Below are 111,177 nucleotides of genomic sequence, written 5' to 3' on the forward strand. Positions count from 1 at the left end.
TAATGTGTTTGACTAAGAGTTATGGTTGGAATCATTCTTAGATCCGTTCTGCTACTGTACAAATAGACAGAGCCTTAGGTACCTTTATGCTCCACTAAATATTACTAGTAAAATTCCTTGTGTTATTAACATATCATAAAATAATATTTGCTTTCGGGCCCAATATATTCAGAAAACATAAAAACTGCACTACTTCAGATTTAATTGACCACAGGGTTAGTCCACATTGATAAAATCTGAATTATGGAAGAGTTTAAAAGAAATGCTGGTTGTTCGCTCTAGTGAAGGCCCCTAATAGATTATTAAATGCAATGAATATGACTGATTTGTTAAGAATCTTGCTGCAGTAATGTCCTTGAGTTCATGCCATGGAACTACTTTAAAAGTAAGGTCATTGTAGAATAGATTGTTTTGGTGACTTAGCAATTAACTGCTCTAAATAGTGTCTAAGACTAATGTACCTCATTTTCTATCTCTAGTTAATAAAATGACATTAAGTTTCCCACATATTTGACATCTGAAATTTCTCTTTCTTTTAAACAATTTTTTATAATCTATTCAGTTTTCCCATGTAGATAAAAAAAATTTCAACCTAGAGCTTATAAAATAATCACACATATTAAAATTTGTGTTGTCTAGATTAACGTTATGCTGTGCCCCATTTTAATGCATTAACCTTGACAAAAGAACATTTCAGACTCCTTTAAAAGCAATAAACTTTTAATATCAACTGATGTTTACCAAGATTCTTATTCTCAATGAAATTTTATTTTCATTAACATCCAAATATACTCTTTTAATTCCTTTTGTGTTTTTAAAATATTTATAATGCCATTCGTGAATCACTCCGCTGCTTCATCATACATTAACTTTGTTTTTTAAACAATGTCAGTAAATTCCCTCGTGTGTATTGCTTTATATGAGCATCAAACCCCCAAACAAAACCAACAATAGAGTCAGCATCTCACTTCACAAATAAAAGTGAGGCTCAGAATCTCCCCAAGCTCCCTGGCCAGCTTTGGCTCCGGTTCAGGGCCATCTTCTGATGTAAACCTCAGAACTCATTCTGTGACACCCAATTGCTGCTTTTGCTAAAGAAGAGAATATTGAGCATGAAGGATGAGATGTATCTTTTAACCACCCTCTCCTACCTTAATGCTAAGTCTTAACATTCTGAAAAATCCTTGCTATTGTGGAATTATTTTATCTTTCCTGGTATGATTTACAGTAAAACACACCTTTGCTCTGCTAAAGCATTCAAATCATCCACTTCAAATAGGCTGTGCCCCACTCTTTCCGGGTTCAAGCACATAGTCTAAAAAAAAAAACAGGGCGTGTCAGTCTTCTATATAATAGAAACTTTCCAAGAGTGAGTGAGGGACAGTCTCTCTTTCCCTATTGCCCAAAACAAGTTGGGCAGAAATTTTGCTTTAGTTTGTGCAGATCCAATATGGTGTTATTTTAAACAGAGCTTATCACTTATACTCCTGTGAGGGAGCAAAGATGTGATAAGATAAAAGAAATGAAGCTTCAAGTTATCTTTCTAATCCTCCTACCTGGGATTACTTTCAAAGAGTGTGTTTGCTCTTATCTCAGGGGAAATTCCCCTTCCTCTGGACTACAACATTCAGGTAAAGTATTTTAGAAAACATGGTATACTGTTTGTGAAGATAACAAAAATATCTATCTTTTGAGAGTCTCTTACATAGAATACTATGTCCAATATATTTATTCTTTTAGCTTATTTCTGGACCCTTACTCCTTTTCCAAAGACAAAGTGTCAATGGAGAACAAATAAATTTTTCTTCTATATGCTCAAAAGATTGTCTGAGGTGGGCTTTTCATCACAGCTTTCAGATTCTAGTCTAAGCTTTAATTTTGTGTGTGAATAAGTGATTACCAATACAAATGCAGTTCTGCCATAAAACGACCAACAGCTAATCAGTTATTCCATTAAGCACATTTTTAAGCTTACTTTACCTTGAAGTAAGAGTATTTTATAGAAAGAAATGAACACACAGGTTATCTGCAAACTATATATCTCAGACAAAAACCTATTTTTCCATGAAAGAAAGTGGTATCCAAAGGATTAAAATTATATATTAATTTACTAATCTTAAAAGGAGGAAGATTTAATGCAAATATCACACTATTCTAAATAGCAAGGAAGAAAAAAGGCAACAGTTTTTAAAATGCCAAAAACTTCCTATTTCCTCAACAACATGCAATCAGAGACAGAGTTTCAAGGACAAAAAGCATGTGTGTATGCATGCGTTTCAACTCTAAAAAGAATAAAAGAAACTTCCCACAGCTGGAGCACAGTAGTGTTCTAATCAACAGAAGGACATGTAGGGAGTTGAAGTAGATTTTCATTTCTGAGTACACACATTTATATTATTTTCGAGAGGTTTTTAATTTAATTTCATGTATATATGTAGAAGCCAGGATTCTTGCAAACTTTTTTTAAGGTTTCAATATGTACCAACTTACATCACAATTTCTAGATTTAACTGAAAGCTTTAAAGGAATTGAGTGAGAATCAAACATCTAAATAAAGATTTCCCTTAATCTTCTACGTTTTCATAGAAACGGCAAAGAAAAAAGTTGCTTGTTTCTGTTAGAAGCAGTTAGTGAGCCATCTCATCTCTTTGAGGGTGAGATGTATTACTTGGGAGTTAAGTGTACCTTTCTTATTCGTAATAACAGCCACCTGAAATATCTTTATCTAGTAACTTAACACATACTTTGATTATAGCCCTGAATTTGACTTGCCACATCACAACCAAACAGAATCGATTCTGTTAAATATAATTTGGAGATATTGATGTGTTTGCTGATGTTTTCTTTAGACTTCATTTTAGTACATTATTTAGGGCTGATTTCACATTAATAGGCATTTCATTTTACCCCTGGTTCTGAGATTTTAAAAATCATGCTTCAGTTTATATGCAAATACTGAAACAAGAAAGTAAAATAGTTCTAAACTCTAAATGTTTTCCCTTATCAAAATTCCAGAAAAATGCAACACTCAAATTGTGTATAGTAAAAAATATATACAGAAAGTTGCTCTATTTTCTTTTTCAAATTAAGATTAACCAAATTATCTTAGATATGACTGATACAAAAGTGGGGGGAACCAATTAGAAATCATCAATGTACATGTTCTCTAAAATATGTTACTTTCCATTCAGCAAATGTTAGGTACTTCTTCCTTAGAAGTATATTTCATGCTATGGATAGAAAGGAAAAGAATGAGTTGACCCCAACTCTAAGAAGTTAATAGAACAGCTTCAGTTGATAAGTGAAAGACACACACACACACACACACACACACAGAGAGAGAGAGAGAGAGAGGTTACTAAGAATAAAAGAAACTGTTTTTCAAAATGAATTGGAAGGTAGGAAGCGCTTGTAAAGGGTAGATTAGAATAGGTTCAACTTGGGCCATATCGGTCAAGAGAGACCTGGAAGATGATTTGGCTGTGAACTGATGGATGATAAGGCAGAAGAGAAGATACAGAAGACCATTTCTTGTCAGTTGGGTTCTCTGGAAGCAGAGGCTTGGATGGAGTTTGGGGCTCAGGATGTTTATCTGGAATGTACACTTAAGCAGGATTGGGCAATGGGAGGAGTCAAACCGTGGTAGGAGCTTGACAAAGCCTCAGCCAACCCAGCAAGATGTCAGGAACCTGCATGTCCCATCACAGCATCTTGCATCAGGCCAAAATGGATCTTTAGACTCTTCCTGGGTTGATCACCAGGAGTGTAAAGGACTTGGCCTTGGCCTCGGTGGCCTTCTGCAGCTGAGGCTGTCCCTGAAGTTTTTGAGACCTGGAGACTGTCGCTGATCACATTGCCCATGGATAGGCAGCAAGTCCTTACTTGAAGGAAGATATGGGTGGCCCAGCCTTACATCTGCCATACCAATGCATGAGGAAGAGCACACATCAGACATTGGAGGAAAGCATAAGCAAGGTGTACTTAGGGCGGACAGTCGCTAGTGACAAAACCCTGGAGTTTTGAGGGTCATAGCAGATCATAATCTCAAGAGAACAGAGCACCATGCTGGGAAAGTACTTAAATGCCGGTGTGAGGATTTTGCTCTTCATAGAGGAAGAAGTGCAAATTAAATGAGAATGTGGCAAAGCAGCACTTGGGAAAAATTTTGTATGTGCTTTTGAAGGCCGTGTATCCATTAGGAGAATAGGGAGAGGTGAGGGAAGCAGGATGATAATGCTTGTTAAAAATGACTTCTGCTGCCGAGCGTGGTGGCTCACACGTATAATCCCAGCACTTTGGGAGTCCGAGACGGGCAGATCATTTGAGGTCAGGAGTTTGAGACCAGCCCGGCTAACATGGTGAAACCCTGTCTCTACTAAAAATATAAAAATTAACCAGGCATGGTGGTGTGCAACTGTAATCCCAGCTACTTGGGAGGCTAAGGCAGTAGTAGACTCATTTGAACCCAGGAGGTGGAGGCTTCATTGAGTCATGATTGAGACACTCCACTCCAGCCTGGGCAACAGAGCAAGACTTCATCTAAAAAAAAAAAAAATTCGACCGGGCGCGGTGGCTCACGCCTGTAATCCCATCCCAGCACTTTGGGAGGCCGAGGCGGGCGGATCACGAGGTCAGGAGATCGAGACCATTCTGGATAACACGGTGAAACACCGTCTGTACTAAAATACAAAAATTAGCTGGGCGTGGTGTTGGGCTTCTGTAGTCCCAGCTACTCGGGAGGCTGGGAGGCTGAGGCAGGAGAACTGCGTGAATGCGGGAGGCGGAGCTTGCAGTGAGTCGAGATAGCGCTGCTGCACTGCAGCCTGGACGACAGAGCCAGACTCTGTCAAAAAAAAAAAAACATTCCTGCACGAAGCTATGAAAGATAGTATGTTAGAGCAAACACACCTTAAACTACCAAAGTATTTCAGGAAAATATGCTGTTTAAACAAGTAATTTTGGGCAAAAGAGACTTTCGACCAAACAGGTTGTTCAAAACTTTTTTTTTTTTAAGTTCATGTCTGCCCTGCAACCAGAAGTTGGCACATAGTTGACTCATTCCAATCAATCAACTGGCCCCTCTTTTACCAAATGTTTACTGAATACCTACTAAGTGAATGAATTTTGTTCCCTGTTATGAGTAGCTCACAATGTAGTGAGGGAGATAAAATGAATAGATAATTTGTAATACAGCACTATCACCACTGGAAATGGGCAGTGAGGGTGGCAATAGTTTCACCTGGAAGTGACTCTCCAGCTAAGGGCTTTGTGTTCTATGATAAAATGATAAAGAAACATTAAAGAAAGTGATAAGACTACATTCATATTTTAGAAAGGTGACCTGTGATAGTTAGGAGATGGAAAACCAAGTTGGAAAGCTATTGCAAGAGCTCAGATAGCAGAGAAAAGATGGCAATTAAGATTTATTGAGCACCTATTATGTGCCCCGCTGTGTTCTAATTTCATATATATATATATAAAATTTAATCTTCACAATAGTGAAGTTTAAAATGAGTGATATGTTGTTTGGATTTTTCTTATAATTATATCAACTCAACGTTGGCTTCTAACATTGGCAAACTCAGGTGATTAAGAATTGTGGTTGATGTCATCAATAACAATTTTAAAAGAGCAAAGATAAAATTTGGAAAAAAATTAAGAGGACCACGGTGAAAGATAAGCATCGTTGCTTAAGAGAAAGAAAATGGCATTAATAGAACAGGAAATATTGTTTAAGAAGTAAAAGTTAATTCTCTCATGCAAAATTCAACTAATTTATAAAAATCACAAACTACACACCTTCACAAACACACACTAAAATATTGAGGGAGAAATATCAGTAAACATGGAAAGGAGGATATAAAACCAGAGTATGCTTTTAAACTCAATATGCTTGAGCAACAACAAATAGAATGGCAACATATTTACAGAGGAACAAAATTAGCCTAAGGAAAATACTCTTAAAATACAGTGAAACCCAATGAAATAGTCACAGTCAGCATCCAGCTTGTGAGTGTGCATGTGTGTGTATTTAATCTCAATTACAAGCCTTGGAAGAGAGAAATGAAAAGGAAAGGATAAAAGAAAACACAAAAAATTTAATATTTGTAGAGAATTTAAACATAGTTTGCAACACCCATGAATACCATCACTCTCATCACTGACTTCTTCATTACATTCATCTCTAACTTTATAAATACACAAATTATGTGTGTATATATACACATGCAGTATATATATGTGTGTGTGTATATACATATATACATATATATACACATATATATACATACACACACACACATATACATGCAGTCCCTCTCCCCCACATCATAAGTTCCATGAGACTGGGTTTTGCCATGTTCAAAACTGTGTCAAAAATTGTGTGTTGGCACATGCTAGATGTTAGTATTCATTGAATGCTAAATGAATGAGATGTACATATTATTTCTTTTTATTTTATAATTAAGAAATAACATAGTATTTCTTAAATTTTAAGAAAAACAGAATAAACTTACATTCACTTGCTCAAGATCTCCAAAGTGTGGAGCCAAATTTTGAACCCAAGTTCAATTGGTCTAATGACCATATCTTTTGCTATATAAGCACTGCCTTTTGAGATGTTAAAGAACCATCTCCCATTAGACTTTCCTTTAATTTACCTGATTTGATTTTGTGTGATATATAAAACATGAAGAAGGATGATGGTGAATTATATAGGCATGGTGGCGAGGCCCACCTTTAGTCCTAGCCACTTGGAAGGCTGAGGTGGGAGGATCACTTGAGCCCAGGAGATTGTAGGGAGCTATGATCATGCCACTGCACTCCAGCTTGGGAAACACAGCTAGACCCAGTCTCTATAATAAATAATAATAAAATTTTTAAAATGAAAAGGAGGTATGATGGTGTATTTCTTAGTCCATTTGTGACTGCTATAACAAAATACCGTAAACTGTGTGTGGCTTATAAATAAGCATAAATTTATTTCTCACAGTTCTGGACCTGGAAAATCCAAGTTCAGTATCTAGCAGAGGACCCACTTCCCAGTTCACAGACAGTGCCTTTTAGCTGCGTCCTCAGTAGAAGGGGTGATAGAGCTTCTTGGGGCTCTCTTATGAAAGCAGTAATCTCATTTATGAGGGCCTCTAAAGACCTAATCACCCTCCCAAATGCCCCACCTCTTAACACAATCACCTTGAGAGTTAGGATTTCAACACATGAAATCTGGGGGGTTCCAGGGAGGGGGCAAACATTGAGACTGTAGCAGATTACCACTGAAACATCTTTAAAGATTAAGTTCATGGTTCACAGCAGCTTTATAAAAGAAAAATGGATTCTTGAAAATTGATTGACAATATGCATCTTTTCACTTTGTGACAAATGATGATGTAAATAATATTCTATTTTAAAGTTGTAATGTAATATGTCTATCTGCACCAAACATTTTGTTATACTTTAATGGTTGTAGGAAACAATTAGTGAATTTTGAATTCGCATGAAGCCAATCTTATTTATTATCACTTTCATGAGAAAACATAATCAAGTGGTAAGAAGCAGAGATCTGAGGAGTTTTTTGTGGTCATTGTTTTTAACATGCCGGGCAAATCAGTTCATTAATTATCTCTTTTTCATGAGTAACACCAAAGTAAAAGTACTTAGCTGGCTCCTCTTGGATGTTAGACAATGAACACAGCTCCTGTGAACTTAACGCAGGCTGATGAATACCATTAAGTTATGAGCTCTTTTGGTAATCACAAAAAGGGATGCCCAGATGTATCCATATATAATCATCTTATTTTTGCCAGACTCCTGATTGGTAGTAATTACTTTAGCAGTATGAATGTTGAGATCACTGTTGTGTATATTAAGACAGGAATCAATACAATGAATCATAGTTAATGTATTTTGCACATAAGACGTGAACTGAGCTTCTAACACCTTTCTTTTTATATTTACTTATATTTGTCACTGAAATTTTGTGGATCATTCTAATTTAGTAGTGATCATATAAATATATTTATAATTTTCATAATATAAAAAATCAGTTTCACAGTTGTTAGTGTGGCTGCTGTTTTATTAAAATGAAGCAGAAGAGGTAAAACTGGGTGGTGAATGTATACACTTAAAACATTTCTTGTATACTTCCTCATTGCTCTAATAAAACAAAAGTTATATTCTCATTTGTTATCTATGTCTAATGTCTCACAAATACTTTTTTTTTTTTGAGACGGAGTCTCACTCTGTCACCCAGGCTGGAGTGCAGTGGCGCAGTCTCGGCTGACTGCAACCTCCCCCTCAAGCTTTTCTCCTGCCTCAATCTCCCTAGTAGGTGGGACTACAGGTGTGTGCTACCACACCCTGCTAATTTTTTGTATTTTTAGTAGTGATGGGGTTTCACCGTGTTAGCCAGGATGGTCTTGATCTCCTGACCTCATGATCTGCCAACCTCGGCCTCCCAAAGTGCTGGGATTACAGGCGTGAGCCACCATGCCCGGCCCTCACAAATACTTTTATACAGCCACTAAAGAATACTTTAGTCCTTTAGTTCATATTATGCAGCTGTCTTTCTACAGATTAGCTTTTATTATTACCCATGAATTCTGGTAGAGTTGTCCCGCCCTTTTTGGAGGTTTAGTTTTTCTTTATCTCTAAAAGCACCCTGGTCACACAGGCACATGTGTGTGCATACGCAGAGCATAACTGCCATGTTTTCTCTCTCTTCTCCTCCTCCTCCACTTACTTCTCTTTCTCCCTTGCTCATTATTAGTTGTTGATTGCATCTAGTATTTCTCCCTGGGATGTTTTGCTAACGTATAAAGTGGTGTTGGTATGTGCAGTGCTTGGCCCTGTAATTGGTTAACATTAACAACCTGAGCTTTGTTGTATTTGTAAACGTGTTTGTTACCTATCTACATTTATAAAGCTATTACAAAATACTTGCTGAATTTTGACATCTTTTTTAATATTCTAATAAATATAATTTATATTTAACTAAGAAATTATTTGTTGTTTTTTGATGGCACTTGCATGTTGAATCCGGTGTTGCTAATTGTAATGCTTATTACATTCCTTACCTAATTTCTGCTTACATTTTCCAAAACTGACACCTGCCTTTTGTCTCCCTCCCGTGTTTAAGAATATTTAAATTCCAGTGAGTCTTTTTGTTGTTGCTGTTGTTTTATTTTAACCTAATGTATAATCTGGTGATAGTGTTCTGCCATTTGAAATTTCACAAAAACTTTGCACAATGTGCATTTCTTCAAAGCCACTTGCAAATATTCCACTTCATTGAGATCAAGATTTTTCATCTTTAAAAAGCAGATACTGTAATAAATATTGCCTATCTCAAAGGGTTGTTATGAGAATTTAATAAAGTCATATGTGGAAAATACCTAATAAAGTGCCTAGCCTGTGGCTAACATTAGTTTTTACTATTTTTCTGTATGATTGTTAGGATCTATAATTTTTCAAATAAGTAATTTTCAACAAAAAGTCATAGTCTAACACTTAAGGCCATTGGCATTTGTCAAAATTCGGATCTTTCTGCTTGATTGAAAGAGTGAATAGTAATATATTTTTTCCTGGAATATTTTTGAGTAATATTAGATATGTGAGTCTTTATTACAAGAAACTATGATGCTAAACGTTTGTATTTTCAATGCCTTACCAACCTCTTTCCTCATGTCAAAAAAAAATGATAACCTCTGAAATTGATAGTTTTGTCTGGTCTAATTAATTCCTTCTGTTAAACCATAGTAATTATTAGAAAGAGTAATCCAGTGGTAGAGGGAACAGAAAGAAAAGATGACTCTGTATTTCTAATTTACCTAAGAAACAGAAATAAAAGGGTCGGCAGGGGAAACACACCATAGTAAGTTTAACTTTCTGTTGAGCCCTAAAACAGCTCAGTCAGTGTAGATCAGGTACAATAGCACCTCTTTTATCTCCATCTCTTTTTTTTTTTTTCCAAAAGCAACAAAAATATATGCTTAGCTCCAGGGGAGAACTGCTTTCCTCAAGCTGGAAGCCTGTACAACTGTCATCTCCAATACACTTCTACACCTATTTTACAGAGGAAATTCTTGCATTTCTTGGGTTTGTGAATGGTTAGTTTCAAAGTTCCTTTTAAAACAGCTTTACAAGCCTTTTAACTCTGCATAAACCCACAGAGAGTTTCCTTCTCCAAGTTTACAAAAGCTGGTCCCTGAGCGATGGGATAAGAAATAAGTCACCATATCTTGTGTGTGTGTGTGTGTGTGTGTGTGTGTGTTACTTTGAACCTATTAAACTGGTACTAAAGGACTAAAGGTCAGATGCAAAACCATTGGAAAAAAATCAAAAATTTTCTTTGCATTTTGAGTATTAGTTATTTCCCTATGATAACTTATCTCATAGTGATTTTATTACATTAAGTTGTTGTGTTTTATTTATTGTATATGTTTGAATTCTAAAAGTGGCAGAAATTTCACATAGTAATTCCCAATTCAGTGCATGTTTTCATTAAAATAACCACTTAAAAATGACATGTATTACCTGCCCCCTGTTTTAAGACTGAAATCAGTAACAGGGTAATAATTTCAGTGAATGTTCTGGATTAGATTGGTTCTGTACTGGATTACATGGATACATGATCCTAGGATCCATGAATATGTAAGATATAATAGTGATAGGGACAGGAGGCAGGGAAATTCTGGGCCCTACCCTCAAGCCTGGAACTGCAGCCCAAAGTGAGAACATACTTTCCTGTTTTCCCACTTGAATGTTGCCTTTTCCAAAACCATCCATGGTCCAGCCCATCCCCCATCCTGTGCCCATAAAAACCCCATGCTCTGCTGTCAGAGAGAGGAGAAGAGGAGAAGCAGATGGATGTCAGAGACTATGGTTGGCTGTTGGAGAGAAGTAGCTTGCCTTCAGAGAGACAGTTTGACAGCATGACTTTGGATAAGAGTCTGGCTGGAAACCGCTAAACTTCAGGGGAAGATCACCTTCCAACTCCATATCCTTTCCAGCTCCCCTTCCTGCTGAGAGCCACTTCCATCAGCAATAAAATCCTCTGCATTCACCACCCTTCAATTCATTTGTGCAACCTGATTTTTCCTGGACACCGAACCACGGGTGTGGATGCAAAAGGCTGTCACACTGACCCTCTGCCCTTGCTGGCAGAAAGTAGCCACCTCACACAAAAAGGCAGAGGGCCCACTGAGCTGTTAACACTTTAGCTCTCCATGGACATGGCAGAGCTAAAAGAGTACTATAACATGTGCATTCTGGGGCTTCAGGGGTTGTGGGCACCCCCTGGATGCTGCCACAAGGCCACTATGGAGTTCGTTTCTGCCAGCACCCAAAAGTGGCTCCTGCACCTGCTCACCTGCATACTCCCTCCTGCCAGGGGTTGAGCACAGAGGGCTCAAGTGAATGGAGTTTGCCCCTGCTAGTGCCAAAGCAGCTGGCTAGCTCCAGCACTCACATTCCAGTTCCCGCCCACGAAGGAGCCAGGGGAAATTTCCTGTTTCAGTAGATATGTAATATCCATGAATATGTAATAAGTAATAGATTAATTTATAGATGAACATTGCCACACTGTTAAGTGCAAAAATAAATACAGCAATTGTGGGAGAAAAAGTCAGCTTAGATTTGGTAGACATCCAATCCTACATCTGTGCAACCACTTCCCCTAAAAATTTTATGCCTGAAACCACCAAGAATCACCTTGCTCCTTATATAAGCTGCCGACAGTTTTTCTGTCTAGTTTTATTCATTTAGCCACAATAACCTTCACTCTGCTTCAAGGCTGCCCTGAGGCGCCCTATATCCAGCTCATGTCAGGATGTCTTGATGCAGCTTCTAAGCATGAAGTCTTGCAGCCTCCTGGAAGCTCTGCAAAGACAGCCGCAGGTGATTAGATGAAACAGACAGCAATACCTATAGTAAGTGCTCGAATTCCATGCCTACTCCAAAATATGTGCCCTAGGCAATAACCCAATTTACTCCCCCTGGGGCCAACTTTGAACAATCCCTTTCCTCTGTGTTTGGGTAGAAATGTTGGCACTACAGAATCTGCAGTAATGTCGCATCTTTTAGAAGATAATTTGCACTCATTAAAAACAACTATAATTCGTAACTATTGTAAATCAGTCAAATTTCTCCCTTAAATAAAATCATCACATTATGTTGAGGCCGAATTCAAAGTTTCAGTTGCCCACATTTTAATGAGTGGTGAGTTACGTGAAGGAGAGTAAAGATTTTGTGCATTTAGACTTAATTCATTATTTTTAACTAGCATAGTTAAGTTGGAAATATGTAAGCACCAAGGTTTCAGAACTATCTGCAACTCAAGATGTGATATAAAATGTATTCTATTTAATGAGCTCTGCATTCCATTGACTGTTGAACTATACATCAATTGCATGCCCCTTCCTTTCAACATTCAAACTGTTTAGCTCCCACTAATAGGTACATTAAAAAGAATCTTGCTACAAATATGAACGCAGACATCATAGCTATATGCATTTCTGCCTAGGCTCACACTTTTTTAAAAGCTCCTAAGAGAAATCTTCACAAAGATAAACTGTAACCCTTTTTGTGCAGTGTTTGCTAATGGAGAAAGATATGATGTGCATTTTTTCTGTACACAGCTGAACTAATGTACAATGATATCAACTAGGAAAAAATGAGAGAGTTGGAATAATCACTGTATCATTATGGACATAGGCAATTGATGAATTGTTTAGCTCTCTTTATGTCTTTGAGTGCCTTTGGTGAAAAAATGTGAAAATAACACTATTTAAAATTGTAAATTGAATCACGATGCTATCATAGTACTTTGAAAACAATGATGGATGTTTTTAAATAGAAAGTGGGCTAAATGAGTCCTGAAATATTACAAAGGTAATCTATACTCATAAGTAAACAGTTAATAATCTCAAAAGAGAGATTTAGAAGGAACATTATTTGTTTGCTAGTGTTTCAAATGGCTTTTGACTAATTACCTATTAAGAAAGAGAAAATTATCTGAACTCCAGAATAAAATTCATATAAGTGCTGTCTGCTAAAAAAGAAAAAAAAAGAAAGAAAATCATTCATTAAAAAGACACTTAAGAAAAAAAGCTTACTACTTGTGTTTCTAACAGAGAATGTGAAAATAGTCTTGCTTTTACATTGTTTTTACCATGTTTGTGAAAATACAACTTTGTAAATCAGCTTATATAGTAGGTTTAATAATGAGCGTCTTCAAGAAGTCAGTATGAATTGTATGCCATTATGTTCTTGGTTGTGGATCTTTAGAAAAAAATATTTAGGTGAATGTTAATACTCATAGCTAGTCACAGAAGAAAATATTTTATTCTTGCTTTGTTTCTCTCTCTCTCTCACACACACACACACACACACACACACACACACACCCCTATACATGTATAGTTTCTCTTTATTGGAGAGCTTATTGGTTTAGATAAAAATTTCACACAAATAACAAAATATGATTTTAAATATTGTTAGTGGCATGAAACTAGAAATTAAATAATTTCTTTTCCATAACATCATAAGAGCACCTCCATAATGGGAGCAAAATATAGGAATGAAATCAAACTCTGTATGCTTACTAAAGCGTTGATTTTTTTCCTTCTATATTATTGCACATTGGTGTTGTATGCTGTGGAATACTGTATTTTGGACTTTGGACTTTTTTGGTAGAGAGTCAAATATTTTCTATAGACATTGTATTTTGAAATTTGTGGAAATATTACAGTGTGGAAAAATAACATGTCAGAAAAATATAAGTGTTTATAAATCTGCCAGTAACACATACCTTAAATGAGATTATTCTGCAAATGGCAGAATTTGAGTTCTCCTAGAATTTAAAATAAGTACAGATTTAGTCATTAACATTAAATTCCCTTGTAACCATATATATAAATACAGTCATAGTGTTGTTTTCATAAAACATGGAGAGTGGTTACACAAATACCTCACAAAACATATAAGCTAACCATTTCCCTTCATTTTGCATAAATTGGCCATGCAATTTTGCTATATAAATGTAACCTTCAATGTAATTTGATACCCTTTCAAATGGTTTCTGCAGTCAAAAAAGATCTTGAATTATATCACGTATGTTACTAATATTGGCTTCTCTGCAAGGTTGAGTAAACAGAAAATAAAATGAAAACATCTGCAGAAAGTGATCCCAGTATGAACTACTGCCATAACATTTCATTCCAATCAGAATCACTGTTTACTTTCAATATTAAGACCAGCAGTAGGTAAGACCACTGGCTGAAAATTAAAAGCTAATCTATGGAAAATTGTGGCCAAGGGATGTGTAGTCTACATTTGAACATTTGTTAAATAAATAATGAAACATGAGAAAGAGACCAAACCCTTTCAGAAATCCTTGGATCTTATTTACACCCTGATGCCCACACCAGCAGGCTGCAATTCTCACAGTGGGGCCATTTTGACCATCCGGGGCCTGGAGTGAGCTACAGCTCATCAGACAATGTCCTTCTCGTTTGCTTAGTCAATTGTTTTTAAAGAGCTTTGAGATTTCTTTTGCAGGAAAGTTGATTTTTTTTGGAACGTACTACTCATTTTGGTTTTTTGAACTTCTTCTTTCCAATAAAACTGCTATAAAACCTCTTCCAATTCACACTGCAATTTGATGAATTACCTTCTCAGGATTTCATTATAAATGTGTTTTAAAGTGCTACTGCAGAGAATGAGGTGTTTGGAAATAACAAATAGTTACAGGGCAAATGAAAAGCTGTACATTGAAATGCTTTGAGTTCTGAGTATACCAATAAGCAGTTCATTTAATTCCTTAGAGCATCTGTGTATTACATTATTATTATTAGGTAGGGTTATTTCATTAATATAAAATAGAATGCGTCTGTGCTGGAGAAGAATCCCACATCAGGTGTATGACAGGCCTGACCTATGAGCAAACCACAGAATCCAGTGGAGTCTGGTTTGTGATTAAGGGCAATGATACATGACATCTTCTAGCCACGCGGTGAAGTGAGGTGACCTTACTGAGCTATGTAACTTCATGATGTTGTAATCGTTTCTTTTAAGGGTTTAAAAGTTCATTTTATATTGCAAATATGCTCAAGAATAAATGTACAGCGAATCTGTGTGAGATAAGTTTATTCTCCATCTTAAAACCAGACTTGTCAACGTTCCTAATTCCTCCCCACCCAATTTATTGGCTATTCCTGGTATACTCATTTTAATGAAATCTGAAGTATTAGAATTATACAATCGCTCATCTGCAGGCCATCCGAGGGTTTAACCTGACCAAAGAGAACAAGTCTGTCATCCCATACCAAAGAGATTGGAGACGTTAAGGCTGACTGTTTACTGTTTCAGCATTATTACCATCAATTTTTTTTTATTTTAGTAAAACAGCATTTCATCTCAACCTAAAAGGTTTCTAAACGTTTACCATTTTCTGATAGTGTTATAATATTTTTGGAGTTCCAGCCAATTATTAAAATCAGATTGGCTGTATAAAATGAAACAAGGAATTCAACATCAGTTTTAATTTGACTGACTTATTGATAGGGTCGGCGACTGCAAACCCTGACTTACCTGTGTCACAGTTAAACCACTTGTTTCACAGATCTGCACAGACCATACTTCATCCCTGAAACCAGAACGTGTGGTGCAGTACATGCGGCTCTCACCTGGCTTCCCGCAAGTAAGGTGACAGCAGTAGCAATATCTAGTGGAATGACATGTTCCTTAGGATTTGGAGTAACATGAACACAACGGGTGCAAAGGAGTCAGTGTCTAGCCCTTTTCCCTACTTTTGATTTAGAAGAGAGATAAAACCAGGGCCCAGGGTAGGGTAGGCCTTCTTAAATTCTTGCTGAACGAATAAAGCAATGAATTAACTACTAGCTTTATTTCTGAAAACGGCTTCTGAATAATTCATATTAGGTAAAATTTTACTTAATAGAGTTTAAGAACCAGAAGTACATTAATAATTATTTGCTGTATTTTTTGTTTTTTTCTTTTCTAAAAATGGGTAAAGATACTAAAGTTTAGACAAGTTTAGTGATCTGTCCAAGATTACAGGGCCAGAGAAAGTATAAACTAAAATGCAGGATCCTCTACTCACAGTTCAAAGTACTTTCCTTTCCACTCTTTCCACTGTATCTGTTTTTTTTTTTTTTTTTTGAGATGGAGTCTTGCTCTGTCGCCCAGGCTGGAGTGCAGTGGTGTGATCTCGGCTCACTGCAACCTCCACTTCTGGATTCAAGTGATTCTCATGCCACAGCCTCCCAAGTAGCTAGGATTACAGGCGCACGCCACCATGCCTAGCTAATTTTGTATGTTTTAGTAGAGATGGGGTTTCACCATGTTTGCCAGGCTGGTCTCAAACTCTTGACCTCAAGTGATCGGTCTGCATTGGCCTCTAAGTTCAAAATTATTTTAATCTTGATGATTATTGTGAAAAAGAAGTTAAAATGTCCAGTCTTGGAATTACTGAAGATTAACAATAATTTTAAACAAATATTTGTGTTTATATATACATATATATGTATATATAAAAAAACAGTCTATCTTGTATACATTGGTTCATTCATTCATTTGATAACAACTTGTTGAAAAGGCTGACAGTAAGAAACTCAAGAAATACAGACCTTTACTCATTGTGATGGACACTAGAATCATGGTTAGAAGGGTAAGTCACAGGAAAGATGATGATAAATAGATGAAGATATTCAGTATTATTTAAATTGCTAGAAGACGTAAATGTCTATTTACTTTGATTATGACTCGTTATCATTACCAAATGGCTTTTATTATAAAGAGCCCATGTAAAACATAGATATATTGGAAAGTAAATTACAAAAAGTACCAGCAGAATAAAATGTTAGGTAGAAAATTACCAAACTCCATCATTTTCAGTTATGATATAGACCTAATTGATCTCTGGTTCTACACATTGTCCAGGTGAACACAGAATATGTCTCTCCAGTTGGAAAGAAGAAACTTAGTTTGATTCAGACATTTCTCAGTTTCTGTTGTGACTTTTCCTATTTTAGCAGAATTATATATTTTTTATTTTATCTCCAGTGGGTTAATGAGGTTTATTAAGTGGGAGAGCTCCATCAGTAAGTTACACTGCATTTTATTTACTCTTTTATGGTTATTCAAATAATTCAGGATGACATAATTTAAAGACAAAAAAATCAACATTGCATGCCTATATGTCTGTTTCACAAATTACTACAACATGTATAAATAATAAAAACTCTTTTAGCATCAAGAAAAGCAATATTCATCTATTGTTATTCTTTTCAACTAGCTATTTAAGGTAACTTTCAGATACCTATAAATATATACAATTATTTTTAAGCACAATATTATAAAATGCATTATACTAGTATGTGTATATATATATATATATATATATATATATAGTCTCTTCCCCTCTGTCTCTATATATAGAGAAAATATATAAATATAAATGTATAAAATATATAAAAAATATATATACATTTATATGTCTATATATATCCCCACCATAATTGGCTGGGCATGGTGGATATATACACAGAATAGATAGATATAGATATATGTGTGTGTGTATATATATTTACATATATAGAGAGAGATCCTAAATACAGAGAGAGAGAACATATATATATTCTAGTATTTTGGTATACATCGGTTCATTCATTCATTTGATAATGACTTGTTGAAAAGACTGATAGTAAGGAGCCAGGAAATACAGACCTGTACTCATTGTGACAGTGGAATCATAGAAGGATAAGTCACTAGAGAGATGATGAAAAATAAATGAATATATTCCTATATATCTAACTATATAACATATAATAACTGAATATAATATATAGCCTATATAATACATATATAATATATAACCTATATAATAACTGAAAAAGATGGAGTTTGGTAATTTTCTGACATTTTACATAATATATATTTATATATATAACATTTTATATAATATATAACCTATATAATAACTGAAAATGATGGAGTTTGGTAATTTTCTATCTGACATTTTATTCTGCTGGTACTTTTTGTAATTTACTTTCCAACAAATCTATGCTTTACATGGGCTCTTTATAATAAAAGTTATTTGGTAAAGATAATGGGTCATAATAAAAGTAAATAAACATTGACTTCTTCTAGCACAGGGCTTTCCCTAACAGTGATTGCATTTTAAATTCCTACAGTTAGGTGGCTCAGGGCCCTTATATAAATGTATTTTATTTTTAAGGGTTTGTTTTTGAAAGAATGACTCACCCAGCCTTGAAACTGGGTGGTCCATCAGACCTCATTCCAGGTAGCACAGGGCTTTCCCTAACAGCGACCTGTTTCAGGACATAGATATTTGTTTGCTTGTGACAGCTGCCTTTGGGGTTTTCTAAATACAGAGAGAGAGAGATCTTTGGTTTCTCTCTCTCTCTCTCTTTCTACCTATCTATAGATAGATAGGTGTGTGTGTGTATATATATATATATATTCATATATATATATACACACATATGTATATATTGTGTATATATAATATTCATATATATGAATATTATATATATTCAATTGTATATATATACAATTGAAATATATTAGTGACTCTATATATAGATATAGATATGTATAGATATAGATATGTATATACATATCTATATATATATATAGAGAGAGAGAGAGAGAGAGAGAGTCATTATGTTGCCCAGGCTGATCTCGAACTCCTGGCCTTAAGCAATTCTCCCACTTCAGCCTCCCAAAATGTTGAGATAACAAGTGTGAGCCACTGCTCCTAGGCTAGAATGTTTTTTATCTTCAAATAAAAAGTAACATATGAGCTCTCTAGTTGAACAAAAGTAGCTGAAAATAGAATATAATTTTATTATTATGGAACATTGTCTTAAGTTTTATTGCGTTCTGTGCTGAAAGATTCTATTTCTAAAACAGTTTTTACCTTATGTAGCCTTATATAAGAGCAATACTGGTATAAAACAAAAAGCCTAAATAGGTTTTTTTAAACTTTAAATATAGATTAAGGAACATATTGGCCAGTCAAAATATCTAGCGAGGGGCCAATTGTAAATGATGCAGCGATGTATACACAATGTACACCAGCTCACAATGCTTTTCTCCATTCATGGACCTTTCATAAGCCACAGCTACACCAAGGCCGAGGCCTATAGATCTAAAGGAGCAACTTACTTTTGTATTCCAGCTTCTATCTTATTATAATATGACTATAAACCGAGTCACTGGCAATCACACAAAACCTTGTTTACAGAGTATCTGTACATCAATAGTATTACTACATACAGGCCCTCTCCACAAACATTAAGAATGGTATGGAAATGAAATATTACTATGTAATATTGTTTTGCATTTCCAGATTATTTTGATCATTCTATGGAGACAGAAAATGTAAAACACTGAGAGAAGAATAGTTCCCTAAAAGAACTTTTCAAAAAAGCACATTTGAATGGGCATATATAAATATAGATGTATGTCAGTCAAATGAAATTAGCTACTTAGTGAAATGAATTTTTTATTTTTTGCTCTAGCAAACATCCAGAAATGGCCAACAACTAAGCAGCCAGAGATTTTTTTGTTGAGCACCCAAATTTATCTATTTCATTTTAATTTACCATACACAATAAAGTAATTAAGGCAATCACTGTTTTATTGTTTGCCTATTTCAAGGATTTAAGGGAAGTTAAATGAGGCACAATGGCCCACCTGCTAAAACATCTCGAACTTACATTGCATTTCAGAGCATTTGTTCCAAAGCCCTGGCGTGCTTGGCTTAGATATTAAACACCCCATGTGTTGTATATCTTAGTACCTGAAGATAACTTCCAATAAATTTAAAGTATAAACCAATCCAGTTTGGTATAAAAGTAATAACATCCTTTACTATGAAGCCTGCATGCTGTCTCTATCTAAATACCTATGGTTCACGCACATTTTACCCACTATTTCAAAAACAGTCAATGAAAATCTGGCCAGATATCAGTATTTAATTTTCCCCATGCTAAGTTTCAGACTCCATGTTGAGCTTCAGCTGCTGAGAACTGGAAATGAATATGAGAATTTTTTATTGTCTTGTTCTGGCGAATGCAGACCGCAGGGTTCTATGGCGTGAGCTTGTTGAACCCTCATCTCGCTAAAGGTGCACAGCTCTCCCTCATGACTAAAACGCACTGTCTGTTGTGAATGGCTTTGTTTTAGCCTCAGTTTTAATAGAGCCAGAGGCAAATGTAACAGTATTTTAAGGTACATTTGCCTGGTAACTGCTGTAAAAGTTTTAGAGGTATTTATAAGACAACATTTTTTGTATGCAAATTTTTATACAATCCACTGGGTAAATAAGTGCATTTCCACATGAAGTCTATGATAACACAGCATTTTGATGTTCTCTATGAGTAAGAATGTCATAGTTCACCATTGATAGGAGTGTATGTTTTTAATTTTCTTGTCTAGCCAACTATTTGCTTTCTGCGGTGTTAACTATTTTTTTCCTTAACTTTTTATTCAGTTGTATTGCTTTAATTCTTCCCCAAAGCGTTTGAGTATTTTATGAACCTTCACATTTTGACCTGTAAATCATCAATCTTACAAGCTTTAATTTGGAAAAAAATTACAAAGAGCTGAAAACTGACTTTCTGAACCAAAATTGCTTTCTTAACATATATTTTTAAAGAGGGAAATTACTATGACAGGTTGATTGCAATTTAAAACATCATCTTCTGTGGATTACAAGTATTTTAAGGTTCATAATTTCCATAATTATTTTTTCTGCCTGTAAAAATGCTTCAAATTTAATTTAAAATAACATCTGTATTAATTTTTATCATTTAGGATGAAAGTTGATTGTTTCTAGAGCTTGTAATTCTCTGAAGTGTTGCATATCAAACTGTGTTCTCTACAGAATTTAAATCATAAAATAAAATGTGCATATTTTCCCCTGCAGGAATTCTATTTGAATCAAGCCCATCTTTAATTCTTGTCAGAATGCACCATTAATAATTTATTAACATTTATTGTAGTTTATACCATACACCTTAATACACCTTAAGCTGTTTTAAATACATATAAATTACAATTTGAATATTATTTTATACAGCTTCTTCAATGCTTGATTCATCTGTTACAAATTTAAATAATCTCCTCCTTGTACTGGGCATTTGGGGATACTACTTGCAGGAACAGGGTTTAAGTAGGAGAAACTGAAGTCAAACTGTTAAGTGCCTGATTGCAGTAGGATGGCCACTCTGTGATTTTGTGTCTCTTCATTTGCTTTAATTAAAAAATATCATTCTTTAAAATATTTTGGGACTGCTAGAATGAGTATGTGGGAGTAAATTTTTGAGTGATTACAGTTTAAAATCCAGAGATAGTATAAAATGTAATACATTCATTACAAACAGTATTAACAATAGCTTTTGCAAGAAAAGGATCTTGGAGTAAAAGTTAATTTCAAACGGTTCAAGTGTTTTCATTCTACAAAATTGGGAAATGGAAGTGTATATTAAATAACTAACTGGGAAATGGAAATGTGTATTAAATTTATGACATTGTCTTCTCCTAAAATGGTAAATGATTAGCTATAGAAAGAATGCAAATAAAACTTCCTTTCTCTTTTGATGTGGTACTCCAAGATATCAGAGCACCATCCAAACAGGTGAATACTAAGTTTAAAAAATTATTTTTGCAATCTATTCCTACATTACAGAGCATACTGCTCTATTTAATATATTTCAAACCTGAAGGATTTGTTACACAGAAAACAGTCTAGAGCAAATATGTGTATGTAAGTGTGTATGTGTATTTATTGCACTTATTTACATATATATGACATAGGTACATTTATATATGTACATATATTTTTCTACACTATTTTCTGCATGCACACACACATTCACGCACACACACACGTATATATGCTGTATAGGAAGTATTCTCGATTCCTTTTGAATGCTTGCTGCATGTTACTTACATAATTAGGGCCATCTGCTCTGTTATTACAAACTTCTGCAAACTGTGGCGTTCTGTGATAAGACTGCAAATCATTAAGCAGCCTGTTAGAAGAATAAGTATGCGCCATAGTACTAAGAGACCCTCAAAAATCTTGCACAGATATAATATATGATCCTGAAGAAGTAATGGATTAGTGAATGATAATTATAAAACATTCTTTTATTGGTGAATGTTGTTTAACATTTTATGTATAAATAATGCTTATTTTCCAAGAGTAAAGAAAAATTTAGAGAAAGCTGCAAAGATAACCTCCCTGTCCTAAGAAGTACATATTTAAAGAATAATATCAATATCATGACAGCATAGTTAAAAATATCCCAAAATGAAATTGTCTCTATTTATTGCTAATGTTAAGGCACAGCAGCACCACTCACCCAACGAGATTTTAGAATTACACACTATATTAGAAACCAAATAAATTCCTTTGTTGTTGCCTTTTACAATAATTGGTTTTTATTACAGATTTAGCTGGTCATATAAATAGCTGAATTCTGAATTTTAAAACTGATAAGGTTGAGGCCAGGCACGGTGGCTCACACCTGTAATCCCAACACTTTGGAAGGCTGAGGTGGACAGATCACTTGAGGTCAGGAGTTCGAGACCAGCCTGACCAACATGGTGAAACCCTGTCTCTACGAAAAATACAAAAATTAGGCAGTCGTGGTGGTAGATGCCTGTAATCCCAGCTGCAGCAGGAGAATCACTTGAACTCAGGAGGTGGAGGATGCAGTGAGCCTAGATCACACCACTGCACTCCAGCCTGGGTGACACGGTTAGACTCCATCTCAAAAATAAATAAATAATAAAATGTATAAGTTTGAAATATCGTTACCAGGTTATTTTTTTAAATAGCTCAAGAAGCAATAAAAAATTTACCTTTGGTTTAACTTGTTTTTTGGTTTTTAACTTATTCCAGATCTCAATACTCTTGTGTACTCACATGCAATGTAGGTTTCCCATAATCAACTTTATGCATTCCCTCATAGTTTATAGAAAAGCAGTTGTATTTACATTTTTTTTTTTTTTTTTTTTTTTTGAGACGGAGTTTCGCTCTGTCGCCCAGGCTGGAGTTCCGTGGCGCGATTTCGGCTCACTGCAAGCTCCGCCTCCCGGGTTCACGGCATTCTCCTGCCTCAGCCTCCCGAGTAGCTGGGACTACAGGCGCCCGCCACCATGCCCGGCTAATTTTTTGTATTTTTAGTAGAGACGCGGTTTCACTGTGTTAGCCAGGATGGTCTCGATCTCCTGACCTCGTGATCTGCCCACCTCAGCCTCCCAAAGTGCTGGGATTACAGGCGTGAGCCACCCCGCCCCGCCATATTTACATTATTTTAAGTGTTCCCTGTTCTTCATATTGATACCATTACATTCAGTTTTAAGATGTGTTAAAAGTTACTCTTTCCACATACTGATGTCTTCTCCTCATTGAGGGTACATTCCTTGGTCATTCTCTTAAGCACATTGCCATTATCTCTTCCTTCTATAAGGTGATCTAAAAGATGATCTTAAGAAACAATTACCATTCTCATTTTAAGGATTTCAGTCTGTAAAGTTAAAGAACCAGATACATGTGTAATGTTCCCCTGTGTGGATGGTGTCTGAGATTGCAACGACATTCTGAGCGAGTTTGCTGTGCAATTCCTGACCGCCCAGTGCACTCAGACCCTAGCCAGGCATCTTGAAAGTGCAGGACTCTAGACTCCAGCAGACAAAATGTAAATGGATCAAAAACTGTTTCATCACATTCACTAAACTACCTCCATATTATTACTATAATTTTATAGAAGAAAAAAATAAATGTTTTATTTTAAAAGTCTTGTCTAGTAATAACCTTGATCAAGAATAACAGGATTTCTTCATAACTTTAGCTCAAAACATATGTTGAACTTTACCAGCAAAATTCCCAAAAAGTCACACTTTGATTTTGTGGATAAATACTTATCACTTCCTCTGAAATGTTATTTGTCTAGGATATTGGCAAAAACTTTTACCATGGTTTGGTTTTTTTTTTTTTTTTTTAAATTACTTAGAATGCAGTAATTTTTGGACGACAATCCCTAGGGATAAAATCTATTGTCTGTTTATGAAGCTACAAGCATGGTAAGAAATGTTAAGGATTGAACAAGCAGCTTTTAGACTTCATTCAATTTACAGAGATCTGCCTTATATTTCTGCTTTGAACATTAAATGTTAAAAGCAAATGATGATCTAAAAAAAGAAAAATGGTGCTGGATTCATAATAATAGTGAAAAGAGATATATAGCACAAATTATTAGGGATTGGCTGGTTGCAGTGGCTCACACCTGTAATCCCAGCACTTTGGGAGGTTGAGGTGGACGGATCACCTGAGGTCAGTTCATGACCAGCCTGGCCAACATGGTGAAAACCCATCTCTACTAAAAATACAGAAATTAGCCGGGCATGATAGCACACACCTGTGGTCCCAGCTACTAAGAAGGCTGAGGCAGGAGAATTGTTTGAACTCAGGAGGTGGAGGTTGCAGTGAGCCGAGATCGCACCACTGCACTACGGCCTGGGTGACAGAGCAAGACTCTGTCTCAAAAATAAATAAATAAATAAATAAATAAATAAATAAATAGGGATTAATTTTGTTGGGGTGGGAGCAGTGATTCATTATCAAAATATCTTGCCAACTAAATATATTTATTCAATGTAACAAGACAATAATATCACATTTACTGTAGGAGAAGAGTGCAGCCTATATTGAATTGCACAAAACATACTTTTTTAACCCTGGCTATATTTTTATAAAGGCAGGAACATGTACTTGGCCAATTTTTGAGTGTTGTAGGAAGGAATTTGTTCTTACATTGGTGGGGGGAGTTTGGCTGTTTCCAAGTTGTGAAAAATAGAACCTCTCCTTTAAGCATTGTGCCATTTTCTTGAAGAGCACTTTTTGTGTATTAATCTTTCATTAGACCTAATTTTGAAATAAAGATCATTTTTGGTCTGATTTGGCAGGAGTTGAAATCGTTTGGGATAAAAATTTGTGTTGGCTTTAGTGTAGTAGTATTCTATTCTAGACTGTGTGCTGTTTTAAGTATGTTTGCACTTGGTTTATGTTTCTATGCCTGTCTCTATACTATACTTGAAATATATGCATGGTATATTAGTTCTATATGGCTACATTTTTAAAAATGATGCCAAAACTTGGTTTCCATGAGTCAGGAATCTGGATGCAGCTTAGCTGGGTTTTTCTGGCTCAAAATTCTTGTGAGGCTACAATCAAAGTGTTGGCCAGGGCTGTAGTCATCTCAAGGTTTGAACAGGAGAGGATCCTCTTCTGTGCCTACCCCATGCCTATTGGTCATCTTCAGGTTCCCCCTCGGTAACAGGTGTGTGGGATGGGAATCATTCCTTGCTATGTGAGTCTTCCCACAGGGCTAGTCACAACATGACATCTGGCTTCCTCCAGAGTTGCAGTGGGTGGGGGGGAGGTGGGGAGGGGGGAGGGGGCAGATAGAGAAGAATGCATACCTGAGAGAGAGAGAATGCATATGAGAGAGAGACAGAATAAGAAAGAGAGAGAATGCCTACCTAAGAGAGGCAGAGAGAGAGAGAGGGGGGCCGGGCATGGTGGCTCACGCCTGTAATCCCAGCACTTTGGGAGGCCCAGGTGGGCAGATCACGAGGTCAGGAGATCGAGACCATCTTGGCTAACACGGTGAAACCCCATCTCTACTAAAAATACAAAAAATTAGCCAGGTGTGGTGGTGGGCGCCTGTAGTCCCAGCTACTTGGGAGGCTGAGGCAGGACAGTGGCATGAACCCAGGAGGTGGAGCTTGCAGTGAGCCGAGATAGCGCCACTGCAGTCCGGCCTGGGTGAAAGAGCAAAGCTCCGTCTCAAAAAAAAAAAAGAAAGAAAGAATGCATACCAGAGAGAGAGAGACAGAGAGAGGAATGCATACCTAAAATGGGGGCCATGGTCCTTTATCAATATAATATTGGAAATGACATTCCATCACTTCTACCATATTTTATTATTAGGAATGAGTGAATAAACCTAGTTCACACCCAGGTGGAGATTACATAAAGGCATGAATAGCAACAGACAGGGATCACTGGGAGCCATTTACAGGCTGCTTGTCACACATGATCAAAACTTACTGGTGATGAATTAAATTTCCGGAAACATATTAATAATAGTAATATAATTCAATGAAGATAAATCAATCATTGAGAGTGAGGGTTTAATATTGTTCCTTCTACTAATTAAATATTTGAGAGTATGAAAATAGTTTCACTTTTTGGGGCCTCAGCTAAATACAGGTTTACTTGGGAGCTATTGGTGGTTTGGTTTCAGACCACTACAATAAAGTGAATATTGAAATAAAGCAAGTCACATGAGTTTTTTCAGTTTACCAGTGCATATAAAAGTTATGTTTACACTATACTGCAGTCAATTAAGTATGCAATAGCATTACTTCTAAATATGACAGTATACATTATATACCTTAATCAAAAATACTTTGTTGCTAAAAAATGCTGACAATCACCTAAGCCTTCAGCAAGTGGTAATCTTTTTGCTGGTGGAAGGTCTCGCCTTCATGTTGATGGCTGCTGACCGATCACAGTGGTGCTGCTCAAGGTTGGGGTGGCTGCGGCAATGTCTTAAAGTAAGACAACAATGAGGTTTGTCACATCAGTTGACTCTTCCTTTCATGGAAGATTTCTCTGTACCATGAGATGCTGTTTGATAGCATTTTGCCCACAGTAGAACTTCTTTAAAAACTGGAATCGATCCTTTCAAATGCTGCCTCTGCTTTAACAACTAAGTTTAAATAATGTTCTAAATTCTTGATGTCATTCCAACAATGTAACTTTCTTCACCAGGAGTAGATTCCATCTCAAGAAACCACTTTCTTTGCTCATCCATAAGAAGCAACCGCTCGCCTGTTCAGGTTTGATCATGAGATTGCAGCAATTCAGTCACATCTTCAGGCTCCACTTCTAATTTTAGTTCTCTTGCTGTTTCTGTCATATCTGCAGTAACTTCCTCCGCTGAAGTCTTGAACCCCTCAAAGTCATCCAGGAGGGCTGGAAACAATTTCTTCCAAACACCTGTTAATGTTCATATTTTGACTTCCTCCCATGAATCATGAATGTTTTTAATGGCATCTACAATAGTGAATCCTTTCCAGAAGGTTTCAATTTACTTTGCCAACATCTATCAGAGGAATCACTATCCGTGGAAGCTATAGCCTTAAGAAATGTATTTCTTACATTGGAAGACTTGAAAGTCAAAATTATTCTTTGGTCCATGGGCTGCAGATGAATGTTGTATTAGCAGGCATGAAAATAATATTAATGTCCTTGTATATCTCCATCAGCGCTCTTGGCCAGGTTCATTGTCAATGAGCAGTAATGTTTGGAAAGGATTGTATTTTTCTGAGTAGAAGATTTCAACATTGGGCTTAAAATATTCAGTAAACTATGCTGTAAATAGATATGCTATTATCCAGGCTTTGTTCGTCCATTTATAGAGCACAAACAGAGTAGATTTAGCATAATTATTAAAAGCTCTGGGATTTTAGCATAATCTGAGCATTAGCTTCACTTTAAAGTCACCAACTGGCCGGGGGTGGTGGCTCACACCTGTAATCCCAGCACTTTGGGAGGCCGAGGTGGGTGGATCACCTGAGGTCAGGAGTTCAAGACCAGCCTGGCCAACATGGCAAAACCACGTCTCTACAAAAAATACAAAAATTAGCCAGGAGTGGTGGCATGCACCTGTAGTCCCAGCTACTAGGGAGGCTGAGGCAGGAGAATCACTTGAACCCGGGAGGCGGAGGTTGCAGTGAGCTGAGATCTCACCACCGCACTCCAGCCTGAGTGACAGAACAAGATTTTGTCTCAAAAATCAATAAATAAAGTCACCAACTGTGTCAGCCCCTAACAAGAGAGTCAGCCTGCCCTTTGAAGATTTAAATCAGGCGTTGACTTCTCCTCTCTATCTACGGAAGGCCTAGATGTCGTTTTCTTCAATATAAGGCTTTTTCATCTACATTGAACATCTGTTGTTTAGTATCATCACCTTCATCAGTGCTCTTAGCTAGATTTCCTGGATAAAATGCTAGTGTCTAACATCAGCACCTGTTGCTTCACCTTGCACTTTTATGTTAAGGAGAAGGCTCTTTTTCTTATGTCCCATGAACCAACTTCTGCTACTTTCCAACTTTCCTTCCCTCTCTCAGCCTACATAGAATTAAGAGAGTTAGGACCTTGCTCTGGATTAGGCTTCAGCTTAAGGGAATGTTGAGGCTGGTTTGATTTTCCATCCTGACCACTGAAACTTTCTCATCAGCAGTAAAGGTGTTTCACTATATTATTCATATTTTCACTGGAGTAGTACTTTTAATTTATTCCCAAAATTTTGTATTTGCATTCACAACTTGGCTAACTGGTGCAAGAAGCCTAGCTTTCAAATTATCTAGCTTTTGACATGCCTTCCTCACTAAGCTTGATCATTTCAAACTCTTGATTCAGAGTGAGGCACATGCAACTCTTTCTTGTGCTTAAACACTTAGGAGTCATTGTACAGTTAGTAGTTAGTTAATTTCATTTTTTTTTGAGACGGAGTCTCGCTCTGTCACCCAGGGCTGGAGTGCAGTGCCACGATCTCGGCTCACCGTGACCTCCACCTCCCGGGTTCAAGTGATTCTGCTGCCTCAGCCTCCTGAGTAGCTGGGACTACAGGCATGCGCCACCACACCCAGCTAATTTTTGTATTTTTGGTAGAGATGGGGTTTCACCATGTTGGCCAGGATTGTCTCGATCTCTTGACCTTGTGATCTGCCTGCCTCCACCTCTCAAAGTGCTGGGATTACAGGCATAAGACACTATGCCCAGCCAATTTCAATATTATTGTGTCTCAGGAAATAGATTGGAGTAGAGGGAGATGGAGGAATGGCCAGTCAGTGAGGCAGTCACAACACACACATTTGTTGATGAAGTTTGCTGTCTTATATGGAAGCAGTTCATGGTGCCTCACAAGAATTACAATAGCAACATCAAAGATCACTGATCACAAACCACTAAAACAGACATAATAATAACGAAAACACTTGAAATCGTGCAAGAATTACCAAAATATAACACAGAGATGCAGAGTGAGCACATGTTGTTGGAAAAGCAGCCCTGATAGACTTGCTGGATGCAAGATTGCCACAAACCTTCAATTTATAAAAAACTGGGTATCTGCGAAGTGCAATAAAGCAAGATATGCCTGTGCTTATTTTTTGTCTATGTAATAAGATGGCAATGATCACATATAACCTGCTCTGTGATAGTATGTTGTTTAGGTCATAAGTTTTTAATTGTGCATTTTTTCAGTTTTAATATTTAATCCATTGTATTTTCTGTTTACCTATACAACTTATTTTATAGTTTATGAATGTCCTGGTAGCTTAGGTATGAAGAGTGCCCATGCAAAGTAATAAGACTTGATTGTCCTGACAGCTGTGGCAAGTACTGACTGCATGCAAGTGACTTAGCATTTTGCTTCAAATTTTTCATCTGTAAAATGCAGATGATAGTCTTTTTTTATTATTATTATACTTGAAGTTTTAGGGTACATGTGCACAACGTGCAGGTTAGTTACATATGTATACATATGCCATGCTGGTGTGCTACACCCAGTAACTCGTCATTTAACATTAGGTATATCTCCAAATGCTATCCCTCCCCCTTCCCCCTACCCCACAACAGGCCTTGGTGTGTGATGTTCCCCTTCCTGTGTCCATGTGTTCTCATTGTTCAATTCCCACCTGTGAGTGAGAACATGCGGTGTTTGGTTTTTTGTCCTTGTGAAAGTTTGCTGAGAGTGATGGTTTCCAGTTTCATCCATGTCCCTACAAAGGACACGAACTCATCATTTTTTACGGCTGCATAGTATTCCAAGGTGTATATGTGCCACATTTTCTTAATCCAGTATATCATTATTGGACATTTGGCTTGGTTCCAAGTCTTTGCTATTGTGAATAGTGCCGCAATACACACGTGTGCATATGTCTTTATAGCAGCATGATTTATAATCCTTTGGGTATATACCCAGTAATGGGATGGCTGGGTCAAATGGTATTTCTAGTTCTAGATTCCCGAGGAATCGCCACATTGACTTCCACAATGGTTGAACTAGTTTACAGTCCCACCAACAGTGTAAAAGTGTTCCTATTTCTCCGCATCCTCTCCAGCACCTGTTTCCTGACTTTTTAATGATCGCCATTCTAACTGGTGTGAGATGGTATCTCATTGTGGTTTTGATTTGCATTTCTCTGATGGCCAGTGATGATGAGCATTTTTTCATGTGTCTTTTGGCTGCATAAATGTCTTCTTTTGAGAAATGTCTGTTCATATCCTTCACCCACTTTTTGATGGGGTGGTTTGTTTTTTTCTTGTAAATTTGTTGAAGTTCATTGTAGATGCTGGATATTAACCCTTTGTCATATGAGTAGATTGCAAAAATTTTCTCCCATTCTGTAGGTTGCCTGTTCACTCTGATGGTAATTTCTTTTGCTGTACAGAAGCTCTTTAGTTTAATTAGATCCCATTTGTCAATTTTGGCTTTTGTTGCCATTGCTTTTGGTGTTTTAGACATGAAGTCCTTGCCCATGCCTATGTTCTGAATAGTATTGCCTAGGTTTTCTTCTAGAGTTTTTATGGTTTTAGGTCTAACGTTTAAGTCTTTAATCCATCTTGAATTAATTTTTGTATAAGGTATAAGGAAGGGATCCAGTTTCAGCTTTCTACATATGGCTAGCCAGTTTTCCCAGCACCATTTATTAAATAGGGAATCCTTTCCCCATTGCTTGATTTTCTCAGGTTTGTCAAAGATCAGATGGTTGTAGATATGCGGCATTATTTCTGAGGGCTCTGTTCTGTTCCATTGGTCTATATCTCTGTTTTGGTACCAGTTCCATGCTGTTATGGTTACTGTAGCCTTGTAGTATAGTTTGAAGTCAGGTAGCGTGATGCCTCCAGCTTTGTTCTTTTGGCTTAGGATTGACTTGGCAATGCAGGCTCTTTTTTGGTTCCATATGAACTTTAAAGCAGTTTTTTCCAATTCTGTGAAGAAAGTCATTGGTAGCTTGATGGGGATGGCATCGAATCTATAAATTACCTTGGGCAGTATGGCCATTTTCATGATATTGATTCTTCCTACCCATGAACATGGAATGTTCTTCCATTTGTTTATATCCTCTTTTATTTCCTTGAGCAGTGGTTTGTAGTTCTCCTTGAAGAGGTCCTTCACACCCCTTGTAAGTTGGATTCCTAGGTATTTTATTCTCTTTGAAGCCATTGTGAATGGGAGTTCACTCATGATTTGGCTCTCTGTTTGTCTGTTATTGGTGTATAAGAGTGCTTGTGATTTTTGCACATTGATTTTGTATCCTGAGACTTTGCTAAAGTTGCTTATCAGCTTAAGGAGATTTTGGGCTGAGATGATGGGGTTTTCTAGACATACAATCATGTCATCTGCAAACAGGGACAATTTGACTTCTTGGATAGTCTTAACCTCATAATATTCTTGTGAGAACTGAAGAGAATTGATGGTCCTACTACATGTAAACATTTTGAAAAGTACTTATAGATTAAGTTCTCAAGTAGTATTTTTCTGTATTTTGTGGAAATTATAGAAGTAGTAGTGTGGTAATAGTAAGAACACTTTGGGAAGCATTTTGAAATAATAGAAACTGTCAGTGTTCAGCTGATAAATGGACCATCGGCTTTTAAGAAGAAAGATGAAGGCTCTCAAATACCTGACATGTTATTAATGAGTTCCTTGAAATAATTTTGACCTTTTCTCCCAGAAAATAAGTTTATATGGTTCAAAAGAAACTACTACTTAAAATATTAATTTTATGACAATTAACCATCAAGCAAAACAAAAGCCACCGTGAATGACCAAATTCAGCTGTGAGGTTTCATATAGAAGAAAGAAAACCTCAAACTGAAATGCTCTGTACAAGAGGCCCATCCTGTAGAAACCCTGTGATAGGGAGAATCAGAAAATTCCTCTCTATGGAGCTGAGTCTGTAACATCTACTGTAGCACACTGATACCTTAGAGGAAAGGAAGTTTTATTTTTAGCTTTGGCGACACTTAATGAGTAGTTGGTGTTATTTTATATCAGATCAAACAGTATTTAATTGATCAATTTTACTCTGCAACGTGAGCAGTGTCTACAGTGGCTGGAGTGTTGGTAAGAGCAACACCTTCACACTTTGACTTGGATATTGGTCATTAAAAACTCTGTTTATGGCATTTTAGATGACAAAAGGACACAGTCATGTAAAAAAATTAACTTTTAAAACCCACGGTTTAAATATTGTATTACTAAAATAGTCATCATCATTTTCCAAATTCTACCTTGTGTCATTTTTTTGTAATTTATTTCATATGTATTCATGAAACCTCTGAGAGTATCTTTGGGTTGTCTCAATGGGCTATTCAGCTAAGTGTCTATCATGAGTAAAACTGTAATAATCTACAATTAAAGGAACTTCTTCAGTGTCACGGCTTTACCATGGTGTAACATAAAATTGTAAGCCTGGAAATACAGTGTTCACTAGCATACCTTAATGATCCAACCTCTCCACAGTACACTCCATCAACAATTTATTCCCTATCCACATTTTATCTAGGCCAGGTGTGAAACTATTTTTGGAGTAAATCTAACACTTTCTACCTGCTTTTTCTTTTCTTCTTAAATCTAATTAAATATACAAAGAATATTAACTTTGGTTGATGAAGTGACTCTGTGCATTATTGTCTAATAAACCAACACAACGTAACCAAGGTACTGAGAATCCAAATTAATGCTGTCATTAAAGCCAAGGTTGAAGGCAAGGGAATTTGTCCCCTTTCACTGAGAGATAATTGAAAGAGAGCCTGAAAAAGTTACTTTGCAGACAAATGGGTGCAGTATTTACCTGAATCAGAATGGGATCCAGTTCAGTCTTACTTCATCGACTACCTCCGTTAATTTCTAGGGCTTTATTGCAGCTGAATTGCTTGTCTCCGTGGGTGTGTTTTATAGATTTTATGGTTAAATAAGCACATAGTCATTACTGAGATATACAGAGTTGTAAATTGGTTCATTTCATAGTTAGGAATAACTTTAGAACTGATAGTTAACAAAAATATTACTTCTCATCAGTCTCCTTGAGAGTTTAATGGATATAAATGTCCCCTAGATGAAAGAGGGCCTGTGAGTGTTTTCTGTCTGTATCGGTATCCTCACCTCCACACACCACCATAAGCATAATGTATCTTGCACACAGCTCTCCATAGTTCAGTGTGATTATTTCTCACTTGAGCTTTTTAACAGTTTTGTTGATTTTCAAAAAAAAAAAAAAATCCACTTTCTATCTGGCTACAGATCAAGACTACTAAGAAAAATTTACAATTCAGCCTTAGTATGAAGAGTTTATAATTTCATTACATCTAAAATTATCTTCCAAAGTTAGTCTAGACTGACTAAGGAAATGAGCTACCTTTATTAAATACTCCCCTGTCATGTCTAGACTCTTGAATTCTTTGTGGTATTATAAGTGACACATCCAAGTGTGATCATTTCTGTCTAGGGGCTGTGTCTCTCTTGTGGGACTAGGGATACTCCCAGCCCTCTCCAAGGACCGTTGTCCAAGTGCTGACAATACAGTAAAATACCACAAAGATAGTGTCTCAAAAACTGTGCCACAAAGTATGGGTTTGGAAATGTTACCTAGAATGTTTCAATTGTATCCTTTGGTTATATTATGTCATTTAAAAATATTTAGAAGACTTACATATCAGAATATAAAATATATAATACAATGATTTTTTCCTAACACATGAATAGTCTATCATATTAAAATATTATACGTTCATATTAATTTATTTTATATATATTTCAATTGACTAAATTATCATTAGTATATCACCAGTGACAAAACATTTCATCAATTACCTGAACCATAATGATAATCATAATGATAATAATAATAGTAAATGTCCCTGTTGTTTTGGTAGAGTTTACTAGAGCCTGTGTGGGAATTAAATTCTTTATCATGATGATCAGGGAGTATATTTAGACTACATCATTTTCTTTCAATTTGGGAACATTAATTTTTTTCAAAATGTATAGGACATTTCTCATGTCACTGAGAAAATCACGATGTATCAGTATTTATTTCATTTGCAAACTCCCTGTAATTACAGTGAAAACATGCCAGATATATAAATAAGCTATAGTAAATTAAAAAGAAGTGCTTTTTTTTGCACTGTTGATTTTATGAAAGCGCACTAATTCCATCATATTTTAACCTTTATGAACAGCTCTTTAAGCAGGTGAAGGGAAGCGATTATCAGGCTGTAGAAAATGAAGCTGAGGCCTAGGAAGGTCAATGCCTCAGATAACGTGCTGAACACCCCTAGAGTCTAGACACAAGCCCAGCGTGTGTCCAGTGCCACCATTAGCACTCTAAAGCAGGAGACACTATGGTAGTTTCCGGATATCCATCAAATATAAATGCAGGTTCACAAAATGAACTCATAACTTCATCAATATCCAGGAAACTGAAGAAAGCACTCACAGCTAGAATAAATAAAATATACTAATTTTTTCTCATTCAGACCTTCCTCAAATAAAATTAACATTATATCATGTGCAGAATAGTGTTATCTATCTATCCATCCATCCATCCATCCATCTACAAAAGCTTACATTTTTATCTCAATAGTGATTTGCAAGCTATTCTGAGTTCTGAATTAGGGCACGTAGGTCAGAAACTTTTAAAGGTAAAGTCATATAGACAGCTATTGAACATTTGGATAAAGTTCCAATCACATTCATACACTAAAATGAATGTCCTCTATGCATTACCACTTAACACAAAGCAAGGCAAATTTATAAGAATTTTATTTACATGATGGGCTATATCTAGATCTAGAAAATGTCCCTTCAGGTAAATCGAGTTGGTTATACAGTGTTGATTAGTACAAATGCAAAACATAGATTAAATGACATAGATTTATTTAATGTATTATATTTTACCATACTAACCATAAAGTACATATTTATAACATTTTCCAATGACTCACTCAATCTTTGAATCTCAACCTATTTTTCTATTTTAACGTAATGTTTTATACTTGTTTTGAATTTCCTTCTCCTTTAGGTTTCATGCTTAAATTATTCTCTTAGGAAAATTGGATACTTTGAATACTATGTTAACTTCTTCCTGCTTACTGTGGGGTCAGGTCAGAACCCAGACATTTTTCTCCCTTTCTGTTGACATAATGGGCCTACACAAAATCAGCTCACAGTGTTTGATTTTATGATAAGAACCAGAAAAGAAAAATGGGAGGCTAAGTAAAAAGGAACATCAATGGCAAGAAAGAAAGAAAATAAGAAAGATAGAAGAAAAGAGAGAAAAAGAAAAAGTAGAATGAAATGGAGTAAATAACAGCGTATAATGGTGAGCGATAGAGTGCTGTTAACAAGCCTCCCTGCTCTTCCTTCTTACCCCTTTCTGAACATGTCACGTGTTCTTTTTGACACTAAATGGATCTTTATGGCTTCAGTGTGATCATAGCCCACAACCCGGGATCACAAGTGTGTAGAATTTTCAGGAAGAAAGAAGGAAAGAAAGAAACAGGGGAGGGAGGGAGGAAAGAAGCATGTAAACAGTGCTTGTTCCACACATTTTTGGGGGCCTATAGTCAGTTGAGGTCACCTGTGTCAATGGCAGCAAAAATAACAGGTGAAGGCTGGGAGAAGCTTGCCTTTGTGAGGTGGGGACCCCTCACACATCCTCAACAGGGCAGGTTTTGAGGACCTGTATTCACAGGACTTTGTAGCAGACTGTCTCCATCTCTGGGTAAAGGCCATTCCTCTGGTCCAACTGCTTTTAAAAGTTGGAAAAAATTGTCCCTGTGTAGGATCTTAATGGGATTGCTGGCACCCTCTCTACCTAGAGGGACAGGTGCAGTACTGCATCCGAGATCCTAATGAAGGTCATCCATGACTTTATCTTTATCTGAAATTAGGCTCATCAGCAGTCTTTTCAACAGAACATTTCAGGAACTTGTAAACAGAGAACAAGAGAGCTTGAAGGACTTAACTTGCAGTTATACAAGTTGTCCTGAGGTTGTTGAATTGAGGGGGGCCACTCTTCTCTTCCCCAACTATGAGGCCCCACCTTGAGTGTATATTTATAGGACACATGACTGTTAGGGCCACTGTCCCGGCCACAAGGCATTCCCCTCTTCTCTGAAATTAACATTCAAATATATTTATTTCTAATGGTTCCTTTTCTCACACCATCAAAGATATTTGTGACTTTTTAATTAATTTTTCCAGTTTATTTTGTATTTTTACATATTACTGTGTTATTGTTAGATGAAATATAAATGGATTTTTAACTCTGAAAAAGTGCTTTTTATTGAATATATTTTTAAATCCTACTAATTGCATTATTTTGATTAACTGGAAGGAAAGGACAATTTTAGTGTAGACAATCAAACAGAAATTCAAAATATTTCTAAAGCAAATGGGTAGTCACTTAAATGAAATAGCCATATTATAAATGCAAATGATTCATTTTGCACTTATCAACTAAAAACAACACTTGAACCTCACAATATGCATGAAGATTGTGTTTCCTGTGATTGAATTCAATGGCAAGAATAAAGTTGGAGAAAAAATATACAGGGGAAAGAATTTCTAGAAATAAAATACGGACTTTTGGAAACAATACACATTGTAACCAATAGCATCTCAGCAAGTGTGCCATCTTTACTGACAAAATACAAAGTAATTTTAAATATTTAAGCAAATAGGCAAAAATGATTGATTAAAGCACATTTGCTAAATTGAAATAATGGCCATTACCAGTGATTGTGAAACAATGAATCTTTGCCTAAAGCAGTGAGTGCAATAAGGCTTTTCATAACTTTTTGTATGCATAGTAAAGACTAAATTTGTTGCAGCATCCACAGAGATTTAAATTAATTTCAGAAAGAAAATTATTACATTAATTTGTTTTCATCAAATATAATTTAGAATTAGTTATTCAGTAAGGGTTTTCCCAGTAGCCTTTAATAAAATGATAGAGATGGGCTTAGGGGGAGAGAATCTTAATTGTTCAGCATTCCATTTCTGTTTGACTCATTTTGGAACTTAGTTATTAGTATGAAGCAGCTTCAGTAAACTGGTGTTTGTAAACTAGTGTCTCTGATTCCCAGCCCTGCTCTTGTATTATTATTATTGTTATTACCTTTAAAGAAACACACACATGAAGATTTTTTTTAGCCTGCATTGTTTGAGGAACATTCTCCTTGTTCTCCAAAGCATAGCATAACCGGAAGAATGGATTTCAAATGCCATCTCAGTTTGTTAAAATTTATAACTCATTGAGGCACATCCTATGGGTTCCCAAGCATCCCTACAAATACACAGTGGGCACCCGGGGAATGTCCATTAAGTCTTTAGATTGCCTGACTTCTGTTCAATAAGATATGGCTTCCATAGACTAGATAAATGGTAGCCTTGAGCTTGATGGAGTTCACCCCAACAATGCGGGTCTGCATAAACCTGTTCAAAGGAAACCGGCACTAGATGGAGAGTCTAATTATAGCAAGGTTGTATTTTAGGTTCTTCCAGTGAAGAAGACTTATATTAGACTCTCTTCTCTTTTATTAGACTCTCTTTTACGTTCTTCACTGGAAGATTGGACCAAGCATATACCCTTGTTCCTTCTGATTTGTTGATGTAAATACAATTTTTATTAAATAATACATGTAAAATCATTTGAAGAACTTTAAGTCATTATAGAATGATAGCATAGTTTGCAACAGATTTGCATCTGAATTCCAGTTTCTTATCTAAATTAGCTGTGAAGTTTGAGTCTCGTTTGGTCAACAATTAATAAATGATGACCGTTACCAGAGAATTGGAGAATTATGATCCACAATCTGCGCACAGGCTGAAGGCTGCTACTGCATCTGTCTCTCATATTTTTCTTTAGTAGCTATTGCCCTCATCCCTGCAAACACCTGCTTGCTACCACTTCTCCTTCCTCTCCTCTGCAACAGCAGGCTATGCTATATCTCTCAGCGAGATTAACAGAAGACTAGAGCTTGAGCACTTGCTGTGCCATTAAATTAAAATGTGCTGACCCTTGACAAAAAAAAAATAGACAATAAATATTGGATTTAACTGTCTCAAGGAATCAGTGATTGAATAAATAAATGAATAGTATAAGTAGCAGTCTACATTTATTAGGTGTCTGCTGTATATATGGTATCGTGTTTGATACCATCCTCTCTTAAAAAATTAATGTTTCTGGTCTCAAGTGATGTGATTGGCAGAACAAAGGCATACAAATAAAGAGCTAGCAATAGTCGGCACATATTCATGGATGATTGAGAGAAACAGTTAAGGGTAGTGGTAACGTGGGGAAGGACTAGCAGAATAAAGAGGAAGGAGAGAGCGCCCCAAGCTTATAGAACTAGTGAGACTTCCTTAAATAGAGAGAGCTTGAGGAAAAGACACAGACCTGGTGAAATAGATGGGAACAAACCACCCAAGCCAGGAAGCATGGTGGGATCAGCAAAGGTGCAGAAGCTTGAAGAAGGCATAGGGTGTGGTCTTGGTTTACCAGAGCAGGGCTTTAGTGTGGGAGCCAGTGAATTAAAATACTAAGAAGGGGCTGAGTTGCCGATGTCTAGAGTTCCAGATTTGCAAATTTGTATTTGCTTCTACATGTGTGAAAGTCTTTGAAAATGAAGGAGATGTGCACAGTAGCGCTTTATACACATGAAGCTAGATGTGTGCCTGGGCGATGAATTCAAGGCTGCAGCACTGAAACAGATGCAGGAAAGGATATTTCTACGAACCATGTGTAACATGCTCAGGGTATGGATTCTGGATGGCATCAAAGAAAGCAAAGGCAAATAAGCCTTTTTCATGAGACAGGAAATAAATATCAGCAAGCTTTAGAAACGGATTGTAGAGTTTTCAAAAATTACTTGTGAATCGTATTGCCAAAAGAATTGAACTGTTAGCTAGCAGATACTATATCTAGTCAAAAATTTGGGAATTGTGGTAAAACATACGATGTGAGCAGATTTTATGGGGGTTATTTATTTGCTTGTTTTTTTGTTTGTTTTGTTTTAGGGATTTGTTTTGTTTTTATTAGCGGATTTCTCAGGTCTTATGTTTTTGGCCTTGTTAATCTACAAAAGAGGACTTAAATCACATCCTTTCTCTTAACACCACTGGACACTAACACATTTGATTACAAAAAAAACAAACTTTAAAGAATTAGTGTTTCTTGGTAAACATAATAGTGGGATGCCCCCCGCTTGTTTCAGAAGAGCAGGTGTAGCCTCGGTATTGGGAGACACCAACAAAGCTTAAATAATCAATGTTTATATTTACCTTGAAAATCTTCATTTATGTTTTGAGACATTATCTTTACATTTTAGGGTGATATTTAATTTATAACCATTATGCCCAATTAAAAAATTCAACCAATTCCACAAAACTGTTTAAATGGCAACTATTTTAAAATATTAGAATTTCATTAGAACCTGGTTTCATATTGGTTTGAATCCAATACTCACCTGGCAAACAAATACAGTATTTAGGGTAAGGTTAGTCTTTGAGTTAGTCTTTTTTTCATTTTTTTTAAAAAAAATACCATAAGTGCTATATACATATACCAAGATTTCTCTTGAAAAGGAGGCATTCTATATTGCAGAGAAAAACATTTAATTGTCCAGTTAAGCATGTCAGCTTAATCACAGGAATTTGTCATGGTTTAAAAAATGAAGCTATTTGAAAATTACTGAATCAGAATAATTTGGTGTATCACTGTACAGCCCCTATTCTTAAAACGTCTTGTTGCTTCTCATTACTTAACCTGAAATTTAAAATCAATTTGGTGCTACTAAAAATAAATACGGAATCCCTTTCATTATTTATATTGGAACTCTCTTTCATCAGCAGTTATACATATTTATACTAAATACTAAGAGATTACCTTGCAGCTACAAAGTTTTAAAGTGTTCTTTGACTTCAAAAATATTATGTCAATGTAGTTTATGATAAAAATATTTATTCTAATTTTAATGTTTAGTACATTTATTTTATAGGTGGCACTATCCATTTACAGGATCCTTATCCATGTTTATCCATATCAATTCAGTTTTATGAATATTCAGTAATTGTTCACAAAAAGTATTAAATACGGCATGTAGCATTAGGCAGTATTAATAATGCATGCAGTATTAGAGTACCTATTAATATTTTTGAGACTAACTCAGCTATTTCAAATGATTTGAGATACAGGCAGTGTTCCAACTGACATAAAATTGGAATTCTCCCAATAAAAGAGAGACTGCAAATCTACTTAGCTAAGTAAAGAAGCTTATGTTAGGCAGCAGGTTCAATTCAAAAGACTGAGGATCACACCAATATTTTAAAAATCATAATGGATAATTTAGAGGTCTACGTTATGTTTCCACACAAAATTTTCAGTCTATAAATTGCTTTAGTTAGAACATTGCCACTTTAGACGTTGAGGTTATTAACTTTGCCATGTGAGGAAAAATTAGTAAAACTTTCAAAGTTACGTATAATTGGACACTTTATGTTCTGTTTCTTATACGTTTGAATTAAGTCTTTTCTTTGTTAGCTAATCATCAAAGATCACCATGTCTCTATCTACAATGTGATTACCATGAATTAGTTCAGAACCTTCACCCAAATAGTGACTGGGGCTAAGATAGAAAGGGCAGTAAATCAGATGAGGGTGGTGCTTCAGTCTCTTTATTTAGGAGACTTCAAGAAAGGGCAGAGAATAATTTCACCTTCCTAGGTACTTTGTAACAAAGTACAGATTTTCATGCCTGTCACATGTATATATTAATTTCTACTAAAGGATATGACACATATGCAAATTATCTATCCTATTCACATATGTTTATATCTCACGTTTGTATTTGCTGAAATAATTATGCTTACTTTTAGAATTTCAACCAGAGCTATTTACTTCATAAACTGAGATAATTGAAAATCGTGACAAAAATAACCTCAAATCTTTTTATTACATAAGCTAATTAAACCAGATATAAACTTAATTTGTTAAAAAATAAAGCAAACAAAAATATGCCTTGCCTTTTAAATCAAGTTATTCTCTCACTTGCTAATCTGGAAATGTGAGCATCCACAAAGGGCATTTTCCTCATTATCACAGATCCACCAGGTGTACCACACAGGGCTGGAGCACTTGGCTGGCACAGGATGGCCAAGCCTCTAAAGAGTCTTTTCCTGTTTTTCTGGTAGTGATGTATGAAGGTTAATGGGTTTTGGTTAGAAGTACTTAAAGCAATTTAAAAAATTACATTTCAAATATCCCACCTGACCTATTAGTTGTCCTATTAGACCTGAAGTAATGAGAATAAAAACTGGAAGTCATAACCCAGCTCCCAGCAGTTGCCAGGTGTGATGCTGTTCTAGAAAGAAATCTTTAAAAGCCTCCAGCATGAGACAATAATACCCCCTGCCTAGAAACTCTTAATGATGTAGAAACTGAAGCAGAAAAACAAAAGAGAAATTACAAAGGCATTTATTCCTGGTTTCATTTTTAAAAAGATAGTCTGTGGCTGATTTGGTGTGAGAACCCTTGTTAAATCTTCAATATCAACCCTACTTTAAGTCTGAGTTACAACCACATTAATGCGATGATAGGGAATCTATTCAGTTTCATGAAGTAGACATTTTGTAATTGCATGCTATAATTATATTGAACAGTATCTTTTAAAAGCTTGAGCCTTCTTATTAAAAACCATTTTTCTCATTGCCTTCTTTGCAAGCTTTACTTGCAAAATTAAGTTATCGTTACCTGACTTAAAAAGCAACAGCTAGCAAGATGTAGCCTTTAAGTAAGAGTCAATCGATCAGTTAAAACTAATAAATAGCCCTAGATTCATGGCCCTGGACCAGAAGTGAGATAATCAATGGAAAGTGGGAAATGTATTAGGATAATTTATTTGTTGTCAAATCATATGTCTACATGCGCATATACCAATAGAAAATCATGGTGTCAAGTAAGTTCTTCAATGTAGATAAATCTACATCAAAATTTGTAGAAGTAAGCTGTTTATAAGGCTGATGGCCATTTTATAATATTTTTCTATGTAACGATTTCTACATGGTATGAAATATGCAAGGTTCAGGAGTGATTTGATTACTTTTCAATTCTGAAAAAAATATATGAGTAGTGTTCTAATACTCTCTTTTGGAAAATTCATTATTTTGATAAAAAAAGAGAGAAAAACAGAGAAAATATGACAGTGTACTATTGTGTCATGGCAGCAGAAATGTAACACAGAGTCACTGGAACACGCCCTCTCAACAAACACAATGAGGTCGATCCCCTCTGCAGTTGTAATTATCCATGCTCTGTCACCAAGAGAGAGAAACTGTCACTCTGTGGGACATAACTGTATACACATATGCTCACACAAACATGTACTGATAGATCTAATTTTTAATATACTGTACAATGTACGCTCTAATTTGCTTTTTTTCACTTTTCAATATATTGCATATAGTGTTTCATCTAGTTTGATCTTCCTTACTTATGAGATTCTTTTCCATTACATATTTTACACGACCGTATTTTATTCAGTGGTTCTTGTGGATATTTTGCTATTTTAAAATGTTCTCTAGTGGAAATCTGAGTACACATATCTTTATATATTTAGAATAATAATTAAATAGATTTCTACAAGTGGAATTACCTGGTCAAAGAATATACACATTTTCAAGGTGATGTGGATGAGTAGTGTCAGATTGTTCTCCAAGTAGTTGTGACTCTTCTCATTGAAGTTCACACTTATGGTGGATGTGAGTGCTACTTTCCCAATATCTTTGACAACGCTAGATATTAAAAGATATTTTATATGTATAACAGATCTGGGCTATAGGACACGTGGCCTACTGTTGTTATTATCTGAATCATAGACTTTGAAATTTTCTTGTTTCAGTTTATGTACATAGAATTGTTGCTCAATGCATTTTAATTAAAAAATAATTCTCAAACATAATTGTATTTCTGAGAATATATTATTAATGACATATTCAGGAATAAGATGGAAGTTTCCCAAACATAGAAGAAATTTCTATATATTAAAGAAATACAACGGACAAGGAGAAAATTTAAATATCTAGGAACAGTATAGCTTTTAAAGTCCAAACATAGAATGATACAAAGACCCCAAAAGAGAGTGTAGGAGTGCTAAGTGGAGTCAGTGAAAGGAAAACACACAGGAAAGCTTTTTCAGAAAGACATATTCAATATATTCTAAATAGTATTTCCCTGTAGGAAATCCCATTAAAATTTATATGACTTTGGAAAGCAGAAAATGGGATTAACTCTCCCTCCCTCCCTTTCATAGATCCTGGATGCTGGGACCGCAGAGATAATTAAATTAGCTCTCCTTGGTTTATTTATTTTTAATGCAAAAAAATGCACATGAAACAAGCATTAATTACCTTGAATTTGTACTATGATCTTTTTTTCTACAAACTTAGAGAACCTCTAGTTACTCATGTTTATTTCCCAGCAATTCACATGGCATAATTATCAGTGGAATATATGTTAGAAAGGTGTTGCCCGCTGTAAGGTGCCCACACAGAACCAAACCCTGGCCTCCTCAGAGCCAGTTGTCTCTTCACGGGACTCTGTTGAACTCCACTCTGCAAAATATTCTACCAGAAAAGCAGTGGAAGAGTGATGGTGTGGAAAAATCGATGAAGAATGGGCGTTGGTGTCAAACAGACTTGTTTTGTGTTGGCTATTTAAAAATGTTCAGAAGGAAGTTCTTAACTGCCCCTGTGTGATATGTGTGTTCTAATCACCACATGACCCTGAGCAAGCCTCCGTTTCTTACATATAAAATGGGGAGAAAAATAGGCATAGTTCAAAGGTTTACATAATGAAGAGGGTTGATGAGTCTGCTTAACACACCATCTTGCACGTGGCAGGTTCTCATGTATTAATACATGTCTTAGTCCATTTAAGCTGCTGTCACAAAATTGCCATTGACTAGGTGGCTTATAAATGGCAAACATGTATTTCTTATAGTTCTTGAGTCTGCGCAGTCCAAGATCAAGGTGACAGCAGATTTGGTGTCTAGCAAAGGCCCATCTCCTGGTTCTCAGAGGACCCTCTTCTTGCTGTGTTTTTACATGTCAGAAGGAACAAGAGAGCTCTCTGGGATCCCGTTTATAAAGGCACTAATCCCATTCATGAAGGCTGTACCCATGCCAAAGGCTCCGCCTCCAGCCCGCCTCCAGATACTTTCACATTGGGGATTAGTTTTCAACATATGAATTGAATTGCAGGGGACACAAACATTAAACTTAAACACAAATTTTAAATGTTTTTATCCAACTCTGACCTTTCCACAAGCTTCAGCTTTGTATTTCCACCTCACCATCTCAAATTCAGGATGTAAATTTTCGGCTTTACCAGAAACCAACTTACTTCTGTTTTCCTTTTATCTGTGACTTTTGTTTTTTGCCATTCCACTAAAAGTAATTTAATTTTGCCCCCTTATCATTTTCCTCACATCGAGTTAATACACATATACTTTGGGGACTTGTGATCTTTAAATATCCTTTTCTTGTTTTCATATTTATGTAGTTATAACTTCATCTTATTTTTGTAATTCATAGATTTCTATTAAATCTCATTCACTGATCCATTAATTCTGCAAACATTTATTAAGCATATATTGTGCGTCAGATTGGTCCTTCTATATAAGTTGGTGCTATCATTTTGAATGTAGGTGATAACTCTCAAATTTTAAGGCTCAAAAGAATACCTGTAGTTACCCCCAGTCTCCTTCAAATAAATTGCTACTTCCAAATACACATAGGGAAAAGGGAGCTGTTTCATTGCAGGGAATTGTTCTTCTATGAAAGTGTGGTTCCCAGATGTAGTGAGATTGCACTTAGAATTTTGCTCATCACCCTGTACAAGAAAAGGAAAATTTCAGAAAACTAGAAAAGAAACATCAGTGGAATAACTTGATATCTTTTTGATTACACAATAATGAAACCTGGGCAAGGAGAGAGGTAGAATTACAGGCAATATTCTCAGCAAGCAGTTCTGTGGCTCTGTCCTTCTTTAAATGATGGGGAATTTCACGCCATCACAGACAATGCCATTTGGTTTCAAGAGGCAGCTATCATTGGAGTTTCCATGTTTTAATCTTTTTGATGAAATAAGTATGTGTAATTCAGTTTTTGATGCTGTATTCCAAAAATTTTAAGATAACTCTTGAGTTGGTTTTTTACAAGATTTTTATTTTTACTATAATTCCACAGGTTCTCTTTCTGTTTTGCTACAAGGGCTGGAATATAGAAAAAGGTGATTTATGTAGAAATCTCCTTGGCATTGGCAGCATAATCCTCTCTTGAATTAATGGAGCAATCCTACTTTGTTTCTAGTGACTTATTACAGGGTCATTTTACATCTGTCCAGTGGCATAGTCTGAATCAATGGTTCCCAAATGTTGGCATGAAGAATCTCTTGGAAACATTGTTATAAAGATGGATTTGTAGGTCCCTTTCTAAACTCTGAGAACATGACTTCATAGGCGTGTACACTGATATTTTTAACTGGTGGTCTTAATGAACTCCAATTTTGAAAATGCTATGAAAGATTCATCAAGATTGTTTTCCCAACAGAACAACCTGCTTTGCTGATTGATATGGTGTTTATAGACTTGTTAAAAGTTGCTAGGTCATTTCTAGGAAAGAAGGATATTTCAGTTATAATTTTTAAAAACTCTTAGAATTTAAAAGCATGGTAGTTTATGAGTTAATAAAATGGTTGATCTTGTTTCAGAATCTGTTCTTTATATTTCACTTATTTAAATAGCTTTACATGTTTATGTAAGTAGAATCACCAATCAAGTAAATAAACTCTCTTTTTTTTTTGGAGATGGAGTCTCACTCTGTCTCCCAGGTTGGAGTGCAGTTGCACTATCTCAGCTCACTGCAACCTCCGCCTCCAGGGTTCAAGCGATTCTCCTGCCTCAGCCTCCCAAGTAGCTGGGCCTACAGGCGTGTGCCACCACATCTGGCTAATTTTTTGTATTTTTTTGTTTTAGTAGAGACAGGGTTTCACCATTTAGCCAGGATGGTCTTGATCTCCTGACATCGTGGTCTACTTGCCTCGGCCTACCAAAGTGCTAGGATTACAGGCATGAGCCACCATGCCCGGCTGTAAATAAACTTTTTAGGTAAATACAGTTAGTTAGGATTTCAGACAAATTACCAACCTCAAGGAACTGACTCATTCTTTCAGGAAAAAAGTCTGGGATATATTAAATACTTTTCAGGTAAAATGTCTGGGATATATTAAATATTACTGATTGGCTAGGGAACAAAAATTAGGCAATAAAAGATTTAGGGCACTTGGCATATAAGCATATGAGAAATTTGAAATAAATATTCAAGACTGTGGCTAACATGCCTTTTCCTAGGGGGGGAAGGGAGGTCTCAGGTGCAGAATGTGAAACCAATCCACTGTTTCAGTGATTTTAGCAGAAGACATCAAATGCATTTTATTGGGGGAAGTCTAACATAATTACTCAATCAAGAATATGAAAATGAGGGATTATATGCTAACAGAATAGCTATTCAATACATCCACCAAGAAAGTAAATGGCAAAAAAATATTTTGTGTGAATTATTGAACACTTGATGTCAGGGCCAGTCTCAGTAAAACGGATGAATAAAGGAAATGCATTGAGAGAAAGTTAGAAATGTAATTGGTATTGAAAGAAGGATTTTTTAAACTTAGTACCTGATTGGCTTAAAGCTCCATTATTAAACAATAGAATTTAAAGAGTCTATTGGGGGCTAACAGCAAAAGTATTTCTGAAATTGATTATTAGTTATTCAAAAATTACTGTAACAGGCCTTGCTTTAGATTTAGGCTGATTTGACAGCCACCCCACTGAGAACTACATGTAAAGAGAGTAAGCACTAGAAGGTGCAGTAAAGAGAGAAAAGCACTAGAAGGTGGAGTGTGGAAGGCAAGGAGCCTTGGAAAGTAGAAACAGAGAGAGCGTCAATGTATTCTAAGAGAATGTTGCCTGCCTAGGAAAGAATCAGGAAGAAGCCTCACCACAGACACAGCAAGGCAAAAGAGTTTGATTATGGTCTCATAGAAAAAGTTCAGAAAGAAGTTGTCATTAGCATTATTAACAATGGCTTACAGCTGATTCAAGAAAAATGATAGAGTAAGGATCATAATAAATGTGTAGCCTATTTCTAATTAAAAAGTGTTTATATTGGACTAAAAGTGTATGAGGATTAGACGATGGCATATTCTTAGAAAATGGTTTAAGCCATTCTTGAGTCTCAGTTTCATGAGAACTTCTAATATGATGTCCAGTCAATTCCATTTCCAAATTATTTGTTGCCAAATCCGTCATTTTTTGTCTTCTCCATGTCTACTGCCACTACCCCAAGCTAACACACCACACTCTCTTCCATGAACTATTGTGATTTTCTAATTCAGCTTCTCACTTCAATTCCAGCTTCCCTCCAACCCACTGTCCACCCACTATGGAAGGATCTCTTTTAGCTGATCGTGTTCCTGATTAAAATCTTTTCTTGGCTTTTGATTGCACTTAGAGTAAGTTAGAACCTGATTGCAAGGCCTTCATAGGTGACCCCTGCTGATCTGCCCTGTCATCCAGCCATACTTCCTTCCTTTTATACCTCACCCTTCCCAAACTCTATCCAAGAGCCCCTCTGCCTCCATACCTTCACACACGCCCTGGTGCATCATTTGCTTGGACCAATCTGTCTTACTTTTTTGTTAATAGTTGGATATTTCTCAGGCATCTTCTAAATATCTAATGTATCATAAATCACCATTATCCCTTTTCATAGTATTTTGTCTTTTTCCATTACTGAATATACCAATGTGCAATTGGATACATTTATCTGATGATATAACATACTATATACCCCATGAAGAAAACATTCCTATTCTATTCTATTCTATTCTGTACATTCTATCTAGCACTCAGAATGGAGCTTGGCATATAGCAGATACTCAACAAACATTGATTGGATTAAGAAATGCATAAATTAAAAGTAGAAGAGATTGGGTCAAGAATTAACTAAAGCAATAAGCCATCACCAAGTACACTGACTTATTCCAGGTATCTCTTTTGCAGAGGGAGAAGTGAGTTACTATTTCACAGAGGAAAGTGTTAACCTCAAGTTTGGGGTTTGCCATAGACCTCTGTGCTTTGGAAAACACATGTTCATTAACATAGCAGAAAGGCACTATGAGTTTTAATGTGAAATTCATAATTCTTCAGGTCAACCAATTACATTGATATAATATTTCCAGTGGCTGTAGGCTATACCACTGCGTGGATTTTGTATGGGTCAGATTTTTTTTTTTTTTTTGCTTGTTGATGATGGCCTGTATTTAACATACCTGATTGAAGCAACACTGTATGAATATCTGAATTTTATTCTTGAAAAAATACCACATCAGTAGCAAAATGAAAAGCTCGTCCTCTAAACTGCAAAAACATTTGATTTGTGCATTCATTTGATAATTCCCATGCTTTACCTTTTCTTATAGTTATTGTGTGCTTGTCTTATTCCAACTACTGGCTTAGCAGATAAGAAACATTGGGGATTGGGAACTACCTCTTATACATTTTTTTTTCTTTTTTTAACTTTAAAGAGATTTTGTTAAATTCATGGATTAATTTTGGCAGAATCAACATGTTAACATATTAAATTTTTTTATCACATGACAAGGGACGTCTTCTCATTTACTAATAGCTTTTTAAAATGTACCCTGTATGTCTTTGCAATTTGTATTAAATGAGCTATGTACATTTCTTATTAAATGTACTCTAATTTTTTATTTCTAAATAAAATATGTTTTTATTATATTGTCTAACTATCACATGGACACAGGGAAGGGAACATCACACACCGGGGCCTGTCGGGGGTCGGCGGGGGGACAACGGAAGGGAGAGCATTAGGACAAATACCTAATGCAGATGGGCCTTAAACCCTAGATAATGGGTTGATAGGTGCAGCAAACCACCATGGCACATGTATACCTATGTAATAAACCTGCACATTCTGTGCATATATCCCAGAACTCAAAAATAAATAAATAAATAAATAATAAATATGTAAGGACTTTTCCTCTAGACCAGTAATAACTCTTATACATGTTTATATACAGAATATGATTTAGTATTTGTTGAATTAAATGTATCTGACCTATAATTTTAGTAAGATTCTGCTCTTTAAAAGCCAAGCAACCATCAGCTCTTATTGCATTTGATAGAAGATTTCTGGATTGTTGAGCCTTTAACTTCTGCATGTCCCCTACCTTGTATTTTTTTGGGTGGTTGTCGTCATCCCAAGAAATACCCAAGATAAGAAAAAAGGATGTGATTCGAATGAATGATTCTTTTACTTGAAAATCTCTTGAGAAATGTTCAGGAGGTCCAAAAACACTTAAAACATTGACTTTAAATGTCACTTGGGAACCATTGTTTAATTCCATTTAGTCATGCTTCTTTGCAAAAGTTGATGACCAACTTTTGTTCTGAATAATTATAATCCCTAAGATTTTTCATAAGTAGGAAGATTGAGGGAGAAAAATACCTTGTATGATTGCTTGAATCCTAAGTATATAACCTAATCTCTCAGCTTGGACACTCCTGAAGTTGCAGAAGAAATGGGAAGACATTTAACAAGCTATAATGAAGTGAGTAGAACAGGTATAAGCTTAGGATTTAAATATATCTAGGTGTGAATGCTTCCTCTGCCATTTACTAGCTATGTGACTTTGTGGAAATTATTTTACCCCTCTAAATTTCAGTAGACCTACCTGAAAAAATGAGACATTTATATTTTCATCTGTAGATTGTAAGCCCTTTCTATGAATTGCCTGCTCATATCCTTTGCCAATTTTTCTATGGGATGATTAGTTTTCCTACTGATTTATATATTCTTATCTTTTTTCTGTATTTATTTCTTAGTTATGTGTGTTGTAAATATCTTCTGTGTTTAGATTTTTTACCTTTGTAATTTTTATATATATTTTCAATTATACTTATTTAATTTACAAATTTGACTGTTTATAAGTATTTCCTTTTATATCTAGTTAACAATTCCTTTTATATCTAGTTAAACTCATTCCCATCCACAATACTATATTTTGTCTTATTTCTTCAGAAAGTATTATAACTCTTTAATCCACCTGTTTTAGGTTGGATTCTCCCAAAAGCAATGCCTGAGGCAATGATTAGATTAAAATAAGTTTATATGGGAGCTGAAGCCAGAAAACACTGATAGAGAAATGAGAATGCTAAACAAGGAAAGGAAAGAAACCAATGAAAGAGGCATTATCAAGCCAGTTATCGCTGTGGGCCACTGAGGTTCAATCTCTGGGAAATCCTGGAAGAAAAGTGTAGAATCAGAGTTATCCTTCCTGAGGGGCAGAAAATGGAATGCCTCACGTTCATCTGTCATTGGCTGAGGGCTGCTCTCAGGGGTATTAACTTCCAGGCACTTCTGGTCTGGCCCAGTTAGGTGAACAAAAGCCCACAGGCAGAGTCCAGGTGCTTGAATAAGATGCATTGGCATGGAATGAAATCTGATGCCAAGGGAATATGGATGGGGTACCCATGGCATCTGCTAAGATATTTGAAATTCATTTTTATGTATTTTGTGAAATGTGGATCAAATTTTACTGTTTTTATATGGATAAGCAAGGTTTTAGAGTTACTTACTGGGCAGTTTTTCTTCTCCCCTAGCCATGCAGTTCCATTTCTGCCATAAACCAGCTTTCCATACACATATGTTTCTAAGCCCTTGGATCTGTTCTTTTGGTCTATTTTTTCTAATCTTTTACCAATTCCACAGATTTTAGTTAATACATTCTTATAATTGAAATTTTAAATAATGAAACAATTCAAGCACAGACAAACTCAGAAAATACATGTAGAGCTGACAATTGCTTTTCCCCTCTCTTTTACAGTATTTTCCTGATTATAGTTTCCAAGGATGAATTTTAGGATCAGCTTGACCAGTCACATCTGCACACACACACACAGTTAAGTTATTTATTGCACTTATGTTAATTATAAACAGTAAAGACCCTCTCATCCAATATAAAAGTTTTCTCTTTTTATGTTTTTCGTAATCATCTATTGCTTCGTAACTATTGTTTACCTCTTATTTTAAAATTGATTCCTGCTTATTTTAGAAGGCTTTCCACTCTTGCTAATGAGATTTTCATAGTAAATTATCTGTTGGGATTTTCTTGGTCTAAAGGAATGGTTTTATGCCTGAGAACTGCACTAACCTCTATTATTAGTAGAGAGTATAGATTTTCTTGGACTTTCATTAAAGATAATTATATAAACTGTAATTAATAAATATTTTTCTTGCATTTTATCCTCATAGCATATATTTTCTTGACTTACTACAAATATATATTATTTCTAACCCAATATTAAACAGAGAGTTAATAGTAGACATTCTAAAATCATCTCCATTTATCATGATTTTCATACTGACTTTTGCTGGACTCCCTGTGACAAATTTTAAAAGCTTATTTATTTTCCTTGTTTACTAACAGTTACTATGGAAATCATTAACATTATAAACATTTTTTATCTGCATCTCTTTGGATGATTGCATGTTTTTCTCCTTTTATCTGTTAATGTGTTTACATGCATTAATATATTTTTGAATGTCAAAGATTTCTTGACTTCCTGGGAAAATCTTTACTTTGTCGTAGCATAAGTTTAATATCTTTTTTATTTCACTTGCTAATCAGAATTTTTAAAGCCATTACTAATGATTTTCCTTTGCTCAAATGTTCTTGGCTGATGTATAACATTATTTCAGATTCAAAAACAGAGTTGAGTAATTCTGCCTTTTTATTCTCTGGAATAATGTGCAAAAGATGTATATCATTTGGTTTTTGAAATTTTTCTAATTATGTAGATATGCCTTTGGTTTTGAAATATTCAGAAATGGTTCAACTAAAGTAATAGTTGTAGTTCTTGAATATTATAATTATTTTTTAAATTCAGTAAATATAACATCTTTTTCTAAGACATTGTTTATTTTCTCTAAGTTTTAATTATTGGGATAAAATTATTTATGCTGTTTATTCATTTCGAACAAATCAATAATTTTGACCTCTTGGCATTTCCTAAGAAGCTCGATTTTGTTTTATTTCTATTTAGTTTCCATAAATATGTCAAAATGTTTCTCTAATAAAACAGTATTTTCATATATGTAGTTTTTCCTTTTACTTATTTGCTCTCTATTTTTCTGTGCTTTCCCAAATTTAGAAAAATAATTTATGATCTTATTGGTTGGTATTCTCCTCTACTCTCATGAGTTTGGTTTTTATTATCTACCTTCCTCTACACGTGAATTTGTGGCTTGGTAATTTTCAATCTATCATACTTTTATTGGGTTAATTATAAGCTATACATTTTCTTTAGCTGCATTTCTGTGATTTTTGATATGCAGCAATTCATTGATTTCATTTGTATATATTCTTTAACTTTCATTATAGTTGATTCTTTGAACCATGGATTATATAGTTGAGATTTTTCAATTTCCATATGAATGATTATTTGGGTATTACTTTTTGGTATTGATTTCAAGTACCATCATATCGCAGCCCAGTGGTGTGATCGCTCTGTAACAGTTATTTGGTAACTATAGAGATTCTTTTTAAACAATATACATATAGGTAGTATGTGAATGGTCTTTTGACAAACCTGCGAATAATCTAAATGTTGCTTGCAAGACTCTGTGTATGTTCAGTAGTTCAATTTGCCACCTTTGTTCAAACCTTCCATAGCTTCATGAGTTTTGCTTTTACTATCCTGTACTTATCGGCTGGAAATTCCTAAACTGTTGTATTTGTGGTTTTATCAATTTCTCTGTGTCAATTTCTTTGTGACAACTTTGGCTCTACAGACTTTAAGACGCTGCTTTTAGGATCTAGATTGTTATATTTTCCCTGTGAACTGATTGTTTTAATAATCAATAAAGACTCTCTCTAGTCTAAAAACGTATTTTTTCATAAGTCAGTTTGCCTTTTATTAATATTGTTGCACCTTTTTCTTTTAGTTGGTGTTTCTCTCACATATTTTTGTGTATGTCTTTAGATTTATTTGGCATGTGTTATTGTTTTGTAGTTTGTTTCCTTTAGGTAACATATATTTTAACATTATCCTTGATGTTTTTCTTTTTAAAAAATTCAACCTCAAAATACATGTTTCTTAAATAAGTGACATAGTCTTTTTTCACTTGTTTCTATTACCAATTTTACCATTTTATTACAGATTTTTATTTATTGTGCTTTTTGTTTGTCTTTTCTATTGTATATCAGTTATTTCATTGATTTAATTTACTCAGTTCTCTTTTTCTAATTCTGGAAGTTAGCAATATTATCATTAATCTTCAGTGGTTTCTCTTAAAATTGTAACTTTCTCCCTTGACTTGAGTGAAGTGTTATCATTATTTCTATTATCTTCCTCAACAAGGCAAAGGTCTTAAAATGCTTTGATTTTGATCCTATCCTTCTGTTTTATGGAGCTTTTAAAATATCTCAGTCTTTTGGAGATTGAATATCTTTGTCTTCTGCTCTCTGTAGTTGTTGTTGATAGGTCTGCTGTCAGTTAATTTTTTATTCCTTTGTGCGTAGCCTCTTTAAACTTCTGGTTGCTTTAAACATTTTCTCTTCATTTTAAATGATGTACAGTTTTATTAAAAGGGTCTAAGAATTCATTTTAATCTAGATCAGTGTGTTTCTTTAAACCTGGAATCCAGTTTCCCCTTAGAAATTCTCAGCGAATATGTCCTAGGATATTACTTTTCTGTAGTCTGATAATAGTCTGTGTCTGGAACAATTATTAGATACGCATTGGACCCTTCCTTTTGAAGGGGGTGGGTCGCCCCTTCACAGCTGTGGGTGTTTCTCCTTGGGTGGAACGAGAGACTTGGAAAAGGAAAAGACACAAAGTGAAGAGAAAGAAATAAGGGGACCCAGGGGACCAGCGTTCAGCAGATGGAGGATCCCACTGGCTTCTGAGTTCCCTTAGTATTTATTGATTACTTATCGGTGTTCTTCAGAGAGGGGGATGTGTCATGGTCACAAGACAATAGTGGGGAGAGGGTCAGCAGACAAACACGTGAACAAAGGTCTTTGCATTATAGACGAGGTAAAGAATCAAGTGCTGTGCTTTAGATATGCATAGACATAAACATTTCAATGCTTTGTTAAGCAGTATTGCCACCCACATGTCTCACCTCCAGCCCTAAGGCGGTTTTTCCCTATCTCAGTAGATGGAATGTACAATCGGGTTTTATACCGAGACATTCCATTGCCCAGGGACAGGCAGGAGACAGATGCCTTTGTCTTGTCTCAACTGCAAGAGGTATGCCTTCCTCTTATACTAATCCTCCTCAGCACAGACCCTTTACGGGTGTCGGGCTGGGGGACAGTCAGGTCTTTCCCTTCCCACGAGGCCATATTTCAGACTATCACATGGGGAGAAACCTTGGACAATACCTGGCTTTCCTAGGCAGAGGTCCCTGCGGCCTTCCGCAGTTTTTGTGTCCCTGGGTACTTGAGATTAGGGAGTGGTGATGACTCTTAAGGAGCATGCTGCCTTCAAGCATTTGTTTAACAAAGCACATCTTGCACAACCCTTAATCCATTTAACCTTGAGTTTGACACAGCACATGTTTTAGAGAGCACGGGGTTGGGGGTAAGGTCACAGATTAACAGCATCTCAAGGCGGAAGAATTTTTCTTAATACAGAACAAAATGGAGTCTCTTATGTCTACTTCTTTCTATACAGACATATTAACAATCTGATCTCTCTTGCTTTTCCCCACACCTTTCGCTTGCATGGCTCTAGCTCATATTTTCCATTTCTTTTTCAAAATGGGCTCCATTCTGAGGACTCTTATCAGAGCTGTCCTCGAATTCATTACTTTCTCCAAAGTTCTATTTTATGTGTTTAAAAACTTATTCATTGTATTGTGAATTTAAATATTTTGCCTATCTATAAATTGTTTCTTTTTCACATTTGCCTATTTAAATTTATAATTGTCTTTATTGAATCTATTGTTCTATATATGCAGTCACTTGAAGCACAAATATTTTGTATGTCTTAAAGAATTATGCTGCCATCTCAGGTTCACTTAGGGTTGAATTCATTTGACTGTGTGTTGGTATACTGTACCCCGTAGTGATTTACTTGTATGGTTAAATGGTTTTTGTGACCTAATCTCCAGTGAGGTTTTCTTCCCCTCTCTTGTGGAAGTCCCATACTCTTTCAGTTGTGAAAGTGTACACAGAGAAATTCTGTACTTGTTGCTCTCAAGATCCCAGTGATTTCACCAATCTGGGATAAGTTTTATAGGGTAATTTATCAATTTAGCATCTATTACTCCATAGTTCCTATAAAGTAGATTTTAATCTGTGCATAGCTGAGGTTTCAATTTCTAGCCAGAGGCAGGGCAGATGAAAGTCCTCCCTGATGCTTCCCAGAGTCTGATGGAGGAGAGCTTCTATTTCCCTTTAAGGGAGACCTCTAGGGATTTCAGCTTTGTGCAGGGGTCTTTCTTCCAGCTCCCTGTCTGGTGCAGAGAGAGACCAGTTTTATCTCTGTGTGGACATTAACACCTAGCTGTCGGGCAGTAGGGGCCATATTTGAGTCCATACCATTTGCATCCTTACCCCTGAGGCATCAACTCATATGTCTACAGCTCTGCCTTAGAGTTTATTCCTTCATTTTCAGCACCTAGATATTTTTCATTCTTTCCTTTATTATATCTATGTGTAGAAAATAAGTGTTTATTATATTTTATCTAACACGTCTATGTATTGTGAGTGAGTCGGCCTCAGCTCAGTCTGCCATGTTTCTGTAAGTTCTAAAGCAATTTTTTTTAGGGCTGTCTGCCACATATCTGGAGGCCCTGCTGTGAAGAGAAAGGCAGAGGTTTTATTTTTTCTGGTAACTCAGGCAACAGGAGTTATACTAGAATTTTCGGAATTTCTTTTCTCTCTTTACGGAGTTTTAAAAAGAGACAGAATGGAAGCATCTTGTGTTTTTGCTATTCTGAAAAATTCTTAACTTCAGGAGCCAATATGAGACCCCAGTGCCCTGGGTGAAAGAAATGAACTCAGGGCACAGATGCTGGGTCCCTCTCTCTTGCTTCAACAGAAAGCAATGTGGAAAGTAAGTACACTCATCATATCTAATATGATATGTGCTAAAAGAAAATCTTCCTATTTTTTCCTGTGCTAATTAGCCTGTATCTTTCAAATGGGGGAAAGTTTTTCCTCTAAATGTGAGAAACAGTGATAAACATGTCCTGATCTACTGCTAAGGGGCGCAGGAATGAATCCTCACTAGTTTAGAAGATCACTATGTATGGCTCATTCAGTTGTTGGCTATGGGGCATTTTTTACCTAGTCTCGGATTTTCCACCCTCCAAGACTCGTCTAGTCTCTTCACACACAGTAGCCTACATTCACGTACACACACGCGGCCTTGGACATACAAGCAAGCGCACCCAGAATGAGAAAAGGAAAGAGCATTTCTATATTGTTGAAATGGGGGGAGTAATTTTGTTTTCATCTGAGTTCTGGTATTAAATTGAGATTATAAGAGATGGGGGAGCATGAAGATAGGGAATGAAAGGGAGAAAAGGGCAGACGTAATTCTGGGTTGGACTTACAGTGTCTCATAGAGGGAAGCTCATGGTGGAAAAGAATACACCTGATGATGGATTGGGAAAAATACAGAAAATAAGTGATGCTAAATAAGCTGACCCAGCTTTAGTTTTAAAAACCATATTGTTAGGCTGTACCACACACGTCGTGACCAAGGTCCACTACAATGTAGTGAGCCCCTAAGAGTCCCCAGCATGTTGTGTGAAACATACTGATTTAAGAAGTGTAAAGTAGCATATTGACAGAAGCTCATTTTTTTTTTTATTCCTGAAGTGCATCTCCAGTGAACACTGCTTTGAGGTGTTGTCCAGTTAAAGATACTATATCTTTTTTTTTTTTTTTTTTTTGACAGTCTCACTCTGTTGCCTAGGCTGGAGTGCAATGGTGCAATCTCAGCTCACTGCAACCTCTCCCTCCCAGTTTCAAGTGATTCTCCTGCCTCAGCTTCCCGAGTAGCTGGGATCACAGGTGCCTGCCACCACACCCGGCTAATTTTTTCTTTTTTTAGTAGAGATGGGGTTTTGCCATTTTGGCCAGGATGGTCTCGATCTCTCGACCTCTGTTGATCCACCCACCTCAGCCTCCCAAAATGCAGGGATAATAGGTGTGAGCCACTGCACTGGCCAAGGATACATTTAACACAGGGTTATTCCGTTATAAATGAAAATACATAGTATAGAAAGGAAGAAACATTAATATACCCTCTACTTATGACTGATGTGTAATTATTCACAAAGGGAAAAGGAAAATGGCATTTAATGAACAACTACTATGTGTAAGGCATCATCCTAGGTCATTTATAACAAGACAGGTCATTTGTAACAAACTACTTTCTAAGTAGTACTTAGAAAGATGGAGTTTCCCCTCACAATCTGGCCTCAATGATCTGAAAAACACTATGTCTTGGAGATGCATATCACCTTCTGTCGAAATACCCATTGGATAAAAATAAATCAAAGATATCTGATTATAGTAGATTTTGCCCTTTTGCTTATTCACACGTCTATTCATATGTGTCTAGCATATTACGTGCAATAACTACCTTTAAAATATTTGAAAAGAATGTCAATTCCATCACACTAACACTACTATGAAAGATGTTTGGTTTATCTATATGAGATATATCTTTCTAATATTAAAGACATGAACATATTTTAGTAGAACATGTATCAGGTACTCAGATTTTTTTAAAAGTCCACATTTGTCTCTTGCATTGATGCGTATGTGAAATCGACTAGTACAGCAGTCATTTACAAGGTTCACATGTGGTTCTTGGAAAATCTAGGTCATCTCTCAATTTCGGGATGCTAAATTGCGTATAAAGCAGGTCAGCTCTCCTGCACTGCTGATTTACAGCACATGACAGCCTGCTATTTGCCTTTTAAGAGTTAAATTGTACCTGCTAATCCTAGCTTTTAAGCAGCTAAAACTGACATTGCTTAATTTACTTGTAACCCTTATAACAGACTTTTAGCAGAGGGTATTGGTCTTTGTACTGGATTGAAAACTGGAAGTCCCATAGGAAATTGACTAAAACTATTATCATAGTTAAGGTTGCCTATCATTCTAATTATAATTCACATCCAATAATGAACACCTTGTTCAATAATATTTAATTCAAATCATGATGCCAAGTATAAAATTACATATCGAGAGAATTCATTAGAAGTTTCAAAAGTAAGCTGAGTAAATGTGCCTCGGAGAATGTATTTGATGAATTTGTAAAAGTATTTAAATTAGATCTGTAAAGTATTATGAAAAATCCACAAGGGATGCACAATTAGGCGAATAAGCTCTTCAAGGCCAGGAGCTGCTGGGCATTCACTGCAAAATGCTTTCTGATATATTGTTTATGCAAAGCAGAGATATGGGAGGGGGAAGCCATAATATACAACAAAGCAGAAATGCGACAGAGGTGACGCCAAAAGTAATTGAATAAAAAATAAGTAATTCCCTCATAATTAGTTCTTTGCCCTTTGCCTACATATTATCCATATGTCACTAAAGTATGTTTAATATGGGACAAATGGTTATTTAGTTTATGCATGTTTTATAAAGTCCATAATGTATGAGCTTCACGAAAAGCTCATTCATAACAAGGTCTCTTTCAAGCTGTAGTGTGTAGGTTACACAATGCTGAATGTACAGTTATGTAATTTATAACACTTAAACTGGTTATATCTATGGTGATTGTATATTAATATTCTGATGATGGATGAAAATGTTGTCCACTTTAATTTATGTTGTGCTCATTACCATATAGCTAGGGTAATTTCAAAATTTAATAAATGTACCTATTGGTTCATTCATTCATTCTTTTGCATATGTATTTACTTTGTTCAACGTTTATTGAACGGTAACTAGATTCCAGATGTTGTGCTTGATTCGTGGTGAAGAACGAGTAAAGATCAAGAAGACACATGGTTCGTCTTATAGCGGAGCTTACATCCCAACAGGGGAGAAAGTCGTTTCATAAATAGCCTCACACATAGTGCAACATTGAAAAATAAATAATTTTCTAAAGCAGGAGACAGCAAACTTTTTCTGTAAAGAGACATAATAAATATTTTAGGTGATATCATCCACACAATCTCTGCTGTGTCTACTCATCTCTGCAGTGGTGGGGCAAAAGCAGTCATAGATAACACATAAATAAATGAGTATGGCTTTGTCCTAATACAACTTTGTTTACCAAAAACAGGTGACAGTCTAGACTTGGTCCATAGGTTGTAGTTTGCCAACCCCTGCTCTAATACGAGATGGAGAGTCCCAGGACAGTATAGAAAAAAATTTTCCTCTAGAATAAGCAAGGGGTAGCTAGTGAAATTTTTACTGAAGAGTGACATGTAGGGCAAGATTAGTGGAAAATATCTAGATGATAAGTGGGAAGTAGTTGGTGTAGAGGACAGTTATAAAGAAGATCTAGATAGCCATATTGCCAGAAGTAAATGCTTAACCCTTGAGGTAATTAATGCTCAAGGAAAGCAAGTGACTTACTCAGTGGTTCAGTTCAGATTCCAGTCAATGTGACTCTAATTCCAAAACCTTATCTCCTTTCAGTCTTACCACACTGCCTCATTGTGAAACACAGAGACATGTGGAAACATGATCTCTTTTCTCTTAGGAGTTTGCAATCCATTAGAAACTCTTTTGGACTTATATTTATAAGGTCATATAAAAATTTAAACTTATCTGTGGCAAACCTTTACAATTTCTTGATGTGACAAAGACCAGGAATGGATTCATGAGGGAATGTTCACAGGAAACTTTCTAAAACACATTTGTTATATCCCAAACCACCAGCTTCTATACACATAATATATCACAAAGCAAACTTCATGGCAGGACAGAACCCCGTTGGTTATTTTAGAATGGACCTTGAGCCCTAATGTTTGGGATGTGATTTATGGATTGCTATGAGGCAGAGCAATGAGAGATTTACAGGCTTGATGTAAAAAGAGAAAAATAAGTATCTTATGGCTAGCCGCAGGGTTAATATACTAGAAAAAATATGCTTTTTTCCCTCCATGAATAATTAAGTATGTTTTATGAGCATAAAGATGTACAGGTGTAAGTGTGCTTGTTACTATTTAATGTTACTTTCTCTTCTTAACTCTGAATCTAAAAAATGCCTTTATGTGCACTGATTGGTCCTATCCCTGATGCATTAAATGCCTTTTTATAGCATCCAAACTCTCTGTGATCTCTTTTCAAACTGCTAGGTAAGATTTTATTTCAAAATATAGTTAAATGAAATACAAAGCCTAAAAAATGCAATAAAGAACCAAGTGATTTGTAAATATTTATTTTCTGTAAGAGTTAGATGGCATTTTAATATAGTGTCATTAGCTGACGCACTGAAAAAGAAGCATTATATCTTGACAGAATCAAGAAAAATCTGATTTCCATAATTAAAGAAATGGAAAAGAAGACAAGAAAATGCCTTTTTCCTTTTATAATGTACAAGCTGGCCTAAATACATGCCTTGAGTGAAGTAAGATTGACTTTAAAGCACACGCTTTTATTCAATTTCATCAGAAAGAACTTTGATGGGTTTGGATACAAACTAAGAAAAGAGCCATAAATTCCAAGAATTGTCATTTTCTAGTAATTCTATTCTGAAATGAGATTTTTCTTAGCTGTTAGGAAAGAAAGGGGCTATTAACTAGGCATTAACAAGCAATTTCCAGTTCAATTTTGCAGATAAAAATGTTTGATTAAAGATAGTGTCTGTAGATATTTAGAGGTGTTACTAAAACCAAATGTGAGACTTAAAGGGAATTTCCTGTTAGCAGTTTTTCCCTTGTCCTCCATACTTTATTATTTCACAATATCATTGGACCTTCTTTTAGACAGGTACTGAAGAAGAGAAATGAATTGGTAAAGTATTTAACGAGTGTTGATTAATAAAGAAAAAGAAATTGAAATCTACATTTCCATGATAAGTGCTTTCCTTTCAATCGAGAAGAGATGTTCTCAAAGGTCATATATGTATAAAGTACAAACATATAATGAAATATCAACACCACAACATTTGTTTATGTAAGAGAAATGTATCTAACTCAATTTTTCACATATTTGCCACTTTAGATCAAATATTTGGTTCAGACTGTTAATAAAGACACTTGTTTTAAACATAGTGTTTTCTTTACAAAGATTGTTTTATTAACTTATTGACTGTCCAGTAACCACCTTGAGATGTTTCTAGTTGTGACAAGAGAATGCTAATAATTCTCTAAATGTCTCTACATTGTCCAGAAATTCTGACACCCTCAATCATGTTTCAAGAAGCCAAATTGGCTTTGGGAAACAAAGAAACAGAAAGTTACAAGTGGCATTTTTGGTCTTTAAGCATTTCCCCAGCAACTCGCGAGTTCCATAAAAATTGTGAGAAATAGAACTAAATACCCATGGCAAAATCTTTTATGACTTGAAATATATAAAGCATTAATCTAGCTGTTTTTAAAAAACCTCTCAATAGGTTTTATCCCTCTATATTTTCATTCTTGATGCTTCTCTGATAGGTTTATTTAATTGTATAAAGTTGGATTCGAGACAAGTGTCACAGAAGAATTAAGAGAGACAGTGAGCTCCTCGGAAAATGAGCCCGTGACCTGCTCATCTGTAAGTAGGGCTCCATGTCTCACACCAAATGTGAGACCTGTTTTTCGCTGTGCCAGGCACACAACCAACACCAAACCACTTGCCACAGAACGGATGAATGAATGAACAACAGATGAGCATCCTTCATGGTGTGTTGAGGCATTTAATTTTTTCTCAAGGAGGCTGAAACCCGAACTCCATTCCAGGAGAACTGCAGGGTTGTGTTTGCTTCTTTGTTTATTTTTAGTTTTAGTTTTATTTTCTTGTTCTTTTTTTTTTTTTTTGAGATGGAGTTTCACTTTTGTCACCCAGGCCGGAGTGCAATGGCATGATCTCGGCTCACCACAACCTCTGTCTCCCAGGTTCAAATGATTCTCCTGCCTCAGCCTGCCTAGTCTAAGCTGGGATTACAGGTGTGCACCACCATGCCTGGCTAATCTTTTTGTATTTTTAGTAGAGACAGTTTCACCACATTGGCCAGACTGGCCTGGAACTCCTGACCTCAGGTGATCCGCCAGCCTCGGCCTCCCAAAGTGCTGGGATTACAGGCCTGAGCCACCACACCCAGCTGGTTTATTTTCCTTCTTGTTGCACTGGTTGCTCTTGCTAACTGGCATGATAATAATAATGATGAAGACACCAGTACCAATAATAATTATAATGATGACAGTAACATACCTTGTGTTTCATAGAAATGGACACTGATCATCCCTCAATATTACAGTGAAGATTTTAATAGGCATAGTTGAAAATATTTAAGAGACTACCTTTAATCAAACATTTTAGTCTTTGTTTAAATTATAGTTGAAAATGGTCAGATAAACTTCCCTTTGGAAATGTGACCATTTGCTAATTATGTGCACAATGTCAATATCTCTGACTTTATACATTTTGTAGAAAAGTTGGTAAACAAAACAGTAAAGTGACTCATTTCTTCCCTTCAAATCAAATCGTTATTCCCCAAGATCAAAACACATGCTGTGATTATTGGATTTCCTTATCTTTTCTCTCCCATATGGAAGCTGTAATAAGTCAATAAATCAATTTAAAATTTGTTCCTATTACTTTCTGTATTGTCAGGCTAGTAACCCTTCCAACCCCTTAAATAACAGCTAATTCCATTAGGGTGTACTGCAAGAATCAGGTACATTGGCGACTCCAATGAGCCACACTTCTACATATCCACATCCTTGTATAGTCTCTACAACATGCCTTCCCCAACTGAATGTGCCAGGCATGACAGTGTGCCACTTCTGTTGCTAGCCTTAACAAGTTCTGGCAGCTTCTGCTTTTGCCCTCTTGGGCTCCCTGAACTGCCATATCAAATGTCCTATTATCTTGCTAGAGAGACCACTTCAATAAACCATGGGGAAGTAGCACATGGAAAGGCATAGGATAGAAAGAAAAAGGTTTCACATGCCAGCGGACTCATCAGCTAAATATGGACACATGAGCAGTCACCTGCATGATCAGCAGAAGAATCACTTGGCTGAGTTCAGCACAGATTAATGATTTGTAATGAAATAAATTGAATTTTGTTTTAAGCCACTACGTTTTGGCATGGTTTGTTATGCATCAATAGATAGTCCTAACGAGTCTTAAGAAAGACTTGACGGATGAGGAGATAGCTAAGGAGTTGTGGGAATTAAAGACAGGGACATTACATTTTATTCAAAGGAAACAATGTATACATCATTCCTGGGTAAGCAAAGAGATCTGTGTGCTTCAATAAATGAGAAAGGAAAGGAGGGAGGGAGGGAGAGGGGGGAACAGTAAGGAGGTGGGGAAGGAGAGAGAAGAAGAAAAAAGAGAGAATACACCACAAGAATAAGAAAATTGAATGTTGTGACAAGCAGAGTGGCTCAAGATCAAGCTGGGGAAATAGACAGGGGCTAGATCATAAACGGTTCTGTAGACCATGTGATGGATTTTGAATTCACAAGCAACAGAAGGGTCTTAAGCAAAGGAAGGAATGTAATGCATTTAGCATTTTAAAAATATGACTTTAGTTGTTACTGTGTGGAGAATGGATGGAATGGGGGCCAAGGGTAAAAATAGACAAGTAAAAAGGATATCGCAATATTTCAGGTGGGAGATGACAGTGACTTGGCATAGGGTTAGAGCTGTGCAGGTAGAGTGAAGTAGACAGATATGAAACAGATGTCTTGGAGAAGTAATCAAGTATGTGTTTTTTAAATAGATTAAATACAGATGATGAGAGTGAGCGAGAAGTATCAATGATGACTCCATAATTTCTCATGTGAGCAAATAGTTGCCTAAAGGTAGCACTTATTGAAATGCAAGGCCCTGAAATAGAATAGATTTGGGATAAGTTTTGTCAGGAGGATGATTCTGGGTTGAGCTTTAGACCTGCCACATTTATTTGAGATGTCGGTCAGATATCAAGTGGAGATGTCAAAAAGGCAGTTGGATGTATTTTTCTGTGGCTCAGGGAAGAGGTCTGTGGTGGAAATGGTATTTAAAGCTACTGGAGCTGAAATAATGCCCTAGTGGAGTGTGTAGAGCACAAATCAAAGAGAATCCAAGCTTATGCCCTGTAGAGCTCCATTTGCTGGTGATTAAGTTGAAGAGGAGGAAGAAAAACATAAGTGAACCCAGGAGTAGTGATCTGAGAGGGTGAGAAGAACTAGAAGAGTGTGATATAGTGAAAGCCAGGATAAAAATATTCAGAAATATAGGAGTTGTTTCTGATGGGCCAAGTAAATTGAAAGCAGGCGTGTCCACCATATTTAGAAATAAGAAGTTCATGGGAAACTTTTGAAAGAGCAACTTTAGTAGGGTAATGGAGAAATACACATTCACTCATGTTTCAAGAAGCTAAACTGGATTTAGTAGAGAAAAGAGTTGGTGAGAGACTGATGGTTGAGGAAGAAGCAGCAGCTCGAGCAGATACATCTTTAAGAAACCTAGCTGTGGAGGAAGTAGAAGAGTTATGTCAGAAACTGGAAAAGGGAATAGGGTTGAAGGATAAACATTAGAACATTCAAAATACTAGTTTTAACATCAATGGAAAGAATCCAGTTGAGAGGAAGAGGTTGAAGATGCAGGATGGGGAAGGGAGAAAATGGAATAAACAATGCAGAACACTCACAGAGAGACTGACCTGTAATCTGGTTGTTACCTGATTCAGGAACCTTCTATGACTTCCAAAGGCCACATGGGATCTTGCCTTAGACTTGTGTACTGATCATGTCAGTGACCTGGAAGGCTTTTCTCTCTCAGACACCTGCAGGGCTAATTCTTTCCTCACCCTCCAATCCTTATCCAAATCTTTTCTTCTCAGGAAGGCCACCCTATGTAAAATTCCCAACTGCTCTCCTCAAGATTTCTAGGCTCTTACCTTGATCTGTTTTTTAACTTTCTCATTGTATTTATGACAAAACTGTGATGTAATTAATTAGATATAATTCATAATAGTTATACAGTTTGTTGCTTATGTAATATCTCCTCCACAACTAGAATTTAACCTTTACCAGTACAGGGAAGTCTGTCTGTTTTCTTCACCGATATGATCAGTTTCTCACATATTTTGCTACTCCTTCTGTAGCTTAGGAGGCCCTTCTGCTGGGCATTCAGGAGTGTGTTTTTCTGGTGTGAGTTGAGGGAGGTAGTGACATGTTTACACATCGCATGCTATTTAACATGACTTGTTCAAACCCTTCCTCACTGTTCTCCGCACAGCCCATATTCCATTTCAGTTCCTTGACCTTATGCCTGTGATCCCTACCCAGCCCACACACCCACACAGCTGGAGCAGTCTCCTTTATTCCACCCATCCTAATCCATCTCCACAGCCTCCCAAGGGTAACATAGCCCACCTTACTCACCAATATCTTCTGTGGACCATTTTGCATAGAAAATTGGAACTGCAGTGAATTAGTCTGTTTTCACACTGCTATAAAAAATACTACCCAAGACTGGGTAATAATAAACAAAGGAGATTTAATTGACGCACAGTTTCCCATGGCTGGGGGGGATAGACATGGTGGAAGAAGAAGCAGGCACTTTCTTCACAAGGTGGCAGGAAAGACAGTGGGAGCAAAGGGGGAAGAGCCCCTTATAAAACCATCACACCTCATGAGAATTCACTCACTCTCATGAGAACAACATGGGGGAATGTTGGGGTGATCGGACACAACACCAGGTTGTGGGGGTGACAAAGTCAGCTGGAGTCAAAGGAATGAGAAAAGACAGTTTGAGAGAGAAAGCGGGATTGGGGGCCATCGCTAAGTATGGAGGCTGCGAAGGCCCTGAGCTCTGGAAGCCCAGACTATTTATTGGTGATCAAAGAAACAGGTGGAGAGAATGTGGGGGTCGAAAGCAAGCATTGCATTAATCACATGACTTACAGCTGTGACAGTTTAGCATTTATATAGCCAATTGTAAGACACAATCAATCTAGGAGCCTGGGAGGGCTAGAAGCAAGGAGCCAGCAAGTCTAGACACATTCCAGAGCCACAAGCCTGGGATTCCATCCAAGCCATGAGGGGTTTTCTGCCCTGGGCTTAGATTATGGTGCGTCAAGGCAGCCTTCCACCATTTAGCACAGAGCTTGGTGTTCCAAAGGCCACAAGGGGTTTTAGACCCTAGACCCCGGACATGTTCCAAGACTCTTTTACATTATGTCAGACATGCAAGCCCTGCCTCAGCTTCTCCCAACACTCAGCTTTTCCCAACAGGGGAAACTGTCCCTATGATCTAATCACCACCTATCTGGGGAACCAGCCCCCAGTATTTCAACATAGGTTCTTTTCTATTTTCCCTAAGTGTTGGCCCGTCTGAGAAATAAAGAGAAAGAGTACAAAAGAAAGAAATTTTACAGCTGGGTCTCTGGGGGGGTGACATCACATGTCAGCAGGTTCCGTGATGACCCCCTGAGCTGCAAAACCAGCAAGTTTTTATTAGGGGTTTCAAAAAGGGGAGGGAGTGTATGAATAGGGTGTGGATCACAGAGATCACGTGCTTCAAAGGCAATACGATATCACAAGGGCAGAGAGGCAGAGTGAGACCACAAGGCCAGGGCAAAACTGGAATTACTGATAAAGGTCCATATCCTGCTGGGCACACATTGTCATTGATAAACATCTTAACAGGAAACGGGGTTCAAGAGCAGACAACCGGGTCTGACTAGAATTCACCAGGCTGGAATGTCCTAATCCTAATAAGCCTGGAGGGCGCTGCAGGAGACCAGGGCATATTTCATCCCTTATCTACAACTGCATAAGACAGGCACTCCCAGAGCGGCCATTCTAGAGACCACCCCCTGGGAATGCATTTGTTTTCCGAGGGTTATTCCTTGCTGAGAAAAGAATTCAGCGATATTTCTCCTATTTGCTTTCTGAAAGAAGAGAAATATGACTCCGTTCTGCCCGGCCCTGCAGGCAGTCAGAGTTTATGGTTATCTCTCTTGTTCCCTGAAAATCCCTGTTATCCTGTTCTTTTCAAGGTGCCCAGATTTCATATTGTTCAAGCACACAGGCTTCACAAACAATTTGTACAGATAACGCAATCATCACAGGGTTCTGAGGCAACATACATCCTCAGCTTATGAAGATGATTACGGGATTAAGAGATTCAAGTAAAGACAGGCATAAGAAATTATAAAAGTATTAATTTGGGGAACTAACAAATGTCCATGAAATCTTCACAATTTATGTTCTTCTGCCATGGCTTCAGCCGGTCCCTCCATTTGGGTTCCCTGACTTCCCTCAACAACCACCCACCAGGTCTTTCCTTTAACACGTGGGGATTACAATTTGAGATGAGATTTGCCTGGAGACACAAAGCCAAACCATATCCCATCGGATGTATCACCCCATTAGTCTCATGTGGGCCTCGACATACTGTCCACCTCTCATCTGCTACATCACCTGCCAGGGTACCTTCATTTGGGAGCAGAATCTTAAAACACAGGTATTACCTATTATTAAGTACCTCAATAAAATGGTGTTAATTTGTTTAAAAGGCCCTTCCATTACAACTATAATAAGTGTTTATTAAGAGTGTGTGTGTGTGTGCGCATTTTAGAAAAACTGATGGTTGTGTTAACCAAGTTTTTAGTAGAACTCTGAGAGCCACCCAAAAGTATTGTGAGACTCTCAAAAGCCACAGAAGTAATTGTCATTTGTCTTCCCTCACCTGAGAAAGAGACAATTCCAAAAACATCTCTCTTGACTCAATTGATTTCCGTAGGCCTTAAGTCTCTTGCTTATTTTTCTAACATATGCATTAGTTTATCTCCAAAATAACAAAAACTGAGGACCTAATAATATTGGATCTTGGATCACACCACTTTCCTCATCTTGGCTGACCTTGTTTTTTCTGACAGTGTAGGTTGGAAAAACAATAAGCAATGCCTATTTCAGTGTTGCCCTAAAACTTGTGTGTGTAGCCAAAGCGAGGCAGAGAGAGACTAATTATTATAAAGACTCTCTCACAGTGCAAGTAGCCCAATCTAAAAGCAGATGATATCTTTCCAGACAGTGGTCAAGAGAAGAACCAACCAATGGACAGAAGTCACAGCTGCTCTTTTTAATTTTTTTTAAAATTTTTGTGGGTACATAGTAGGTATGTCTTGCTCTTGACCTAATGCTGAGGGGAATACACAGCAAGAACCTGGCCTCCCTTTGCCTGAGCCCAGCTGATTAATTGGAACAGGCCTGCCTGCATTCATTTAAGCAACTTTGTTCAAAATTAAAGGAGTATGGGTAGAAATAATTTACTGGAGCCTTTCTTCCAGGAAAACAAAAAAGGCAAAGTGTAATAAAAAGAAGAAAAGGGAAATGAATGGGGGTGGGGACAAACTTCTAGGGAATCATTTATAAAAATAAAAGTGGAAATTAGAAAATATGTGTAAAGTGTGAAACTCTGTGGAGACCTATACAACCTAAAAGCAGAAACTGGGGAGAGGCAAACCTAAAATCGTACTCACAGGCATGTTGAAGACGCTGCATACACCTGTTTCCAAGGAGGGGCCAAAGAGTCACAGAGAAGGACAGCCTCTGTCTTCCAACTTGAGTAGATTTGTTGTCTTACAAAACTTTTTCGGCACCTTGTCAAGGAATACGTTTTCTCAGGGTTGAGAATTTAATTTTTTTTAGAGAGCCCAATAATGCAACATGGAAGCCTTCAGGGTAAATTTGCTCTTTGCAGGAAGTGCTCCAATGGCAACCAGGGCCCATGGTGTTCTGTATCCCCAAGTGGGGTCTGGCTCTGTGCTGAGGGTTCAATGAAGGCGTCTTCTGAAGGGCCAGAGGAAAGGGCTGTTGATAGTCTTTTGGCAACAGTGAAGTGCCACTTGGGAAGAGCATTCCTGGGAGAGGGGACCTGTGGTCCTCACATTAAGTAGAGCTAATGAAAAATAGACTCCAGCCCAAAGAGAGCTCTGGGAGTGAGCTTTCAATAAATCCAAAGAGTGGATAAGAGAGGGCCTCCTTGCCTGAGCCCTGGGGTAGGGAGTGTTCAAAAGAAGGGAAGGAGTGTCTATTCCTTTTCTTTGACAGTCTTTGTTCTGTTGGTGAAACAAAATGATCAAGTAATCTGTGAATATCTGTGTCTATTTTACTGGAAGAGCCGGACTTGGTAGGGTACAAAGCAGGAAACCCCTGAATTACACTCATCACTGACCCTGTAAACCCACTCTATTAACTCATTCTTCCTCATCCCTGGACAGAACCTGAGCCAAGTATTTTGGTTCCTCTGGTCACATTTAGGTTATAAACAAACAGTGTTATGTCTGATCTAAAGCAAACTTTAACTTCTCATTCAGTTTAAAATTTCTCCCATTCCCAGCTTTGGCCCAACTCAGGCTCTCAGGGGTGTGTAGTGGGCATGGGTACCACAGCGGAGTTTTCTCCATCACGTTCTTCAACCCTTTCTCCTCCTTGCTCTACCTGGGACACTTTCTGGGCTGGAGGTGGGAGAGGAAAGAAGCAGTGGTGCCCTCCCACTGTGCTGTCCCCTGGTTTGGACAATACCCACTCTGGCAGGCTGGCTGTGGCCCCTTCCTCAGTCTTTTTGCATGTGGCTCACCCCATGTCGGCTCTTGCCATTGGAGTCTCCAACTTCTGGAGGAGGGGGAGTCTTTTTGAACAGGTTCCTCTCAGGACAGAACAAATCCAGCCTCCTCCCTTGGTATCCACTTGACCTTGACATATTTGGGGAGTGTGAGCTGCTGCCACTCCGGTACCCTTTTCGTTGTGCTAAGGTAGGGAACTCCAGCACACCCTTTGCCCATGCAAGCTTTTCTAGGAAGCACCAGCCCCTGGGCCCTGTAAACTTCTGGAAAAACAGGCCAACGTCTCCAATTGCTCTCTCCTGAGCTCTGTGCGGGGCGTTTTGAAGTGGGAAAGCAGAAAACACATCCAGGGCAGCAAGGGTCCTGCTTGGGGAAGGAGCAACTTCCTCTTCTGACAAGTGCTCCTAGTCTTGAAGTCCCTCTCATTTGATGGGATGTGAAGCCAGATATATAAGATATTTCCCCAACCCCATTTTCTCTACGTGCATGAAGTGCAGTGATGCACACTGTAGCAACTCTTTGCAGAGAAGTCCCCTATTCCTACCATCTTTAGTCCCTCTACTGCTTTAGCTTGAAGTGAGAGGTGGATTGGGTTTGCCAGATCATTTCATACCCAGCTTTGGATCTTTAGTCAAAATTCCCGAGAACGAAAAGGCCACCTCTCTCTATTTTTCTGCTATGTTGTCAAACACATATGGCATGCACAGAAGGGAAAGATGAGCACAGCTCACAGCCTTCGAGGGCTTTGTAGAAGGGGTGAAGCTTAAACTTACAAGGGGTGAAGCTTAAACTTAAGTGGTGCGTGGGATCTAGCTTGAGAAATGGCACAGATACATGAATGGGCTGAGAAGATTGAATGGATGTAGTGAGGACAGAAGAAATATAATTCTTCAAGGCTAAGACAGGGTGGATAGTGTCAAGGGAAGGGCTGCTGCACTTTGGCAGGAAAGTAACATGAGAGCAACAGTGGCTTAGGAAGATGATGGAGAGCTATGCAAGGGAAGATAGATACTGATGTTTCTCACCCTGTACCTTATCACAATCACTTGTACAATGTTTAAAAGCAGATATAAGGCCAGGCATGGTGGCTCACGCCTGTAATTCCAGCACTTTGGGAGGCCAAGGCGGGTGGATCACGAGGTCAGGAGCTCAAGACCAGCCTGACCAACATAGTGAAACCCCATCTCTACTAAAAATACAAAAATTAGCTGGGCATGGTGACATGTGCCTGGGAGCCTGTAATCCCAGCTACTCGGGAGGCTGAGGCAGGAGAATTGTTTGAACACAGGAGGCAGAGGTTGCAGTGAGCCAAGATTGTGCCACAGCACTCCAGCAGACTCTAAAAAAAAATAAATAAAAAATAATAATAATAATAATAATAAAAGCAGATATGAAAAAGAGGCTCCAAGTGAAAGAGCTTCAGGTGACTGTGAGGTGTAGCCTTGATGAGAGGCATGGTATGGGACCAAGAGAGCCTTGAAGTGGGGACCTTGTCTGTCTTGTTTGCAGACGTCTCCCAGGGACCTTGAACAATGCATAGACAATAATAGATATTCAATGAATATTGATTGTATTAAAGTGAATGGATTTCGGGTCTGGAGGCTGGAGGCATGAACATTAATTAAAAGGCTATGACAGGATTCAAGGGGCAAGTGTTGAAGCTCTCAAAGCAAGATTGGAGGAATATTGGAGAAGCAATTGAAGTATAGAAATAGTTTCATTCTTCAAATACTTATGCTATTCAAAGAAAGTTGGGAAGGAAGATTAATGTAAGAGTTTATGACAGAAACAGAAATAGCACAGACAATATTGAAGCAGGTATGTTTTATAGGTAGAAACGTGATTAGATTATAAATGAGATAATTCAGGCTTAAATACGAAGACCGAGGAGACACGAATACAGAAGTCCTTGAAACCAAGATTTAAAAAAAAAAAAAGTTATTAAAGATTGAGCCTAAAGAAAAAAGAACAAAAAGCTAAGAAAAAAGTCAGCTTTTATTTGTCTAGCTGTGTCCATCGAACATTCGCTGTGCATCAAACAATGTGTAATGCTCTTTAAATACACTGGCTAATTTCACCCTCATAATAAATGTGTGGTAATGATGAATATTATCTCCCGTGTTCAAATAAGGCAGTATTTTGCCCAAGGTCATATGGCTGGTAGTGTTTGGCCCCAGCCAGTCTGACTGAACTTGGCCACACTTGGCAGGTGGAAGAAGTAAGGAAGAGGTGGAGAAGGCCCAGTCACCGCAACAGGAAAACATGGAATAATTCAAATCATGTTCACTGGGACTTGAAAGGAATAAATGATGAGAGGATTCAAGTCACACGTTCAAAGAAGCTTAGACAGAACGAATAAAAAGAAAAAGACCTGCTGTGTCAGGAAGGTCACTCAGAAGAGCCACTTCAGGAATTCTGGGAGAGAGGGTGGGATTTTTGAGACTGTGCCGTGTTCATCCTTGAAGAGAAACAGGGAGATTGGAAGGTTCTGTCCAAAAGCCATAGCAGAAGGAAGGGGGAATTTTTAGATTTGTGAAATAAAATATGTTTGAAATTCCCAGAGATGGAGTCTACAGGGAAGAAAAGATTCAAAATGCTAAAGGCGAAAAAAAGTAGTTGAAGGGACAGGTCTTTGAAGGGATGGGGTGTGGTAGAATCCTAAGCATTGATGGACATTGGAAGAAACTGTGTAAAAACTCTTAGGATACGTTAAAAACAAGTTCAAATGGTTCACACAAGGGTAACCTTAAGAAAAAACCTATATCAAAAGCAATTTCTCACAGAAAGAAAACCAAACTGGAACCACTGACATCCACGTAAACAGGAATAGCCTAGCCTGCCTGAGAGCCTCGGGTGGAAGATGCTGGATCCGAGGTAGCTTTGGATTTTACTATGCCAGCCAATAATGCATCCATGTAAGTCCAGCAGGTCTCTTACGCAACCTCCACTTAAGCTCATTAAGTGAACAAGCACTCTCTATTTCCTCCAAAAATGTGTAGTGACTGATGCTCATTCTTCTTGAATGTTCTGGGCTCATAGGCTACATTCAAGTATGCCCTCTCACTTGAACTTCCACATGTCGGATGAAATATTTAGCAAGAGTCAGTTATGAATTTCTTAAATCTGTTTCTATCAGTCGTTCTCTATTGCAACTGGGTCATTTAGTTAACTATTATATAACAGACTAAGTATGCACGTGAAAACAATTGTTTCCACTAAAGCCAATTTGGAAGACTTTATAAAGAGTATTGGAGTTGTGGATTCTTTACTTCCCAAGTTAGGACACAGGAGTTAGGCAGACGGGGATTAAAATGTTGGTGTTACTACTAATAAAACCAAGATAGGCATATGAAATCCAGTGGTGACACCATTGGGTTCCATACACCTATCTTGGTTTTATTAGTAATAACAGTGGTGCATCATTCCAGAATTTCAGAGGCATGCTTGTAGAATAATAGATAGCTCTGGGCAACTGGTCGCCTTCACCACAGAGTTGGAAAATGTATCCCTGTGAAGAGGCAGGAGATGTGTCTATCCTGTGGACAGGTTGGGTTCACAAGAGAGAAAGAAATTATCTTGTCTGAGTTAGTTCAGCTGCTTCTCCCCAGTTCAACCATGCCTTTCCTTCTGCTACCTAGTGGTAAAAGTCATCAGTAGGGCTGACTGTAACTTATTTCACATGGAAACACGACCACGGAAATGGAGATCCTGCTGGTAAATCCAAGTCACATGCACAGACATATATAAACTCTAACAGGTATAGGCAAGACAACTACCAAATACTTAGGGAAAATTATTGAAATCTGGATGGAATTTAGACTTAGATTGGAGTTCCAATTCAACTCTAAAGGAATCACAACCACAAATTACAGGCAACTTATGAGGAGTGTGTTTAATGCAGGAAAAGAAGAACACTAGAAGCCAATTCAGTGAACTCCACTCAGAGAAAAGCTCTTGACTCTATGAAACGTTGACAAATAGATGCATATGAATTTGTTTTGAGTGGTAATAAAATCTTAAGATGTGAATCACTTTTATGATTTCTCCTTTTTAACTGACTTTCTAAAATTAAACAACCTCACTACTGCTTCTAATCACATTGGACAAGACAGCTTCTCAGTGATCAAAAAGCTCATTGCTTCTCAAGTTGTTTGTTGCATTCATAAAAAAATTAGCATGGTTAATATATCACCTTGAACTATAAACGGAAAACATTGTCACGTGATCAACACTAGGCTCATTTATTCCTTTTGTCATTCTTCCAAAACCACGGGGCTATCTTCCTTTGACAGGTACTGGGATAAAAATGAGAATTAATAAGATTTAACCTTAATCTCGAGTCATCCAAAATTTTGTATTTATATAGGGAGAATTTATTTGATAAACCATACTGTGCCAGTATAGTAGCACAAGTCTTCTGAGAAGCAGATGCCAATATGCAATGTTATGTGCAAGGACTTTATTAGGGGGAATACCTATGAGTGAAAATGGGGAGGGAGCAGAGAGGTTGGGAGAGTTTCAGACTGTGATATTTTGGTCTAACTCAAAGTGAAGGAGGGAGAGGAGACGGCATCTTGCAGTCTAAAGAAGGTACAGCGAGCCAGATGCTGTGGCTCACACCTGTAATCCCAGCACTTTGGAAGGCTGAGGCAGGCAGATCACCTGAGGTCGGGAGTTTGAGACCAGCCTGACCAACATGGAGAAACCCCATCACTACTAAAAATACAAAATTAGCCAGGCATGGTGGCACATGCCTGTAATCCCAGCTACTTGGGAGGCTGAGGCAGGAGAATTGTTGAACTCGGGAGGCAGAGGTTGCGGTGAGCTAAGATTTTGCCATTGCACTCGAGCCTGGGCAACAAGAGCAAAATGTAGTCTCAAAAAAATAAAAAAATAAAAGTGCAACGAGGCTGCTGGGAGTTATGAGTCATGGTTCTCCAAGAGGGGAAGCCAGGGCTCCCAGGAACTGACTTGTCTATGTATGCCGCCGCACTCAGTCATTGGCTGGGAGTCACCAGTGGGAAGCCTGGCCTTGGAGCTGAGGCTGTGATGAATTTCAGAGCTCAGCAGCTGGGGCCCTTTGTCAATTACATTCTTTGTAGTTGATCTAAGAGGTGCATTCTCACCGCCACTGCAACCAGGTCCTGAACATTAAAATTTAAAAAGTCTAGATAATGGATGCTCATTGTGGGAAATCAGAAACGAGTAAACAATATGTTTCCTTCGTTTTTTCCTCCCCTTTCATCCATTCACCTCCGAATTATCTTTGTAGAATGCAAAGCTAATCATTTTTCAGATGCCAACTATCTTCAACAAAAATTGCCTGACTGCTGCTTTCTCTCCTGCCTTTGGCCCTTCCCTTTGCCAGAAGTTGCCGTATGCTGTTTCTTTACTCTCCCATTTCCTCTATCAATGGGTTTCTCATCCTTAAAATGTCAAAAGGTTTAAACAGCTGACATCTCCTCTAAGAAGGCTTCTGTTCTTCTCTGCAACCCCCACCCCCATTCTTCTTTTAATCAGGTTCTTTTCTATGCATTTCTGCATCACCCTGTAATTATTTCCCAGATGTGTCTGTTGGCTTACTTGGTATTCCCTCACCTAAGACGGTGAGCTCCTTGAGAGTAAAGATATGTTGTATTTACCAGGATTTCCAGCATCCAGCAGTGTTTGAAACTTGGTAGGTGCTAAATTACTGGATGACGGCTAAACAAATGAATGAACGTGCACATGTACACTCCTCGGCAGTTTGAGAAGACAAGACATTATTGCATGGAATGTAGGGAAAATATTTAGTGATGGTGGGGATGATTTCCATTTGTCTGCGAAATAAGTTATTCTGGCTACTACAGCTTATAGTAAGAGTGGCTCTTCCCTAAAGAAAAACAATGTGGATATGCCACTCTGCACTTTATTTCTGTAAAATGCTTTGCTATAACATTCCATCCAAATCCTCCCAGCATCCCTTTGATGACTTACACCTCTTCCAGCTGAGACCCTGTGAGTCCAAGCTCCCCTGTCATGCTGAGTGGTGGTTCCTACTGTGTTGGGGAGGACACTGAGGTAGGTGGCAGTTAGGCGACTTTCTACATAAGCACCATCGTTGCAAACGGCAGTCAGTAGTGGAGTTCATGACCCCCGATAGTCCTCCCTACTCTACCTGCCAGGTCATAATTTTCCTACAAGCCCTGGATGTTAGGCAATGAGAACTAATGATATGAATGTTTCCTACTGACCAGAATATTCTTGGGCCTCATACACTGAGCCCATCACCATCCGGTAAGAAAAAGATTGGGGGCAGGGGAGGTCAGGCAGATCGAAGCACAGTTCTGTTGATGTGATTCCCATAGAAAGTCGGCTATATTTATGGAGGTTTGTATTTAGGACCTTTGAAGGAATTTTCAATTACTTAAGAAATAGAGCACCTTATTTATTTATTTTAAATCTATTTGGCAAGTATTAATGGCTCTATTTGATTGCCTGAGTCCCCCATCTTGCTCCACTCCACCCCATTCCAAAATAAAGTATAGTCAATCATATCTCTGTGTTAAAAAAATATATACCTCCTTGATTCTTTAAAATATTGACTGTATGGGTAATTGTGGTATAAATGTGTTCAATAGGCAAAGAATTTTCTTTAGGAGGGAAATTAATGATACAACATTGCGGTATGTTGAGTGAATTTAATTTAGTCATTCTATTACTTTCCCTCTTAACAGGGATAATTTAAAGTCAATAGTAGTTTCATTTTAAAACCTGTGAATTCTCAAATCTTCTAATTTAATTATGAAATTGAAAGAAATGTCAAATCATTTTGAGTTTACATTTGTATAAAGTAAATAATGTGCACACGACTTGGGTAATAAATGACATATCTCTCAAGTATTTCTAATTAACTTCATTCACACATTTTAATTCTTTATTCTCAAATTGTGCAATCATTAATATCATATTTCCAGGATAATAGTATCTGTGAGCTCACGTATATTTTCTCCACCTCTGCTCCTAAAGCTAGAAGAGCCAGGCTGTTCTGTTGTAAACTTTTATTGGCAGGGGTTCATAATTCAGCTGTAAAATTTCATGCTGGGCTGCAATTCACTGCACAAACCCTTTGCCCTGAAGAGCTTATGTTACTACAAAAATAATTGTAAAAATCCATTTTTTCTCTTTTTAGGTAGGCTGGAAAAATGGTATCATAAGAAACATTATTCTTAAAAAAAAAAAGACAGTTTCTAAAAATAAAATTTGGTGAATGAAACGATCTGTTTAGTACTGAGCTATCATCACCCCTCACCCATCAAAATAACTTTCATATTGTAAGAATGGAAAATTTACACTTAAACAGGTGCAACTTGCTCCATGGTGCTCAGGGTGCATGAAAAGTCACCTTTTTTCTTATTTTTCTAAATCAGATTAAATCCAGCGTGAGGTCACTGTTATCAAGGTTGACAAGAAGTCCACTAACAGTCAATTTGGAGTGCCCTCTCCTGCCCTTGGGCTGTGGTAGCACACCAGGGCTTATGCAGTCCAGAAAAAGAGTAAAGGGCGAAGAGCTAGGTGCATGCTTGCCTTTGATCCTTGCCCAGGCAGCTTATTTTATTGGCAATACCACCGCCACCTTTGCCATCTGTGCCAAGCTCAGTAATGGGCTCTTTGAGAAAGCTCCATAGGTCACAATGCTTACGATGCCAACCGCGTTGGAGGTCCCTTACCCTCAAGGATCCCAAAACACTAGCACACACCCACACATCCATACACACCTCTTTCACATCCAAAACATCTCTCTCACTCCCTGCCCCCCAATTTCCTCTTTACCCAGTTTCCAGTCTGCAAGGAATGAGCAATACTTTGATAGATGGTGATTTTTGGAGTACGCGAGTTTATTCTTCTCTGACTCTGAACCACAAAACCATTCTTTATTTTTTACCCTCTCACTGTTATTAAATGTGTTGAGAAGAAGGAGGTAGAAGATGATCTCAATCTTCCTATTTTTTTCTACTTCAGAAAAAGAACACCAACACATGTTTTGTATTAGTAGAATCACCCTTGCACATAATCAAGTCCTATTTTACTTTAACATTCTCAGCACTGGGTGAGGACTCATGCTATGTGGGTTATGGTTTTAAATTTGCAACTACTTAGCCCCTGTCTTTGACTGTGTAAGTGGACTCCTGATCTCATTTTCTTCATTTATAAAATGCAAGGCATTAATGATCTAATTCTATAAAAATAGAATGATGTGTATTCTACAAAATTTCTTCCACCTAAAAATCTCAAATTAGGAAATACTTATAATATAGCCTAATAATTTTTGAGTCGCTTCCTGTTTTCAGTTTTGTTTTCATATCTAGAGATTTTTAATTATCACCCAAAAATTTGAATGTGGCATAATCAATATTATTTGTTATTTTGATGGTAATCATGAAGCACTTCTTCTTAACAAAACCAAATCAACAAGTGGCAAATGAATAAAGGAATTTCATAAGACCTTTTGGAAAACTTAAGGATCTAGGTGTAATGAATAGGATATGTGGTCTTTTCAAAGAAAGACCATAATTAGGATAAAATTTCATTGTTCAGGTTACTGCACTGTATGTCAAAAATCGTGAGCTGCTCCAAGACATATGTGAAAGTCAACACAGACTTTCTCAAATGCTTTGAAGTGGCCCTTTCCTTCTACTTCAGCAGATTCCTGCAGATTCATGTCAGCATATCTATGAAGGCTGCATGTTAATTTTGCAAGTTCCCCTCACTTTGGGACTGATATACCAACCTGCAAATGCAACCTCCCCCAAAGACCAGGCTGCTCATTGCTGTTTTGAACTTAAAAATTGTTGCTATGTTTCCCCTACTTCATTAGACAGTGAGGGCACCTTTCAAAGATACCCCAATTTCAAAAGAGACAGAGGGATGCAAGAGAGAGTGAGTGGAAGAGAGAGAAAGAATGTACTCAGTGAAGTCTGAGATGCCCTTCAAAAAATGAAAGATGGGACATGAACATGGCAGACATTCATTAACATTAACTTATTACATTGAATCCTAAAGTTTCTGGTCCATGATAAGTGATAAATGACAATAGGTCCCTACTAGCAGAACCTGAAGCATAGCTGCTATTAACATACCCTTAGCACACCTTTAAACAAGACAAATGCTGAGGTATAGCAGCATTGAATGAAGGTAGTAGAGGTAGCTAAGAATGGGTAGATAGCAGTCTGAGAGGCAAGATAAGTTATAAATCTTGGAAAATTGTGATTTGTTCCATCATTTAGTCTTTCAACATAATGGTTTATCTCTATATTTAATCTTTTGATCTTCTATCTATAAATGCATTAGCATCCATGGGTGCCCATGATGATGGGGGAGGGGTTCAGGCTGGGGACAGTGGTGGATGCCTTCTGTTAACCACCCTACACCTCCTATCAATGCCTTTCTCTCCGTGGACCATGCCTCCAGGGGCGAAGGGGACTGACTTCCCTTGATCTCAAGTTCGCTGTTGGGATTGGCCAACGAGGAGCATCCATACGAGATAGGAAGACCTGGAACCTCCACAGAGGTCACCTGCCTGTCAGACCACCCGCTCCCCACAGCCCACTGTCCCTTTGCGCCTTCAGAACTAGGTAGTAGGGGCACTGGTTACCACTCTTGGAATTCTGCAATATTATTTGTGGGTTCCTTCTATCCTTCCCACACTTCCGTCAGTGCTTTTTAGAATTATTAACTCTTCTCCAATAATCCAGTTTTAATGTGCTGTCTGTTTCTCTTGGAATCTTGAATGACACAGGACCAGGAAGGCTTTCTGAAGGAACTACATGAAGAGTTACATCTCGAAGGGGTTAGGAGTGTATGGGAGAACACGTTGGAATAAGATGCAAAGGAAAAATGAGATTTCAGTCAGAAAGAGCAAGGTGTGAAAAAAAGGGTAACGGCTGGTATAGGTAACAATAAAAGGGAAGAATGTACTATTTCCTGTTTTTAAGGTGTATTACAGGCTCCTGACTTATGGCAGTTATTTCAAGACATGTTTGCCTATTAGTAAGTTCTTTGCGTGGTGAAAAGAAAAATCCAACTCCCATACTTGACCTTTATGTGATATCACATTGCGCAACCTACAAAACTGCCACCAGGTGGCGCTCACGCAGTAACTTTGGAGCAGCAGCAGGCAGTGAATGTTAAAGACGCTGAATTGGAAATATTACTGTCGAACAGATGTTCTTGTCTTTGATGCTGTATCTAAGTTAAGGTAGGAATGATGAGGTCAAAAAGGCTAATAAATTTATTATGTGGTGGAAAAGTTATTTCTCCTTGCCCATGAGACAGAAAAGCCATTATTTTTAAAGCATAATGTTAGCTGAGCTTTGTTCACTGTGACACAAAATTCTCCTAATCCTCCTCATACTTTTAGTATTCTTTGTGTGATATGTGTCTTTCGTTGTGAGTAAAGAAGAAGAGATTATAGTAGTTGCCGTAAGCTGACTGCTTAAGAGTTCAGTAAATTTAAATAAGTCTGTTGCAGAAAAAAACATGCCTTGGACACTGATCATCCAATGGTGAATAAAAAATGTAGACAGAGCATTTATGCAAAGAGGCAAATGATGTGCGAGAATGGCACTGCCCGTAAACAAAGCAGACAGTTTGACAAAAGTGTTTTTCCCCGACTTTGATCAAATAGACTAGAGCATCTTTGCATCCAGCTTGTCAAAGTGCGGAATCTGTTTTCCATCTCTCTTTATTCCTACCTTCACCCAATCCCCACCATTCTTTCATTCAGGTCTCCTCCCTGAAAAGAAATAGGCTGTTAGTAGACTGCAGTTGATAGCATCCAACTGCAGTTAATGAGCAATGAGACAGAAATGTCTTGGGTTCTTGTTCTTTCTCCCACCTTCTTCCCCAGCGACAAGGTCTGCAGACTTTCATGGGTAAATTCTGTTACAGGGAGAGTGAGGAGGCCAGATAATTGCCCAAGCTGCCTCTTCCATAGATTGACATTAGGGACCTTGTCCTCAGCATTGCACACCTGGAGACCTGCTAACTTATCCAGTATCAGATGAAAGATTTATGCACACAACTGCGAGTGTGGGGAATTCTCAGGAAGTGAATTGTTTACAGCAGAAGATTCACACTCAGGATGTCAGTAAATATTACCCCAATTACTTTTGCACCAGCCTAATACTAATCAACCCCAGAGACGAGGTTTAGCATTCCCATTTTATGCCGACAGAAATGAATGGACAGAGAGTTCGAGGGATTTACACAAGAGGCACAGCTACGAGGAGACGGAGGCCAAATGTGCATGCGAACTAAAATCTCAAATGACTAATGGAGAAATGGAAAGAGGATTGAATAAAATTGAGCTCTTCTTTTCCAACAATCACCCTTCTGGTAACAAGGTGCTAGAGTTTGTGACCCATATGTATCTTATTTCAGTAAAGATTTATTGGGAAGGAGGATATTTTTGTCCAGCTTTTGGATTAGGCCAGTGATCTAAATGGGGTGACAAGAAGTAGTGACAATAATCATATCTACTGGACAGAGCATCTCTAAGGGCATGAAACCCGGGCAGTTGCCTGGGGCCCTGTGCTTGGCTTAATGCTGTGCTGTCACTGTCTTGAAATTCTTAATAATTTTTTTTAATATACTTCAAGTTTTAGGGTCCATGTGCACAACGTGCAGGTTTGTTACATATGTATACATGTGCCGTGTTGGTGTGCTGCACCCATTAACTCGTCATTTAACATTAGGTATATCTCCTAAAGCTATCCCTCCCCCATCCCCCCATCCCATAACAGGCCCTGGTGTGTGAAGTTCCCCTTGCTGTGTCCATGTGTTCTCATTGTTCAATTCCCACCTATGAGTGAGAACATAATTTTTGAACAAGAGACCCTACATTTTCTTATGGTACTGGGTGCTGCAAATTATGTAGCTGGTTCTGCCGATAGTATTTTTCTCTTTTGACCATTGCCGGATAAACATAGATACTTTCTGTTCCTCCTTGGCTCACTCTGGAACCTTTCAGACAGCCCCCAGAAAATTCCATTAGCAAGTTATTTCCTCAGACAGATCGGCTGGAATGCAACAATTAGGTTGTAGCTTACATTGCTGTTCTTGAAATAGCTGCTTCCTTTTTGCATTTGACAAATCCACATTGAGCACCCACTCTGTGCCAGGCACTTGCCAAGTTGAAGGTGGTTTCCCAGTTGTTCCTAGCACTGCTTTCTTCAGCCTTCTCTAACGGAAGGGAAGCTCTCATAGCTTACTACTCTAAGCCATGCTATGCTCCTACTAGATTTCCCTCTCAGAGAATGACCTTTCTGATCTTGTCCCTCAGCGCTGAAGGCATCCTATTAATTCCCCTTTGCACTGCCTACAATTACTACCAACGGCAGCTACTGCGCAGCCATCTGAGAAATGAACCCCCATGGAAATTGCCATCCTTGCCCAAGGCTAACAGAGTTCTCCGGCAGGTCCTGGTGGACTTGTGAAATATTAAATATGTTCCATATTCTTTGTACATTAAAAAGTCAAATCTGAGAAATCTCCTTATGCATTAAGTATCTGTGTCTACATGATATTACACTCAGCACTCAGCACTGTAAGAAGAGATTTAGTTGTAGTCTTATTTTCGTAGAATCTGTCAAAAGTAGACAATGAGCCTAAACAAATCTGAATGTAAAGACAATCTATATAAGGGCAAAAAATGCAGAAAATTAAGCAATGCAAAGCATTGGTCAATGTAACTTGCTGTCCATTTCAAGAACAAGTGCATTAGCAGAGCAGTGAGGAGTGAGAGAGCCTTAAGTGGCTAATGCTCACACCGGATGGTGCAGAGGGAAGCTATTAGACCTTTTCCAAATAGTTCTGGAAGACTGTGTACAGGAACTGGGATTTCATGAGCTATTTGGATGATAGAAGAGAGATAGCTTGGCAGACAAAAAGAGAGAGCATTCCAAGAATATGGCACAGTTTGGAAAAGCCTTGTGTGGAATGACTAGGTGATGGAGATATTAAGCCAATTGGCTTGAACTGAGTGGGGGCTCCTTCCAAGGAAGGATTTCAAATTTGATTCAAAACAAAATAATGGCTTTCTGTAACATTATTATGACAACTAACAATATATTTTTGAATCCAGTGTGTGCTACACAAATCCAGGCTCAGGTCGTGGAGTTCCTAGGAAAAGAAGTCTCCTGAGTAATGATGGGGGAATAAGACACGGGAATTAACAGGATCAGCTACCCTCAGGCATAAGCAAGGCTACCCCCAGTCCACATACTCCACTCCATGGAGCCCAAGAAGCAAATCAGCAGGACAGCTCCTACAGAAGGAGAAAGGTTTGTCCTCATCCCATTGCTGGGAGGAAAGAGAAATGGGGCCTCAGTCTTGGTATCCCTGCTGCTGTCTTTGGTGTTGTGTTCATGAGCAGTGAAGTTCTGAACAGAGGGCTCAGGGGCCCTGGGCCTTGGGAGGAAGACCACGGTCTATACCTGCCTTGTGATTCACCTCAAAACCTAAGTAAGAAGGTATTTATCAACTGCCATGCTTTTGAAAATTCTAAGAATATTTGTCGCTTTAAAGAAGCTTATCAGCTAAATGAAGAGAGAACTCATGTCCATTTGAGAAGTTACAGAAGGAAAATAAAATTAAGAACTGTCACAAGGAGACACACTTGCCTGTCAAAATGATGGGATCTGACAAGTGTGGAGGAAGGCAGTATTACTTTAGGTTGGAAAGACCATTAGGTGGAGCTAGAATATGGGTGTGTCTTCAAGAATGAGTCAAATTTAAATAACCAGGTAGGGCAGAGCATTGTGGGAAGGCACAAAACCTCACAGGAAAGACATGGTGGCCAGAAAGGCAGGTCAAGATGGAAGGGCACTGCCATGCTGTCCAAAACAGAAGGGCCTAGAGGAAGTCAGAAGGAGAGGAGGTGAGGGCTTCATCGATGACAGGAAATTGAGCTCATTTCCTCTGTTGTTGCAAGGAATGAACTAATCAGGGATCAGCACTTTTTGCCCAAGTTCTGGGAAAAGAAGTTTATATTTTGAAAACCTTTAATAAGTTACTTTTTCCCTTTCCTAATACAATGTTGAATTGCCAGTGCATAGAGAAGGTAAATCATCCACCCAATGCAATGATTTTGCTAGCACCATCTGAAGAGCTACCAGATAATTTGTCTTTGTGAAGGGCCGTAAGCATATTCTTGAGCTCTGCTACTGCTCCCAGAGCAAGCACCTTGCAGAAGGGCTCTGGAGTGCAGCATTTGGCACGTCCCGCTGCTCCGGCCATCTGCTGCACCTTACAATGTGGTCTGGCAATTCAGAAGATGGCACGGGCAGCCAGCAATATATCCATATGTTATTCTCCTCCTCTTTGCTTGAGAAACAGAACAGCCATCTTTAAGACACCACCAGGAATTCCAAGTCACATGACTTCCTTTGTTTCCTCCAGACCAAAGATATCAACATTTATTTTAAAAGGGCAAAAACACACAGCCAGTCAGTCTGAACAAAAACCCTGTGAAGGTGTTATTACCTTACTAGTTAGCCTCAGAGTATGGGAGAGGGAATTCCCGCTCTCCTCACCCCCCACAAAAAAATGCCAACTAATGTTGAGCGCCCTTGCGTGACTTGGGAGGAGTGGTTCCCGGGTATAGTAAGGGTTTCTGTGAAGTTATGATCAGCATCACTACTTTTTGTAGTTGTGTACAAGATTGTGTAACCTAAAGCCTTGCAACTCAACGTTGGTTCATGGACTAGAAGATTCTGCGTCGCCTAGGAGCGGGTTAAAAATTCAGAATCTAAGACCCACCCAGATCCTCTGAATCAGAAGCCATATTTTCACAATGCCCCCAAGTGATTCGCGGGCACATTAAAGCTTGGAATGTACTGATCTGGAAGAGGATACTCAGAAAAACTTCTGCCCATGTAGTTTTGAAGATTCTGGGAAAAATAATCTAGATGTAATGAATGAAGTAGGATTACTATGCCATCTAGGAATTTGTATAGAATGCTTACAGAGATTTTTTAACTCATAAATTTTATTCCCCAAATAAAGTTTTTTTGTTTGTTTTGTTTTTTATTTTTGTTTTGTTGTTGTTGTTAATAATAAGTGAGTCCATAGCATTTATCCGAGGAATCTATACCCACAGAAGTAAAAGGACACCCCAGGGTTATGTTATCAGCCCCCCTCCCTCCTTAGGAAGCATTCATTGGAGAACTTCTCTGGAGCCTTGCTTCAATCTGAGATCAGCACTGAGCTGACCACTTCTTGATTCAGGACACTGAAATCTCTGCATATGGGTTTATTTAGAGGAGAGGCTGTGAGCGCTAAAGATTTACTTGTTAACCTTATCAGCAGCCGCTGTGTGCTGTGGCCCAGTGCTCTAATCTGGGTGTCAGGCCTGAGCACGGCATCCTCCATGCTGGTGGCTGCCTTTTCTTCTCCTGCTGGCCGAGTCTGCTGTGGACTCTGTTAATGAGGGGTTTGAAACCCCCTTTGGCAGGGAAGAGTGTCTTCCTGCTTGCAGTTTGAATTGAAAATGAATTCCCTATTTGCACAGTACCATGACACTTCGCATAATATCATTTACTGTCCCCCAGGCAGGAGTAGTTCTGGACAATACTTCTTAAACACTTTATGCCCAATATCATGTGGGTTACAGTCGCTCATATGGAAAAGAAAAGGACAGTTTAAAGCTTGAACAAGAGGAACAAAAATGCCTCCTAGGCCTCCAAAATGTCCACCTAAGATTCAGCTTTTAAGGCCGAAAAATGGCTAACAGGGACCATATTTTGAAATCATTAAAAATGGATGTGTTTAGCCAAGAAAATGAAAGAAGACCTAGGAAAAATTAATTCCATCTCTTACAGAGTGATTAAAAACAGAGATAACAAATTGTCAGTTAATGAAGCATACAGACTGGAGAGGTGATGTAGATAATAAAAAGTGGATTATTCAGCATACTATTTTTAATTGAAATATATATAGGAATAATGTTAGTATAAATCATTTTGTACTGGTATTGTTGCTAAAATGAAAAAACTAAGTGATTTGCTTTCTTTGAGTTGATCACACATGATGGTCCTGAAACAGCCCAGAAGTACAACCCAAGGATTAAATCCCTCTGGATTCAAAGTTTGCACTTGATGATCTACAGGTAGAAGCATGAACACTGACTTTTTTTTTTTTTTAACCATCTAATCATGTATATATATATATATATATATATATATATTTTTTTTTTTTTAAGACAGGATCTTTCTCTGTCACCTAGGCTGTAGTGCAGTGGTATGATCTCAGCTGACTGCAGCCTCCGCCTCCTGGGGTCAGGGGATCTTCTCACCTCAGCCTCCCAAGTAGCTAGGACTACAGGTGCCCGCCACCATGCCCGGCTAATTTTTGTATTTTTTTGTAGAGATGGGGTTTCACCTCATTGCCCAGGCTGGTCTTGAACTCCTGAGCTCAAGCGATCCACCTGCCTTGGCCTCCCAAATTGCTGGGATTACAGGCGTTAGCTGCCACACCCAGCCCATTCATAATCTTTTTAAGCATTCTGTTTTCATAGCCTCCGTAAAACAGGAAAATTATGGGTACATTTTTCACTTATTTATTCAAATGACAAGTATTTATTGGGCACACACCCACCTCAGGCACTGTTTTGGGGCTATAAAGTTGTAATCACTAAACAAAAACGCATTCGCTACCCTCGTGGAGCTTACCTTTTAGTAAAATATACATGCAAATAAATAACCAGAAAGATAATTGCCTTACAAGTCTGACAGAGATAATTGGCAAAAGAAAAATTAGCTTCACACAAAAATACGTTAACATCTGGAGAATAATGAAATTATGAGGAACAAGCATCAATGAAATCGTGCCAAATTCAAATGATGGCAGCTCTTGGTAGGCTTCCAGAATTAACTATTAAAAGAACATATTAGCCTTAAACCCAGTGTGTCTTCTGTGATGGCTGTGGGGGGGTTATGTCAGGCTGCATTCATGGAGGATGGACAGATGCCAGGATATTTCACAGGAACCTAATTGTTCTTCCCTGCCAGGAAATCGCTGTAGCGTGACATGATCCCAAGGATCAAAGTTCCTGAAGACCAGAACTCCTGGAGCAAGCTTGCATTGCTTTCAGGTGATGCTGTAGATCACCCAGAATGTCCTGCAGTGGCCAGTGCCCCTGAATGAGGACTGGACCCCACATTTACATGGGTTGATTCTGTGGCCTCGAGCAAGTTACTAATGTCTTTGAACCTCAGTTTTCTCACTTGAAAAATGAAAATCATAATACATCAACATAAGATTAGTGAAAAGAATAAATGATATCACATATATATACACACACATATCTATAGTCAATATGTACAACGCTTGCTGCACAGTTAAGTGTGCAACAAATGTTAGTAACCTGCTCAAATCTTATAACTGCTCAACAATAAGATTTATAAAGGCCACACATATTTGACAAGACAACCCAAACTTTCACACTTTACCTTTTGAACACTTTTGCCCATTAGACCTTACCCCTCTAAGCTGCATTTCTTGTGCATATTTGGGATTCGGTTCCTGAAATGATTAACAATCATTCAAAATATCACTTGCTTGCTCTTGCTAGACACTAGTTCCGTTTCATCAACACACCCATACTTAGCTATACAGCAGTTCCTGTTTGTAAAATTACTTGAAGATTCAGTTAGATTTTTGTCCTTATTTAAGAAGTAGGAGTGGAAAGCGGAAATAAGAAAGAGTAGAGACTAGCAACAGAAATGTCTGTTTTTATAAGCACAACACAATAAACAGAAATTTTTAGGTATGTTTCTAGCAGGAAACTCTGAGTCAGCCTCTCATTGGACTAATGAGGGCTCAATGTGAATTACAGGTTGGGAAAAACTACATTGGAGAGAATATACAAGATACTAGATCAATATTGGAATTAGAGCTAAAAGTGAGATCAAATTAGGAAATAAATGTGTGTGTGTATGTGCGTGTGTGTTTCAATATTGGAATTAGATTTAAAGGAGAGATCGAATTGGGAAGTAAATCTACGTGTGTGTGTACCTGTGTGTGTGTGTGTGCGTGTGTGTGTGTGTTTTACTGAAAAAGAACTCCCTTTCTAGTCTGTGAATCTATTGATCTATTGTTTGTCTTTCATGTATGTATTCTAGAAAGCATTACGTGTAGAAGTACGGACTTGCCTCTATCTAGTTGCCTTTTTTATTTGTTTGTTTCCAGCCTCCTGCAAAAAGGAGGTGATGAAGTAGCAAGTTTTTCTAATCTCAGTAGTATTCTCCTCTGAGCAATCTGACCAGGAGACTACAAATATTTGTTGGTCACCTACTATGTTCCAGGCATCATGTCCCCAAGGGTATGTCCCCTGCTAGAGTTAGCAGAAAGATCTGGCATGGATTCAAACAGATTGAAAAATGAGTAAGACAGGAGACCACTGGATCTGCAAATCTGATGAGGAAGCTTCCTTTTTAAGCACTTCAGCCTAATTCTCTCTCAAAATGTGTATGGGCTTAGGTTTTTGTAGCAGCATACTTAAAGGAACTAAGGCTCTGCTTCTCAAGGTAAGCCGTGCAACTCTGTGTACACTGGCAGGGACTGCGAACCTTGGAAGGGAAGCGTGGCTCAGTGCCGCTGGAGGCTCAGGCTGTTTCTAGTTGCCAGGGATAAACCCCTTTCCAGGTCCGGAAAGCTGACACTGTGGCAGGCTTCTCCTCTACAGCCGGGACCTAAATTAGATCCTTCTATACTCCAGCTACTTGATCCTCAAATCTTTAAGATTTGGCCACCCTTGGACGTTCTCCTTAGGCCCTTTTCTATAAGTCCTTTGAATATTTGCATATACTGATTTCTTTTTTTTTTAAAGTGCAAAGAGAGAAAAACTTTATTTTTTAAATTTTTTTCTACTTTTATTTTAGGTTCAATGGATACACATGCAGGTTTGTTACATGGTGTATTAGTCTGTTTTCACACTGCTGTAAAGAACTACCTGAGACTGGGTAATTTATAAAGGAAAGAGGTTTAATTGACTCACAGTTCTGCATGGCTGGGGAGGCCTCAGGAAACTTACAACCATCTGGAAGGTGAAGAAGGAGCAAGCACCTTCTTCACAAGGTGGCAGGAGAGAGCGAGCCTGAAAGGGGAAAATCCTCTTGTGAAACCATCACATCTCATGAGAACTCACTCACTATCACGAGAACAGCATGGGGGAAACCGCCCCTATGATCCAATCACCTCCCACCAGGTGCCACCCTTGGCACTTGAGGATTACAATTTAAGATGAGATTTGGGTGGGGAAAAAGACAAACCATATCACATGGGTGCATTGCATGCCGCTGAGGCTGGGTGTACAAAATGGCCTCGTCACTAAGGTAGTGAGCATAGTGCCCAATGGGTAGCTTTCCAACCCTCTCCTTCCTCCCCTCTCAAGCAGTCCCCAGGATCTATTGTTCCCATTTTTGTGTGTAGGAGTACCCAGTGCTTAGCTCCCACTTATAAGTGAGAACCTGTGCTATTTGGTTTTCTGTTCCTGCATTAGTTTGTTCAGGCTAATGGTTTCCAGCTGCATCCATGTTGCTGCAAAGGACATGATTTCATTCTTTTTTATGGCTATGCAATATTCGATGGTTGTTTATGTACCATTTCTTAATGATACCTCAAACTTGGTAGGCTAAGACTAAAATTTTGTTGTTAGAGCTGAAATCATGGATAACTGCAGCTAAATGGGTCTCAGATTCTAATTCTTCATTTGTGTGTGTGTGATTAAACTGAAGTCAAGAGCGACTGTCAGAGAGAAGAGAGAATGAATAAATGGCACAAACCTCCTTAGCAGCACAGGTCAGGCTATAATGTTCTGACCCCAAATTCATTGTTGACTGGGTCCTGTTTGCTGCATCAGTTAATGAAATCACCAAAACTCCACTCACCTTTAGTTGCAAATGCCTTCCCATTTCCTACTGTATATCCAAGAAGTTAACAAATCCTACCAAACCTCCAAAATACTTTGTTCAATTTTTGCTTTTTATGATTTATTTCAACTGCTAAGGGCCTTAGTCCGTCCTTTCTTTATCTCTCCCCTGAGCTGTTATGACAGCAACTCAGCTGGCTTCTCTGCACTCATCTTCTCTTCTGAAAACCCAGCCAATAAACTGGAACTAGAGATATCTTCCTGAGATCAGATGGTGCCACTATCCTGTTCTAAACTGTCCGTGCCATACCTCCATGTGCAGGAAAAACTCCTAGACTCCATAGTGTGGCCTCTTCTCTCATCCAGTGTTTCCACTCCTCCAAGGACACCTCGCCTTTTGTCATCTAACACCGTTGCTCTAGGTGCTGTTCTTCATGATATCATATCTTGACCTTTCCACAAGTAATTTCTTTTTCTCAAAAAATTCAGTTTACCAGAAACACTGCTCCTCCCAGGAAATCTACCTGTCAAAGTTCTGTTCAAAGTTTAGGACCAGTTTGGTATCATCTCCTCTAAGAAGCCTTCCTTAGCCATCCTAGTAGGATGGCTAGTGGTATCAGAAGTAGTATCAGAAGACATTTATCCCATCTGTGTCTCCAAATCCTATGCTTCCTTTTTCTATAGAACACAGGAAACATTAGATTTTGATCCCACCACTCCCCAGGCCCATCTAAGCCAAGTCTCTAATACTCATTTCTTTGCAAAATGGATTGTGCAACCCACAGTTCTTATCTTACTCACTTTATGAGCAACATTTGACACAGGTGGTTAATCTCTCCTTCTCTTAATATTTTCTGCACTTGGTATTTTGAGTGCCACTCATTCGTGATTTTCCTCCTCCTACCTCATAGCCTCTTCTTCCCAGTCTACTATGCTATTTCTTCCTCATCTCCCTGATGTCTACACGGTAGATTGTCCCAGAGCTCAATCCATGGATTCCTTCTCTGTATTGCATGAATTTCCAGGTGAGAGTATCCAGTTTCATGGCTAAATTACATTTAAAGTTGATGAGTCCCAATGTTACAGCTGTAGTCTGAAACTCTTCCCTGAACTCCAGATTCCTATATCCAATGGCCTACCTGACATATCCAATTGGAAGGCCAGTGGGCATCTCTTTAGCTGTTCTCAGTCACATCCCAAATCCTTGTCACCAGCCAGTTCTGTTGGCCCTCCCTTCAAAATAGATCTAACACCCTACCACTGCTAAACATTGCCATCACAACCTCTCTGGCCCAAACTACCATCAACTTTTGCCTAAATTGCAATAACATTTTAATTAGACTTTTTGCTTTTTTTTTTGCATTTCTACAGTCTATTTCACCATAGCCAGAGTGATACCTTTAAAATGTAGGTGCTACGGTTTGCAAATCTCCCCAGAAGCCCATGCATTGCGTGACTCTCTTACTCTTTCCTCAGTCATCTTCTTGGAGAGTCCCTACCACTGAAGGCTTTTCTGAGCACCCATAAAAAAAAAAGCAACCCCACTCTTTAAGCTCCCTAACTCCCTGCCTGGCTTTATTTTTCTCCATAGAGTTGTCAAGTTACCACCATTTGACATTTTTAATCTCTCTCTGTATCATCTATCTCTGTCTCTTATCTATCTATTATCCATCCCTCTCATCTCTTTTTCATCTACTTATCTATCTGTTATCTATCATCCATCTCTCTCTTATTTCTCTTTCATTATCTATTTTCCACCTATATACCTATTATCTATAAATTATCCATCTCTCACATATCTCTATGTATGTATGTATGTATGATCTATCTATCTATCTATCTATCTATCTATCTATCTATCTATCTATCAGCTTGTGTACTGTCTGTCTCTCCCTGTGAAAATGTGGAATCCATGAAGACAGTGTTCTTGTCCATTGCTATATGCCTGATATTTAGAACAGTGCCTGGTAAACAATAGGTACTCAATAAATATTTATTGAAAGAATGATTAAATGGATACTTGAAATCAAAATCTGGTTACCAGCCTTGGCACAGACACCCTCCTGTGAGAGGTCCCCTCCACCCCCGCCAAGTCTTGCAGTGGGGAGTCCAGTTGTGAAGCATACATGACAAAGGGCCCTCCGAGGAAAATCCATGGGGCTCTAATGCCACACAGTGGGGCCCGGCCTGTTTCTTGTAGTAATAAACACTAGAAAGCCCTTGAGAACGCGAGGCTATCAGATGGTGTGCTATAAAAGAAAGAACAATGCACCAGCAAGCAGAAGATACATATTTGGATTCTGAGTCTTATTACCTGTGGAGTCCTGAGCAAGTTGCTAATCCTATTTGGCCTCCATTTCTTATCTGTACAGTAACAGTGATGGATTCGCTTGTCTGAGATCCTTTCCACACCTTCGATTTCTGTTAAATTCTGTCGGTGTCTGAGGAAAGATGGAGACAGGGAGGGAGGAAAAAGGGAGGAAGACGGTTTTTGATTATTCATATACCTGCTAAGAGATAGAAAGAAGGAGATAACTTGTAGTATAAAGAATATTGCATAGAAGAGATTATTTTGGCATAACTGCACTACCTAGAAAGAACTTGGTTTTATAATTGGGCATCTAAGCATTCTAAAAGAATACTCAATTTACACTAAGTTCCACGTTTTCTGTGTTTTGGGCCCTGATGCTTACACCTTTTGTCCAGACCTGGAGCTCTGTTTTCTATACATCATAGTTGAAAGTTTTGGGTTTTTACAGGCCATATTGAATGTAATTATTCATTTGTAGATAATTACTAAAATAAAAACTATTCTGAATTTTCTTAAAATGACACAATACCTTTCTCCTCTAAACATTTTAATATATTATTTGAGCAAGATTTATTCATTTTTGTATTACTATTATGGAGATTTTAATTTAGTGATTAGTAAAATTATTTAAGAAATATAAACCCATGCTCAGTAATATTTTTCAATATGTTGAAATGTTTTAACATACTGGAGATGGTGGGTTTCTTTTTCATTATGTCTTTGAAATTTAATATAAAGATATGATATTCCATGCCAAGTGTGTGTGGCATTTTAGTTTATTTTAAATGAGTTCTCATGAAAGGTTGCACTCTTTATGACCACAGAAAGTTCATCATTATACTTAACTAGCCAGTCTGTGCACAGTGTTTTATCAGGCAAAAACAAACAAACAAAAAAGACACTTGATGTTTTAGATGTTTTACTAAGTCGGAATATGAATTTCTAACTGTACCGAAATGGAACATGACATTGTGGTGTTTTTTTGTTTGTTTGTTTTTTTGTTTTTTTGTTTTTTTTTTTTTTTGAGATGGAGTCTCGCTCTGTCACCCAGGCTGGAGTGCAGTGGCGCGATCTCGGCTCGCTGCAAGCTCCACCTCCTGGGTTCACGCCATTCTTCTGCCTCAGCCTCCCAAGTAGCTGGGACTACAGGAGCCCACCACCGCGCCTTGCTAGTTTTTCGTATTTTTAGTAGAGATGGGGTTTCACCATGTTAGCCAGGATGGTCTCGATCTCCTGACCTCGTAATCTGCCCGCCTTGGCCTCCCAAAGTGTTGGGATTACAGGCGTAAGCCACCGCGCCTGGCCAACATTGTGTTTCTTAAAAGCACAACCCCTTACAGTGTCAAGCTAACAACCCAAAACTATGGTCCAATTAATTGAGGACACTGCCGAGGAGGTCAAAGATCCCATAAAAAGTTAGTAAAGACATTAGATTTTAGACAACCAAAAGAATCTGGAGAAATGATCTGTGGTCATAACGATTCCCTCCAGGGCTGAAGAGAGCACTCAAGAAGACATTTACCGGGCACAGTGATTCACACCTGAAATCCCAACACTATGGGAGGCCGAGGCGGGTGGACCACCTGAGGTCAGGAGTTCGAGATCAGCCTGGCCAACATGGCAAAACCCTGTCTCTACTAAAAATACAAAAATTAGCTGGGGCGCGGTGGCATGTGCCTGTAGTCCCAGCTACTTAGAAGGCTGAGACATGAGAATCCCTTGAACCCGGGAGACAGAGATTGCAATGAGCCGAGATCCCACTGCTGCACTCCAGCCTGGGTGATACAGTGAGACTCTTTCAAAAAAAAAAAAAAAAGGAAGGAAGGAATAAGCTAAAGTTTAAATTGTCATGTGTAATTTAGACTTGTAAAATCTACCACAACATTTCATTCTTTATCTGTAGGAAATTTTTATTTTTCAGAAGCTAGGTAAATGGGAGTTGCAGATGATGTGTTTCTGTTGATTATTTTTTGAAATTGGAAAACAGAGATTGTAATTCTTTTTTTCAGTTACTTTAAAGTGAACCCACATGCAACTACAGCCATTCCATTTAAGTGAAAGCTGAACCATTCGACACACCATAGTAAAGATAATATATAAAGTACATTCAGCAAAAAGGATGTGGGTGGAATATGAGGCACATGGCTGGAACTACTATTAATAACCTTGAGGTTTAAAATCGCTGAAGGGGTAAGCTCCATTGCTGTGGTTCACTAAAGGACAGAGACCTGTATTTGAACTGAGGGCTCATTTCTCTTGACCTAAATGTGTCACGGTAACAAATAACTCTCAGAGAAGTGGTAAATCACAGTCATTAAACAAACAAATCATTGTGGACGGTCAGTTCCTACTTTGAAGAACTTAAGCCATCTTCAGTATTATACAGCCAAAAAGCATCCGTCCCTTTGAAAAGCTGCACAGGCTCTTCGCTTCCAAGTCATCTATTTCTCGGAGGCTTTACTTTTGCATGTGATTTTTAAATTTTTTGTAAAATGTATCTTTTTATTCTGTGCTACTCTGCTTCTCTTTTCTACCACCTAATTCTTAGATTATAATCAATTTCAAAAGTACACTAAAAACGCCATCACAGATTTCACTCCATCTTCAGGAATTTGGTGTTGCCACCCGTTTTCCCAGGGACAGTGTCACGCAAAATGCCTTCTGCTTCAGTTTGTTTCTTTATTTCTGTTCCGAGTGACCTGCGGCAAGAATTGCACTGCCCTCGCTATAGAAAGTGGCAATCCCCCACTGCTTATGATTATTGAGGTTCTTTGAGGCAGGGCTCACAATCTCAGATAAACTGTGCCCCTCAATTATAAGGGCTAGCTGAATATGATCCTTGCCTTACAAGTACCTTATTTTCCAATACACAGTGTCTACATTCAATTATCAGACATTATTGGAAACACAAAGGTCACTACTTACATCTCAAAAGCTCTTAAAGCAAACATGTTATTGCCTCCTGTACATTTGGGCTTTAAAATCTCAGAATTCACTTCAGGAGACTATTACCCTCATCTCTGTTCTTTTTGAACATCATAGCATGATGGAAAATGTCCTGGTCCAAATACCGAATCAGCCAACAAAGCAATTCAAAAGGAAAAACGCCGAGCTTTAAAAATTGCAATACAAAATGATTGCTTTCGTTCTCCGTCGCCTTTGTCCCCACCCTTCACTCCAATGTCAAAGTCAAAGCATCCCTTTGCTAGCATGACAATTTGAGCTAAGAATAAGAAGCCAGTCATTATTTTATCATTTAATATTAATTATAATAGTATTAGTCATGATGAACTCCTGTTGTATTATGTAGCTTTCAAATGTATTCCCAAAGGACTTTGATTATAATTTGCCATTTTATTCATGTTCAATTATTTTAAAGTGTTGCTGAATTAACAAGATCCACTTAGCCTTAATCACTACTTACCTCATCAGTTTATAGCACTGACATGTCTGGCTTATAAAGACGATCTGTGACAGAATGAGACGGAGCCATCATGGCCACGGCTGACATCCAGGCTAAGTTCTGAGGGGTGATGGTTCTATGAGACAGGCACTACTTCAGCACTGGTGGCTAGATGCAAGCCCGAAGACAGGAGGAGGGGGGCGTGGGAGGTGGTGGCTACTGAGAACTCTCGTTTGCTTCATTAAATACCTTGCCAGCCCCTGGAATTATAAATAGAGTGTTCTGTATGTCTTCCTTCTGATGCACACTAATAGTCCTGGCTCTACATCCCTTATGTCTTGAAAATATAGCTGCATTAAGATTGTGTTGTTGGTGGTGATGTTTTAAATGGAATTCAACTCTGCCTGACTGCTCATCGGCTCTGGTTCATTCTTCATGACATTATTATGTATTATTTCCATGAGTTCCTTTGTCCATTATTCCCAAATTTTGTTTTCTTTCACATTATCCTTGGGCTGTCTTCTAGATTCTACCAATATATTTCATTTTTCCACTTGATATTTACAAGATCTCTTATAATTCACACTAAGTTTTCTCATCTTCTCATTTTGTTATGTCTTATGTAGTTATAGCAATCATCTATCAGGTAATTAAAAATTACCAAGACCCCTGGAGTGGCTATTTACCTTGCCATGGCATGGGTTAGTACTATGTAAGTATTATGCCCCTACTCATGTGTCCAGCACCAATGTCAGACACTGCGGTAGATCCAGAAAATTAATATAAACAGCTTCTGACAATTCAACTGAACAGGTCTGATTAAGGTCACTGGAAAAGTAGTTGTGTTCAAAATATAATAGATGCTAGCCATCAGAAACCCCTAGATTTTATCAAACACCACCTCAGCAAATGAAATTACTTTAATCAGAGTTCTAGTAACCAGTTTGGGGTAGCACTGATAAAGATTTCTATGGTTTCAGGTGGGAATTCTATATGTGAGCCTTTTAACTCACTGACATTATAACTGAGAATTTCCCAACCACTCCATCTTCTGCTTTCTGACTCAAGGATTTAATTCAAACGAAAAAGTGAAATAAGATGGCCTGCAGCAATGTTCTCCCTTTTATCTAGCCTATCCATATGGTGCTATTTAAATGTACTATTCTCATACCAAGAACTTGCTTAGCGACTGGGACTGTGGCCTTTAATATTGCTCTGAAAACTGATAATGAACAACTTGAACAGGGGTTTTTAGATTTTTTTTGTAATTAAAAGAAAAGTATGATACATTCAATCATGACATGAAAATACATGTGCAAGCCCCGCTCAAAGCAATGGCATTTTTTAAAAAACTGTCAGAATAAGAGTTTTATACGTTATCATTATACATTGTATTGCTGTGCTGTATGCATATGTACACAACATACATGTAACACATGCTAACTTTCTTCATTGTTGGTGCTAACAGGAATGAAAATCAGAGTTGATGCTGGATCGTAGTTTGAATTACAAAGTTATTAATGACTAATAGATGATATTAAGTGTTACTATGAGCTGAGTGCAATTCCTACAGTTTTGTTGGTATTAACTTCTTTAGTTCTCACAATGACTAAATAATGCAGAATTCTATCCTCATTTTACATCTGAACAACTGAAATAGTGAGTAATTTAAGTGGCTTCATGCCACTCAACTAGAAATTGATGGGGCCAAGATTTACCTCCAACTTTAGGGTGGCCCGTGCTCTGAACTTTGACACTCCACTGCCTGGTTCCACGTCACAAATTGTAAACTGAATTGGTCTTTATGTAGCCACAACAATGTCCTGTGTTTTATTTCCTTTTCTCCTTCAATCAGGAGTTTCTTACAAAATATTTTGTACAAATTATTTTTTGAGAAACACTAAAAGAAAAAGATATCCCTATGATCTTTTTTTCATAGTTCTAAAGCTGATGGAGGTGTGCCTTTGAAATATTCTGTTCATGAATTTGTAATATATTGAATCTGTGGGTTAAACTTCCTGCCAAGGCTCATGATAAAATTTGCGTCCATCCAGAAGGAATTTGGAAATACTCTATAAATAAAAAGAAATCACAAAATTTCCAGGCTCCGGTGGCACACCCCATGTTGCTTCCACTTTAGTGAATTCTTCCTTGTAAGAATTATTGAATGGCAGTTGGATACTGATCTTATCTGCTCCCTGGCTTCCCCTTCCATCATCTCACTCCAGGATGTGGCTGCTGAGATGATTTTCCATTCTCGCTTTCCTAATGCTGCCTTTCCGCCTCCTTGAATCTCTTCATTGCTTGTCCTTTTTGATATGACCTTTTTGTACCTTGAAACATCTCCTCTGGTTCAAAAACCTCTGTTAATTCTATTTTCCCTTCCTCTGTCTGGGCTGCCGGTTGGATTCTCCCTTTCCTCATCTTCACTGAGAGGGCGTCTCTTTCACCGGCCCTGCTGCTTGAACAGCATGCCTCTTAGCAAATATGAAGCTCTTCATTTCATTAAAAAACAAAAACTAGAGATGCATTTTCAGGAGTGTTCTTGAGTAGCTGTGATGAAGTCGCATAAATAGGATCCTCGTTAATTTTAACTCTAAATGTGGCAGCCCTCTCAATAGTGTTCAAATTGATCCAACATCTTCTACCCCACTTATCACAACTTGACCTTGGAAAAACTGCACTGAACAGAAATATTTTAAAGAAGGCTTTGACTGGTGTTATAATTACAGTCTTACAAAGAGCAAATGCCAATGGTAATAAGATTACGCATGTTTGTACCACAGGAGGGAGAATAACACGTTAAGGAGAGTCATCATTAGTCATTGAAAGGCTACAGGAAGTAGCTTCAACACCAAGTACTGTGCAGAAGTGAGTGCTCTATGTTGTGGATGAGAGTCAGCACAGTTAGAGTATATAGTCTTTTAAATTGGCCCATACACTACCAAATTAATGCATAAACATTATTCACAAAAGTGGATTGTTTTCAAAACATCAAATCCCTAAGGTTTCACAGGGTACAACTGAAAAATTGTTACACTGATCACGATTGTTCTTTTGATTTAATGTATTTAGTTTGTTTTTGATTATTGGAAATTTAACTGATATTCTTTGATGATTGGGATGCAGAAGCAATATTACATTTTAAAATAAACTTTAAGAACCATATTTATAAATTGAACATCTCCAGCATAGTTCTTAAGCTATTTGCATGTTCATCTATGCAATGATACAGTTTTCTCTGTATTATTACAATGATAAGTATACATGCCTCACTTTCTATATCAGTCAATCTCTGATGGGGACAATTTTTAAAGTCACGTATTAAAAGCATCCTTTACAAATTGCATATGTGATAGAAATTTTTCAAGGTGCAATTATCTCATTAACAAATTACTCATTTAACAAGCTGACTCATTGAGATAATAAGGAGGAAGACTCAATGCTGATTCTTTTTAGAGAAAGAAGCTAGTATTATGTGAAAGATACTTTCATAATTTAAGTGAACCTTATAAACATATCCTTTGCAACTATAGTCATTTAGGTACTGAATATGATTTTGTATTTCTAATCGTTTAACATAAATGAAAAAAATGAGAAGCAGTAGAATTAATGTTCTTCATGATCAAAACGATTCCAACAGAAGTAGAGATTATATTTTAAAAAGTCCACATGGTATAGTGATGCAAACCTTCCAGATTATTAGCATTTTTAGTGAAAGTAATGTCACCGTCATGCTGTTCATATTAATTGTGGTAGCATTCAGGGCAATACGCTTCCCCCAGCTTCCTCTGCAGCCTCTAGTCCCTGGCCATCTGGAATCTCTTAGCAAAGGTTGATTTGGTGCTATATTAAGCTTCGCTGATCTTTCAGATATAGTAAACTATTGTTTTATTTTGTTCTGATATAAACACAAATAATAATTATTAACTTGAAGGGACTTTGGCTCAACATAAAGATTCCTGGACTCTCTTTTGCCCTGTTGAAACACAAAGTTAGTTTCCACACATCCCAAAGTGTAAAGTGTAGACTCCAGGGTAAAAAGAATCGTATGCTAGCCTTTTCCCAATTTGTATCTTAAAATGACAAAAGAGCATATTCAAGTAAGAATTAGAAGTAAAATTTAACTTTAAGTCCATCTTCCTTCTAATTTAGCAATTAATCTTGTGAGTTTTATTGTCTTTGCTGATGTCTCCAAATTAAAGTCTTAATGAATGACTATAAAATGCCTTAAACCATGCAAAAGCATGCTGTAACTGTTTACTACGGTTCTCATTTTTGGTCATAGGTGAAAGAAATATGTACATGCACACACACACACACACACACACACACATACACACATTTACATACTCCTGTGTCGAGTTGTCATAGTAATATGCACAGGGATCTGGGCTCCAGGGCATCAGAAAAAAATAAGTTCTCATCCTAGAAATGCTCATAAACCTGGTTTGTAGGATAATTCGCTGAGCCTCAGTTTTCTCATTTCTGAAATGGGGTGCCCTGTCTTCCTCCTTACCTCAAAAGACTTTGCCAAGATTAAATGCACTAATGCCCAAAAACGCACTTTGTAAACCGAAAAGTAGTATGGCAGTATACAATATTATTCCTAGGTTTATTATGTTAGTCAGCTGAGAAAGTTTTACAGGTAAAGCATTAACACAAAAGTACTTGTGAGTCAAGTTCAGGCTGACCTATTTGGTCTTGAAATTACTTTTTGCATAGCATTCATATAAAGATAGTGATGATTTCAGGACTCATTTATTTCTTATCAACACAGACCAAATTATAAAAACTTATAAAAGTTATGATGCCGGGCACAGTGGCTCACACCTGTAATCCCAGCACTTTGGGAGGCCAAGGTGGGCAGATCACTTGAGGTCAGGAGTTTGAGACCAGCTTGGCCAACATGGTGAAACCCTGTCCCTACTAAAAATACAAAATGAGCTCGGCGTGATGGTGCGCTCCTGTAATCCTAGCTACTCAGGAGGCTAAGGCAGGAGAATCACTTGAACCCAGGAGGTGGAGGTTTGCAGTGAGCCAAGATCATGCCATTGCACCCCAGCCTGGGCAACAGGAGTGAAACTCCATTTAAAAAAAAACAAAAAAAACAAAAACAAAAAAACTTAAGTCCAAACTAAGCAGATTTAAGTAAAGCTGTAATCACACTGAATAATTAAAGTGATAATAATATTGATCCACACTTCCTCTAATAATAACGTCATCAAACATTTTGTAAAAATTAAGTCTCACATGTTCCTTATTTGAAAATAAATTAATAATTTATGGCATAATGAGACCTGAACAATCAGCACCATTAACTGTTCTTAGGATGAGTTTAATCTCTTAGTTATTTAATTTAATCACTAAAAATACTTTCGTCTTTTATTGATTTGTATTTCAACTGTCCCCATTTCAATTTTTAGAAATACATCTTGCTTAGTCTTTAACAATTTATAATATAAACTTTAAAAATAATCTGACTTCTATGAGTCTATGAGATTGAAAGGGAGAGGATTAGATATAGTGTCTTTCCACAAGAAATCACATAAACAAGGAAGTTTATTTGGTTTATTTTGAAGTAGGTAGAATTATTTCTAAAAACTTGAGAGAGATTTTAAAAAAACCTTTTAGGTGACATAAAATCAGAATCTAAAATATTTCATTACTTTCAGGAAAACTTTCACATTTCACCTCTTATTATGTAAAACTCTAGCTAGGTTCATCTTTTTTGGAAGATATGAAATGGACCTATGAAAGGAAACCTTTTTTTCCAAGGTAGAATGGTACAAAGTTTTCCAGAAAGTTAGCAGATTATTTTTGACTTAGTTATCAATGTAGAAGAAGAATGAAAAGATGGTGATAATGTTACTTGTTTGCAAATATCTCTATTTGTTTAAAAATAATATACTTTTGCCAGGTTAATTAGCAATAATTACTTTTAATAAATAACCAGGACTGGGCACAGTGGCTCACTTTTGTAATCCCAGCACTTTGCGAGTTTGAGATTAGCCTGGGCAACATAGCAAGACTCTATCTCCACAAATAATGAAATGCTTGAAGAATATGTTAAGCCTGATGGTCTGCACCTGTAGTCCTAGCTACTCAGAAGACTGAGGCAGGAGGATTGCTTGAGCCCAGAAGTTTGAGGCTACAGGGAACTAGGATTGTGCCACTGCACTCCAGCCTGGGCAACAGAGTGAGAACCTGTCTCAAAAATCTACCTATCTATCTGTCTGTCTAGCCAATTCCTCAACTCCTTGTATTACCTCTGAAGCCTCAAAAAAGATAATACTCAAGCAATTTTTCTCAATGGACAAAGCAGAAAGCTGCCTGCCTCTTGCAATATTAGGGATGTCTTGTGATATCAGGAAAGTACTCTGCCCTAAAACTTCTGTTCTCCTAACCTCAAAGCGTAGCACAATCACTATTACAATTGTAAGAGCAACAATAACACAGTAATACATATAGCCTCATTTATGAGTACTTACTATGTGCCAGGCACTCTACTAAACATTCAGTATGGACACAATTGATTTTAATTCTCGTATCAACACTGTAATCTAGGTATTATTATCTCTGTTGCAAAGATGAGAATGCTGAGGTATAGAGTGGTTGAGAAGTTTGTCCAAAGTCACACAGCTAGTAAGTGGTAGGACTGTTTTTTAAAACAAAGTCTGCTTAAATTCAAATCTTTTGAAATTCATTTCTGTGGATTTTTGAAGACTTATTATTCCCTATAAGAATGCAAATATCCTATCACTATGACCTCACTGCTGGAAAAAAGGAAGCAGTGAATTTCTTAGTAATTTTCCTATCCAATAGTTATAACTGGGAGACTGTAGCGTTCTTTGGAGAGTGGATTTTAGGATAGGTTTGTTTTACTATACTTTGCTTTTGGGTGGAGGGTGAAGAGATAAGCACAGAGGATGAAGTCTTGTCAATATAGACAGTGCTTTAATAATACCCTACCTTGAGAGAGTACCTGACAACAAGCGGATAGGCAGTAGATGACAGAGACAGAAGAGTGATATGGGTACATCCAAAAAAGCTTCACCCACTTTACAAATTTGCTCAGAGGGAAGCTTGGCAGAAAGCCAATTCTCTATCTATTTTCTGGATCCAGTCTCATTACATTAAATGTATACACACATCCTTCTGCTTATAGTCCATTGGTCAAAGCAAGCCACGTGGACACATTCAGTTCCAAAGAGCACTCCTCTCATGGGCCCAGAGAGAAGAGAACTAGAGGAGTGATGAACATTTGTAGTAACTGCCGTCATAGTAACCAATATAGTTACACATATGGAAAAATGAAATAAACCTAGCCCCTTTTTTCAAATATAAAAGTTATATTTTTGATGAATTAAATATACAAATATTAAAAATCAAATTTTAATACATTTAGAAAATATAGCAGAATGTCTTAGGATATTGAGATAAGTGATAATTTCCTTAAAAATGAAGAATACAGACTCCTAACAAACAATATTAGTAACTATCATTGCATTGAAATAAAATACCTTTTGCAAGACAACAGTATGTTTTAGAAAAGGAAAACTTATAAGCCACACACAGAGACAAAAGCAACCCATATGGGCGATAATAAATTAATTTCCAGAGCACATAAAACATCTGAAAATCAATATGAAAAAGACAGCTAACTTAATATACAAATAGACAATAAATATAAACAGATAAGCCATGAGACAGAAATGAAAAGAGACCATCATTACACAGTGAATGCTCAACCTCACCTAGAATCAACAAAATGCAAATGCCACTGAAGTACCATTACAGACCCATCTGGAGGCGAAAGTTCAGAGGTTTAACAAGACCCCTGTGGAGAGGAATATGAATAGATGGGAGTTCCCTTATATCCCGGGTGGGCATGTAAATTTAGCTTACTCACTTTACATAACAAGTTGGCCTCACGGACAAACCCTGTATCCCCCTTCTTTTATTTCCCCTCTTAAATAATACACAAGTGATTGTGTTTAGGGTCGTTTGCAGTAGCACTGTTTGTAATGATAAAAACTTGAAAGCATCCAGAGAAGAACAGATGCATCCATTGGAATCCACTCCCTAAGAAGTAAGCTTTCCAATAGCAGCCCCTTTTTCTGTTTTGCTGGCTGTTATGTCTTCATCACCTAGAAGAATGCCTGGAATGTAATAGGTGCTCAATAAATATTTAATTAACTGAAGAAACAAATGATGAGATGATTGAAATACTATAAAGAATCTAAAATGAATGAACCAGAGTTACATGTATCAATATTGATAGATTGATAATCCTCAAATTAATGTTGAGTGAGAAAGGAAAGTTGAAGGATATGTAACTGAGAAATAATTTCTATAAATTATAAAACAAGTAAAATACTCTCTGTTGCTTATAGAGAAGATAAAAATATATACAAATATCAAAACCCGACAAGAAGGACAAATTCAGGAAAGCAGATACCCCTGGGGTCGAGCGGAGGGTTTATGAGATCAGAGAACCTAAAGGCAACCATAATCTTATTCATATTTTTTTCTACGAAAGCTGATAAGTTAGTATTTTTTAAACCTGCATATTGCAAAGTATCTCAAGTTTTGAAAATATTGGTTTCTGTACCTCTTTTTATATAAAATATGCAATGACAACATTATTTACTGAGAGTACTAACATACCCATATTAAATTCATGAAGCAACTGAGTAGGCAATTTTGTTTCTTAATAGAGTATTGTAATTTATTATACTTTGATATCCAGTAGCTTGGCAAGTTATTTTAATAATTTACTAATTTCAACTATTCTATTCAAATTTCACCAGTTTAAAATATCGGTATAATTTTGTGGCTAGAGAGCACTGAACTATGTTGCAGAAGTTCATTACTGTCTTCTAGAATCTCATACGGACTGTTACATTTATATCTAACAGTAATTAATTAATAAATGCCCATGTGTAAATTACAGTATTCTAGCTAGAGTATAAAATTCTTCTAGTCCTGTCCCTGCCTTTTAGAAGCTTACCACTGAAAGAGTCTTTAAATGTAGAAAAGCTTTCGTAATACACAAAAAGAAAAGCTACATTCGTTCAAGACATTATGTCTCAACATTTCTGTGGCTTGATATTTGCTCTTTGTTCTTCTGCATTTATAGCTCAATTCTTCTGGGCAAAGATGGAACCCTCTTAAATATTTTCTGCACTCCCAAGCATACTGTTCATACTTCATAAATAACAAAAAATAATCACAATATTTAACCTTTCATTACAGTTGCTCTTAGCTATTCCATTCGTCTCTTTATGATTTGCCTCTGATTCATCTTAATGTCTTTAATGACCATTTTAATTAAGCGAAAGAATTCTGCATGGCTATAGTTATGGATTATGCTAAGAGGAATACACATGTATAGCAAAATTACATATATTTGTGACCTTACGACAATCAAGGCTGTTTAATCCTTATCAGTGACATCAGTGTGGACCCAATTAGCACAGTTTGCAGCCACTTCATAATTCAAAAGAATGTGATCATTCAGCTGGAAGCACATTTGACAGAAACTCCATACTCATGAAGGGAAAAGCTTGCAAGATCACCCACTAGGATGGAGAAGCTGTCATTCTTTCATCAGTGCTGTTGAATACTAATGTCAAGGTCAGGATGGTGTAATTTTAGGCTGCCAAAATATTGCTGGAATTGATATACCAGAAGATGTTTAAGAAAGTAAAGAAATACAACTTTGGAAAACTTTCCCAAGGTAGGGTTTGATATGACTCCTTGCTGCCTGGAGACAATTCTCCATTTTATCATTGTTTTACAAGAAAATCTTCTGCTAGTCCTGCTGCATAACGATTCCAATATTCTTCCCTTCCTTTGTCCCTTATATTATTAAATTTATATCTTGGCTAAGAATTGTAACTATTGTAAAAATCTATTCCTTTGAGATTCTAATTTTAAAAGAAAGCCTGCTTTTGTTAAGCTTACCGTTCACCCCTCCACCCTCCTTCTACCCCAGGTGGAGTGAGAATATAAGATACATTAAATTCAAGTATGATTTTCTAAAAACGTCATTTCAAATGAGTGTTTCTCTTCTCCTCAGAGTGTAGAAAATAAGAATATAATAAATCGAAATAAAAGTTCAAGTTACACGGAATTTCCGAGACAATAGCTTGTTCTAATTAAATAATAATAATTACTTTACATTGTTAACCTTAATACCTTTTGTCTATGGTACTCTTGTGATGGTGGTTGTGGTGTTTTCCAATGCTTTCATATATGTTATGTATGTTATAGGATCCTCATGACCGTCCTGGGAAGCAGAGAACTGTGTTTCTTGCCATCGTTTTAGAAGAGACGTGTGAGGGTCTAATAGCTGTTGACTTTCTGAAAATTCACAGCATGCAGGATGAAAATCTGGTCCTGGAACCAGCTTCTGGGATATGTTTCAGTACCCTTATATTGTTACACATTGGCCACTTATTATGGTGTCTTTGGATCCCTAAATTTTTCTCCGAATTTCTCCCTTTTTCTGTCTTTTTTTTTTTTTTAATTTGAAGGGCAAAATAATAGGCAAAATGCATTGCACATTTATTTTTACTTTTACTGAAATTTCCCAGACTCTGTTCTCTCAAACAGGAAAAAAAAAAACAAAAAACAAAAAACAAAAAACCCAAAAACTCATAGTTGCCCTGATCTGATTGATTTTGCAAACATAAATATGTCAATGAGATATGCCAAACAATAGCTCAGTAAGACTGTTTTCCATATTCCAGATACATTTTGAAAGATGTCTAAAATGACATGTTTGCAGTAAAATATACATGGCCGGGTGAACTTTCCTACTCTTATCTTGCGCCTCAGTAACTCTAAAGAGAAAGTGAAATCTTCTCTTCTGCATCAGACATGTTTTAAAAATATTTAAATATTGCTTTCAAATATCCCTTACCCTTCATAAACATACTGCATACTTTTAACAAATTCTGATTTTAACTTACTACTCAGGACTGCTACTTAGGGCTTAGGGGCAGAAAGCCATCACCTTTTTAAGTGTTTTCCTGGTGGATGTTTTAACTGAATTGATTCAGTCTACATTAGACCATGCTTATGCTTAGCTTTAAACAGAATTTATCAGCTTCCTCTGGTGCTTTAAATCTTCTGAGATGATTATGGAGACAGCACTACAAGCTTTCTCAATGTTAAGCAATCTTTTATGATTTGGGTGTAAAATAAAAATGGATGCCCTATTTTAAGTGACTAACAACTTGGCCTCGGAAATCACGGAATAAATACGCAATGAGCCCAGCTAGCCCCTGAAATACACAATGCCACGGCGTCAAAGACAGATCTTACTCAAAGGTCAACCTCTTACAGTTGGAGTTTGAAGATTAGGAAGCAGCATGTGGAAGGTTGAAGAAAGGTTGTGAAAAGCTCAGCTGGCCAGGCGCAGTGGTTCACGCCTGTAATCCCAGCACTTTGGGTGGTTGAGGTGGGCAGATCTCTCGAGGTCAGGAGTTTGAGACCAGCATGGCCAACATGGTGAAACTCTGTCTTTACTAAAAATACAAAAATCAGCTGGGCATGGTGGCACGTGCCTGTAATCCCAGCTGCTTGGGAAGCTGAGGTGGGAGAATCCCTTGAACCCAGGAGAAGGAGGCCAGGAGAAGGAGGTTGCGATGAGCCAAGATTGTACCGCCTCACTCTAGCCTGGGCAACAGAGCAAGACTTCATCAAAAAAAAAAAAAAAAAGTTCAGCCCAGGGCATTAACTGAAATATATGCAGAAACAGTGTATATATATATTTTTCTAGCCCATCTCATCTCTTAGTCTAACAGATATCCTCTGTCTTTTCATATACAGCATTTGTGTTCAACCTGAATGGTGTTAATCCAACAAATATTTACATGGGGTCAACAGGTTCTGTGAACAGTCCTGGGGATTCATTAATAAATAAAGTAAGTCCCTTCTCTCAAGAAGCTCAAAGTCCAGAGGCAATGCAATTTTTTCTTTAAGGAAAATAGAGGCATTGTCAATGCTAAGATGGGTACTACAATGACCATATGAGAAAAACACACCAAATAGAGGCAAAGGAAGGGGAGAGCACGTGCGCCTCAGAGTCCACATGGTATTGGCCCTCTCTAATGCCTGGGTAGGATGAAGGAGCTGAGTGCCAAAGCTTTGTAAGACCAGTAGGCTGGCTCCTGTGGAGTGAGTTGCCATAGGCCATGTCTATGGCTGTCCTCTCCTGGCCATGCCATACTGCAGTAAGCAAAAGCGCTTTCAACATTTAAACATCCATCCTCTTCCTGGTGCTCCTCCCCAGCATACGGTCTTATGACATCAGCTATGCTTCCTGTCTTTCAGGAAGGTCCTTGGCTCAGCCTGTTCCCAAGAGTGCCAGGCAATGGCAATAGGGGTCTGCCAGGCCTGTGAACTTAGGGATTTGCACATAGGATTTTATTGTTTGACAACTCACTTGCAGATCACAGAGACTTGATTGAATTATGTAACCTTAGCATGCTTCTATTTTCTTATTTTTAACTGGGAAAAATAAACACACCACCCTTAAAGGTTACAATGAGAATTAAGAGAAATGAAGCCTGGGTCTTCCCTCCTAGAAGGCAGTTGATAAAGCAGTTTATCTTTCTCCTTTCTTCCTGCCTTCCCTCTTCTTTCTTTTATTTATTCATCATCTTCTTAGCCATCTTGTTTGCAAATTGCAGTTCAGTATGAACCAGACCTCCATGAGGTGGAGAAGTGAATACAAGTCACCATGTTCTCTGAATAAATCACAAAGAACTAAAATCATCTGTGATTACAAGACCAGAGGGTTGGAGTGAAGATTAAATGAGATAATGCAAGGAATGCATTTAGCACATAGTAAATGCACAATATGTATCAGCTGCTGATAGCCGTAATATAGCCTAGTTTCACTGCGGCAATGGAGCGGAATTGCTAATTGTGCAAGAGTTGGATGAAATAATCCAAGCAAAGCACTTAGCATATAGTAAGTACTCAATAACTATTAGCCACTATTAGCTGTTACTAGCTGAGTTTTTACTGCATGAGTGGGAGTGGAATTGACAAAATTATCCTAGGATGAGGCTTCTGCTGTTATTCCACACCCTGCAGACAGCCTTTGATGGTAGCTGAGGAAATTGCTTTATTTTGTACCTGCTATGAAGCAAGCTACCGGTGTGATCATAATACTGGCAGAGAAACAGGCACCAGTAGAGAAAAGAGAAGACAAACTCCTTTTTTTCTCTTAGCCCGACAGAGAAATTATCCTAGTCCCCACAACCAGAAAGAGAAAACAAGACAAAACAGTACTTAAGTTCTACACCATATTCAAGTCTTAATGAGAATGATTTTCTCCCAAAGGCTCTTCTAATCCACCGGTTTGGCCAGAGTTTCAAAGGGTTGCATGAATGAACATTAAAATATTAAAGTTAATATTTCAAAACTTTATAATGCCTTCCAAAATATTTTTGCATGTATCACCTTCTACATTAAGTAAACATTTATTTGGTACATTATGTATGTAACATTATAGCTTTCAAAAATTATATAAGAAATTGCAAGGAAAATGTCAAATATGATGGGAGAAAGAGTCTTATTTTAAATGTTTGCTTCCAGGGCTTTGACTTAAAAATATTAACCTTAAATTTGAAAGGCCAAGGTTCATACTAAGTTTTCCAGAAACACATTAAAATTGTCACTGTGAATATCAATAAACCAAACATCACTTTGAGTTTCGGCTTTCATCTTCAACTCAAACCTTAAGCACACATTTCAAGGTTGCTTATGTATGTTAAAATATTCCATAGAAAAGTTTGCAAAAAGCCTGTGTGTGAGCCTAAAAGTCCTGGTTATCTTCTTAACAAAGACCTTCAGTTGAACAGCTCAGCACAAAAGCAAGCCTTTCCAAGGCAACAAAAAAGACTGCTAAGTCCAAAAAGAGAAAAAAAGGCTCTAATACTACATAATTTGATTTGGGATCCAAATAAATTAAGAACAAGCCCCTCTGTCATTAAAGCAGTGACCCATTTTATGGCAGTGGATTGTGGCTTGTTCACCTCTTTATTCGAATGTGACTTATGCTAACTAATGGAATTCAGGCCCCACCATTTCTAATGGGGGCACAATTGTGGCAGTTGGAAGATGGAGCTGTTTTTTTTCCATTCAAGCCTGATGTTTCCTCCTTGAATCATAAAACTTGAGAAATACATGTTGACGTTCTGTATTCGCAATGTGGGCATTGGCTGGGCATCACCATAATTGTCAGTGACAGACATTCTTTTACAAAGATAAGTTCTCACCTAATTTGTGTGAAACAGTCCCCAAAGAATGTCACGGTAACAGCCAGCACGTGTGCAATATTGCTTTCAAATAACATGCATGTGCCAGATGTCAAAATGAAAATTTGTGGAAATGACATCTGCAATTGCAGAAAAAAAAATGTCTCAAAGAAATCATGGGAGATTCTGTGTTTCTGGGAGTTGTTTTGGTCGGTGCTCTTTTAATAAAAAATGACTGCTTTATCACTCTTCTTGTGAGCTTCCCTGTGAACTTTAGCAAGAGGCAGGAAAAGGGTTGGGTCATTCAAGGGGCATCAACAAAAGCAGCAAGTTCAGAGTCACAACTACAGTACAGTGTAAAGGATGGATACGAAGACTCGTGGTTTCTCAAAAATTCCTATGTCTAATGTCTAATTTGATTTACTTGTATACGTCAAGCAAGGTTTAGCAAATCCAATGACAGGGCTTCTTTTAAGGAAAAATAGCAATAGCTACACTTTATGTGATGCTTGCTATGTGCCAGGCACCCTTCTAAGCTCTTTATGTGTATTAACTCATTAAATTCTCACAGCAGCCCCATGAGGTCTGTATAGTTGTTATTCCCATTTTACAGATGAAGAGGTCAAGGCATAAAGATTAAGGATGAGGCTGGATGATGGCTCACGCCTGTAATCCCAACACATTTGGAGGCTGAAGTGGGTGGATGACTTGAGGACAGGAGTTTGAGATCAGCTTGGGGAACACAGCAAGACCCCGTTTCTACAAAAAATTAAAAAAAAAAATAGCCAATTGTGGTGGTGCATGCCTGTAGTCCCAGTTAGGAGGCTGAGGTGGGAGGATCTCTAGAGCCCAGGAGGTGGAGGCTGCAGTGAGCTGTGATGATTAAGTAAAGGTTAAAGTTGGAAAGCAAACACTGACTGGTTCCAGGTTCTGTGCGCTTAACTACTAGATTATACAAGAAAGGAATGCTTATTTAATTAAATAATGAAGTTAAAGCGCTTGACATAGTGAACATTCAAGCAATGTAATCTAATATTATTGTTTTCATTATCATTCTCATTATATTTGCACTGTAGACTCTCTAGCCAATACTCCCATAAAGCCATTATCTGGATAATTTGATCAGTATACACAGCAGCTCTGGTCTTTGGAGCACCCCAACAGAAATCATTCTCCATTTCAAGGCATTCAGAGATAAATTGTATGAACAATTTCTTTAGAAACCAACTT

At 37.5% G+C, this 111,177-nt stretch overlaps 1 long non-coding RNA gene across 1 annotated transcript; it reads right to left on the reverse strand.

Moving 5' to 3' along the window:
- Nucleotides 1-702: 702 nt before the first annotated feature.
- On the reverse strand, nucleotides 703-95,763 carry LOC129035595 (uncharacterized). The gene is made up of 3 exons (XR_008502240.1): nucleotides 95,690-95,763; nucleotides 92,269-92,395; nucleotides 703-1,091 (listed from the first exon to the last, which is right to left on the reverse strand). It is a non-coding gene; the product is annotated as an uncharacterized LOC129035595 (long non-coding RNA).
- Nucleotides 95,764-111,177: the final 15,414 nt, after the last annotated feature.

This window comes from Pongo pygmaeus, chromosome 3, assembly GCF_028885625.2.
Source record: "Pongo pygmaeus isolate AG05252 chromosome 3, NHGRI_mPonPyg2-v2.0_pri, whole genome shotgun sequence".
Taxonomy (NCBI): Eukaryota; Metazoa; Chordata; class Mammalia; order Primates; family Hominidae; genus Pongo; species Pongo pygmaeus.